Below are 128938 nucleotides of genomic sequence, written 5' to 3' on the forward strand. Positions count from 1 at the left end.
TCACATTCTCCAGTCTTGTACTATGTAAAAATTGTGCAAATAATTGTTTTAAAGAGGCTTGAAGCATGGACAGTGTAGATATCATTTTACAATCCAGGGCTTTTTTTCAGCTGGAACATGGTGGAACGGAGTTCCGGAACCTCTTGAAAATGGTCACATGGCTGGTGGCCCCGCCCCCTGATCTCCAGACAGAGGGGAGTTTAGGTTGCCCTCCGCGCCACTCCGGCGGCGCGGAGGGCAATCTCAACTCCCCTCTGTCTGGAGATCAGGGGGCGGGGCCACCAGCCATGTGACCATTTTCTCTGAGGGCAACCCACTGAGTTCCACCACCTCCTTCCCCAGAAAAAAAGCCCTGTTACAATCTATTAGAAAATAGCCACTTCATGGGAAGGAAAGTGAGAAAGAGATAAGTAGATATGGTGTTGCTGTTTTTCCTTTTCTATGCCTCTTTTGTGACACCGTATTAAGCTGCACGTAAGCGGGTGTCAGAATTATATGCTGCCCATGAAGTTTACTTTACTATGAATAAACCAACTATGCATTAACAAGATGTGCCTTCCTATTTTGATAACTTAATGAATACTGTGTGTAAATCAATGATAAATCAATGTATACTGAAGTTAGTATTCATTGATAAATCTATGAATACTAACTTCTTTGTTCTGTAATTTATAAAAGATAACTGACCCATAACTGTAGGTCTCCATTTTGGCAGCACAGCAGCTGCTTAAATAACACGTTGTTGCGTCTTTTAACCTAGACTGATTATTTTTCTTAACAGTAGTAAGGAACTCCTCTTGAACCAATACTGCTGGGATGCAAGCTTGCCATTCGTGATGCACATCTTGGCTTGCCTTGGGGCTAAGGGATGCGCTGTCACCTTTACTAAAATATCCATCCTCCCCCCCTTAGCATTTCGGCTCTTACTTTGTATTGGGTGAGGTACAGCATCCCTTTCTTAGCACCCCGGAGCTCTTCTGGAAAATCTGGCCTGTCTTCCAACATTAATGAGACCTCACTGTAGTGAGCAAGAACCCTAGAAACAGAACAGACAGCAAGGTCACTGTACTGTAACCGCAGCATAGAAAGCCTCTGTATCTGTGTAGTCAGAACTATGTGCTGTCCCCTTTAACAATTGGTACTCATGGGAATTGTAGTCCCCCCTCCAACACAGAAGTTTATTGTAGGTCTTCCTGTTAAAGTGTAGTTTTATGGTCCCGCTTCCTTTTTCTTTGTTCGGCAACCCTAAACATACCACTTGGTCTATTGTCTACAGCCAAGCCTTACATTACAACCGTATCTGCTCCAATGCTCTCGACCGAGACTCACACTTAAGAGATTTACAACAAGCATTTTTGGGACTACAGTACCCACCAAATGAAGTGAAGAAACAAATCAACAGGGCCAGACTAGTACCCAGAAACAGTCTACTCCAGGACAAACCTAAAGGAACTAACAACAGAACACCACTGGTTGTCACCTATAGCTCCCAGCTCAAACCCATCCAACGTATCATCAGTGAGCTACAACCCATCCTGGAAAATGATACCTCTCTCTCAGAAGCCCTGGGTGGAAGACCTTTCCTTGCCTACAGACAGCCCCCCGACCTTAAATGACTTCTCACTCACAACCATGAATCGGCCAGCAGAGTCACCAGCACAGGTACCAGGTCCTGCAACAGACCCAGATGCCAGCTCTGCCCCTATATCTACCCAGGGAATACAATTACAGGACCCAATGGCATCAACTACACTGTCTCTGGCTCTTACAGCTGCTCATCCTCCAATCTGATATATTCCCTCATGTGCCAACAATGTCCTTCTGCTCTGTACATTGGACAAACCAGCCAACCTCTACGCAAAAGAATAAATGGACACAAATCTGACATTAGAAATGGAAACGTCCAAAAACCAGTGGGAGAACACTTCAATCTACCAGGACATTCCATCAAAGACTTAAAGGTCGCTGTATAAATGGACACAAATCTGACATTAGAAATGGAAACGTCCAGAAACCAGTGGGAGAACACTTCAATCTACCAGGACATTCCATCAAAGACTTAAAGGTCGCTGTAGTTCAACAGAAACCTTTCAAAAACAAAATCCAACGGGAGGCTGCTGAACTGGAATTCATATGCAAATTTGACTCTGTCAAGCTGGGACTGAATAGGGACTATGAATGGTTATCACATTACCACAGGTAACAGATTTCCTTTACAGAGGTGGGGTCTGGGGGAGCTCAGTGGCACCTGGCGTGGGCTTTCGGGAACCACAGATCTCTTTGTCAGATGCATCTGGCAGGGAGAGCTGTGGTTATCGAGGCTCATACTGCATTGGAATTGGATGGTCTAGCTGTTTGGCTGCTACAAACTAACAGGGCAAACTCCTTTGAAGCCAACTGATACACACACTAAAAGGAGATGTTTACATATACTAGCAAAGGAATGTTTTGATTGCACCCTCCCCCCTCCTCCCCCTAATTGCCTCTTCTCTCTCCTCCCCTTCTCTCTCTCCTCTTCTGTATTTGACCAGTCTCTGTATCAGGCATTTGACGAAGAGAACTTGATTCTCAAAAGCTTATGCTACAATAAAATTGGTTAGTCTTAAAGGTGCTACTGGACTCTTTTTGATTTTGCTACCACAGACTAACACGGCTAACTCCTCTGCATCTATTTTCCCTTCAAGCAAGGATGAAAAGGCCATCATGAATTCGCCGCTAGTCTATAAATAAATCTGGACCAATAAAGATGTACCTAGCTTCTGACTGAACCATGTCTTGTTTACTGGCTCCAACTGTAAGTAAGGATTCCTTTAAAATCTGGGTTGAAAGAGGCAGCGCGTTGAACTACCTGGGAGTCAGCCCCTCCTTTCAGCTGCTTCCAGAATAGTGAATTCATGATGGCCCAGCGCGTTAAAACTACCTGGAAGTCAGCCCCTCCTTTCAGCTGCTTCCAGAATAGAGAATTCATGATGGCCCAGCACGTTAAAACTACCTGGAAGTCAGCCCCTCCTTTCAGCTGCTTCCAGAATAGTCACCAACCAAATAAATGCACCCCAAGAGAACCAGAAAGTCGCAGAATGAAGATAGGAGTGGGATTGTGAGTGTTGTATCCTTCTGCTTGGCTGGAGCTGAGAAAAACCCCTACATGAAGCTGGTGCTGAACGAGAACATGAGACGGCTGTGGGGAGGGATTTCTGTAACTGAGTGCCACTACAAAGAAGGCCCTGTCTTCCCAGTGGCTACAGGTTTAGCCTCTGTGTGAAAAGCGCTTTTCATGGGGTTACCATCAAATATTGAAATCACTAAGCAGGTTTGTACAAGAGCAAGCAATTTTCAACCACTCTGGTCTCAGATTGTTTTGAACCATCGGGGCACTAGAAGATGATTTCCCTTCTGATGTTACATCATCAATACTTAGGGATGGCTTCTACTTTAGATATGGGCACAAATTGAAATATGAAGCAAATTTCATCACCAAACAGCATTTTGTGGGTTATCACGAAATTCACAACTTTTTGGCCTGTTTCATTAGCTTTGTGAACGATTCATAATTGCAGAAAGGCTGGTGCTGATCCAGAGATTCCTTAGGCAACAGTGGGCCCAAACCTTTTGTTGCCATTGGAAACCCCAATCATAGCCCACTTACCCTTGATTGGCAGCTCTCCTAGCCATCTGGAGAGCTTCCATTCTGCCCTATACAGCCAGGAGCTGGGGGGTCAATCCCCTAGGCAGCCAAGGAGGTGGGCCTTCTGCAGCCAAGGGCACACCAATCTCACCCCTCCAAACCTTGTTAGGCAGGTCTGTTGGCCAACCACAGACTTCCTGTTCTGCTCTATGTCAGCGTTCTTTATAAAAGGCACATCTCTCTGCCTCGTGTTTCAGTCCCAGTAGACAGAGGGAGAGGATTGGAGTGGGAGAGTGTGTGGAAGGATCAGGCCCGGATCGACGGGAGGGTAGGAGGGGTAGTCTGCCCCTGGCGTTGCCAAAGAGGGGGTGCTGGGCGCAGCTGCCAGCCCCGGGAGTGCATGGGCGGCAGGACAGGAGGTGCGCTTGCTGTGTGCTCCCTGTCCTGTGGGGCAGGCGAAAGGCAGCGCGGGTGGCTGGGAGGCTGCCCACACCATTCGCCTGCCTCACAGTACAGGGGGCACACAGCAAGCCGGCCACCCCCTGTCCTGCAGGGCAGGTGAATGGTGCGGGTGGCCTCCAAGCCACTTGCGCTGCCGCCGCCAGCTCTGCGGCGCGCCAGGACAGCCAGCTTGCCGCGGGGCAGCACGCGCCGCCCTGCACAATGATGCCATCATCACGCAGCACTGGGAGCATGCACGCGTGCCGGTCTTCGGTTGCCCTGGGTGCCGGCAACCGTAGATCCGGCCCTGGGAAGGATTTGGGATTGTGCTTTTGGCTGCTGCTGCTTTAAAGAGACTGAAAGAAGCCTCTTATTTCCAGATTTTGGCCTTGCTGTGGGAAGGTCCTTGGGTGAGGGTGCCTTTTTTCCTCCACGCCACCCCAGCCTAGTCTCAAGCCTTTGCCTGGCTCTGGGGCCTAGGCTAGGCCTCCGCCTTTTTTAATTTGTCTCTTCTCAATTCTTTCTCTGCTCTTTTGAGGGCTCACTCTTGCTGTTTCCTTGTTTTCTTTGGTTTTGGTGTAGGGCCTCTCCCCCAAGCCCAGTCCTAGGGCCACTGCCTCGCTCTGGGGCACAGCGTTGTGTGGTTTCCTCCTGAGGTCCCAACTCTCTTGCTTGCTGTGCACACCTCTTTTCTGCAGCTCACTCTTGTTTTTGGGCACCCGCCGTGTGCATCTCATTTTTATTTTGAGCACCTCTGCCGCCTGGGCAGGTGTCTCTCTCTGCGTTGTTTAGGAGATCTCCCCCAAGCCCAGTCCCAGGGCCACTGCCTTGCTCTGGGGCATAGCTTTGTGTGATTTCATCGCCTGAGGGCAGAAACTCCTCAAAGTTATCTTTTTTCTTTTGCTTCCAACTTATTTTTCTGTGCAGCACTATGAGGTGTGGAATGAAGAGCAAGGGTGGTTGTGGGGGGAGGAAGTGCACAGCTTGTCCTGGTTCCCCATCGGAGCCCAGCAATACTGGGGGGGGGGCGGTCTTGGAGACACCAACTGCGGTAGATCTCCCTGCGGGGGCTGCGGAGGAGGCAGAACAGGTCTCACCATTGGTGGGAGTGGAACTGGATTTCCTCAAAATTTTTGAGGAAGATGTCGAGGGGGAATCTCAGGAGGAATGGCAGGGTTTTAGAGAGACATCCAGCTCCTCCAAATCCCAAACTCTTGGGACTGTCCCTGCCTGCAGTCCGCCCCTCACTCCGTCCTCCAAACCCTGCGCCACACTGCAGCCAGTAATCCTTCGTCCTCCTCCTGACTCGCCAACTCCAGGTCGCTGTTTTGGTCAGGCAGTGTGGCAGCACTTCCAGCCCCTTCCCAATGACCCCTATGCAGTGCGGTGCCATTCCTGCAATGCCCTGGTGCGTAGGGGCTGTGACCCTAAGCACCTGTCGTCAACCGCTCTCCGCTTGCATCTGCAAAGGGACCACCCAAGCCTGCTGCCTCCAGAGCAACGTGAGTCATCTGGCGGGCGGAAGATGAGGGCTCCTGATCAGAAAGAAGGGGGAGGGTCATGGGAGTCCACCTCGAGCAAGAAGTCTTGCCCCGAGGGTGATGTAGGTGGGAGTGGAACGTCCAGGCAGGCTACCTTGCAGGAGGTTGTCCCCTTGGGGTAGGGGACGGTGCCTATCAAAAGAGTCAGGGGGAGGGTTCAGGAGGAAGGCATTCATGTGCTGGCAGAGATGATGGCCCTGGAAGTACTAGCTTTGTCTATCGTGGGCAGTGTGGGCTTTCAGAGGCTGCTGTGTCATTTCACCTCCTGGTTCGTGATGCCATCGCGGCCGGTCATTGGCTGGCAAGTCATTCCCGCCCTCTACTGCAGTGTGTGAGACATGGTTGCTCGGGAGCTGTCGTGTGCCAAAGGTTGGACCGTGCACTTCATGGCAGATATGTGGAGCAGCTGCCATCATGGCTACTTTGCCCTCACTGCCCATTGGTGGCAACTGGAGTACTTCTGCTGCCCCAGGGGAACACCCATGTCCTGGGGTGAAGTGATGCCCTTGCAGCCAGGGTACAGAGTGGTCATGCTTCAGGCACGGGGGATGGATGATGAACACACAAGGAAGAACATCGCCGCCACAATCAGGGCTGGGCTGAGGAAGGGGGTGCCCGGGGGTGATTTTGTCTGTGGCATCATGGTCACTGATGTGGGAAGCAACATGCTGGCAGCCCTGAGAGAGGTATCCCTCGATGGCCTTGTCTGCCTAGTACATAAGCTGCACCTGATCATGGTGGATGCTCTTGGGCTAGGTAGCAAGGTCAAGGCCACCAGGGACCAGGCAACATTGTCCATGCATGACTTGTTGGACAACTGCCAGCATCTGGCTTCACAATTCTCATGCAGTGTGAAGTCTTTGTGTGAGCTGCTCCAGAGGCAGGGGGAGGGGGGCAATCCCAAGTACTCCCTCTACCAGGACATGCCCACCCGCTGGAACTCCACCTATGACATGGTTAGTTGTCTGGTGGAGCAAAAAACCCCGGTCCAGGACATCATGTCATCTGTGGCTATTATGCGGGAGGGAGAGGAGGTCAGCATCAGCTATGTGGACTGGTTGGCCCTCTCCCAGAGGGTCCGTGTCCTTAAGCCCTTTAAGGATGCCACTGAGTTCCTATGCTCGTACCAGTCCAGCCTGAGACAGGTCATTCCCCTGATCTACGGGCTGGACCGGGTGCTGGTCGATGAGCTTGAGAATGAGGACGATCTTGATCCCCGAATCAGGGACTTAATCAGGAGGCTGCAGGTGGGCATAGCCGTCCGCTTGCATCCTCTCTGCCAGGAGCAGCCGTACAGACTGGCCTGCATATGTGACCCCTGGATAAATGGCAGCATTGCCATGCGGGACAGCCAGTTGCAGGACTGGAAGGTCCTGCGCAGAGCGGTGCGCAGCTATCAGGCACACAAAGTGGGATGGATGGTTGAAGGTGCGGTGGGGGGGGGGGTGGAGGAGGAGGAGTGGGAGGCTTTAAACAAGCTGGGCATCCCCAGCCATGAGAGCTGCCCCAACAGGGACCTCTGGCCATATGCGGTGGGGCTGTGCAGTTGACACCAGCAGGGTTGATGCATGTCAGGGCGGAGGACTTGGTGGGGGCCATGGTGTGAGAGTACCTTGCTGAGCCCACCAAGCCCCTCCACACCAATCCCCTGGAGTACTGGGCATGAACATCTGCCATCTGGCTGGACCTCTTCATCATGGCCATTAACATCCGCTCCTGCCCTCCCACAAGTGTCCAGGGCGAGCGGGTATTCTCCCACCTGGGAGACCTTCGCTGTCCCCGACACTCATGTCTGCACCTGGACCTGGTGGATATATTGTCCTTTATTAAGGTCAACCTCCCCCTACTTGGGTACCCCTCCCTGGACCTGGACTTGTCTGGGCCCTGAGCCACCCCGGATCGATGTGTGTCTGCCTGCCTACCACCAGGCTCCAAGAAAAAGCTTCCTCCTGCACTCCTGTTGCGAGATCTGTTGCTTACTCTTCTTTTTGTTTGATTTACTTCTTCACTCTTGCTTTCTGCCATTTTCCCGCATGGGGAGGTGTTCAAGTGCTACTGATGATCTGTTGGGGGCTCTGGGTCAAAGCTGAGTGGGCACCTGTGCCGGGGGGGGGGGGGAATCACGGGACAACCATTTTGTTTGTGTTCCTCCTTACTCTTGCTTTGAGCACCTGTCTCTGTGCGCTGTTTGGGTGCCAGTTTCAGGGCCACCACCTGGCTCTGGGGCCAAACTTATAGGGATCCTCACCCGAGGGCTCACAGGAATGATATTGTTTCTTGGAGCACCTGTCCTTAATGGTAAGGGGTCTGTGGGTTATGACCCTCCTGTGCCAAAAGTAAAGTGGTCCACCGTCAGGCTCTGTCTGGGCCACTCACACATCCTTGAGGGAGAAGGCTGTGTCAGTCGGTCTGTAGCACATGAGGGGGGGGGGCAGAAGGAAGGCCGATTGCCTCCCGGGTCCACAAGGAGGGGCGGCCACCAAGAGAACCCATACGCCGTCTCTGGTGGGTGCCCCTTAGGGCTCATCTCGGGATGAATGGCGGGGTTTTGGAGAAACATCCAGCTTGTCCTCCACATCCCAAACTCTTGGGACTGTCCCTGCCTGCCGTCCACCCCTCACTCTGTCTTCCAGGCCCAGCTCCACACCATGGCTGGTCCTTCACCCTCCTCTGATCCAGCAACTCCTGGTCCCCGTTTCAGTCATGCACTCTGGCAGCACTTCCCTTCCCACCCTTCCCGTTGACCTTTCCGATCAACGAATTGCAAACTGGGAGGGTGGGTGGAGAGCCTGCTGAAGTCTCCCTGCAAGTTTGGCATCTCCGGGTATGAAGGGGGCCGTTGAAATGTCCCCTTGAAATGAAAAACGTTTTGGCAAACGTGTCAATTTTGTGAAATTTCGTGATTCGCGATTCATGGATCACAATGAAACACGAAACTCTCATTTTGTTTTTTTTCTGTTTTATGCCCATGTCTATTCTACTCTTTCTGGCCTAAGTCAGTCTATCAGAAGCTGAATCTGCTAGGCTTTCCCCCAAATCCCTTCAAATAAGGCCCTTAAATCAAGCCGGTATCCTTAATCAAGCAAAAGGTTTTAGGTGCTAAATGGAAGGGAGATATCGACAGAGTTCCTTGCTTTCTGGCACCTTTAAAAACACATTATGTGGTAACTCCAGCAGCTTATTTGTCATCACTGGGGATTCCGTCCCACTACAGGGCTTTCTCCATGGACAGAGGTAATATTTTTCTCTCTGTGGTTGTCAAGGGACATTATAAAAAGATTCCAGTGGCAGAGATGGTCTGTCCTTGCGGAGCAGGCCTGGTTGAGACAATAGAGCACTCTTTGCTTCGCTGCTCGTGTGAAGATCCTATATCCTCTGCTTACAAGGCTTTCCATACATTCTGCTTCAGAAATCACCAAGCAGCTTTTAAACGATGCAACCTCAGAGTTTTCATGACCATGTGCCAGATTCCTAGCTGTAGCGCATAGAACCCTCAAGGAACAATTACAGAAGGTATTGGCTATATAAGAGTTTCCCATGTGGCTTATTTGCTCCTCTTAAGCTTGGCTTTTAAATTTTATACTACCTTTGTATTTAATTCCTGCAAAACTACTCAAGTTGACACATGGAGGCATGAAATAAAAGAGTTCCTCAATTCCTGTTTTACATGTCTATTCTGAGCCTCGTTTTAAATTTATAACATTTTTATATGAGTTTCTGTAAACTTATTTAGGTCATATGTGTTGGTTATGTACTGTAATACTGATGATGATGAGTCTGATATGTATTAAGGTGGCCTGAAGCCGGTTGGTCTCAGCCATCATGGTCCATCGGGGAAAACTCCATCAAAAGCTTTCATCGCTTAATCCTGGTTTAAAGCTTATAGCCCTCATTTGAATGGATAAACCTCCCAGGCCAGTAGCTTAGCTCAGAAAACACAATATACTTAACATACCACTTGCACACAAAAGCATCGCGTTTACCTTTCTTCAGAACTGCTGGCCGACCTGGAGAACTGATACCTGGACACCTCCATGGCAAGAGGCACTCCTCGTAGCATCTGAAGCACCCTTTAGCCGGGGGGCACTGGAGACTCAAGATAGTGGGGCTGAGCTATGTAAGGATCTCTGTGATGTCAACAGATGAGGTAACAGCACAAACTCTGACCTGAAATTGGGTTTCCTGAAAGGCCTGCATTTTTAAAGGATTGCACTCACATATATTGCAGTCTGCTCAACCTTTTTGGGGGGTGGAGACACACATTTTGGTTTGTTCGCTCAGCTTGAACAGGTAAATATTTCTGAAATACATTTCGTGTCAGTGACTGAGGCATTTCACAGAAGGGAGGGCAAATCCAGTTCTTTGTGATAGAACAGAGGAAGTAGCAGAACTGTTTTGCTCAGCAAACTGGATCAGTCCTCTGTCTGAGTATGGAAGGTAAGCACCTGAGGACCTGGCAGTGCTGCTGGAGTTGATGGTGTGGGAGACGATGTGGATGTGGCTTCTGTCAGTCATCACTTGTACAGTTGCCAGCTGAGTCCAAGGCAAACATGAGGTGGTGGAAACGCCACTGGTTTAGCTTGCTCCTAGCACGTCCAGCCAACTACAATCCTCATCACTTCTGACCCCATCCTTAGGTGGGATTCCCTCCCCCCCCAGCACTCAGGCCAAAGTGGTTGCCTACCCCATGATGGAGCATCTCTACCTCTTAAATTATTAGACATTACTGATTCATGGTGTGTCCCCTTCTCACCCTTATTCCACAACTTGAAAACACAACCAACCAACCCCCCACCCCAACAATAGAGCCAGCTGGGGGAAAAAAGGCCTACAGCAATAACCTTCAGCTATTCAGAGCCAGAACTGACGCTAAAGTCTGGAGGAGGACGTCCACCTGGGTTTGTGGGAAATGAGTGGCCCAGGAATTAGGGACTCAGTGCGACATGCGCAGAAATTAGCCGGGTAGCTCCTGGAGAGGGTCTTAACCTGTTGTGGTGTCCTGTTGTGGAATTTCCTCACCAGACACATTTGCTCAATGTAATCTTCTCTGCCACTTAAGAGGCCATTCTGCTTGTGTTTCAACAAGAAGGAGCTCCAATTGCTATTAGCCCGCTTCTTGTTTTGTGATATTTTATTTAGAAGAAATACAAATGTTTGGCTCTTAAAATGTTGGTGGGAATTTGATCTGAATGATTTCCTGCTTTTTGCCCTTTTTCATTGGATTTGTAAGCCACCTTGGAAGCTACTTTGGCAGAAAGGTAAGATCAGTGTGCACCCATTGACAGAAAAGCAGAGTATAAAAATATAACAACATATAATGTTTTAAAACACAATTTCTATGCAGCTATAACTTCTTTATGTATGGCGTAAGTTCCACCATCCACAGTAGAGTTCACTGAGCATACTGCCTACTAGCTTTTGTCTCAGCAAATACACAAATAACCAGTGCGTGTATTAACTTGTTTATTTGACACACAAATTGCAAAATTGCTGAGATATCAAACATTTCCTCATTAGCTACAATATTGCCACTATGTACAAAAGATATGATCAATGTACGACACATATAAAAATACAGTATGCATTACATATATACAGTACAATGTGCAAAACATGGCAAATCAACATATGGAATTGATTTCAGGGGTGCAAACAGCAAATACGAAGGCATTGTGGTTTTTTATGCAAAGGCAATGCACCGGGGTGGGTGGGGGGATGCTTCGGCTGCCTGAATATTTCTCTTTCACCTGTAGCTGAAAACAAAGAGGCCTGTACACATTGGCATCAGTCTTCTTGTTTTCATAACATGAGATGTTAAGATGAAATTGTGGCTATGAAAAGAAGAGGAACACCTAACTCACACCAAGTGTTATTTCTACTGCAAGCTATACAAAGAAAGAGAACTTGCTGGCAATTTGTGCCAATTTCTTAGTGCAGTTTCACAAATGACTACAAGGGAATCAGTATAACCAGGGCTTTTTTTCAGCTGGAATGTGGTGGAACGGAGTTCCGGCACCTCTTGAAAATGGTCACATGGCCGGTGGCCAATCTCGAGACAGAGGGGAGTTGAGATTCCCCTCCGCACCGCAACGCCTCTTTGTCTGGAGATCAGGGGGCAGGGCCACCAGCCATGACCATTTTCTCCAAGGAGATTTAATCTTTAAAAAACTCCCCCCTTGTTCCAGCTGACCCAAAGTGACGTCATTGTGCAGTCCTGAGTTCCACCACCTCTTTTCCCAGAAAAAAAGCCCTGGGTATAACTAAGATACCGAAACAATGGGAGATATATGCATCATCATCTTTTTAAAAAGAAAACTTTCAACTGAGGCTATTTGAAAGGCCGCCTATTTTTTTCACAATTAAAACTGGGGGCAGGGGAGATGTTAATGCTTTGGTTTTATAATGGAGTTTTGCTATTGTTGCTCATGCAACAGTTATCTAAAATGCTGGTTGCGAGGTTTGTATCAGGAAGCTTTACAAGTCAATTGTAGTTTCAAGTCTCTGTGGTTTGCTGGCTGCAAGCTTTCTTCATAACTATCGTGCTGATTTTTAAACCAGGCTAATATACCGGTGCACAGCTAATTTGTAATTGGCTGCAGGCTGCACAGGACAGGACAGAACGGACACTTCCTCTCCCTTTAAAAGCAAAATTGCAGTTAAGCAAAAAACAACTGTTTGCATTTGTCACAACGGTCCTGCTTTTTAACTCATCGTAAAATGTGTTGCAGCTTAAAAATTGGCAATTAAATCAAATGGTTTTGATTGATTTCTGATAAAAATGTCGGTTCCCTCCCTCCCCATCTGTCCTTTTCACTGTCTTGTCACATTTCGTAATCTGAAAAGAAACGTGGGAACATTTTCAACGACATTCTGTTTTTTAAGACAAAGCTGCAGCTTGGTTTTGTTTTCCAGAACGTAAAAATGTACTGCCACTGGACATTAGCCTCTGCATATTAAAAGGCATTCTTCTCTAGAAAGACGTGGAACTAGTTTCCATATTCCAGTTCTAAAAGAGCTTTTAAAAACCTGCTACTGCCTAGCAGGTACTCTTTTCAATCTGCTCAATAAGTAGGGCACAATCCAGGGCAAAATTAAGTCCCTTGAAGTTCCACTATTTTTAAACAGAATTGAAAATGCTTTATTTTGCCTTGATCATATCCATTATTTGCCTATTAAATAGGCATCAAACTGCTTAAGTGTACTTTTTCAGAAGTACACTGCCTTCCTAGTTAAAGTATTTTGTGCTCCTCCGCTTTGGGAAGCTCTGAAACTGTTCAGCAATATGCACTAAGATCCCATCCACTATAATTTATTAACAAAACTAGAAATATTACAGGCAAGCTACACACTCTGGTGCAGTCTCTCAGGATGTCATGGGACCAGTCAGGGACTCTTCCAGAATAAGTGGTTCACACAGGGTGGCTTTGGGCACCTATGTAATTTGGCAAACCTGCAAATTCCATAGATAAATGTTTATCAAGTGAACTTTTGTGCAAATATGCAAGGCAACACCCTAAGGCATTTTATTCAGAAGCAAGTCTGAACACATTCCAAGGTAGGAATACACACTTTATACTTTTGGATGTCTGCTGCTGAGCTAAGAATGTTTTATAGACTATTTTTAAAAGGAGATTCATAATTAAAAGAGATTGGTAATATTCCTATGATACACCTACTCAGTTGCCAAATGCCCTGAAATGCAAGTCCACATTGTAGATTTGCAGTGCCATCCTCAGCAGACACGCGTCTTGAGTCCATTGACTTCTGCTGAGAATGGGCACTGTTGGGCTCTGGCATGAATGAATAAATTGCCTGCACATACAGAACTTCGCTCGACTGAACTCTCAGTGAGGAGCTGACTGTTCATTTACTCCACAGCAAAGCAGCACACAAAATTTATCTTGACAAATACACTTCCGAGTTTTCAAAAGCAGCCAAGAAATAACTGCTTCTGCACTATGTCCCACAGATAACAGATAAAGCGGCATCTTTTATCGGACCAGCAGGAAGTGTATGAATTCAAAAGCTTCAAGTATTGCATCTCTCGTCGTTAGAAGAGTTCTGCATAGTCTAACAGCATGCACACTTTTCACACTGAATCTTGGTCCAGTAAAATATATCCCTTTACCCATTTCAATCTTTTTGGAACTGATGTGAAAAACGGCGCATAAACTGGCTTGAGATAACAGGTGAGATACTGCAATCTCTGGTGCTACTTCACAGATGTACTAATATGTGAAGTGTGGCTGAGATGTGTCTGCGAACAGATGAGTCGCACAGTTATGAGAGTCAGCGACTGGCTCTGGTTCTCTGATGCGTGCACAATGAACGGATTCCGTATGGTGCAGCCTGATTGAAAACATGTTTACCTGAAAGAAAACCACACCACTCAATGTGTTTTTACTTCCTAGTAAGCATGTTTGGGACTGCAACCACACTGCAAGCTTACACTTAATACAGATAAAACCTGTCAGTGCCACGGGGCTTGATTGACAGGTAACTTTATACTACCTTCCTCACTCACTTAAGCGACCAACCTAAGAGTAGCATAGGGTGAGAATCTGGAGATCGTGCTTCTAGGATAACCTTCCAGATGGCCAAAGCTGCTACACTGGAGACCCTCAAAATTCCTACAGACAAGCTACTCTTGTGAATTAAAACAAACAATCAAAACCATCCAAAATAAGAGGCAAACACACTCATCGGCAGCTGGGGCCCATTTTAGCAAGGAGGACATACTCAGTACAGCTGCAAACACTGCTATGGCTCTTGGGCTAAAAGAAAGACTAGCAGTGAAAGCCACAGAACCAACAGATTGCAAAGAGAAAGATTTTAAAAGTTTTGTGTTACAAAAATAGTTGTTGTGCACAAAATTACTCAAGCCATTAAAAAACAAAAGTAACCTTCCCACAAGTACAGCTTCACATATATGTAAATAATATGGTAAATAATGTGTGGTAAATAATGTACAATAGGTAGCACATTTCAGAAAGTTGGATCCAAAGCCAACCCTTACAGAAACCATTTCATAACAAACCCTCTATTCTGAAATGTGCAGAAATGTCACACCATCCTAATTCTAGAAAATAAATACTGTCAGTACAAATGTTTCATGATCCCTTTAGGCTGTTACATAAGAAAGCAGTTCTGCACTGGTTATCAAACACCTGATGGGATTTTACTCAGATGATGGGGGCGGGGGGTAGGGTTGCACATGCCCCTGTGGCTTGGTTCGCATACTAAGCATGAAGATAATTTTATGCAGTGCAGCAGTCACACAACGTTGCTCTATTTACATGAGCTTCTGCCTACTGTCAACAGCAGCCTAGTTAGTCTTGCAGCGCTAAGAGGAAAAACATCTCTGTGGGCATCTGCGAAGACACTCTGGCTGAACTGGACATGTTGTAAATCAAGGAAGGCAGAGGTTCACTCTGAGGAAGAAGGGTTGCCTACGAAACTCCAGGCCAGGAGGAGACTAGCTGCTCCCTAGGGTACCGCAGCTCTTTTCCAGCTTACCTACCATCTTGTAAGCTGGGATATTAAGGAAAAAGGGGAAAGGCAAATTGTGGCTTAGATTCAGACTGATGTTTTCACATGCGCCAGGACTTCCCCCGGTGGAATGTGACCTTCTTGCCTCAGCCCTCCCACGGCAGCACTAAATGCCCCTGAAATCGTGCTCAGAGGAGCTCCATCTCTCAGGAACAGGATTCTGGGGATCGCTTCAAGCTGCTGCACACGGGGGAAGGCAGGAAAATTGCATTGTACAGGCAGAAGTCCTTGAGCTCCTAAGAATGCCTAGTTGGGATCCTATCCGTACACGTGTGGTCAGAGTTCTCTTTAAGTCTTACTGGCATAAGAGACAAGTTTTCTTCATAATGGAGCTAGCTTTTCCAGTAGTGTGCTTTACCACATGGCCCTGCATGCATTGACATGGCCTTTCTCTTTGGATTTGAGTTCTGCCCTAAGAACAATGAGAGCTAAAAAAAAAAAAAAAAAAGGACAGAATTTCAGCTTTATTTCTACCCGGCAGGTTCCTGTCTCACAAGTATCCTCTTTGGTCTATTCTATCTCTCTCTCCCTCTCTCTCACAGGACAGACAAGTGGAACGGTGAAGTTGAAGATATGCATTCTCTTTCCCTTTAAATGTACCGGTACATTGGTGCCAAGCTAAATGCCAAAGTAACAAAAACTTAACGCATTTAATACAAATTGCTGTGTCTGCTGGCTAAATATACAACACATTCCACCCCCGCTATCATTACGGCGGCATCAAGAGAAAGTGGCAAGAAGACATTCTCCCAGTCGTGGGCCTCACAGTAGATTTCTTTTTTAACGTGAAGCTACTCTGATGCTAACACCTTTTCTGTAAATGTTAAAGCTCCCCGTGTCAACTCCAAAAGGAAACGGTACTTTCTGAATTGGCAGCTTCACCATGGTAGCTTTAAGAGCAGGGATTTTTTTCAGCGGGAACGCAGTGGAACGGAGTTCCGGAACCTCTTGAAAATGGTCACATGGCTGGTGGCCCTGCCCCCTGATCTCCAGACAGAGGGGAGTTGAGATTGCCCTCCGAGGGCAATCTCAACTCCCCTCTGTCTGGAGATCAGGGGGCAGGGCCACCAGCCATGTGACCATTTTCTTCAAGGTCAACCCACTGAGTTCCACCACCTCTTTTCCCAGAAAAAAATCCCTGTTTAAGAGTAAACTAACTGCAAAGACACAGTGCAATCCTAAGCAGAGTTCCTCCAGTCTAAGCCCATTGAAATCAACTCTGGAGTAACTCTGCTTAGGACTGCACCGACAGTGTGTAAAGTGCTGTCAAGTTGCAGCCCATGGGTTTTCAAGGCAAGAGATAAACAGAGGTGGTTTGCCATTGCCTGCCTCCGCTGACGAAGCGGCATGCAAAACATGTTGGTTTCTTTGAGTGAAACATTATGAAAAACTTTCCCCCCACCGCACCGTCTTTTTTCTGCTCTGCTTTGACTCTGTATTGGAGCACTCCCCCACTTTTGCTCAAAGATGCTACATCCTAACTGAGTAATTGCCAAGCTACACAGATACGAATTGGATTGATTCAGATTTGTCACTGCCAATTCATGCTTTTAATGCCAACTCAATGGGATTCAAAGATACAACTTTTTTTTTAAACAAAGTCCCAAACACCCTAAGACTGTTGGTCAACAGCAACAGTCTAAAATAATCATCATCACGGCCTATGATTCTGAGCATTAAATAATTTTGTTGCATCTAGACTGAGAGGAGACCATGGTTCTGGAAAAAAAAATACTGCTAATGCAGAGAAATAGAAAGCTTGAAAGCAAAGGTAGGCCGTATGTTTACTTCTGCAACCTAAGATCTCTTCTTCTCCCTTCTCCTCAAAGAAAGAATGGGCTCTGATAATCTTTGGGAAGAGAGTGCACTGGAGCTGTTCGGTTCAGTTCCTAGCATCTTCAGCTAAAATGCAATTAGGAGAGACAATAGTGGTCCAATCTTTGTATATGGCCACTTTTACAGGTCTTACAGAATTCCTAGCACCACACAGATATGTTTGACAGAATCCTGACTTACAGTATTTTTTTAGGTACGCCAAACCTCATTACATCAGGGAGAAGGAGCACCTGTCATTTATACTGTTCATTTAAAATATTTTTAAAAGTGAAAAATTCAGAGGTCTGAGAGGAAAACAGGTGCTGCAGACCCTACCTCCCAAAGTGATATTCAGATAAAATTATATAAGCTATCTGTCTAGATCTTAGGAGGAAATCCTGTCTAAATGAAGAGAAGAACAATTGGTTTGCAAATATACACACAATGGTCTGAAAATACTTAGTCACCCAGGAGTAAAATGAGCATTTCCCAAATATTTCCTGTTTCCAAAACACATGGCCCATTGTGCATTTTTGGTGTATGCCACTGCACTTCCTTTATTTCCCCCAGACACATTCTGATGTATTAGACTGAGATTTGAAACTAAAAGCATATGAAGCAAACACATGGGCTTGTGAGGGATTTTCTTTAAAAAGTCAGGAAGTGTTCCAAAATGCAGTCAGTTTAAACTCTGCCTAAAAATCCCATCAGTTGACTCAGCCAGCCCTATCAAAAATGCATTTTAAGCTTGGCTCAGGCTGTCCACAGGAACAATCAGGTGCAATGTTATTAAGCCTTCACTCAAACACTCTTTGCTGTCCTTGCTACAAACTATTTTTCTTTCTTCTAATTTCTCTTAACTGCTTGCCAGTGATAAATCATTCAGAAGGCCACAAAACCTTCTTTCTTATGCTTTCATCTTAGAGGAACATTCTCAAACACTTTTGTCCTTGCTATCTAGAAGCACTTTTTATATTAAACAAAAAATTTCGTCCCTAAAGATCGTTTAAAAGATAATTCCCAAACCTAAGGGGAATGAAACGATGGACCTGTACTGTAAATAGATCTTTTAAAAACCACAGTCCAGGATGCTTTGCCATTTCGGTTAGTCCCAATGCAACTGCAAGTCTTGGGCATCGAGGAAGTCTGCCGAAAACATACTCGGAGCGGTTGCGCTCAGAGGAGTTAATCCCGACGAAGTGTTTGGCATGGTAATGTCTAGCCATTCCATGTTGTCTAAATTTGTGTCTGGAAGATCAAGAGATAAACAGGAACCTGTAGTAGTGAACTGTGAATCAGATGTTTCCATAGGTGATTGTGAATGATCTAGTATGCCCGAATGATTAAGGAGGTCATTTTGAAGGTCTTCAATGAGAGAGAAAGATTCTCTGTCCTCATTACTATTTGTCATCGGAGGCATTTCGTTCCCTGAAGGTAAAGTTCCTTCCAAGAGAGCTTCCAGCTGGTTCTCCAGACATACAGAGAAATTGCTTATTGATTCTATGGAGAGGGGAGGGGCCATTTGGACTTGCGGGGGTGGGCGAGACACCACTGTATTCACCGGCATTGTGGTGATACTGGCGGTGACTGGTCTCATTTTGGAAATCAGGGAAGATTCTTCCTTGGTAGGCAGGGAAATCTCTGTTTGCAAGAAAGGAAACAACATGTAGATTAGTAAGGAATTTTATTTCTAACATAACTGGTACAGAACAAAGTTAACTTGCTCATTCTGGTGCATTGCTTCATTAAGGCAAGTAGAATTTACATTAATTTTAGAAATGGTGAATGATTGCTAAGCAATTAATTGTGCCTTGTGTAATACAAGGAAGTTATCAAACCTCCTTAGCGCCACCAATCAGATAATTGGGTCAGGTGTGGTTAAAGACACACATTCCACAGTCTACACTGCACATGGCTAGTCCCTCATCAAAGAGCCAACCATTTTCTCCTTGCAGCGAACTGCCATAAGGCTCTTTTAACAGGACTTAGAGCAGCTTAGGTACACAGACCTGTTGCACTGCCTGGAGGCAATAAGATCTCTCTTCAACCCAGTGGATTCCAAGTGGACTAGTTGGGCTCAATAAAACACATGGCAAATCTCTGCTGGTTAACGTGCTGTCATAAACGTGTCCAACGCATTAAAGGGTTTGGGATGAGCATGCTGTCCAAAGGATGCAGCTAAAGCTTATTTGCGCAGTCAACACTGCAGTGAGATTTAGCTTCCTTTCTATGCTGTGTAATGAAGAATTCAAAAACAGGTGTTAACTTATTCACCTGACAATAGGTAATAGTTGATTCTGTAATTGCCCTCCCTGTGATTCTGATGGCAACCCTTGCTCCAGGCGATGCTGAAACAGGACTTTCTTTCTTGGGCACACGTTTTTTCTTTTGGTGCTTTTTTTTTTTGATTCTCTGACTTACCTCCGCTCTTAATGAGGATATCAAAGAGGTCGTCCATCTGCTGGCTGTGTGCACTGGAAATCTGTAACACAGAGAATTCTTCTTTATTGACTCTCATCACACAAACCCTACCTGCAACTGCGAAAGAAGATCCATTTTCTGGTTCAGTGGTGTGTCGGGGTCACAGCAGGGAATGCGTTTGTGTGGCTGCAGCATTCCTTCTCTTTGTATTAAGAATGGGGCCAACATTCAAGATCCCGCTGGTTCTAGACAGCAGAAGGGCACCATGTCACTTGCGGGAGGACTCCTTCAAAGAACCGAATTGGGTGCAGGTTTCAATTCATTCAGGTGAACACCTGGCAAGATTTGGCAGTTTTGCAATGTGTTTCAAAAAGGTACAATCCAATCAAGTGAATTTGCGACCTCTCCCAGTAAGTTCTTAGCTCACAACTATGCAATTAAAGTGTACTACATAATGGCAGCATGGTAGGAATGTACTATTTTGCCTGGCAGGCAGAAATCACCAAACAAGTACATCCTGTGAAACAACTGTTCATGTATCTAGTTCCTCACACAGTATTTGCTCTTTTATTAGCATTTCAAATCCATTTCAAAATACAAAACCAACACCTTAATCAAAGCAAGCTAAAACCCTGACTCCATTGCCAGCTTAAACAGAGCAGGAACAAAGCAGGGAAACCCTGGGTAGTCAAAGGCTACAAGAAACAATACCGGGAATATACAGTCAAAGAAATTTTGGATTTTTGTAACAATATATTAGCGCAAAGTGTGCAAAAGTGGAAAGTGTCCACAATAAATACAATTTCATACAAAGTAATAAATATATAGTAAATACAAGGTAACAGTTATACAAGGCAACAGTTGTTTGTCCGTGGTTTTGTAACGTTCATAGAAAAGCGTCTGGGTGAGAGCTGCAGTAGAGTCTTCTTAGGAATGTAGGCAGAGAGTCCCACAGGGAAGGGTGACCACAATCCAGATCAAATGAAAATATTGATGTGCCATTTGATCTGGATTGTGGTCACCCTTCCCTGTGGGACTCTCTGCCTACATTCCTAAGAAGGCTCTACTGCAGCTCTCACCCAGACACTTTTCTATGAACGTTACAAAACCACGGACAAACAACTGTTGCCTTGTATAACTGTTACCTTGTATTTATTATATATTTATTACTTTGTATGAAATTGTATTTATTGTGGACACTTTGCACTTTTGCACACTTTGCACTAATATATTGTTACCAAAATCCAAAATTTCGTTGACTGTATATTCCCGGTATTGTTTCTTGTAGTTTTAACAGAGCAAGCAGGTGGCATGGCAAGACTGGAGACCGAGGTTCCAATCCCCCCAGTGCCCAGAAGCCCTGACTGGGTAACCCTGGGCCAGTCGGTTCTCTCAGCCCAACCTGCCTTCACAAGGTTGTTTGCGAGGACAACGTGCAAGTATGGAGAGTCATGCCTGTTGTCCTGGGGGAAGAAGGGTAACAAAAACACGTGACAGAGAAACAGGATAAATGGCTTTTACATCATGCACCAAAGGAGCATGTCACAGGACTCAGAGCCGACTGCACTGCACGAGAAGCCTCCCTGAACAACAAAGACCCCGACAGGCAGCTAATGTAGCCACCTTGGTTCACTGCAGGAGGCAGAGAGCTGTGCTATTTTGTTTCAGTTTCACTCAGTTCGTGGCATTACATTACATTACGTGATCTTGAAATGAATGGGAGAGAGTCAGCAGGCTGCCAAGTGTTAGAAGGTGTAAATAAATTTAGGATGCAGCACAGTTTAGAAAAGCACAGCCTGTTAAAAGGGACAGGAAATTCAAGAGAGAGGAGGAGTTCTGTGGGAGAAGCTGCTGAGGTAGAAAAACGTAGGGGGATACGTCATCCTTCACCTCCGGCTAGCTGCTCCAACAGGTAATGAGGCAAAAAACCAAGAACATGATTATTCTACCGAATATGGGTAAACGCATCACTTGTTACTTTTTGGCACGCGCCCTACCTCTCGTTGAGAAGCCTGAGCGCTGCGAGTCTGCTTGATGGCTTCTTCATAGCGTGGGGGATCTTTTGCCTTGGTTACTGAAGGGCTGAACAGAGGCTGCTGTCCACCGTACTGCTGGGGCTCAGATGGGGAGGCAGGCTATGTGAACAGACAGCAACTATAAGCAACACAACATGGCAGCAAATGGGCCTTAAAAGGCATCCCCTACAGAGGTTCAGAACGCCATCTTGGCCTTTAGAACAAGAACGCACTTTACCATCTCCCCTACCCTCAATCTAGCAGAAAGATGCAGGTAAAGCAATTATTTCTGGCTAAGCAAACGTTCTATAGGCAGCAGCATTCTGGATTCATGGTGAATTGGGTCTGGATCCCACCTTATCTTGAACACTCTTGAGATCACAAAGTTCTTGTCAAGAAGTGTGATGCCACTGTCTTCTCTAATATTCTAGAGGATTCTATGATACAGCCTGAATATTGCGAAGTGCCCCCGGAAACGTTCCTGTACATGATTGGCCCCTTGCTTAAAACTGGAACGGATCAACCCCCTCTGCAGCGCGACACAGTTGGTAGAGCAGAGAAATACCTTCTGAGGAGTGCTGGGTCCGTTCTGCACCAAAGGGACCTGGCTTCCTGAGTGAACTGCGGCACTTGAGGCCTGATTGAACAAAGGCTGCTGTAGGGTTGCCAGAGACTGGTTTTGATAGGAGAACACGGCATTTGGTGAGGTAGAAGAAAATACCTGTAAAAACAGTATTTGTTTAAACCTGTTATATATATTTTAAATAAAAGTTTATATAACAATGATAACACAATGGCTTCTAATAGCATCAGTGATTACTACAATAAGTCTTTTTTAAAAGTCTGGAAAGAATCCAAATGGCTTTCCAGCTTTTGAAAAGTCTCAAAAGATGAGCAACCATGATGGAAAAAAGGCTGCTTTGAGCTCTCACAGATGATATTTGTTGTGGTGAGGGACTCTGCCCTTGATCGGAAGTGTTAAATTGACAAATGGTCATTACCAGACTCAGTCATCAAAATCAACCCCTTTAGCATTGGCTTAACAGCAACTGCCGTGTCCCATAGCAATGCATGCGTGTGTCTTTTTTTTTAAATAATTTTTTATTCAAACACAACAATTATAAATACATATGATATATACCAATGAGGATAGCAACATACGCTATAAGATATTTTCCACAACACTATCAACTAAGATAACTATATGCATTTCTACTAATAAGTTAAATTCGGTACAGAACTCATGTCATTAATTAACCATTGGTTTAGTTACACAGATATATGACATTGCGCCTATATTTAGTGACGTCTATGAATTAAAAATGTTTTGATATAGGCGATTTGGAGGTTGCAGATCTTTTTTGTTGTTGAATTTGAAAAAGGGCCACCATTTGTTATAAAATCGTGTTGTGTCTGTAAATATAGTATTCTATTGTAAGTTGTTTGTTATTTTTTCAACAATAAATGGATCCTATACCTTTGTATACCATTGATTTATTGAAGGGAGTGTATGTTTGTTCCAATGTGAGGCTATCAAAGTCTTTGCTACCACTAACAGGCTATTTATCAGATCTCGTCTTGTTGCTGGAATTTTAATATCTTGCGATAAGTCTAAGAGAATTATCTGAGGTTTTAACAATATTTTGTAATTCATTATTTGTTCCATTTGTTGCAAAACATCTTCCCAAAATTTATTAAGTATGGGGCATTGCCATGCATGTGTGTGTCTGATGGGGTTTGTGTGTGTGCTTCAGGCTAAGCAAAGGGTCCCTCTATGGGGCATCTCGGGGCATCCAAGAGACCCCTATGCCCATGGGCCCGTGTGTGTGGATGATCTCAGTAGGCAGAGCACAGCTGTGTGCTAGTGTGTGGGTGAAAAGGAGCTGTTGGTTTCCTAAGGTGAGATACAGAGGCACTTCCATTCAGGCCAATGGTCATGCCTGTTCCCGATATTCTCATATGGAAACTCCAACCTAAACCTAATTGGCAGGACAAAGGAGCACAATACTAAGTTTGGCAGCCAATTCCACAGGTTGTCCTACTTAACAGAAAATCACATACTTATGGAACAGGTGGGTAAATTTATAAGCCACATAGGCATGACATTAAATTATTTCAATGACTCCTGTGATTATTCACCAACCTTTCGGTTCTGTGAGGTCTGACCAAGTACATGCTGTGGGGGACTGTTTGGTTTGGGGGGTGAAGTATGCATCTGCGGCATTTTCTGGACCAAGCTGGAAGAAGCTGATATTTGTGCCACACTTGGAATTCCTGGTTGTGGTTGAGCCTAAGGGAGGGAGAGAATGGCTTGATTTCATAGGAGACAGAAGCAGTGCCTTCCAAGACCTCCAGAAAGTCACAGTGTATGAAATCCAGGACTAGCTCAATCAACTTTTTCACATGTTAGCATGTTCACAGCCCCACAACCTGTGATAGTGATCTATTAGTGAGTGGGGAACATGGCCACTCTAGCTGCTACAGGCTTAGCATCGCTGATGTCACAGCAGACCCTAATAAAACAGAGTTGCACTTACCGTAACTGTTGTTCATCAATGTCTTCTGTGCAGGCACACATGGGACTGTGCATGCACAGGCTTGCCAATTGGCAAGGTTCTAAAGCGAACAAAACTGCTAGGGGGCACACATCTCCCTAGTGTGCATGCGTGGCGTTTCCCACCGTGCATGCCACTGGGAGGCGGCCCCCCCTTACTTCCAGTTCCCCTGAGTCACCAGGCACAGCGAGGCAGGAGGGGGGTATGTGTGCTTGCACAGAAGATATCAATGAACAACTGTTATGGTAAGTGCAACTCTGTTTTCATTGTCCATCTTCATGTGCAGTCCCACATGGGAGCAAGCTCCTTACTCTGGAGGCAGGTGTGTCCTCATTGGAAGAGTGAATGGAGTACAGCCTGTCCTATTGCTGCTTCTTTTCTCTCCATCACATCCAGGGTGTAGTGCTTAGTGAATGTATCCAAAGATGACCAGGTTGCTGCACTGCAGATGTCACGGATGGGTACTCCCCTCATCCAGGCTGCTGAAGCCGCCTGAGATCTTGTCGAATGTGCTCTCACCTCCAAAGGACAGGTCTTTCAATAGCAGGTCTTAATCACTAACGTCTCCCATCTTTCTATAGACTGAATGGTGGCTGCTCTTCCCTTTCAGAACCAGTTTGGTGTAGTGGTTAAGAGTGCGGGACTCTAATCTGGAGAGCCAGGTTTGATTCTCCACTCCTCCACTTGAAGCCAGCTGGTTGACCTTGGGCTAGTCACAGTTCTCTGGAGCTCTCTCAGCCCCACCCACCTCACAGGGTGATTATTGTTGTGGGGATAATAATGACATACTTTGTAAACCACTCTGAGTGGGCATTAAGTTGTCCTGAAGGGCAGTATATAAATCAAATGTTGTTGTTATTATTTCTAGGACGCGCATAACACACAGAATTGTATGTCCTTCCTGAATGAAGACGTGCGATCCAAGTAAAACAGGATCGCTCTCCACACATCAAGGGTGTGTAACACTCTCTCTCAGAGTTTGTAGTAGGTGTGGGGAAGAACACTGGGAGAACTATGTCCTGAGCTAAATGAAAGGAACTTGCAATCTTGGGTCTAAACCTGGTGCACGGTCTTAGCACTACCTTATTCTGGTGTACCTTAAGGAAGGGAGGATCTGATCTGAGAGCCACTAATTCATTCATCCTTCTGGTAGAACTGATGGCCACTAGAAAGGATACCTTCAACGATAAGTGTTTTAGGGAAGAAGTAGCTATTGGCTCAAACGGTGGTAATGTAAGTTTAACTAATACTAATTGTAGGGACTAGAGATGGGCATGAACCGAAATCTGAACCAAAGTTCGTGATGACCTGGGCCAGTTCGTGAACCGGTGGTTCATCAGAGCCCATTTCTGATGAACTGCCATAAACTTTAGGCTGGTTCGTTTTTTGGTTCGTCACTGCAGACAGCCTGGCACTGATCAATCAGTTTCCTAGGGATGAACTTCCTGCAGACCTTCTGTTGACAGGGGATGAACTTCCTGCAGACCTTCTGCTGACCTGGAAGTGACCTTCAGCTGGCCCGGAAGTGACGATTCGCTGACCTGGATGTGATGTTTTCACGAACCAAACGAACTGGTTCACGAACAGGGACAGGTTCATGAAAGTTCATGGTTCGTGAAATGTGACGAACCACAAACTGCATGGTTTGGTTTTTTTCTGGTTTGAGCCCATCTCTAGTAGGGACTGTTGTGGTACGATCTCTTTGACTGGTGGGAATAAATTTTGCAATCCTCTGAGAAACGACTTAGAAATATGATATGAAAAAACAGTTTTCCCATCTATTCTAGGGTGGAAAGCCAAAATGGCTGCTAAGTAAACTTTAATCAAAGAGTTAGAGAGGACTTTGTCTTTGAGAGTCAGTAAAAATTCTAACACTTGCGCTAAAGGACAGTCAAGGGGATCCAGGCCCATGTACTGAACCTGTTCCATTTGAAATCATAGGATTTTCTGGTATTCTCTCACCTAGAATTAAGGACCTCTGTTACTTTGTCTGAATGTCTCTCTGACCCCCTTTTTGCCAGGCCGTTAATTTCAGTCTGGGTAGGTCGTGATACCATACTCCCCTGTGAGATAGGAGGTCTGGCTCTGATCTGAAATGAAACAGTGAGCCCTGGGATAACTGCATTATGTGTTGGAACCATGATTGTCCAGGCCAGTAAGGTGTTATCAATATTATATCTGGCTTGTCCCTCTGTATTTTGCTGATTGTCTTGGAAATCAGGGGTATGGGTGGAAAAGCGTAAAAGAGGTGTCCCTTCCAAGATAGCTGGAACACGTCCCCAAGGAGCTTCTGGTCTACACCACCTTTTGAGCAAAAACTCAGGGTTTTTTGGTTTCCTTCCACTCGCAAATAAGTCCACCTCTAGGTGTCCCCATTTCCAGAAGACTGGTTCTAGATATGCATCCTTCAGGGACCACTCATGGTTCTGTGTTTAATCTGCTCAACATGTCCGCTACCACATTTGTGGTACCTGGTATGTGCACTGTGAATGGACATTCCCTGTCATACTGTCCAATTCCAAATGAGTACTGCTTCTTCACACAATTGTCTGGATGCGGTGCCTCCCTGCTTGTAAAATATAGCAGTAAGTTGTCAGTTAGCACCTGGATCATCTTCTGCTTTATGGTACCTGCAAAAGCAGTAAGGGCATAACGAATAGCTCTTAGTTCAAGAACGTTAATGTGTAGTTCTTGTTTGTTCTTAAGCCATCTCCCATGGGTCCCATGGGTGAACCACACTGCACCCTCCAACCCATAGTGGAAACATCAGTGGATATGGTCACCTCGAAGTCTGGGGACCCAAATTCAATTCTTGCTAACAAGTGTTCACTCTAGTCCACTGTTCTAGGGACCTATGAACAGCTATTGGAATAGTGTATCTTTTATCCTGGCACTGGTATTCAAAATCGTGGATTGATAAGAACCAAAGCTGTAGCTTACGTATATGTAATCTGGCCAGGGGTGTCACCACAGTGGTGGCAGCCACTAAACCCAGAACAGTTTGGATGGTCAATGCCGATGGAAAACGACAGCAGGTGATCTGTCTTATTAAATTCTTGATTCTGTTTGCTCTCTCTAGGGGTAGAAAGCTTCTATTGGCCACACTATCTAAGATAGCTCCTATGAATTGTACTCTTTGAGATGGCAGGAACATAGATTTCTTAAAGTTGACCACCAAACCCTGTCTATTGCAAGTGTCGACCATCAACTTTAAATGCTGTTGCAGGGTGTCACTTGATGGCGCTGATAACAGCCAATCGTCTAAGCATGGGTAAACTGAACATCCCCATTTCCTCAAATGAGCCACCATTACCGCCATACATTTTGTAAAGACTCTGGGGGCTGTAGAGAGGCCAAATGGTAAGACCTGGTACTGAAAAGTTTTCCCATTACAAATGCATCTCAGAATTTTCCTATGAGAAGGATGTATGGAAATATGAAAATATGCATCCTTTAAATCCAAGACAGTGAACCAGGTATTAGGGGGGAGCAATTGTAACACCATACTTAGCATTACCATTCTGAGTGTGAATAAACTTGATAAGACATCTTAGGTCCAATATGGGTCTAATACCCCTGTCCTTGTCTACTAGAAACATTTTAGAGTAAAACCCATATAAGGACTCCCTCTTAAGGACAGCCTGTATGGCTCCTTTGTTTTGTAACTCCATTAATTCCCCTTGTAGTTTATTTGAGGAAACATTTAGGGAAAAATCAGGAGACTAATGAACAGGGTTAACAGAAGAACTCAATTTTATAACCAAATCTGATAATCTTTAACACTCACACATGGGTGGTAATCTCAGCCTAGGCAGTATGTAATTTGGCTAGCCTGTCTCCGAATACGGCCGGCTGTTCAATGCCTAGTCAGAATTGGTTTTGCTGATTAGAAAATTCTTTGCCCATTGGCACATTCTGTGACTGCTGCAACCTATTATTTGATTGTCTTCACTGATACTGACTCTGCTGTGGTTGTGATTGACGGAACTGGGAGTACTGGGGATACGGTTGGTATCTGTACTGCTTGGCCTTGTAAAGTCGATCTGTACTGCTTGGCCTGGGGTCGATATGGATATCTTTGGGCAGATTTTTGCTTAGGAAGAAGTGTGCCGTATGACCAGGCCATTTGTCTGTCTTTTCTCTTCTGAGAGAGGTATTCATCTGTTTTAGCAGAGAATAAAGTTTGCCCCTCAAATGGAAGGTCTTCTATTTTGGCTCTCGTCTCAATTGGTAGCATGGTTGTCCTCAACCAGGCATGCCTCCTAAGAACTACTGATGAGGCCAGGGATCTAGCAGATGTGTCCACAGAGCTTTGTCCTGCATTAATTTGCTGTCTAGAAAGCTTTAAGGCTTCCTCTGAAATCACTTTGGCTAGGATTTGTTGGTCTTCCGGTAGTTTGTCAATTAATGTCGACATACGGTTCCATAAGAAGGCCTGGTAGGCTCCCATGATCACCATGTAATTCGCTATCTTGATATTAAGGGCTGATGACGAGTAGAGTTTTCTGCTAAGAGTATCCAGTTTTCTACTCTCTTTGTCAGAAGGTGTCAAGTGGGAACCCTGCCGTTGTCTTGCCTGCATCTCTTCAGTCACCAGTGATCATGGAGGTGGGTGACAGAATAGGAAGGGGCAAACGTCCTCCCTAGTCTTGTACAGACCCTCTGATGTTTTGGCTGTGGCATGAGATGATGCTTCTCGCAGATGGAGTTAATAATCTCTGCAAAGCCTTCAATAGAAAAGGTGACATAGGTAGTGTTCCCTGAGTACAGGTATTGCAGAGCCTTGTCTTTCAGTTTAAGGTCTACCGCCGAGATCTCAATTTCAAGTGACCGTGCCATCCTAATTATTTGTTCAGTATATAGGCCATAGTTGTCTATAGGTGAAACTTGGCCCATTCCCATCATCACTTCATCTGGTGAGGGGCCAGATGGAGTGCTGGGGCTCCTCCCCTTGTCAGGCTCTGAGGGCAGATAGGGTATGGATGAATATGAGATCTCATCCTGCATCCTAAATCCTAGCCGTTCTGGGCTTCTGAGAGTAGACGCAACAGACCGACTTCTACAGAGGTCACCCAGGGCGAGTCCATACTTAGGCTAATGGTAATGTTGCCAGTCTCTGCATTCATGGGCCAAAGAGGATCTGTGGGAAACCTCTCATTGATTTCACCCTCCTCAGCCGAGGAGTGGTATGAAGCAGATCTTGAATGAAAGGATGGGGTGCAAGGTCTCTCCAACGCAATGCTCTCTGCCTGCTCTTGTCTCTCCCGATTCTTTGTCTTGACCTTCACCTTCTTCCTTGGAAGTTCAACAAAGTCAGGGATCTCCTGCCTCATCTCTTCTGGTGTTGCTCTAATGAGGTGCATGACTCCTGACTCTGAAGTCTTCGGATCTGAGGCATTCAGATCTTGAATGACAGTCAGATCCAACTTCTTCGGTTTTGGAGGTCGAACACTAGTTGACTCGGAGCGTCTCTTCTGGCTTTGTTGTTGGAGCCGAGGTCGGATCTAATCTGGAAGGTGAAGCCGATAATCAGTGTCGGATCTGGGGCACTTCAGTGAGGCTCTGCGTTTCTAGAGTTCAGTGTCTTTGTCAGCCTCGAGACGGATCTGAGACCATCGGATCCAACTTGACAGACTGAGCTGACCGGGGTCAGATCTGAGTAAGGGATCCGGTCTTCAGCCTCGATGGTTGAATGGGGTTAGCCACTCGATCTCCACTACCCACTGATGGGAACACTGTTTTTGGTACATCTGAGGCTTTCATGGCCCTCTCCCAGAGGAGCACTTTCAGCCTTGTAGCTCTTTCAGCTCAAGCTTTTGGGGTGAATTTGTGGCAATGCTCACAAGATTGGACATTGTGTTCTTCTCCCAAACATTCGAGACAAACGGAGTACCCACCTTTTTTTGTCATCTTAGTCGCGCATATAGGGCAGCGTTTGAACAGTGCTTTATCAGCCATCATGAAACTTAACTTTCTTTCACTTTCTCTAGGTAGAAGCGACGAGTCGTAAGAACCTTCCTGCCTGGTGGCAAAAAAGAAACGGAGGGTAAGGGGGCGCCACCTCCCATTGGCATGTATGGCAGGAAATACCACACATGTGCACTAGGGAGACGTGCACCCTTAGCGTTTTTTTTAGTTTTAGAACCTTGCCGATTGGCAGTCCTACACATGTGCAGTAGTCTCATGTGGGACTGCACAGGAAGATGGACAATGAAGCCATGGCTCACCAGCTGAGCATAAAAGGCTGATCTTAGAATTTGAGTTGCACAGTTAATCAACCACTTTCGTTAACTATAATCTCACCTGCTTAATCTCCATACTATGGGGTTTCAAGTAACACCTTATTAAGCAATCTGGCATGTGTAGGTGGCTTGTGGCTTATAAATGCAAAGGAATGTGCCATGTCATTCTGTTTTGTCCCTTAGCCTGGCAAATGAAGTATCTGATGGTGCCACAGTGCCCGGGCAGATCACAGATCCCTCTTGTCCAGTTCTATGTGCCTGGAATGGCAGTGGCTCTCCGAAGCCTTCTGAAAAGGTCTTTCTGGGGCCTGCTAGTAAAAGACCCTTTTGACTGGAAATGCCAAGACTGACCCTCTGACCTTCTGCATTCAAAATGAGCATTCGATATTTGACCAATAGCGTAAGATGATGAGAAAAGCATTGCAGACAAAATTGTGAACCTTTTCTTATACAATCACACAGGAAGTTCTATTGGCCTGGCATCTGCATGTGTTCAACCTGTCTTATTCCTCATAATCCTTGAGAAAAGTTAGTGGGCGAGGGCTTTAGTAAAACCTAGCAAATTTATAATAATCCTTCTCACCTAATTACCGGCCTGAACTCATCTGTTCCAACTCCAGGTCAGCTAGGATTTATTGAGAAAGTTCAAAAATATATGCTTGAGTTTTCCAAATTACAAGAATGCACAATTACTTTAAAATGTGTGAACTTGCAGGTGTAAAATATCTCCTCCTATATTAATCTCTGCACATATAAATTTCCCTCGCTATAGGATTTTCTGTTACTCTCTTCCCTTGCTGTTTTCTTAACCCTCATCAGCCTTTGACAACAAAAAGTAAAAAGCAGTCCGCAGATCCAAATGTAGCACAGGCACCAAAAAGAACATTCAGATGTGTCCTATATACAATTCCCTAACAAAACCAGAGGTACCTTATTTCAGATCAGTTGCTCCTCTGAGGGTATGGAACAGGACATGTTCAAACTGGATTTTGAACGCGCCTCCCTAGTAAACAGCAGCCCCATATTTGAATCTAGGGAGTTTTTTCAAAAACCTCTTTCCCCCAACACTACTTCCCTGACCTCAAACTTCTTCCCAAAGCTCCTGTTTACCCTGCTGGAGGAAACATATATGTTCCCAGTATGGTCTCCTGCTATGGAGGACCATATGAGGTTGGGAAAAAGTGGAGAGGGAAAGGGACTTTCCCTCTCATGCTGCAGCCCTGATTCAAATGGCCTCCCCTGGCTGCTTATTTACCAAGTAAAAATGCTTTCATTAATCTCCAGCATCCCAAGTTAGTTTCTGGTGGGTAGCCAATGCTGGTCTACAGAAGAAGAGCAAGCACCTAAAGACCAGGAAGATTTCCAGGGTGTAAGCTTCCTAAAGTGAATGCTCCATGGTATCTGACAAAGGGAGTTTGAATCTCAAAAACTTCTACTTTGGAAATCTTGTTGGTCTTTAAGGAGCTACTGGATTCGGATCTTGATCTTTTACAAGATAGTTTTTTGTTCTTTTGTTGGTCCATACAATTTTTAAAATGGTATTTTTTACAGCCTCTGAATTCATAAATAGCCAGTTCGAAAGTTGTGCAGAAATTACCTATATTCCAAATGGCTCCAGTAACCCAAAGTGGGCAGGAAATCTTTCCTACCTGTACCTGGACATTGCCCACGGGGAGCTGCACTGAAGCGGCTGGATTTGGACCTTGGAGAGAAAGCGGCAGAAGCAGCTGCGCTGTTCCTTGTGCAGTAAGTAGAGTCTGAGGCTGAGCCACCATGGCTGTCTGAGGCTGCCTCTGTGAGCTTACATAAAACTGTGATATGATATTCTGGGGTTCCGCTTTGGCCAAAGGAACCTCCTGCTTGATAACAAGAGCTTTTTTGGCAATGAGATTCTGGACCCCCACCAAAGTGGGTTGTCCTAAAGATGGGCTGGCTTCAGAGAGTGACCGTCTTCCGTCAGAACAATCTGCTAAAGCGCCTTCCTCTTTGATGACAGGGCCGGCATGCTTCTGATTCAAAATGGGTGCTAAACTGGTGGGGGCTTGCGAGGGCTGCTGGTGACCCCTTTTCTCTACTTCAAGCTGCATTTTCAGCACTTCCACGAGCTTCTGCTCCTGTTCCAGTTTTTTCTTGAGCTCTTCAATTTGCTTCTCTTTTTCTTTAAGCCTGCGGTCCTTTTCCGCTGCCGCAAGCTCTGTGCACGGCGTGCTTCCGCTAAGGTGGCGATCTTCATTTGTAGGCGACGTGTTTGGAAGCTGCGGTGGTGACATCAAGGTCATGATCTCGGTCAAAGTGTCTGCCATGTTAGCATCGTCAGTGCTGAGGTTCGATTGCTCTGAAGGAGATGGGGAAATAGGCAGAGGGGAATTGAGGCACTCCATATACGTTGATTTGCTGCTAGTTCCGACAGATGAGGTTTCTGAAGAAAAGCAGGGAACAGAAGTAGCTGCTGGCTTATTTAATGTACTGGCAGGGAATATGGCAGCTACTTCCCCAGGATTACTTATACTGTTAGCAGACGTTGTTGTGTTTGGTGCGTTGCTTGTGCTGATGGAATTATTATTAAGATCCTGGTAGGGTTTCAAACGCTCAATAAGATCCATTTTAGTTCCAGACACGGGCAATCCCCTTAGCTTTAGTTCCATTTTCAGTTCAGCTACCTGATATTAAAAAAAAAAGAAAATGAAAAATTAAGCTAGCCAACTGGCTTCCACGAACCCTGCCAGCTCCAATACATACACAAGGCTCTCACATTCACTGCCACCTGTTATGTATCCTCCTTTGCATGTGCTGAGACATCCCTGGCACTGCCGTTCACGGACAAATGCTTGTGCCTACATAGGAGACCTTACGACGCTCCAAAGGGAAGGCAAAGTGTTTCATTTATATTCCGTTTCGGAGGAAGAATTTGTTTTCTATTGTATTAGATATATCTACATTTTTGGGCATAGAGGATTTTTGTAGCAACTAGAATATTATTTAATAAAAGACCAGTGATTCAAACTGAACAATTAATAATAACAACATCATTCGATTTATATACCGCCCTTCAGGACAACTTAACACCCACTCAGAGCGGTTTACAAAGTATGTTATTATTGTCCCCACAGCAATCACCCTGTGAGGTGAGTGGGGCTGAGAGAGCTCCAAGAGAGCTGTGACTGACCCAAGGTCACCCAGCTGACTTCAAGTGAAGGAGTGGGGAATCAAACCTGGTTCTTCAGATTAGAGTCCCACACTCTTAACCTCTACACCAAACTGACTCACAGTTTGTTCCCAATCACTGCAGTCATTCTGTTCAGCTTCTTTTACTCCTGTTTTTATGTTGCTTTATGAATTTTTAAAAATACAGTTGTTTGGCTGCTGGCTTTGAGATTTTAAAGATAGTTTATGTTCTCTCATGCTTAGCTTAATCATCCCTGAACTTAAAAATATGAAACTACCTAATATAAGAGCGCAGGTGATATGGTTATTATTGGATACAAATGATTCCATTACTCTTTCTGTGGCAAAATATATAGGGGCAATAATTAAACATCAGACAAATAATATTAAGTAAGGTTCTTCCCCTTTAATTTCTGCTTAAGGCAATAGCCATATGAGCAGTGACAGAGTGACAGACAGACAGATGTTCTCTCATGCTATGCTTACTGGTGATTTTATTTTATATAAACAATAAAAAGGTTAAATTAATAATAAGAATGTTTACAAAATTCATTTAACCGTTTTTATTGTTTGATATGATTTTATTTGGAAACGCCTTGAACACATTATTGGAGAAAATGGTGCACAAAGTGTGTAATAATTAATTAAAGCAATAAGAAAGCCATAGAGATGGGCACGAACCAGGAAAAAAACAAACCGTGCGGTTCGTCACATTTCACGAACCACGAACTTTCACGAACCTGCCCTGTTCCGCGAACCGGTTTGTTCGGTTTGTGAAAACATCACATCCAGGTCAGCTAATCGTCACTTCCGGGCCAGCAGAAGGCCTCCAGGGAGTCCATCCCCTGTTGCCTAGGAAACTAACTGATTGGTGCCAGGCTGTCTGCAGTGACGAACAAAAAAACGAACCAGCCTAAAGTTTATGGCAGTTAGTCAGAAATGGGTTCTGATGAACTGCCAATTTGCGAACCACGAACCAGCCTGGTTCGTGCCGAACTTTGGTTTGTATTTTGGTTCGTGCCCATCGTGTGGTGTATTTCAGATAAAATGGACTGCACAGCTGATACAAATATAATTATTCAGGACTTTATACTCTGAAGCCAAGATCCAGCAAATGGTAACTGCATGCATTTACACAGTTAACTGCAGAATGTGTGCTTAGAACAAGCAATGCTCAGAGCTCTAACGTTTTATTAGTGACAATGTTTGGTCCGCAGGATCACAACCCTTTCTTGAGGGAGAGGGGTGTCAAATGACTTGAAATGACTTTCAGGTTTCCTGTTTTCCCCTGCTGCAGGAGCTGATGTCTGCTGGCTTCAGGCCCGGAAGACTAGCTATGCTGTTCACTAGATGTCTCTCTCCTTCCACACAAAGAGGGCTGTGCACAATATTGTTTTCATTTATGTGCAAGCAAGAAAAAGGAGCAAGTGTGCGGGAGGCATCTTAGTAGCCACCTCATTAGTTTTAAACCACCAGCTGTGGTTCAGGGTAGGCTCTTCCCTAAATAAACAGACAATCCTTTCAAGGAGGTTATCGGGATTATTAATCGTTTACTAAAAAAACCTCCTTGTTTTTAATCCTGTCCTCCCCCCCCCCCAAAAACTGGGGATACTATGTCTGGTTTCCCTGTACCTCCATTTATCACCTTGATACCCCTGTAAGGTAGAGGGGCTGAGAAACAGTGACCCGACCCAAGCTACAAAGTTAGTTGCATAGCCAGATTTCAATATGGGCCACTCCACTGCAAGGCTAACAAGTCTCTTCATTATGCTGTTCCGGCAATCATTTACAATCAGTATCTCCAAATCTGCCCTTTGTAGAATTTTCTTTTTTCAAGGGGAAGTCCTGCTTTATTTATAATCTGCCTTTTTACTGAGATTCAAGGTGGATTTACACAGTGTAAGTCAGTATGCCAGTTTGGTGTAATGGTCAAGAGCGGTGGGATTCTAATCTGGAGAGCTGGGTTTGATTCTCCACTTCTCTGCTTGAAGCCAGCTGGGTGACCTTGGGCTAGTCACAGTTCTCTGGAGCTCTCTCAGTCCCACCCACCTCACAGGGTGTTTTGTTGCAGGGATAATAATGGCATACTTTGTAAACCACTCTGAGTGGGCATTAAGTTGTCCTGAAGGGCAGTATATAAATAGAATGTGATGATGATGATGAAAAATGCATTTATGTTTTTGGATGCAGAGAAATTTTTTGACAATGTATCTTGGTTGTTTTTAATGAAAGTTCTACAAAATATGAATTGTGGAACAGAATTTCTAAACTGGATGCAAAGTACTTATACAAACCAACAAGCTAGAATCTTAATAAATGGCTCTTTAATGGAAAAAATTCAAAGAGCAAAAGGAACCAGATAAGATTGTCCAATAACATCATTATTGTTTATTTTGGCAATGGAAATATTGGCCATAAAAATCAGACAAGATAACCGGATTTTTGGAATAAAAAAAGGTAATGAAGAATACAAGATGAAAAGTTACGCGGACAATGTTGTTACATTGTAGTAAAACCAAATATTTCCCTGAAATATATAATGGAGCAAATAATTACATTTGGAACTTACTCCGGATATAAACTGAATAAAAAGAAGGCAAAGATGTTATTAGCAGCAATCAAAACAGAAGAAGAGCGAGAAAAAAATAACAGTATGTCGTAACTAAAAAATCAATCAAATATTTGAGAATATATGTAACAGGAGAAAATTATCATATTTATAAAGACAATGATAAAAAAGTTTGGGCAAGTATCCTTGGAGACCAAAGATGTGAAGGATTGAAAATTTCATGGCTAGGAAGAATTTCTACAGTGAAAATAAATATATCACCAAAGTTGACCTTTTTGTTTCAATTATTACCAATTCATATAGATGAAAAGATTTTTAAAAAATGGCAAAACACAATTAATAATTTTGTATGGGGAGGAAAGAAGCCCAAAATAAGATTTAAAATATTACAGGATCCAAAAGAAAAAAGAAAAAAAGAGGAGGCTTAGCTGTACCAAAGATTAAATTATATCACCAAGCAGCTGCAACAGTCTGGGTTTTAAACTCAAATCAAAGGAAAGTTAAACTGGATTTTAAACTCAAATCAAAGAAATGTTAAACTGAAGACAATCGATTTTAAAGAAGAAATACATAACAATTTATGGATTAAGAAATCACTAAAAACAATTCAAAAGCAAGATGGTAATCATATACTGACTGAGAGATGGTCAATTAAGAATATGGTTTCAGTACAGAAACAGAATTAAGTCTGCCAACCTTGCCACTGACATCCCCAGTCAATGTTTACTGTGACAATAGCAGAAGAAAGAAATTTGACCATATTACTTACGAGTATATGATGGACAAACAAGAAAAATAAAATCCTGGCTAGTGGTTCAAGAAGAAGGAAAAATATTTTGTGGTTGCTGTATCATTAAATGGTGCCAAAACTGAAAGAACAAATAGCTAAAGAAGGGGGACGACTATAAAGAAAACCACCTCTGAACAAATAATCACTGGAGATTTAAGACACCTACTAGGAAAAATTTACCAAATCTTATTGCAATATGACACTGAAATAGAACAAGTAAAAAACTATGATAAATTGGATGCAGAACTTTGGAGAAAGCATACACATGAGTCAGTAGGAAAATTTATGGACAAAAGAAATCTGAGAAATTAGATTTACTAAATGTCAAATATTAAGGGAGAACTGATACAATATGTTTTCAGATGGTATACTACACCTAAAGATACAGCAAAAACAAACAAAGACTTAATGAGAAGTGTTGGGAATGTCAGAATACAGATGTAAAGTTTTATCACATGTGGTGGACTTGAAAGGAAGTAAGAAAATATTGGATTTCTATCCAATACATTAAGAAATGCCAAAAATACTAAAATTCAAGTTTCCGATGGATCAGAAAAATATGCTATTTAATATTTTACCAAGTAAAATTGGTAACATTTAAGTAGATGGTGATGGCGGCAAGAGTAATATTTGCAGCAAAATGGAAAGTGGTGAAATGTCCAGACTCAAAGGAATGGAAGAATAAATTAAATGAGTATGCAACAATGGCAAAAGTAACTTCTTTTACACATCGAATTTCAAGATAAATGGAAAGCTTTTTTAATTATATAGTTGAAAACTAAGAATAAAATTAAATTTACAAAGAGAATGACAGAAGGAAAGAATTAGATAATACATGCTTATAATAAAAATGCTATTAAATGATAAAAATGTTATTCGATATGAAGACAGATGGTGCAGCGAGAATAACATATTTAAACTGAAGTGAAATACTGAAAGTAGGTTTAAATAAATTCCACTTAAATGAATGTATGTAATTTTTATTTTAGGTTTATAAGATTATCATGTATAATTTATGCCTGGAAATTTAAATTATCTATCTCTATGTATCTATCTATCTCTATATACATACACACACACACACAACAAACATGAAAAAAGTCAGAGCCGTACCACTGTTTACCTTTAAGTCATCCAAGCTAGGGGGCAGAGGTCCTGGTTTTCTATTGGAGATAGTATTGTTCTGTCTTTGCATATTGGTTGCTGCTGTGCTATTGTTCAAAGATGTCAATGGTGCATTCCCACTGGTGCTCTGGCTGTCACTCACTGGCCTTCAGAGAAAAAATCAAAACGCACAATTAAAGTTCAAACCAAAGGCTCTCTCTTATGTTAGGTATTTTTAACATCTTAAATTGAAAGACAATTTGCATTTGGCCCCAAACATTCTATGTATGCTACATGAGTCAGGCTAGATATATTTGTATATAGAAAACCCCTGCCAACACTTAACATACTTGAGTGGGGCAGGAAGAATCGTCTGGTAGTTGTAGTGTTGTTGCTGTTGGCTCAGGATCTGCAGTTGCAAGAAAAGCTGCTGCTGCTGGAGCAAGCGGGCGTAATTGGAGTCCATCTGTGGCTCGTTCTTCTCACCTTTCTGGTCAGGGGGGATGTACTGGTGGTACTTGAGCTTCTTCACTCTGGGCTTGGGGTCCTTGCATTTCTTGTTCCGAGGCTTGTCGCTTGGGTTCTTGGGGTGAGGTTGCTATTTGGAGACAGAAAGCAAAATAAACAAAGACTCAAGTAATGGCCACTGCTAGGGCCATCATAAGCAGAGACACGTGCTTCCAAACTCATTGACTTCAATGGTCTTAGCAAGGTATTGCTCTATATAGGATGCCACTGTAAACGTCTTTCCAATAGGCTGCCGTGAGGGTATTATAAAAATGTCCTGGGACTTTGCAATGAAGTAATAACCAGTTTGCAACTAGTTTTTATTTCAAAATCTATCACTGGCGCAGGGTAGTGCGAAAAAGCAAACAGGCACATCTAAAGTGACAAGCAACTGAAAAGTCTCCCAGTCTTTGTACGCCAGCTACCAATTCTTGGTAATACCTTCAATTAAAGACTTGCCCACCACCACCATTCACAGTAACTTCCTGGTTGGATTAGTGTGAAATCCTTTGAAAACTATTCAGGAACTTGAGCTAGTTCAAAAGGATAGCAGGTGCTAACCATGGAACATGTGATACCTGTGTTACGATAGCTTTGCCGTCACCATTTAAAGCCAGATCTGACACCAGGGTATTTAAGAAAACTCCTGTTTCCTCGTGAACCTTCTCTGGAGGTTCATGGGCAGAGCCTTACTTACATTGCCCTGACAATACTAAAGTTAGCCTACAAAGAGCTTTGCAAGCAGGGATTTCCTTACCGAGAGCCAGTTTGGTGTAGTGGTTAAGAGCACGGGACTCTAATCTGGAGAGCCGGGTTTGATTCCCCACTCCTCCACAAAGCCAGCTGGGTGACCTTGGGCGAGTCACAGTTCTCTTGAGCTCTCTTAGCCCCACCCACCTCACAGGGTGATTGTTGTGGGGTAATAATAACACTTTGTAAACCGCTCTGAGTGGGCATTAAGTTGTCCTGAAGGGCGGTATATAAATCGAATGTTATTATTACTATGGAACACTTTAATCTTTAACGTCTCACCAAGCTGACCCCCAACCCACTCCAGACCACTCACAAGTCAATCAAGACCTCTTATTTTACAGGGTCTTTGAAGGGGCTGGCTGGATAGCTCTGTTCTCTTTTACGCTGTTTAATTGGATATTAATTGCATTTTCAGCGGCTTTAGCTGTAAAATCTTAATAAACGACATCAATTGCCTTGAGAAGAGAAAGTGGCAAAGAAATTAAACAAATAAACTGGGAGCAAATTCCATGCCACTAATTTCTCTCCAGTGTGCCAGTATTAAGCATTATGCATATAAAAAAGAATCACTGAGATAATGTTCCCATCAATTTCTTCACTATGAGCTGAACTAGAAGTGACGCCTGACACGAGGAGGACGTGTCAGTTTCCTGCAAGTTTTTTACAGGAAGTATAGTGAGTGCACTGGCAGCGGCGAGCAAGGGGAAGCACCAGCTCGTGCGCCTGATGTGCATCCCAGAACATCATCCCACTGACAGTCACCAGCAGCCCTCACGGGTCAGAGACCAGCCAGGCTGCCTTTGCTGAGCCAAGCTGTCCCACTTCGGGTTTCCTCAGAACCGCTGCCCTCTGCCCTCCCAAGCCCTCCATAACCACGGAGCTGTGCAGCTGCATTCAAGCTTGAGGGTAGCCGGACAGAGGCTTTGCTCCCCCGAGCCTGATGGGAGAAGGGTGCTCGGGAGTGCCTCAGTGGCACCCACGCCAAGTCTCGTGCCTGGGAAGGCACCGCAGTCCTGGCCCTGGAGTTCTCGCCCCTCTGCCTGAAGGCAGGCTGCAGGCGTGAAGGGCAAGCGAGGTCAGGCCCTTCACTTTCCAAGCCGCTGCTGGCACGAGGCTTCGGCATGGGCGCCACCGAGGCTCTCCCGAGCACCCTTCTCTCCTGGACTTGGGGGAGCAAAGCCTCTGACCAGCTGCCCTTGAACTTGAATGCAGCCACGCAGGGAGGCCGCAGCTCTGCAGTTCTGGAGGGCTCAGGAGGGCAGAGGATGGCGGTTCAGAGGAAGCCCGAGGAGGGATGGCTCGGCTCAGCAAAGGCAGCCCAGCTGGTCTCCGGCCTGTGAGACCTGCTCGTGACTGTCAGCGGGATGATGTTCGGGGCTGCACATCAGGCACACGAGCTGGCGCTTCCCCTTGCTCACTGTTGCCAGTGCACTCACTACACTTCCCACCAAAACTTGCGGGAAACTGACACGTGTCCTCCCCGTATCAGGCGACACTTCTAGTTTGGCCCTATCTTAAATTCTTAGGATTACTGGAAATAACTATGCCCCTTCACATACTTACACACCTATGCTATTTCAGAGCGTGACGTTTTTTAGGCAATTTGCCATCGCTTGTTTAATTCAGTTTTTCCGAACGGCCTACTGTGAGAAGCAGGATTGATCTTTTGTCCCCTAGCAAAGAGAAATAAAGCTACTGTTTTTTTATAGGATTATTGGCTTAATATCTAATTTCAAAATAAAACAAAATTACCAAATAGTGTTTCTTCAGATGTCAATAATTTAAGGTTCTAAGTGCCCCCCACCCCCCGTCTTGAGTTAACCGCAGTCTCTGAACACAATTATTAACTGCTGGTTGAAATTTGTTCATTTATACTTCATCCATACCCCACCTTTCTCCCCACTGGAGAACCAAAGCAGTTTGCGCTGTTCTCCTCTCCTCCATTTTATTCTCACAGCTCTGTAAAGCAGGTTAGGCTGAAAGTAAACGTGTTTAGACAAAGGCTGTCCAGCGAGCTTCCACGGAAGAATGGGGATGTGAACCTGAGTCTCCCTGATCCTAGACCAACTCTTTAACCATTATAGCACACTGGATCTCAGAGGGGAACTATAAATTTTCCCAGCTTTTAAAGGCTGCATAGGAAATCCACTAAGGTGTCATAATACTAGCTCACTCTCTCAAGCTGCAGGCATCCTAGAAGTGCAAACATCTGGGAGGGGGAGGGGCTCGGAATTTTAAAAACACATTATTTGTACCACGGAAACATGTTTTCAGCTATCCCCTCTCCCAAACACAGTAATCTCTGAAAACCTCAGAAGAACCTATCCCATATGCTCAGGAATTGATTCATCACAGAAATATTTGATGTATTTTTTTTTAGTAATAAAATCACAAAGAAAACCGACACTGTTGCCACCGAAATAAACAGCAACTTGATTAAAGGTTGTCTCTTTGTATTAGAGTGAATGCTGAATTTGGAGAACTGTACAAATGTCCAACTGGTCAAGAAAAGCACAGGGAGTTCGGAGAGCTAAAATCAGCCCTTTGTTGAGATTCTGACGGGTTGAGTTTGCCTTATCCCACTGTTCCTATTTAGATACCACTGACAGGCTCTACAGTTGCTAGTTAATATCAGTAAGATCCACTGGCAAGAGAGCCAATGCTTCAAGGCAAGCATAACCTTTGACAGATTCTAATGGGGGGAACGTTTCAGGAATGCCAATTCTTTTGCTTGGACATCTGAACATGCAAACTGTCTCACCAAACTGTAACAACGCATAGCATGGAGATTCGTTTCTGAATGGGAACAGATACCAAATGGGACGGGCCATCATTTTTGTACTGGGCAGTGTGCCATTTTTATAGCTGAAAAAGCAACTCATCGTCCAGTGCTACAATTGTAGGAAACTTAAAGTTCCTCACTGCAGCAAACTGACTTGGCATGGTTGCGACACTCCCATTAATGGAGATATGGCACTTCCTGGAATTGTCAGGAACAGGAGAATTGGCAGAGTGACGTACCTACTTCTCCAGAACTACCCAGGCTTCCTTAAGGACAAGCACACAACACAGGCCATCTTAGAGCTTCACACATTATTTGGTATAAGACCCTTTAAAATGCATTTAACCACTGCAGCAAAAATTTGGAATAACTTACAAGTGATATCATCACTATTTTAGCTGGGCTTATGGAAATGCCTTATAAAATTTTTTACAGATATTGGCAGATGTCCTCTCCTGAATTCTTTTGGAAGGGGCGCTAATCCCCTGGCACCATAAATAAACCTTAGTGATAAATCTGAAAAATTTTCTACAACAGTAACATCTGTACAGATGTTTACTTTGGGAAAACATGGTGGATACTAGGTCTCTGAAGAACAGAAAACCAAGGATCTAAAAATCTCACCGCTCAATTTTCCCCCCTACCCCTCACTTACCTTTACTAGAGCTGGCCCACTGCAGAGTTTTACTGAAGAAACGGCATTTGTGGTAAGAGGAGCAGCAGTTGTCGGACGTGTAGTGTGCTGATTGGTGACAGATGGTTTCAGAAATTCAGATACTGATGATGCTAATGGAGGACACTGATTTTTAAAAAGAAGGCAAGAAACCAACATAAGAAACAACCAAAACATGAGAAGAACATAAAAAGAGCCCTGCTGGATCAGATCAGTGGTCCACCTAGTCCAACATCCTGTCTCATACAGCAGCTAACCAGATACTCTGGAGGGCCAACAACAGGACACAGAAGCCAAGGCCTTCTCCTGATGTTGCCTCCTGCCACTGGTATTCAGAGGTGTGCTGCCTCTGAATATGAAGGACTCCTATAGTAGGGGTGTGCAATTTGGGGAAAATACCCGAATTGGACCCGATTTGCAAAGATTCAGGACTTCCGAATCAGACCCAGCACCCTGGGCTCGATTTGGAAACCCTGAATCAAAGCTTCCCCAAGCAATTCATATTGCTTCAGGAAGCTTCGGGTCAAGGGTTTAAATGCGCCTTTCCTTGTCCCTGCAAAGCAGCAGAGAAAAGGGCATTTAAACCGGGATCAGCTGTTTGGTGGAGAAATCCCCGCCAAACAGCTGATCCAAGGGCAAGGGAAATGCCCTTGGCTTTTGCACCCAAGGGGAGGGAGCTCCCTCTGCCTCCCTCCCATTGGATGAAAAGCCCTGCTCTGAGCTTTGAAAAACTCCAAGCCGGCTATTTCACCCAATGGAAGGGAGCTCCCTCTGTCTCACTCTCATTGGATGAAATAGCCAGCCTAGATATTTTCAAAGCTCAGAGCAATGCTGAAAAGCCCTGCTCTGAGCTTTGAAAAAGTCCAAGCCGGCTATTTCACCCAATGGGAGGGAGCTCCCTCTGCCTCCCTCCCATTGGATGAAATAGCCAGTCTGGATATTTTCAAAGCTCAGAGCAACGCTGAAAAGCCTTGCTCTGTGCTTTGAAAAAGTCCAAGCCGGCTATTTCATCCAATGGGAGGGAGCTCAGTGCTGCTTTGAGCTTTGAAAGTTTTCAGGCTGGCTTTTTCCCTCTCATTGGGTGGAATAGCCGGCTTGGACTTTTTCAAAGCTCAGAGCAGGGCTTTTCAGCGTTGCTCTGAGCTTTGAAAGTATCCAGGCTGGCTATTTCATCCAATGGGAGGGAGGAAGAGAGAGCTCCCTCCCAAAGCTCAGAGCAGGGCTTTTCAGTGCTGCTTTGAGCTTTTAAAGTTTTCAGGCTCGCTTTTTCACTCAATGGGATGAGGGAAGAAGGTTTCTCCCATCAGGTGAAAAAGCCAACAGCTCCTGCTGCGATCTTCTGTATGCTCCGAATTTTTACAGAGCATACCGAAACGGCTGAAATGTCCTAATCCCGAAGCGGCTTGCTGCTTCGGGTTTAGGGGTATTTCGGATTCTTTTCCTGCTTTGGGTAAACCCGAATCTTTTCCTTGTGCTTTGGGGAAATCTGAATCTTTTCCTTGTGCTCACCCCTACCCTATAGTCGCCATGGCTAGTAGTCACTGATAGACTTATCCCTCCAAGAATCTGTCAAATCCCCTTTTAAAGCCATCTTTGCCTGTGGCCATCACTGCATCCTCTGGCAGAGAATTTCATATTTTAATTGCTCGTTGTGTAAAGAAGTATCCCTTTTATACCAGCACAGGCACCTGCTGTTGTAATAGAATTTGGATAACCTAAGAAGAATCAGAGCAGTGAACTCCTTCCAAATATCCCAAGAAGAGTCAGAAGAGTTTAACGAATCCCAGGCACCTGGTCACCACAGCACCTAGAAATTTCATTGCCGTGCCTACTATTATCAGCAAGGATTTTATTAAGAGTTTTTTATTATGACAACAGCCAGGATTATACTCCATATTTATTTATTTCCTACAACACTTTTGCCATAATAATAAAGTGCCATCAAGTCGCAACTGACTAATGGTGATTCCTGAGAGTTTTTTTTGAGGCAAGAGTTGAACAGCGGTGGTTTGTCCTTGCTATCCTTTGCATAGCAACTCTGGACTTCCTTGCTGGTCTCCTATCCAAATACTACCCATGGCCAACCCTGCTGAGCTTCCAAGCTCTGATGAGCTTGGGATAAGTCAGGCTATTCAGGCTGATACTTTTGTCATATCACAGCATAAATAAAATTACAAAAAACTTTAAAAAGCTTAGCTATAGATTTTTGGTAGCACTAATTAAAAAATATGATCACTCAAATGTAAAACCCTGAATGAGCCTGATGCCTAAATTTCTGGGTGGTAGTAAGTGCCGTCAAGTTGCAGCCAATTTACGGCAACCCCCAGGGTTTTCAAGGCTAGAGACATTCAGAGGTGGTTTGCCATTGCCTGTCTCTGCATAGCAACTGTGGACTTTCTTGGTGGTCACTCATACAAGTACTAACCAGGGCTGACCCTGCTTGATTTCTGAGATGTGATGAGACTGGGCTAGCCTGTGCTATCCAGGTCCAATGAAAACTTGTCAAGACCTGCAAGAGGTTGGGGTTTTTTTTTGCCAAGGGCCTTTTTCCATTCCAAAAATGGTGGAAGAAAAAAAGGTGATGCAACCTCCCTTTTGCTGTTCCTTCAAACTCGCAGCCTCCCACTGCTGCTTTTTGTTTCATAAAGCCAACAACAATCCATTGGAAAACTCTTTGCATGTGTCTTGTATAAACTCAGGGAGCAGGACAAAGCATGGGCTCAATAAGCTATTGATATCCCACAAAAAACAGTCTTTCCAAAGGAGAACAGTGCAAGTTCTGGGCCTTAAGACATATCTGGAGCTTTTTTTTTTCTTTTAAAAATCTAAGCCCCATGGTTTCCAGTACAGCAATACTTTTACGGCAAACATTTTTTAAAGGAACAATATAAATTAAATGTTCTTGAATGTCACTTAAATATTAGTTGGATGTAATACAATAGTAAGAACACCTGATGTTGTGCAACCACTTGCTTTATCCAGTTCTCAGATTTGTACATGAAAGTTTATCTTAAAAAAATTCATTTATTTTTACAGAGGCTGAAATGAAAACAAATTTCTTTTCTTGGCTGATTATTTGATTGCACATATGAAGAAATATTAAATGTGCAGGCCACAATCTGGCACAAGTATCAGTGTCCAGTGAGGAGGCAGTTTTCTGGATAATGGGCATAAAATTTCAAAAACACATGCCTAAATTTAAAGCAAATTTTAACATACAGAATGTTTACTATTTCTAGCTGTGTTAATTTATTTTTTATAATGAACACACATATATTCTGTAAGCATTATACTTTTTCACAGAAAAGAGAGCATGTAACAAGTTGCTGATCTTAGCTGAAGGTTTTCTCAGCTGAAAATTAACAGGGTAGAATATTAGAATACACTAGTGGCCAAAATTGTGGAAACCTTTTGGAAAAAGTGTATTTTTGAGGTTTGATGGCTCATAACACCACTTTTCTTTGGAGTAATACCATAAAATTATATATCAATGGAAAGATAATTTAATCAAGAATGTAATGCAATAACTTTTATGAAATTCTTTTAGAACAGCAGTTATAAAGAAGAAAATTGAAACACACAGAAAAAATGAGTTATACAACAATTCTCACCATGTCAGTTAATACATAGTTGGGTAACCTTTTGCTTTAATTACGGCCTTACAACGCCTTCCCATGGAGTGAACCAAGTTTTTTAGTTCTGCAGCTGTTATAATGTGAAACCACGATTGAGTTATTGCTTCTATTAATTGCGTTTTATTGCTGGGTTGCTTCTCACTAACCAGTTTCTTTAGTCGGCTCCATAGATTTTTGATGGGGTTAAGGTCCGGGCTATTCCCAGGCCATTCCAACAGTGGAATATGATTATCTTGAAACCACTTTTTGCACACAGCAGCAACATGACATGGAGCTGAATCTTGTTGAAATATAAATGCTTCATTATCTTGGAAAAGATCCCATGTGGAAGGCTTCAGTTTGGGCTCAAGTATTTCATTTATGTATTTTTGGGTATTTATCACGCAAATTCTGCCCACACCTTTTGATGTCATACAACCCCATATCATAACACTAACTGGGTGTTTCACGGTAGGTGTAATGCAATCAGGATGCAAATCTTCTCCGATTCTTCTTCTCACATATTTTATGCCATCACTACCAAACAGGGAGATTTGGGTCTCATCACTCCAAATAACACTGTCCCATTGTTCTGCTGTTCAGTTAACATGGGTTTTAGCCCAGTTTAATCTTTTCAACCTTTGTTTGAGAGATAGCAATGGTTTTTTTCGTGGAATTCTAGCATTAAGACCAAAATCCGCCAGTCTGCGCTGAACAGTCCTTGCACTCAACTTCACACTGAATTGCGCCATTTTGTTCTGTATACACCCCAATGATTTTCTTCTGTCACCTAGGCTCAGTCTCTCAATTCTTCTATCATCCCTTGCTTGTGTGCACCTTTTCCTGCCTTTACCAGTCTGGTTTTGTAGTGACTGAATTGCCTTATACCTCTTCAAAAATTTAGAAATGCCTTTGGTTAAGTTTCCACCTATTTTTCTTCTAATTTCTTCATAACTGTAGCCTTGTTCACTTAATAGTACTATTTTACATCGCTTTCTGGGTGACCAGTCAACTCTTTGTGCCATTTCTTTAATTGTATTACGTTGAATGGCTACATTCAAATGAAGGAAAGCTACTTTATATCAACCTAAGCAAGTTGTGCTTCCTTTTCCTGGTTATTTGGCTATAATGTTTGATAGAATACAGATAATTGAACAAACTTTGTTGCATTACATTCTTGATTAAATTATCTTTCAATTGATATATAATTTTATGGTATTGCTCCAAAAACAAGTGGTGTTATGAGCAGTGTTCCCACTAATGTGAGCATGTGAGCAATCGCTCACAGATTCTGACTCCTCTGCTCACAGCTTCTCAGATGTAGCTCACAGATACTAACCCTCAGGCGGCCCTGCCCTCCCAGTCAGGCAGCATCTGCAGGTGGGCCCTATAGGGATGGAGCAGGGATGGAGCCTCATCCCACTTCTCTCCTCCCTTCCTGGCTGTGGCTGGTTTGGCTCCCAGGGTGGTGCCAGAGAGCGCCTCCAGCCACTGCTGGCTCTCTAGCTGGGGAACAGAGCAGAGCTGAGCGATCGGGTCTGGCCTGACCCATGCAGCCTGAAATCGCTAGGATCCCCTCAGCCCCAGAGAGCTGAGGAGAGGAGGTAGTGCCTCAGCCGCCACCATGGTGAAGGCGTCATTTAACTTGGCCTTGGTGCAGAAGGAGGCTGAAGAAGTAAGCATTGACTCACAAAAGCTCATCTTGAAATAAATGTGCTAGTCTTTAAGGTGCCATTGTGTGTCTGCTTTATTTTGTAGCAACAGACTAATACAACTACCCCTTTGTAATCAGCGTGGACGTATCTATTTTTATACAGAGGTATACTCTGATTTTTGTGGCCCTTTTACCTAATGGCTTTTATTGTTAAATTGTTTTGATTGTAATCAAAACAATTTGATTGTAATTTTTTTTTAAGGAGGTGCACTCAAAACTAATTAAAGTTGTTGTTTCAGCTCACAAAGTAGATTTTTAGCTCACAACACTGCAAAGCTTAGAGGGAACATTGGTTATGAGCAATCAAACCTCAAAAATGCACTTTTTCCAAAAGGTTTCCACAATTTTGGCCACTAGTGTATATTACAGCTATGGAAGGTTACACCCTTCACTTTTGTTCAACATCATTTACCTACCTACACTCCAATAAGTATACACAGAGTGGGCTAACTTGAAAATGGAAAACTCTCTCCATAAAAATCTTGTTTATTTGCCTTTTTCTGATGTTCTAAGGAATGGAGCATGTGCAGTTACAACACACTCAACTGCTTCTAATCCCATCATGCAGCACGTGCATCTATGCGAGGAGCCCATTATTAGCTGAAGGGAGGTAAAGCCGGGAGGCAAGATATCCTCCCAACATCCCAATACTTTGCGCAAAAGAATAGGGGTGAAGCATTTCCTGCCCCTCAATGGCCACCGTGGCGGCCATTTGAGGGTCAGGAAGGACCTTTTCGGCTTCCTCCGCTGCTGTGCAGGCTGTGGTGGCCATTTGAGGGGCAGAAAGGGCCAGACGAGGCAGCTCCAGCCTTCTCCACCACCCTGCGGGCCCACGGGGCAGTGGAGGAGGCCAAAAAGGCCCTTCCTGCCCCTCAAATGGCTGCCGCCATGGCCATTTGAGGAGCAGGAAGTGCTGGAGGAGGTGGCTTCGGCCTTTCCCGCCGCCCTGCATGCCCGCATAGCAGTGGAGGAAGCCGAAAAAACCCTTCCTGCCCCTCAGGGGCAGGAAGGGCCAGAGGAGGCGGTTCCAGCCTTCTCCACTGCCCTGTGGGCCCATGTGGCAGCAGAGGAGGCCGAAAAGGCCTCTGCTGCCCTGTGGGCCTGCGTGCTGCCAGATCTGGCCTTCCCGGCCGCCCTGTGTGCTGTTGCGGGCTCGGGGGAGGCGGTGCAGTGGCTCCAGCCCTCCCCACAGCCCTGCGGGCCTGGAGGAGGAGGCTCTGGCCTTCCCCATCCGGCCAGGTAAGTGGGTTGGAGGGAATGGGGGAGGCTAAGTGGGGAGTGAGGGGTGGGGGTGTGTGGGGGTGGTGGGAAAAAGCCCAGCCCCCTGAATCACTTTGGAATGCTCCAAATCTTTACGGAGCATTCTGAAGCGATTCAAATACCCGAATCCAAAGTGGCTTGCTGCTTTGGGTTTGGGGTATTTCCGAATGTTTTTCCTGTTTTGGGTAAACCTGAAGCAGGAAACCCGAATATTTTCGCCTTGCACACCCCCACAAAAGACACTATTATATGTAAATTTCATTAGATAAGTTGCAGAATTGTTTATCTTGGCAAAGAATACCTTGTTCAGTTTTGTGTTGCAGAATGGCACAAAGATATTCTGCTGCTCTGGAGCAGTCCCTGAGGCCTGTTTTGCTGGGCATGAACTTGTGATTAGTATGAACAGACAAACCAACCTGAAGTAGGGAATACTTCCTAACCACAAATACTTGAACGTGTATGCAAAACGCAATCAGACATTTGCTAAGTCAAGAGAAAATGCCTTCTGAAGAATCAACTCAATTGTGAGCAAAATAGCTCAATGTTAAGGTTATGACATGGATTCTAATGCTTTACCTGGTTAGTAGAGGAGGCTGGTGTGACTGGGGATGGTGCTTCCATCACTTTGGGCTCACCAGGGGATGCTGCTGAGCCCTGAGACTCTTGACTAGCTGGCTGATCGGGAGACAAAGCATCGCTGCTGTCGTCGTCGAATAAGAAATCTTCCAAAGCTTGAGGATAGCTCTCCTTTAGCTCTCCGACTGCTAAAATGCAAATGGGGGGAATTCTTCTTTTAACTCTATGATCATACTGAATCATACAGATATTTGCCAAAAAAGGAGAGTTCGCAGGTTAGCGAATGGTTCAAGAAATGCCAGGCTACTAAAATGTCACCAAATGGCAGAGATAGGGCGGAAAGGAATCATGCCACTGGTTGATGATGACATCGCGGGCACTGTCCAATAGGAGTCTGTACATACTTGCAGGATTTGAGTCCAGTGACACCTTAGAGACCAAGATTTTCAGAGTATCAGCTTTCCACAGTAAGAGTTTGACCCTTGAAAGCTCATACCCTGAAAATCTTGTTGGGCTCTAAGGTGCCACTGGACTCAAATCCTGCTATTCTACTACAGTTACTCACCTAAAACTATCTTGGGTATACCTGAGTTAACTCTATACGCCACAGCACTTGTGATTGGAACAGACGTGCCACCCAGGGGTGGCAGGAGCACATTTTCCCTAACAACAAAATATGGTTGCTTGAGAACTAGCAAACTGTGGTATCCCAGCAATAGAATCTAGGTTAAGAGGAAAGCTGTCTGACTTGCCTACTACAATTAAATAACAAATGCATATTGATTATATATGTCAAACACCTTGATGACCAGAAGGACCTTTAAGCCAGGCTCACTGGCCATTCTATTGTGAGTATCAGACCCAAGTTGCAGCTCTTCAACTTGCCTATAATAGCTTCTTTAACACTGGAATCAACAGGAAGGATGTTTTTTTCCACAAGTTCCATCGGGCCAGGCCTCTGAGCTATCTTCTCATTCAGGTCATCTGCCAGCCGAGCCCTCTTCAGTTTCATCTGAGTTGCCTGTAGAGAAGGTTCTGCAAATGTCTCTGAAAGCAGATGACACATTTCTTAAAAGAACACTGCAATTTTGAGGCTTGCTGTTGAAGAAAAGTAATAGCCTTTCTGTTACTTTACAATTTTTTTAGTTGGCCGTGTGTTTGAAGCTAAAATTAGTCAAGAAACAAGCAGATTGGAGCTCCTAATTAAGTAAAGTCTAAAAACACCACATCACAGTTAATTAACCCAATATCCACTTTACCTCAAAAAAGGACTTTAAATTGTGTACTTGGCACCTTTTCACCGATCAAGCATTCCACATCCCTTTAAGAGGAAGGCTAGCAAGATACCCAGACCAATATATCAGACAAATGGATGAAACAGCTGCAAAAACCATACTGACCTGCTTTTTTAAAAACAAGAAACGCTTCAGTCACCATGCTTCTACACATGTGGCATCCTACAAATATGTGGAGATAGGAATCTTTATGCCTGTAAACACTACAGTGCTTCATACCCCTTCTTCTTGGAGTTGTAACAGAAAACCTCTTAAGCAAATGGTGGAAACTCAAGAGAAGGAAAGAACCAGATGGTGCACTGGACCAGTGAGGGCTGAAACATCTGGAAGCTTCTCTTCATAAATGAATTGTTCTGCATCTTCAGAAGGAAGTTAGACAAACAGAAGATGCTTTCAAGAGTCTTTTGTAAGGCCTATAGTATGTTGGATTAGAAAGTTCACCATAGACATGTTGAAGCACATATAAGGCAATTTATAGCTGGCTATAATGGACTTGTATCTAGATTCATCCACTTGTAGTGAATAGGCTATTTCTTGTCTATACAGAAAGGGCACAGTATTATTTAAAGAGAGCACAACCTTTTCTTAATCATCCTATGCCAAGATATCAACAAGAATATATTATGGCCACAAATGTCTGATGCGGTGCTTGTTGCCCGACAGGTCATCCACCCCAGAACTGGAGGGGGCGGGGGGAGAGACTACCAATGCCCTTAACCTGACCTCTCAACTAGAACATGCCAAAATATTTTATGTAACTACTGGAAATTATTTTAGTTTTTAAAGCAACATACACAAACTCATACAAGCATCCTTTAAAAAAAAATGGAAACATGATTTCACAAATATTCTCCCTTCATTATCCACTTAAATTTGGGCAAACATTAATTTACATATAGCAGTACTTTTAATTGTAACTGGATCAGCACGGTCCAACACTGAATTTGAGAGATGGGGATCTTCCCAGCTCCACAAGAGGTTTACTGGATAATGGGCACAATGCTACTATCAGTCTTACTTATCCATATGTTAAATGGGAATGATTTATATACGGAGATCAACTGTGTCTGACTGGATATACTGTTGCCTTCACATTGCTAGATCTGTTTTTTCCAATATGTACAATACTCTGGTGAATACGTTTTCGAGAACTTTAATGTCTGAAGCAAGAGAAACAATGTTTTCCACTGCAAGGGGGGAAAAAAACCCCACTTTCAGTGTAATTAGTGCAATGAGATTTTAAGAAAGGCATTTTCCCCCCACAGAGAAGATCTACTGTGTTTGTTTAGCAGTTTCGATCAGAGGACCATTATCTGATTTCTGCCCACCCAACTCTTATGTTCCTACAAATCATTTTTAACTACAACTGGGCACCTGCGCATCCTCACCTTCCAGAATGTGCATTCTGACTAACTCAGAGCGATCAGGTCTACTGCGGATCTTGTGCTTCAGAAAATTTTCAGTCTGAAAGAAAATACATATACATATAGACAGGGCTTTTTTTCAGCGGGAACGTGGTGGAACAGAGTTCCGGCACCTCTTGAAAATGGTCACATGGTTAGTGGCCCCGCCCCCTGATCTCCAGACAGAGAGGAATTTAGATTGCCCTCTGCGCCGCTGGAGCAGCACGGAGGGCAATCTAAATTCCCCTCTGTCTGGAGATCAGGGGGGCGGGGCCACTGGCCATGTGACCATTTTTGTCGAGGGCAATTTAAACTTTAAAAAACTCCCCCCTTGTTCCAGCTGACCCAAAGTGACATCATTGTGTAGTCCTGAGTTCCACCACTGAGTTCCACCACTTCTTTTCCCAGAAAAAAAGCGCTTCATACAGATATATACAACACTTACATATATGCTCTTCACTTTAACTGGCTGTTCACACAAAATATTTTCAGCTCATGCAAAGGTTCCAAAGGTTATTTAATTGCCCCAATTTTAAGTGAGACAGGTAGCCCCAAGCAAAGTTGCTCAAATTATTTCCTGACAGAAAAAAAACCATTACAATTTGAGAGCATTTTGCAAGATGCAGCTTTATGTTGTACAATGATGTTTTGTGTTTATTATGGAACCATTTAGGGAATCCTACAGAACATCAAGTTCCTGGCAACTCACACAGCAAGGAATAAAATGCAGACTTCTCCCCTTCAAACTTTTACAATCCAAGATGCAACTCATAAAGATTTACTTTTTATAGATGACATATTCCAAACCTGTTCCTCTAAACAGTGACGCAAACAGATAAAATGTAAAAGGGAGAAAAGTATAACTCCAACTGGTCTAGAATTTAGGGCTCCTAGTAAGCAACTTAACAAGTAACATTTGAAACATGGAGATTTAAGATTGATTTTGAACCTATTTGGCATTTTTAAAGGAGTTAATCATGATGCCATTTCCCCAACAACACAGTTTGTTTTTCTAGAGCACCAGGACTGAGCAGATGAATCTCTGCAAACAACATCCTGATCACAGAAGGAATCCGAGTCAATATTCTTCCCACAATGTCACTAGGCAACACTAGAAGAACGTTATTCTGCATTAGTCTGTATTACGTTAGAACCATGAATGAGACATAATCAGGATTCAAAGTGCTGTTTTTCTCATGCATAGTTAAGGCACTTTGTAACATGAACTTTGACCACTATAGCTAGAAATGTACATGCCCAGGACATGTACAGCAGATTTGCATCTGATTGACTGGTTTGGAGTGACTGGGGCAGAACTACAGGACTTGGTAAAGCTTTACCCAATTTCTTACCCTGGCTCTTTCCAAGCTCTTTATCTGCTCATGGAATGCAGCTGGGCTCTTCAAAGCTACAATGGAGAAGTGAGAAAGTGACAAGAAATTACTGGAAGAGAGATGTCTTACAATCAGTATCAGATAACCTTGAACATATGCTGTTTGGGATTTTGTATGTATTCAAGCTGATGGTAAGAGACCTGCAAGACTGGCCAGTCACATGGAGGACTGATGTTCACATGAGCGCTCTGAACAATTCATATACGAAGGACTGTAAAGCTCATTGTATACTGCAAGGTGCTATAATGAGGCTGAAGCCTATTTCTACATTTGTGTGTGTGTTGCCAGCTCCTGGAGCGCAACCACTCTCTAACATTCCCAGGAAACAAATGATAAGGTAAGGCAGTGCAGACAGAACTGTACTCGGCAATTTCCATTACGTTCTCCGGGTTACAGCCTTGAAATTTGCAATGTTGTGGGCAGAGGTGCACAACATGACACCTTTGGCCTTCCTTCCTAACACTGTCCCAGAGGTCATAGATGCAGAGGAGTTAGCCGTGTTAGTTTGTAGTAGCAAAATCAAAAAGAGTCCAGTAGCACCTTTAAGACTAACCAACTTTATTGTAGCACAAGCTTTCGAGAATCACAGCTCTCTTCGTCAGATGTCCCAGAGGAAACCGCTTTACTTTCTCCTGGAGGGGCTGCCATTCATTCCTATGATTAAAGTGAAAGTGCTGCCTCGGGAGCAACTGCAAAGAGTGCCTAGGGAATGAATGCAAGGTAGACCCCACCAGGTCCCAGTGGTGTTCTTCTTGGAATAAGTGCCATATCTACCAATTGGATTCAACTGCAATATTAAAAACAGTTCCATAAATACTCTAAGTTCGGGCTGGGATCCCAAGAATCGTAAGCATCCGGGGGGGAAAGGCTGCTAGCATGAATGTAGATACGTCCAGCACTCAAGCAAGGCCCTTCTTGCATGAGGTGTACCAAGCGCGCAGCAGCAGGCATTAGGAAGCCCAGAGGATTGTGTACAGTTATGCGTACAAAACAAGAGCTTTGGAGAGGACAAGGTTTTCCTAGCACAAGGCTCTCTAGAGAGCTACCTTTATGAAACACGTCCACAAGTGAAACGGGGTTTTCACAGATGGAGGGGCATCTTTGGATACTACCTTTCACTGGAAGCTGTTTTAGGAAATAATTCAGACTCGCAGGTAGCACCAACCCACATCATCTGCAGAAGTTTTTTGTTGTTGTTGTTGATTTGTGTCTGAAAGTGACGCCTCTGAACTGCTCTATCACATCTGAATTTTAAACCATTAAATTCCCATTAAATAGAAATCAAAACCATTAAATAGAAATCAAAGTATTACTTATTAAACTGCAAATTAAACCAATGTCCTTAATTTCAGGAGGAAAACAATACTTTCTCCAGTTTGTTTTCATTTCCAAACATTTAAGCGCCAAACGTACGCTATCCAGCTAAAATTAAGTTTGTGTGTCTATGTTATGCTTTCTTTGTTGTGATTGTTCCTTTGCTTTCAGACAGGTATTAAATATTAATGTTATTAACAATCTCCTTTCATCTTTGGGAGAGAAGGCTAAGAATTCAATGTTATACAAGCTGCAGAAAAGAAAATGAATCTTACGTGGCATGATTCCCTGGTCCACCAGCTGTTCGCGTGTCCGCCGTTGCTGTAGCCTCAGTTGAAGTACTGGCAAGAGAAAAAAGGGAATTGTTAACTGGACAAGTAGGAACATCGCCCTGATGAATGACTCAAAACAATCAGTGCAAAGGGGTCTGAAAATCTTACAAGTGTATGAACAGGATTTTGGGTGAGGTGGAAACTATATAATTCAATTTCTTGAGGCCTTTGTGTGTGTGTGGGGGGGGCGCTATAATATGCAACCTAGGTAGCATCTAATTTCAAATACATGAATGTGTTCAACAGGTATATTGGTAGTATTTGGGGTATACAATGGTGATGGTTTTTATGCCTGTTGAGAATGCACCACAATCATGCACAGGAAAACATTATCGTGACTAACTGGAGTTCATATCCAAGCAAGAATTAAACATAACCAATGGGGCCTAGGGCTTAATTATCACCAACGTTCATTCCTTAATATCATTGAGGTATTACAGCTGTTACCGCAGAGTAGTTGTAACTCCGGGTAAAAACAGACCTTCGCACAATAACTGGCAAGTGTTTCCATGACTGACAATGGGACAGGGGAAGACAGATGTCATTTGCTTGTGGATATATGGCCTTAGGAGATCTCTTGGAAGCAGAGTATACAGAAGGGGAAAAAACAAAACAGAAATACACAGTCTCAATGAACTGAGAAGCCTATCCCCGTATAATCAACCCCATGATCTAGGGTTCTCGTTCCCAGTATGCACAAACAAGGCTGGTCACTCTGGTTACCAAATTTTCTGGGGTTTACAGCCACAGAATCCAAACCAAAAATGCACAAATTATCTCCCCTCCTAAGGTTAAATAAAATAGACATATTAAATAAGAAACATATCAATGCATTTAATTTTGAGGGCAGCGTAATATTGCCAAGATGCCAAACTCACAATCTGTGGGATACGGAGTCTCTTTTTGCAAATGTCTCCATGAACAATACATTCCGGGGAAAATGTGATTTGTTACAGTTGGCTTCCTCTCATCCCCGACCCAATGTGGAAAGCCTGTTCAAAGACTGGTATGGGCATAATGCTTCAGTGTGTGAGCTAGGATATCCTCAATTCAAATCCTACCTCCCTCACTTCCCATACATTATTGGTGGAAGACAGGATGGAGTCTGAAAGAATTAGAACCTTCCTACAGGGCAGCTAGTGAGGGAGGTAAGATTTGAACTGAGGACATCCCAGTTCACACTCTGAAACGTTATGCCCCATCATCCTGGGCATCCAGGCATATTGCAAATGTTATTCAGATGACATATGAGAAACACCCTTAACAACTAAAACTCTTGGGGGAATTGCATAACAATGGCAACAATGCTTAGCATTCATTCAGCATTTTCAGTGTAAAAACTCATTCTACCCATTATTGTAGTTTTTATAGAGATATTTATACCTTGCTATTCTCCTCAGTTGAACTCAAAAGTGGCTTACAACAGTATTCTCCCCTTCTTCAATGTATCCTCACAACCACCACCCTGTGAGGTAGCTTAGTGTGAGAGAGTGAGAAAGTGACTGGCCCAGGATCCCCCTGCAAGCTTCCATAGCAGGGTGAGATTTGATCCTGGGTCTACCTGGTCTTAGTCCAACGCTCTATTAAACCACTCCAGGCCTGTAAAGTAGACTAGTATTATTATCCCCATGGAACTAATGGTGGTGGAGGTTGAAAGACAGCAGCACAGCTGAGATGAGACTTAAACTAGCAACCTCCTAGATCACAGCTTATTCTCTTTAATGAACCCTAGGGAAACTTCAGCAGGGCTGAGACCACTTTTTAGGTTTCTGGCTGTCCATCTTTTGTAGCAACATTAAGTGATGCTTGCTTCATCTCTAGTAACTGACCATACCACTGTTTCTGTATCCTTGCCTTTCCAAAGCAGCATGGCTAGGCAGGCTTTGCTTAGTGCACAGACATCACTTTCCTACACAGGCATCATTCCTGCATAGTCATGCGTACTCCACATGCAGAAGGCCATCTGTGACAAAGGCAGATGCCATTCTCTCTCTCTGTTGTCAAGTCTACTGAAAAATACTGTTTCTCTGCCTTTAAACTCAGTCTGTATCTTCAAAGGACAAGGCAACCTGGTGGACTATTAAAGCAGCACTCAATTATATACCAAATCAAGCTGTCCACATTGGGAAACAGTCAATACTCTGAAGATATTAGAGTGGTGCACAGCCTCAAGAGAACTGATCCTGCAAGCCTTTACACCAGTTGAGCTCACTCCACGGCTTGCAAAGAACCACATTCATAATTACCATCAACCCAAAGAGTTACATTTACTTCCATCCATGGCATGAGGCCTGCACCTCAGGGAGGCTTGCATGACGCATGAGCCACATGGGGGAATGGTGCTCAGACGAGCCATACGGGACATGTCAACGAGCCACTGAGTATCACTGCTTTACACTGTAAAGAAACTGATTTTAATATGCCAACAATACTTAGGACAGTGGTCTTCAATCTACGGGGCTGGGACCCTCAGGCAGGTTGCAGATCCTCACTACATCTCAAGAACCTACAGCTGGCCAGTATTTTTTGCAGCATTTTTAGCACAGCTGTGCAGAGCTAATTCCTCCATGGTTCTGATCATTAGGATGTACCTGAATAGGGTACATCACCCGGTGCTGAGCTTTTTTGTCCCCAGCTCACTTGGTCTGTTGCCAGTGGTCCTGGCCCTGACACCAGCGCGATCAGAACTCTGCCTCCCTCTCTTCCTATATATGACTTCCTCTCAAGTGCATGCAGCTCAGTGGGTCCCCTGCTGCAGCCTGAGGGTTAAAGGTGAGTCCTGGGTCTTGAATGGCTGAAGACAACTAGTTCAGAAAATCAGCCCCCTGGATTTCAAGTTTTTATTATCAGCGCGATCACAACTGTCCTCAATTAGAAGTTCCACTGCAGTTACTGCCAAAACCAGCGCACTCTGAATCAGTCTTTTAAAAATCCTGTTCTTTGAAACCCACTTTTTAAATGGTCAGTTGTCAAAAATAATTATCTTAGTATATTCCTTGAAATTCAATACTAGAACAAAGAACAATTTTAAACAGCAATCAAGCTAATAATATATACATCTTCCCCAAATAAAAGCCACTTTAAGCTAGTAAGTATACACAATAATAAATTGTCCTGCATTCTCTTGATAACTTATGACTTTACATTAAAAACAGAGGAATTTTAAGATATAAAGTTTCTATTCAATCTCTTTTCTGTTCTAAAAACTAAACAAGCCTAATGGCCAGATTATCAAAATGCATCATTTTCCTGTGAAGTTAAACTGAGACAGAGTTCATAGTTCAGTAGAGTACTGGCTTGCTCCCTATGCACACAAAAGGATGACTGATTGGTTTAAAAAAAGATAAAACGTTCATCGGCAGGATTCTAAAACAATAAAGCAGCAACTTAAAAAAATTAAGAGTCTTGTCACCTGTGGAATTCCTCACCACCAGAAGCGGTAGAAATAATAACAATAGACAGTATTGTTAAATCAATTCAACAGTACTGATAAAAAGGTCACAATAAAATGGTTTTCAGCTATGATAACTTATCATGAAGGTACTGGCCTACATTTAGAAGTACAAATCCCAAGAAAAATGTGATCTAGAAAACAATTCCATTCCAACATTCTACAAAAGACATCTTTTCTTAACTGAAGTCTTTTGAAGAATGTTGGGGAGGCTTCGTTTTCTAGAACACATTTTTCTTGGGATTTGTATTCAGAAGGATCGTCTCCTCCCACACAAACCTGTCCACCTGCTGAGATCGTCTTCTGAGACCAGGCAGGTGATGACTAGGAAGAGAGCTTTTCCTGCAGTCTTATTCCATTTATGTAATTCACTACTGAAGATTTCCCTGGCGCCTCCCTTCTTATCACCTATGTGCCAATCTCCACCTCTATGCCACTTGCATTTGGCAAGGAACATAGCTGAGATCACTAAGATTTGTGGGCAAAAGTTTGCCAGCCTCGTGAATGAAAGCTGGGTGTGTACAGGTTTGCTTGCTGGAAATTTTGTACTCCCATCAATCAATTCTGGAAATATCTTAGAGCGGCCCAGAGTGGCAGGCAGGCTGCTTGTTAATGCAAGCAATCAACAGTACTAATAGATAAAGCTGCTGCTCTTTCTTTTTAAGCACAACTGCAGGGAATCTGTGAAGAATGGGTAAAAGAGCAACATCAGTCTTTGATCAAATTGTGAAGAACACTTCAGATACCATCTCAGAACATTCTAAAATAGAGTGTCCAGTTCTTGCACTGGTATGAACATTAAATCACTAACAGAGAGAAACAGAAATTGATCACCCGGGGAAAATCAGATGATAATATGTAGCCTCTGAGATTTAACACTCTAAGCAGAATCTTGTTGTTCACTGGACATGAAGGCAGAGATTTCCCTCACTTTTACAACCTTTGATGCACACCTTTATTAAACCAATGAGTTGCATTTGGCAAGTAATGCTCCAGCTGATTCTTTGCTTTAACTTCTGAACACTTTCCCTTCATTGGAGATGGCAACAGGTGAAGCTTGCCAATGAAAATAAATTAATGCAGACAAACGTTCTGAAATACACTGGTTTATGTAAGAGCAAACTGAGTAATTGTTGCCGTACTATACATTTCTATCTAGTGCACAGTTATGAAATATCTGGCTAGTGGAACAGAAGGGCCAGAAGACTGGTGCTCATTTAAGAATACAGGTTCGGGAAAGGATAAACATGGCTGGTGCCGAGTCCACTGGAAGGACTAATTCTGGAAAAGCTGCAGCCAGAATGACAGATGATATGAGACTTTCAGAAATTCTGTTAGTTATGAGAATCAGCAAGAATGTTTGTGAATGCCGGAAGCACAGGAGAAACAAAGTCGCATACAAGCTCCAGTGCTGGATCTGCACCAAACACTATAATAAAGAGGAGTTAGCCGTGTTAGTCTGTAGTAGCAAAATAGTAAAGAGTCCAGTAGCACCTTTAAGACTAACCAACTTTACTGTAGCATAAGCTTTCGAGAACCACAGTTCTCTTCGTCAGATGCATGGAGGGTATAAAGGAACTGGCCAGATATATATAGGTGGTGAGGGGAGGGGGAGTAGATGCAATCAGTTGCAAAAGTCATGAAAAGAGGTGGAGTGCACAATCCAGGCTGGGTGTGACCCCTCCCCTCCATAGCTGAACCTGAATAGAATGCCTGAAAGGTAGTTACTTCTGATAATGAGATAACCATCCAGAGTCTCTATTCAATCCAAGTCTGACTGAGTCAAATTTACATATGAATTCCAATTCAGCAGCTTCCTGTTGGATTTTGTTTTTGAAAGGTTTCTGTTGAACTATGGTGACCTTTAAGTCCTTGATGGAATGTCCTGGTAGACTGAAGTGTTCTCCCAATGGTTTCTGGATGTTGCCATTTTTAATGTCAGATTTGTGCCCATTTATTCTTTTGCGCAGAGGTTGGCTGGTGTGTGGTGGTCTTGAACTCCAGACAACCAGCCAACCTCTGCTCAAAAGAATAAATGGACACAAATCTGACATTAAAAACGGCAACATTCAGAAACCAGCTCACCCATTCTTTTTGCATGCTCCCCCCCAGCATAGGCTAGCAGCTCCCTCCGTTAGTTCTAAAGACTGCAGCTGGAGAAGAGGAAGAACTCCCGGGGAGTCAGAGGGAGGGATGTGTGCTTGCACAGACCACTTGATGAACAACAATTACAGATAAGTGCAACCTTGTTTTCATCATTATGGCTTCTGTGCAGTGGGTGCTTTGTGGATGTCAGCTAGTGGAACTCCTTGTCAGAAAGTGGAAGATCTGAACTCGGCTCATGTGGAGTGCACTCAGAGCTGGTGCAGGTAAGGTTGGTTGGACTGGGTGTAGCAAGTCTTGATGAGCCAAACTATCAATTTAGAGAAAGTATGAGGAGTTTCTGACCTTTTTTGTTTCCTTTAAAAGAGAAGAAGAGGCTAGCGTCTTTGTAAAATGAAGCTGTTCTATCTATATATATATAAAAGGATAAGGCAACTTAATATCCAGTTTGTTTATTGTCCTGAGGTGCTGGGAAGAACACTGGCAATATAATGGTACATTTCACACTCACAGGTTAACAGGCCATTTCTGAGGAGTCACTACGATTGCAACGTATTTGGCTTGGAACCTGTGTGTTTCACATTGTCCGAGAAGTTTCGAATTGGTGTCCTGTATTTTGTTTCACACTCACTTCGAAGCCCCGGTTTTGTTGCGGGCTTTGGAATTCACGTCAACTTTTTTTTTTTAAAGTTTGCACATGCGTTGTAACGTTACCACTTGAAACCCCACCCCTCCCTATGCACATAAATACTGCATCCCTGTGTGGCCATTTTCATACTCTGACTTTTCATGTTTGAAAATACACAGAGGGGTGTTGAGAGCTGATTGTCACCGCCCAGCAAATTTTCTGGCCACCATTGGTCTCATGCTATCATGTGAACCCTGAATGGGTGTGGTGTGGTGATCTTTTTGGAGAAAGACTCCCCATGTTCGTTCGAATGCCATTTTTAAAGGCTATCATTATCATTTATATTGAACATTAAAAATCAAAAGGGAAACATGTCCAAACGTTCAAATGTGACCACACGGAGTGTATCACGAAGAAATACAAATCCCAGAGAAAGTCGTGAAAACTAACTAAAGACTAACAATACTTATAAATATATTTTTACTTATTTAGAACATCATTTACAGACAGCTGCCTCTTAAGATCAAACACGCAGAAAACAACATCGCAAACTGTATTAAAGTGCTAATACATAAATACAGTAAACCATTCAAGAGGTCCTATGAGCAAAATTCTTAAAGTGCTAAGGTGCAATATAATGAACAGTCTTAAATGTAGATTCTTTAATAATAATAGATATTCAAAACAACAAGGCAAGCCCTCCAGCACTAATATGTAAATCAAGCTACTAAGTCCATACAACATCCAGTTCAATAACAGTTTGAGGGTGTTGTAGAGGGTGCTGGGTGGTAAGTCAATGAAGACTGGCCATCTGACGGGTGGACTGGTTCTCCTCAATCCCGTTTCCGTTCATTGTCAAAGATGGCAAGATAAGGTGAACCGATGACCCTCCAATTCATAAACAGTTATCTTGAAGGAATACAAGAATATACAACTTCTAAACATCAATTCATATTACAAACTAATTAATATAACAATAAAAATAAGTGTTCTATACAAAAATCTTAAAGGTCGGCTCACGTCCCTCAAGAGGCTGCGTGAGGAACAAACCATTTATAGTAATCTCCTACAGCTGTGAATGTGATAATTTTAAAGGAACATTACATCCAGAAGGCTCCGATGTTACAGAAATCAGGAATAATCGATATCACTATTCAGCATCCCCGGAATTAGAGAATTTAACTTATATATCCAATAAACTTTTCTGTGGATATCAGTAGTAATTGCCTCTGGATATTTTTCCTTTGAAGTGTATATAACTGTGTATCTTAAATCTATCTATGACCCGCTTCCAAAAAGTGGCTAACCAGGGGAGCCTCCATTACTTTATTCCTGATCCGAGATTGATGTTCAAGTAAGGGCTATTTTACAGGACGTGTGGTGTTACCTACATACAGGAGTGCACATTTACATTTGATCAAGTACACTACATTATTGGTATTACAATTAGTAAAACCCCGATCAATATTTATGTTTAATGAGTGAAACTTCTGCTCTGTCATGACCAGCGAACAAACTTTACAATGGCCACAACTAACATGTCATTCGGGAAGGTTTCTCTGTGCATTAATAGTGGTGGCTGCAAATTCAGGTTTTATCAAAAGATCTTTGATATTCCTGGTCCTCCGAAAAGCTATAGTGGGAGGAATATCAAAGATCTACTGATAAAAACTGAATTTGCAGCCACCGCTATTAAAGTTGTAAAGTTTGTTCACTGGCCATGACTGAGCAGGAGTTTCACTCATTAAATATAAATATTGCTGAGAGTGGGTGTAAGAAGAGGAAGGGGAGGGAAGATGTAGAAGAGATTGTTCTTCCCTGGAATCTGAAAAGCATCCCCAAGGGAGGACCTCCCCTTTCCTGCTCTTGAGCAGTACAGTGTACATTTCCTGTTCACCTGAGTGGCAAAGAGATCTATGAAAGGGGAACCCCTAGGCAGAAAAAATGGGAGTAGGAATTTCATCTGAATAGACCGTTCGTAATTCTAGTGACAGGAGCGACTCAAGGCTCTTAATTTCACTTTGTGCATGATAACCCACTCCTGTATTAGAGAATTCCAGACAAAGGTCTATGTGTTGCAGATAAATATAGGTTATGTTATATTACAATGCATGCTATGTTATGTTGCATGGTATAGTATACAGCAAATACTATATTGATAGTATATTTGACAGAGTATCTGTATAAAAGAATTAGAATATAAATATAAGTGAAATAGTATTAAGCAACAAAAGGGGGTAAGGGTTGGAAAGCTGTTGGAAGTCAATAGGGAGGGGGGAGGAAAGGGTGGGGAACAGAACTCATTAGATATGAAGGGAATGTATGTATCAAATTTGGAAATTTAAACTCACCAATAAAAAATTAAAAAAAAGAGAATTCCAGACAAAGGGCCAGGGAGATTGTGCCCCTGCTTTTTGTTCAAATAGTGCACAGCAGTTGTATTGTCTGTGCATATTTGCACATTCTTGCCCTAGATAAGGGGTACACAAGCCTCTTAAGGCGTACCTGATGGCCCAGAGTTTCAGAACACTGATGTGAAGGGAGGATTCCGGGGGGTGGGGCATAAGCCTTTAATCTGTGTGGTTGTGCAACAAGATCCCCACTCTGTCAGGGAGGCATCCATGTTGATTAATATGTGTATGGTGTATGAGCCAAATGGAGTGCCTGCAAAAAACAATTCTTTGTGTCAGTCCTCTAGACCAATAATTTTAAGATGGATCTAAGGACAGACAATGGCTTGTACAGGTTGTGACACTGAGAGTGGAAAATTCTGACAACCCAGTTTTGTAAGGGGTGTAGTTTTAGTCTGGCAAGGGGTCTATCGGAGTCAGAAAGGGCATGAAATTTAAGTCTTTAAATTTATTTTGCCTTTTTGTATTGACAGGTAAGTACCTTGTTCAGGGACAGCTGAAGTTTGGACACCCTGTCCTGGGTGGGATAGGCAAGAACGTTTGTAGAATCTAGGTCTGCAACTCTAAATGTCACATTTTGCTGAGGTACGAGGAAGGACTTTTCTAGATTGACCTTGAGGACCAACTGATCCAGAATGGTCAGTATGAAAGAAATATGGTGGGAAGGGGTCTCTGTTGACTGTTCCACAATTAATCAGTCGTTAAGGTACAGGAAGATTGTGCATCCCTTTTATCTGAGGTGGCCTATGACCACTTCTATGACCTTTGTAAATACTTGGGGGGCTGAGGAGAGTCCAAAAGGGAAAACAGTGTATCAGTACTTTTTGGATCCACACTGGAAACAAAGAAATTTTTTTAACTCTATGTTTACTGAAATGTGAAAATAAACATCTCTTAAATCTACAGTAGCAAACCATTCATGAACTTTTGATAAGGGTAGAAACATCTCTCTTAGAGCAGCATTTAAAACATTTTTGAAACTATGAGAATGAAACTTAGAAAATGAAAGTCTAATATAGGGCAGGAGCCACTGGACTTCTTGTTTATGATGAATGGGAGAAAGTGCCATTGAAAGAGGTAGATAGAATTTCTTCTATAGCCTTTGACAACTGGAAGTCAATTCTGCTATAACGTGTGTGTGTGTGTGTGTGCGTGTGTGTGTGGTGGTGGTGGTCTTGAACTCCAGACAACAGTCCTAACTGATGATAGACGGAACCTATGGTTCCTGAGTTATCTGAGTTATGAGTTCCCAGGCATGCAAGGTGGGGAGGTGGAGGTGAAGAATAATGTCAAAAATTCACAGCAGGTATTCCCATACCTGGGATACCTGCTGTGGAAAGGTTCAAGGAGGAATCCTATATCTAAGCAAGTTGAGATAAAGAAGTGTAATGCCCAGTGACCCAGCCATCGTCATCTTTTAAAAAGCCTCATCAATTGTGGAGAATAACAGGTCAGAACCACTGAAAAGTGAGGGACAAAAGCTGTCGTTCTAAGTCATGAATGTCTTTTATGACTATGGTAGAAGCTATAGCTCTGGAGGTGCCATCTCCAATGTGCCTGACACTGTTAATTTGTTGTTTAGAGAGCTTCAAGGCTTCTTCTTGGAGAATCTTAGTTAGCCTTTGCTTTTCCTCGGGCAGGAGGTCTAGATGGGGGCCCAATTTTTCTCAAAGGAAAAGTTGGTAACGAGCCATAACTGCCTCAAAGTTGTCTATGTAGGCTGAAGAAGCTTATGCCTTGCCACTTAGTATGTTAAACTTACTACCCTCTTTTATCAAAGGGAGCTGAGTGACTTGATCTCTTTTATTTATTTTATTACTTTCGGTTTTTATTCCACCCTCCCCGCTTAAGCAGGCCCAGGGTGGATTACATCAGGTAAAAAACATTTGTAGTAAAACTTACATCTTAAATCAATGAACAGCGTAACAGTACAGTATGAATTTAAACATATACAAGATGGCAGCGATCAGCTAATCAGAGGCATTCCATCTGCTGCTTTAAAAAACTAGAGGGTGGACACCTCTAATAGGGAGGGATTCACTCTTCCCTTCTCCTCCTCTATCTAGGCTGGTGGAGGCCTGGCCTAGTCCCAACCATACGCCTGGCAGAACATCTCTGTCTTACAGGCCCGACAGAAAAACAGTAAATCCTACTGGGCCCTGGTCTCACTAGACAGAGAGTTCCACCAGGTTGGAGCCAGGACTGAAAAGGCCCTGGCTCTGGTCGAGGCTAGGTGGGCCTCCCTGGGGCCAGGGACCACCAATAGTTGTTTATCTCCTGATCGGAGAGCACTCTGGGACATACATAGGGAAAGGCGGCCCCGCAGATATGCTGGTCCCAGTCCACATAGGGATTTATAGGTTCATACCAAAAACTTGAATCTGATTCGGCACTCTACTGGCAGCCAACGCAGCTGGCGCAATACGAGTGTTATATGTGTACCAACTGACACTCCGGTGATGACACGTCCGTTGCATTTTGAACCAGTTGCAATCTCCAGATCAGACCCAGGGGAAGCCCTGCAGGCCTCTTCCTACTGGGATTCTGTTACAGTGGAATTGGTGGCAGGAAGAGTGAAGAGAAATCCTGACCCTTCTTGCCTAGTCTTATACATATAGTCGAGCGTCTTTGATGTTGCAGGTATTGAAGCTGGTCTGTCCCAAACGTCCTTAGTCACACCAAGCATGCCTTGCATGATTGGAAATGCAACAGTCTTAGAATGGAGGACTTGAAATACTGGATCCGAAGTTGCAGGAACTGAGTAACTGACTTTTATCTTCAGGGATCTTGCCATTCTTACTAGCTGCTCAGTGTACACGCAAACCTCTTCACTTGAAGACAGCAGACTTTTTGGTGACTATGTCAGGTGGTGATGATTCTGACAATAAATTGGAACCAATGATGGAGTCATTGTCAGAATGGCTGAATGGTTCCCGAGGTGAGTCACTGATGGTAACTGCCTTGAGTGTGGAAGTGGAACCACTGAGGACTTTGCTCTGTGTCTCAGGTCCAAAGGGAAAGGCATATATAAAGGATCTTCCTCATGACAGACATAATGATGAGTTGGATAGATGTATGGAGAACCTACATACCCGTAGGCATACTAGGGGTGGTAAGGAGAGGCATATAATGAGTACTGGACCTGGCGATGGTACCTACAATGGTGTGTACAACTGGTTACTGGCATCTGCCAACCCCATGGACTCTTCTTAGACACCTGAAGGAAGAAGTGAAGGGTCAATGCCCAAAGTGCAGCCTTAAGTTGTGATGCCCTTTCATAGAGTTTTTTCAGTGTGAATTGCTTGCACACGGTGCACCTCAAGGTGTTGTAGCCCTCGCTCAAACAGAAGAGGCACTTGGCTATCGGATTGGGCCATCTTTGTCCTGCAATGGGAGAATTTCTTGAAGACGGTCTTAGATGCCATGGAGCTGAAGGCTCCAGTTTGCATCCAGGAAAATAATGGAACTGAAGAGCATAGAAAGTGACATCCTTCTTCAGCGATGGCAAAAGGGTCAAGGGACGCAGTTGCTTGCCTGTGCTTTTATAGGCACTGGGGAGCATGCAAAAAGGACAGGTGAGCATCTTGCACTTTTAGGAGCTAAAGAATGTCTGAGGATGGCTTGCACATGCACAGTTCCCATGTGGGACTCCATAAAAGCCATGAAAATGAACTGTTCGTACAAGGCACAAGCTAGAATGGTTACTCAACCATCAACTGATTGGATGCTATGCTTCCATTCCACTGAAGGTGGACACTTCCTCTGTCACAAGGAGCCGTGCTCTAAGGGAACATGCCTCTTTGGCCAAGAAAAGGCTCCACTATCAGTGAAATGGAAGTTGTGGACCCAAACCGGTTTCCTGACTTTCTATTTTATGGCTCTCACATAAAGGAGATGGAGTTTCCCCTATATCCTTAAATAGCAACATTGTTGCCTCTTCTCTCTACCCCCACTTCCAATTAACATCTAGACTGAAGAATTCCATGAAATCTGAAAGCTAGTTTGTTTTGTAAGATACGCTAACTTTGGCTGTGAAATTCGTTAAAAAATTAGATTGTCTTGCATCCTAGAAGGTTAATTTATAATGGACACCTCTAATGCTAGTTTTCTGAAGTTGACAAATTTAAGAAATCTGGAAATCAGGGGTTAAATCTTTGTTCCAGGTTTAGCTGGTCTCTGGTTTATATTTTTTTGAGCTTCTTCTTATTGAAGAGACTTTCCCCCCACATCTAATGGCTTCAGAATTTCTAGCTATGCAACATCATGCAAATCAATGTACAGTGTGGAACTAGGCTTTTCCAAAGAACACTTGGCTTGAGCACACTTATTTTATTTTTCCTGATGCAGCCACTCTTGGGCCTATGTTCTCCATTAAACTAAATATACTTTATTTGAAATAACAGTTGCTTGGTTCTGATCTGGATTTTCTACTTTGCCTCAGCTGCCAAATATGCATGTATTCTACACTGACTTGGAAAATATTGAAAAGAAAGAGGAGTTCAGCGGATTTTAAAAATTTCAGAAAGCAAGTAAGAAATGTTGCATGGCTTCAGAGGCAAAGTCTCAGGACAATTCTCCCCCCAACCCTCCCGCACTGTATGGCAAATGGTGTTGCATGTGACGTAGCATGAGATCAGCTGCTTGAAATCTAAAATCTCATGGGGTATGCCATAGTCCTTAGGCATGCCTAAACTGGATCCTGGCCATGGTTTTCAAGTCCCTTCAATATTTCATTCAGTGTACAAGTTGGTACTTGTGCAAAAAACCTGAACCCTGCTGGCTATCCACCCAGTTTTTTTCACCAGTCAATTTTCTATTAGCATAATAATAAAGGAAAGAGACGGTTTTGCTGGTAGAAAGTGGTAGAACGTGAAGAGATGGACCACAATCAAATGACACCACTGGCTTCTGTCCCTGAGTTTTATGGTATTATGAAGTAGAAGGGAACGGATAGGCAAAACCAAACACAGGTGCCAAAGAGCACAGCCAAAAGTAAGCCTGGCTAGAGGAAGAAAACTCTCCTTGTTTGCCAACCAAGCTGGCACTTGCTTGTTTCATTCTTCAAAGCTTGTCAAATGTCTTTGGCTCTATGAGCAAGCCCAAAAATTTAGGAGCCGCATTCATTTTTTAGGCTTTCAGGGTTTTGTATTTTAATGACCAAGTTTTCTCATTATTGCTAATACAAAACCTAATCCAAAACTTGTAGTTTTAATGACAAATGCTTTACAGCATACAAATAAATATAGCTTAACCTTGGTTATCATCATCACAACCTAAGGCTACCCTTTAGCCCTAAACTGAGCCCCTCCCCAATTGCCCATAATTTCATTATTACTTTAAAAAGCTCCATTTAACTGAATATTGGAGCCATTACAGAGAACAAAGGTTTAAGAAATGAGCTCATCTATCTCTAGTGGATGGTGTATGAACAAGCAGTGACAAGAACTTCATGCATTTGTATGTTTATGTCATACAACAAACTATTCTGATGAGAAAACTAGATCTAGGTAGGTTTTTCACTCCAGCTCGGTCAATCCCTCTCCTTATTACACCCCTCAAACCACATGGCTTTTGTCCATGCAAGTCCCATGATCCCAAACACAGCCTTTGGGTAGTGAAAGACATCTTCCTTCCTTTTTCACCAGTGGGCGGCGGGGCGGGGGGGGGGGGGAGGCTGGATCCAACTCTCTGTACTTCTACTGAGTATTGCTAGGAATTGCTGAATATCCTAGGTGCCACAACGAAATTTTTAGGTGCCATCCCAGCTACACTGTTTTAACCAGCCTTCTGTTATAATCTGTGAGCAGAAATGGTGCAGGCTCACATTAATATGAAATGAATGACTTTCCTACATTTAAATGCAAATGTCATGGATTTGAACATTTGTACATTAGACTGGGTAAATGTGCTCGACCTAATTTTTCCAAGTGGGCTCTTTGCTGTATTTCTATTCATGTCAAAACAAACACCCCCCCCAACATAATTAATTCATTTCAGATGCTATTTTAACAAAACTAACAGTGAAATCCTAAGCATAGTTACTCCACTCTAAGTCCATTGATTTCAATGGGCTTAGACTGGAGTAACTCTGCTTAGGATTTCACTGTAAATATTAGCATAGCTGCACACAGGAATGCTGCTAAGTTTAATTTCACTGTTTGGACTGTAGTCTTGATGGGATTCACGAAACATGGCATTAAAACTATTAGCATAATTTCATTATTTCAATATTTTCCAGTTAACATCTATGGCTGGGAGGAAGACCTAGACTTTTTCTCAACGGAAAAGATAAAGGTGCAAATATATTTTGTTCTAATGAATAATTCTCCAGCAAATGTTATCTCAGTTGTTGGAACATCAGCTCTTAAAATGATTCTTAAATAATGACTGACTGGTCCATATCAGCTTTGAGAGAGGTCAAATTCCAGTATGATTCAAGTTCAGTATCACCTGAAAGAACAACGAAATTTTGAAAGCTTATACCCTGCAAATACTGTTGTTCTTTAAGGTGCTACTTGACTTAACTCTTGCTGTCCACTGCAGACCAACATGGTTCGTGAGTTTTTAACGAAAAAGTTAAAGTTTTTATTAACTATCATCTGTATCATAGAATCAACAACTATTATGAATAATTAATTTGGGCTGGGCAAAACAGGAGAGCTCCATATTTGTAGAAAAAAGCTGTCCTGCAACTTTACAGGACAGCAACTCAGATTTAGCCAATACTGAGAAAAATAACCTGAGTTTAAGTTAAACTCCTGTTCCACAGATTTATTTAAATGCTTTTATCACCACCTCCCCTCTTCCTGCTTAGAGTCAACCCACCCAAACCACAAAAACAATCAATCTCTCATAAAAACATCACATATTTTAAAAAGAACTTCACAATCACTGCCAACCCCCGCCCCCCAATCACAATTCAATCCTTATTAAAAGCCCTGGCAAGTAAACCTTACATGTCTTCCTCAACACATGAAGATACCTACCTTACCTTCTCCATTAAGTTATTCCCCAGAGTGGATGCAATAGCAGAAAAAAGAGCTGATGTTGGAAGAGGTCAAATGCACAACTCCTATATAAAGTGATGGTGAGGAGAAGCTGACTCAAGAAGTGTAACTGATGCACAGGTTTCTAGAGGGAGAGGCAGTCCAGATATGTGAGTTTCATGTCATGGAGAGCTTAAATTGGTATTGTCAACTAGGCCTGCCACTACATAACACCAGCAGCACAGATGTGTTTGTGCAGCGTGACTATTTTGTGCTTGCTTACAACCGAGACTCAGGAACAGCTTAGCTTTCTCTTGCTCTTTTAGTCCCAATCTTCTTCCCTAGCGTATAAATATTTCATAAAAGGTGATATGTATGAGAGGGAATGTCCTTTGAATGGCATGCCAATGTAAGAAGCAATGCCAACTGGGGGGAAAATGCTTATACATAACACAGCAAGCTAAAGCATTATTGCTGCATGCAGCCCAAATTCTAAGTGCGCAGAGATAACTTAACTTTCCAACTGTACTGCTCCTATAGAACAGAAAAGGTGGCAGGCTTAACTGACAACACCCATGTGATCTTGAAGCACACACAAATTTGTAAATAACTCTTATTTCAAATTGAAGGGGTTCTTTAATCTTATTTGAACTGGGGACTGTGCAGCGTATAGGTTTAAAAGTGCAGTCCTAAAACCACTTTCCTGGGAGTATGCCCCACTGAACAGATCTGCTTAGAATCACTCTCTCATTCTCAGAAGCATTCCAGTCTCCTAAATGACCTCTCTACCAAGTAATGATCTATCGTATCTTACCCCACTAGGAATGGCCCTCCAAAGCCTTAGGTGGATGGAAGCCCTTCTTCTAAAAGTAGATGATTTTACTTTGTGTAAAAAGATTACCTGGAACACAGCCTGATCTGATTATGGTGACTGATGACAGAGTTCATACAGGAAGAGGCAGTCTTTAAGAACAGTATTAAAGAATCCAACAGAAGAGCTTTCGGCACAACTATTTTGCAAAAGACAAGAAATCTGATGGTTCTGATATGCTACTGTTATAGAATGCTCTGTTCATCTTCTGAAGTTGGTGTTATGGAACGTGTCATCCAAATGTCCAGCTGCAGTTTGGAGTATGTAGGTATTATAAACACTCTTGAGGCATGGTGTTGGAGTCACTGGCAAATGCTTGCATGTCAAAGCAGTAGGACAGAAAGGAAAACACAAATGCGGCACAACAGAGATCTGCTTTTCTCTTAAATCAGTACAAATGGTCCTTTAAAAATGCTTCTTTCCACTAGTATCGTGACTGCAATTAAAATGTGGATTTGCTGTACTTCCCATTTGCAGCATCTGCACAGCTGGGAATCAGTGGAGATGCTACACCAATAGAAAAGATGTTAAAAAGTATACAACTCGTGCTTACAGGACACCAAAAGGAGCAGAGGCAGAAATATCATGTTAACCCCACAAGTCAGCATTGTTGTCATAACTTGCATTTGAATGCAGCTCAGCAAGTTCTTGTACCATCCCCCGCCTATTCCCATCCCATTATGGAGGGGGTTGAAGTGAAAGGATCAGCCTCAATACTTTTTGTGTTTTTGAAATGGTAGAATCAAACATGCCCAACAATGGAATGGTTGCTACCTCAATCGCTTCCTGGTGGCCTGGATTCTACATGGATTCTACAGCACTTGAATTGGTTGGGAATTCTTGAGCTTTTCAACCAGGAACCATCATATGTGAAAGAGAGGGACAGGGAGAGATAGATGTACACTAAGCAAGAAAATTTGCATCAGCCAGGCCTTATATACGTTTTTGCCTGATCACCAGAATAAGTCTTTAAAGAGTGCAGGGTCACCTATTAAAATGACAACAAGCATTCAACACAGTGGGTGTGAAAGCAATTTAACAAGCATGCAAACTAGATGCTCTTCATCAGGCACTAAGTGATGCATTGAAGTAAACAATATTTTCAGTTAAAGTTTTAAAAAAATGGTTGTGTTTCTCAAGTAAGAAATTAGTTGTGTTTCTCAGGTAAGTGGAATGTGTTATTCATAATCGCTCTGGACAGAGTCCTACCATCTGTACTCCAGGCTCTAGTTCCATCTCTTGACTGCAAGAGATCTTTATTTACATTCTGAGAGGGCTGCCAGCTGCAAAAATATTCCAAGACAATAGACTCTATGTTTAGAAGATTTTGATGAGGATGTTAAGTCAAAGCCTAGAGTAAGATCTAAAATCTTTTAGTCAAGGGTGGGTTTGATTTGCTTAATGTATAGGTTTTAACATAATACTAAGACATTTTGGAAAACCGGTTATTAGAGCACTCTTTTTTGTCTCTGATAGATCAACTTAGAATTAGTTACGCCTGCTCTTTGGGTGGGCAATCGTAAGTTCCTATCACTTGATTTAACCATATGTGTTACAATTTTGACAGTCATAAAGTTCTGGGTGACGATTACCCTTATTTCCATGAGGACCCAATTCTATGGAGCCAGAGAACCACTGGAATGGAATATCGTGGTTTTTCAAACCCCTCCCCATTAAACTGAATAAAATGTTAATACATTTAGAAAGGGAGGGAGAGTTCATTGATCTAAAGCAGTGACAAAAAAGACACAAGTTGTAGGTAGGCATGTTGGCATGGGGGTGGGGTGAGGTGGGGGGTGGGAATCCAGAAGTTGGTAGTTCTGGCTGTCTCAATTTTTAAAAATGTTTGTACGTTATTTTAGTATTCCTGATGTTTGTATTGTGGTGATGAACCACCTTTTCTAAAGCACACGCTAAAAAACAAACAAAACGGATAACTTGAGAATTGCCATGGTGGGTTACATTCCATGGTCCATCCAGGGCTGCTTTATGAACTACCAACAGAGACCAACCAAAAATAAGTAATACCACAAGCAATGCCAGGAAAACGGCTTCTAATATTCTACCACAGATGTTTTAAAATGTCATTATAACTGTTCTTCTTGCTGCTATGGAAACTGTGCAGAAACTGGGAGGGTTCTTTTAAATTTATCACAGTTGTACCAAAATCTACTTTCCCTCTCTGGAAAACAATAATTAAAGTAATTTCCCCCACTTTGGCAATCTAAAACTTGTGGACAGTGTAACAGATGAAGCTGCACTAACGTTGCCCCAAAGTACTAACTGCTCAGCTGCATCCCTGAAAATCACACCCTAAAGCGGCTCAGAAAAGTGGAAACCTTAAGTATCAAGAGCCGCCTGTCTTATATAGATATCTACAAGTTCAGGGGGAAATGCAAGCATTTCTTTCAAACTGCTGTAATTTGGAAGAATCTGGTCACTAGGTAATGCTGAACAATATGTATGGAATCCTTGCAAATAAGTGTTCAGAAGGTGTTCCTTTCCCTCCATTCTGCTGTGTGCCGTAACATAGTCAGCACTGACTTTTCCTAACTATTTAAGAGACAGAAGGTAGAGAGAGGGTGTGTGAAGCAACTGTCAGGAGCTTATGCTGTGTTGCACTGGCCTGGGCAGCAGGCAGGTACATGTTGCTCTATGGCTGCAGTGGCTGTTGTTTGCCCCGTCTTAACAACTGAGGAGAAAAATTACAGGTGCGCTTTAATGCTTCCACTCTATGTTGGCGAAACAGCAACAAGCATCAAGTGGTGACCAAAAAGAAATGTACTTTTTGGGTGGGAGGAATTACATCAGCACCAGACACCTAAGATGACTCATCTATTATTTGCATTTCAGGCACTCCCCTACCATAAGCTTTTGATTTTCAAGAGAACTGAATGCGATGGTTGAACAAGATGCAATCTTTTCTTAAGATCATTAAGTTCTTCACTTTCAACGCCGTCACACTAAGCCTTGATGAACTGGGATGTATAGGCGTGTGTGTTTGTGCGTGTAAGGCAGAAAATGGAATGCTTCAAGCTGTCTCTTCCTCCACCTTTGTTTGTTCCTTGCCTCTAAGTGCTTGGAAGTCAGTGAGACTAGGGAGCAAGGCCAATTCTCCAGCCAAACCAGCCAAGTGACTGCCTTGGGTGGCACATAGAGAAAAGTCCTGAATGTAAGACCCACTCCTGCACCCTCCATCGTCTTGATTGTTATTGATACTTCCAATGAGCTTAGCAGTTGCCCTGAAAGCCACACTCTTTCCAAAGTCATCTGCAGTTAAAGGATACACATAATCTCAGAAGGACAGAGGCAGTTTTGTCTTCAACTATCCAGTCCCTTCGGCCAACTTTCAAGCAAATCAGGTCTGCTTTTTATCACCCTGCAATCCATTTGCACTCACATAATGCACCTAACCTTAAGAAAATGGCAAACTTGTCAATGAGGAACCTTTGATCGTACACTGAGGACCAAATTTATCCACATATGAACAGATGTAGTTCGTGTGTGTGTCATTTTGTGATGTAATTCAGATTAAAGTAATGGAAATAATTATATTTTTCTCCCCAAAGCCCCTCTGTTTCATTAAATCAAGCATTTAAAAAAATCAGAATGTACCTAATGACTTTACGTTCATGAAGCAAGCTTGCAAAAAGCAATGAAATGTGCCGATTCTTTTCTCTGTATTACTCATCTTGCAGGCCTCCACAGTAGCACACTAAGATCATGTGCACTCTTTGGTTTCCATAGTATTGCTGCTTCCGATGGATGGAACTGAAAATGATGGTATTAACTGCCTGTGTCTTAAATAAGCACCGCTAGCATTAACTCTCATTGCATCAAATGCAAACCAATTCATTTCAGAGTTTTGGAACCATTTCAAGCTATTTGAGAATGTACGATTTTCCTCAAAATATCAGTGAAAGTGGACAGAACTCAATGGCATGGATAAGACACAAGGATTTGTCTCCACATGAACAAGCCTGGGGGAAGTATGGCTGGGCAATTAAGTATTTCTGGGCTTCATGGCAAACTTTGCACTTTCCCTGTATCTGCAGGGTTAAACACTGTTTGGTATCTTGGTGTGCAGGAAAAGATAAAATCTATTTGACAGTTCAGATGTCACAGCAGATTAGAGTTTGCCGCAAACCAGGAATTATTCAATTATCTGGCCACAAGTAGAGTGGGGAGCAAGCCCAAGAATTCCCCAGGGTCGTTACTGTAGCAGCAGCCAGCCACTTTTCATCCAGTAAAAAGTACTAGTTACAGTGGTGGGGACACGGACCATGGAGACTTGGGTTTGAATCCTTGCCTGTGGGTGGAAGCTCAGTAGCAGTACAATCCTCAGCACAGTCATATCATTTTAAGTCCACTGAAGTCAGCAGGGCTTAGAATGGTGTAACTCTATTTAGGATTGCCGTGTAGGTTTCAACTTAACCTATCTTCGGTAGGAATAGGAATAAGGGATGAGAAAGCCACAGAAAAAAGAAAGCACTGCACCAAGATGAGGGCACTCAGTCTCTTCATACTACAGGCACTGTTTCCAAGCCCGCAGCAGCCAATCTCAACAGTTTTGAAAAAGAAAAAGAAAGAAAAAGAAAAACTGCTGTCCTGATGATAATACATTCTGCACCTTAGGTTCTGCTCTCAGACATAAGTAGACATTTAAAAATTACAGGAAAAAAACTCACAGGATTTTATAGTATTCTTCAACAATGACCACCTGACCACTTTTTGAAGTAATCTTTTAAGCAATATGAAGCTGTACTGGGATGTAGGGATGTCTACCACAACTGGGTGGCTAGTGGGATGACCTAGGGCTATCCTCTAGTCTACACAAAGCATTCCAGAATGGGGGAAAAAATTCTAAAAGTCAAATGGATGTGGTATATGTATACTATTACACTGCTATCTAGGGCTGCCAACCTCTAGGTGGTGGCTGGAGATCTCCTGTAATTACAACTATCTCCAGGCTACAGAAATCAGTTCCTCTGAAGCAAACGGCTGCTGTGTAGGACATTATACTCCACTGAGGTCGCTCCCCTCCCCCAGACCCCACCCTCCACAGGTTCCACTCCCCCAAATCACCAGGAATTTCCCAACCCACAACTGGTAACCCTTCTGCCATCTACCAAAATGTTCTTTTACAGATTTTTACCCTATCATCTAAAAATATAAACTCAGTAAACCTCTCAAATTATGGCAGAAGGCCAGGGTACTGCATAGATTGTAACAGGAAAAGAGCAATTCAGATTTCCTCTTCTCTGATTTGCCAGAAAAAGAGACTCAGGTAAGCATTTATTTCTCATAAGTAAAAAACAGTTGATCTTGGCCATCAAAACTCCTTCTGGCCTTTCACATCAGTGGCTTTCCAGGACAAGTTATGACAGTTAGCACCCGAGATTGTATTTTTCAAAAACAAACCAAACAGGACAGCTTTAGACTATCAGGAAATAATTATGCTATTGGGCAATTTTTTTTATCTACTGTGGGTTTTCCAAAGGAATAGGGGATTGAGTTTACCAAGCAAAGAAATAAGATCAATAAAACTATGTTGGCAACAATATACCTCAAGGATTAACATTTTTATGGATTAGCCTAAGACACCTGATCTTAAGTTACTCAGGGCATTCCACTTCTGCATTCTTGAATGTTCCCTAAAACCTTATTGGGTTTAAGCCTTAATGAATGCTCTTTGTAAAATCCCTTTCTGCCTCATCAAAAAAGATTTCTAGGTGAAGGATGACAGAAGATGCTAGCTCACAATTTTAATGAGTTGTCATTCTAGCCTAATTTCATATAAGAAAAAAACCAATAATCCAATATTAAACAGGTACACTCTCATATTGAGTAAAAACATATAGCAGAATCACAAGGTTGACACCATCCTCAGATATTTCTTAGAAATGTAATTAAAAATGCATCTGAAACACTTCACCAACTGTTTTTTAAACATTTGTTTTCTGGGAGGTTCTGCCACCAGTGGTGAAAAAGATAAGATTATTTAATATCTCACTATGAGTAGTGTAGATATATAATATCTGTATGCACTGTGGCATTACATAAGAATATAAAACTAAAGTGTCGGGGGGAGGAAATAAAGAAACTGAAAACGTAGAATTAATACTAAAGTGGTTTACAACAGCAAGGGCCACAATGGAATCATAATGCAAAATGGCGTACTAGAGCTAATTTGTCTATCATTTACATAACCAAGGCAGATGCTGAGCCACAGATGGATATGATGTACTGGTTCTGATATTCTTAGCCCACAAATCTTAACCCCCAAATGTGAAAGATGGTTTCTGAGGTAACCTTTAAAAAAATAGTCTACTGAGCTTTGGATATAAGCTGTTCTCCTTTCCCTAAACTTCCTCCTTCTGAACCTTTTGTATATTACTGTCGTCGTATCTTCAAAGGTATATATATGCAACCACAAAGTCCAGAAAGTTGCTTTTTTATCATCTGAGGATTACAAAAAAGAGCCAAAGGATGAACAGAAGTGATGTATTTTCACCTCCCGGCTGCTGACCCTACATGTGGTTAAGGAGCCAGAGAACAACATTAAAAAAGGATGGGAAAACATTTATTCAACTGTGTACTGAAAAAAACCCTGCATTTTCAAAGTACACGTATTTATCAGAACTAGGGCTACCACCTAAGTCCATTCATTGCATGCCTTTTACTGTGCTGTCCGAAGCAGTCACACCCTTCAAAGCTCACCGAAGGGTATAACGCAGCTTAGGAAGGCAATTTAAATTCACATGAGTAAAACAATTTTGAAGCAAAAAACGTTTTTTAAAGGTGCAAGCATATGACATAGCAGGTATTGTCTGGGTTCTGTTCTAAGATTGAACTTGGTATCTGCAATCTTTATATATACTTCTATTAAAATATTGTCTTTAAAAGAAATCTGCTGCTTGATTACTCACAGGCATCTCTTTAGTCAACAGAAAGATTTAAAAATGATTAATCAACGAAATACTGCAACTAAATACTGTAGCCTAAGAGGAACACGATCCCAGCTACAGATACCTTCACATGCTACTTCCTTCTTCCATAGATGCTTTCCTCTTCTTTTGTGCAACTTCTTGTCTTTATATGTAGCACTTGAACTAAAATATGCATCCACTGCAAACAGCTGAACCATCAAGGAACTTATAAGGCAGCTCATTTGGATGTCTAGCCTGCCTCATCCTTAAGGTCAAGGGCCAGTTACAATTTAAAAGCAGTTCAATAAAGTCAAGAGGTTCAGCAAAATCAGACACCAACCCAACGGAACAAAACCCTGGAAATCTAACTCTGCCTACTGAAGCTAACCCAAACATAGAGGTCTCACAAATCCTCTGAATGATGCTCAGACCCTTGGAGAAGTTTCAAGAGAAGGCTCTCCATAGATACAAGACAACCCACTGAGCTCATCCTTCTGCCTGCATAAAGATGGAATCATGAACAAAGAATGGGAGAGCCAAGGTAATACACCTGAAAGTTCAAGTTGTATACTATAGAACCTCAAGTATGCTAAGTTCTTACAGGTCAAAGGCAACGTGCCTGGTAGTGAGATACCACAGATGCTGAACCGGCATGACACAATGAGTGCTTATAAACTTGGCTGTATCAGGAAGTTGGATCACCACGTTCTATAGCAGCAGGAGTCGCTAAACCAGGTTCAGCAAGACAGGAAGCTCCCTGGGTGACTGGGTCAGTTTCCATCTCCCTGCTTAACCTATCTCAGATGGTTGCTGTGAGAACAAAATGTACATATTCAACCACCTGAGCTTCTTGGAGAAAACTGGGATGACAATATCCCCCCCCAAAAGTTGTCGGTACCACAATCTTTGTGATCATTATAAAGACAGATCCCATCTCACCAGATGAAATGCATGTAAAGCCACTCCTGAACAGCTCCACAGCCAGACAACTAGTTTAAAGTGAATCCCCCACAAGTGAGTAGTGACGGCACTGGCACCATAGCCCTAAGATAGGGTTGCCAGCTCCAACTTGGGAAATTCCTGGAGATCTGGGGAGTGAAATCTGGAGAAACCTGGAGAAAGTGGAGTTTGGGGAAGGAAAGGACCTTGGCATGGCATAATTCCATAGAGTCCACACCCCCCCCAAAGCAGCCATTTTCTCTAGGTGAACTGATCTCTGTGGCCTGGAGACCAGTTGTAATTCCAGGAGATCTCCAGCCACTACCTGGAGGCGGGCAACCCTACCCTAAGAGGAAACACTCATGTGAACGGTGTTCTATACAAAGACGGGGCAGCTATGATTACCATGATACTTTCCCCAGTAGTCAGAATCATAAAAAACAAAAAGATAGCTTTGGTTCAATCCAGGTATAGTCCAGCAGATGAGCATGAATGAGCTTCCCATGCGATTGCAGGCATAAAGAAGGGCTGTGGCTACTCACATGTGGGCGGACTGCCAGCCTATGTGAACTTCTGCCCACTCCAACAGTATTCTGTTTTCAGTAAAAAAACGATGGTGCATGGCTTACTTTTTAAATCACCTTTTTTATTAGTGGTTGTGCTTTACGTCTATTTATACTTTAGACCTCCAGTCTTTGTTCTGCTTTCCATTTATACAAGATCACTCTGGTGACAATTAAAAAACACCTTAATCGATATTTAGTACTGGAAATGTGTGTCTGTCTAGTGTAAACTGCAACAAAATGACATTTTTCTCAATTTTCCAAAATAATTCTGCTCCTTGTATTTTTACTTTTTCAGTCCAGAAGGGAAAACACTCTCCCCACCACCACTTTGTCAAAAAAGTGCAGTTCTGTATCAAAGGAAACCAACAGCACTATCTAGCTCATTCCCAGATACTCCAAAGATATTAAAATAACTGAGAAAGGAAAACTGAGATGAGGTGGATAAAGAAAACAGGATATTGACCTTGGAGGGATGGGGAGGGGGGAGAGAATTGCTCTACAATATTGCACGGAAAGAACTAACATAAGGTCTCAAAGGAAGGAAAACTCCTACAGCGTCTTCATACAATGCACAAACCTTGATTCTGGGAAGAAATAATTTCTGCTGCGGCCAGGAGAGCACTCTCTCGAAGGGACCCTTTGCATCCCGTTTAACATTTGCTAGCAGAGCTATGCATTTACAACTTTCCCAACTTCACTTGATTGGACAATTTAAGGGGCTTTGGTTCATCTCATTACACTGTTAATCATTTTGCCAGAGACAATTGCAAGTTTCACAAATGCAGCTGCCGATGAACGTAAGCAAGGCAAAAGATAACTATCCAGGAAAGCAAGAGCTGGAGAAAGTCAGCCACAATTGTGAATGAGATTCCTAAAAAGATACATCTAGTTCCAATTGTTTCTGTTTGATCTCGACCAGCAACATCCTTTTCAAAGGGGCTTCTTCCCCAGTGCATCCTGTTACCTGTTGCGAGCTCCACAGGAGCACTTTCCCCCAACGCATGACTGACAAAATTAATTACTCTTTAAACAGCAGTTGTTTGACAACAGCTACGCACCCGACCCCCTTCAGGATTGAAGACCACTGTTCTGCACAGATTTAACATTTTAAACATGTAACACTGCCATCCCAGCCCATCATGCTTAAGCCCAAAACAAGCTTGCATGTTTGCCTTCTCCCAAACAGGAAACTGACCTTCCTTCAGGTTTTTGGGGCTGTTTGCGTCAAGGCATTCCTTTTCTTTCAAGGGTTCAATATCTCCAACCGGTAAAATCTCTGGGAAACCCTGCTGCTGTTTCTTGGAGCTATCGATCATGATGAGACCTCCTTTAAAAAGGCAGCATCCGGCACAGGAAAGAAACCAATTTGCAAACCAGCAGTGTGCTGCTCCCCTTCCTTCAATGCAGCGATAATTGAACAATTATGTCTTTAAAGCATCTGAAAGCAGCCATTACCCCTCTCCTTCCCAGCTTGACCTAAAAGTACACTCAGACGGCGAGAAGGGCTGAACTCTCTCTGATAAAGAACGGCTGAGGCTCTGTGGAGAGCTTCCAAACCCCACCTCCTTCCCCAGGCAAGCCCTCCCCTTTTCAACCAACACCAGCTTTTTCTGTGCTTTGCATTCAGTAAGCAGCTTGATGGTCAGAATCATCTGACAAACACTGAGTCAAGCAGTTAAAAATAAATCCCAGCAGTTGTGGAAGGAGCAGCATTTGGTGATACCTAAGGCAATGAATTGGTAACTTGGTTTCTCCTCTTTTTCTCAGCTGCCATAAGTTGTGGAAACAGATTCTGTTTCCTATTTGTTTTGTATCATGCCCCAAACCATGACCAAGGAAGTTATCTTTGTAGCATAGGTGGGGAGAGGGGGGAGTAACTATGATCAGGTATACATGCTCCTTTTAAGAACGTATCTATGATAATATTCCATGTGTCTGCACACAAGCCCCCATTCTCTGCCCGAAGCACTTCACTGGATTGGACAGAGAGGTAGGGTTGGAAAGAGACGGATGTCTGAAGAATCTGTAGCCTTTCAGCCTGGAAGAGGATCCAGGAATTGCAGAGAAGTAAGGATCTTTACAGCTGTTTGCCGCACTTTCCATGCCTTTTGAGACACTACTATCCTACACACCAATCTGATACCTCTTCTCAGAGATATTTACATGATTCTATTCTACAGTGCCAACAAGTATCCCTGTGCTGCTGATTCAAAGGAACTGGAAACCAACAGGACCTTATGCTCATGAGCGAAGAGTTTTGTACGGTGCAGAGTCACAAGGGGAGTTAGCTGGGGGCTGGCATGGTGCAGGGGTTAAGGTGTAGGACCAGGACCTGGGACAGCCAGGTTCAAATCTCTTGCTTGACCATGGAAGACCACCAAGTGATCTTGGGCGTGTCACAATCTCTCCGCTTAACCTATCCTCACAAGGTGGTTGTTGTTGTGGGGATTAAGTGGAGGGGGGATGATGAGAAAAGCTACGTTGAGTCCCTAATTAAGGAGAAAAGTGGGATATAAGCATTGTTCTCTCTCTCTCTCTCTTGCCAGCTGGAAGCTTTAAGATGTGTCTTCATTCGCTACCATTCAGTTCAGTGGGGCTTTCAGGTGGGGTGGACTGAGGGAAAAAAATGACCTGCCATTACCTGCCTTCCCGCCCTTCCTCCCCAAGGAGGAAGGAAGTAACTTCCTGGCTGAACAAGAGGTGTGCTGCTGGGCAGGGTGAGAAAGAATGAGCTGGTCCCTTGCTGGGTGAGGTGAGGCCTGGCAGGCCCATCCAACCCCTTGCTGCAGTGAAGTTGGTCCTGTCCCATCACTATGGGAAACAAAGATGAGGTGGGGATCAGTGTTTTGGTGGGAGGGGGAAGATGTGTAAGCAGTGGACTGAAGGACTACAGGAAGCAGGGGCCAAGGTAAGATGAGGCAAGCCCAGGCAGGGTGAGGGATGGGAAAGCCAGGGGTTGATCCTCACTGATCAATCTCATCTCACTCAAAAAACAAAACAAACAAATTAAGGCAATACCAATATTGCAGGTCTCTTAGCTACATATGAGCACACGGCTTCTGTTGCTCTGTTCTCTTCTCATTCCATGGAGCGTTTCTAATGCAGCAGAAAATTCAATTGCTTGCTTTATGTAGCAACACTTACCCTCATTAAGTCACTCCAGAGCACCTCCTCCTCCACAGGCTTTTTGATCTGCTATTCTCAACGTTACCAGCCTTTTTATCTTTTCAATTAGCAGCTGAAAGCAGCTCTTCAACGTCAACCAACCAACAGGAGAAAACAGGTTTCCTTTTGTTACCTTTGGGAAGCAATTCCAACTTCCCTCTTCCCTACTAAACTGCTGCAGACCTCAAAGAAGTCACCTGACGAAGTCACCTCCTGAACAGAGGCACAGCGCTAATCACGACGATATGTCCAAGCCACAAAGTTTAGAAAGAGGACAATCCTTTGAACGTTCAGTTACTTGAGGCACTCCTAATTCACCTATATTGGGAGTTAACCGGAAAATCCAAATACTTCCATTGGCTACAAAACCCACTCAAAAGTAGTAAAAAAAGCCTAATGCTGTAACTGGAGCAGTAGAAAAGAGCAAGATTCCAGTAGCACCTATAAGACTAACAAAACTTGTGGTAGGGTATGACCTTTCATCATGAGTCACAGCTCACTTCTTCAGATACGGCTAGAATGTGAGTCCCATCTGTCCTTATATCTTGGAGAGTGGAGTGATTGCAGAAGCTGAATGACTCTAGCTGGTGAATGACAATAGCAGGCGTGATTGGATAGGGTGGGGTGTGCAGAGGAATAGTATGTGTGGAGAAATTAGCATTGGTAATGAGACAGGAAGTCAATGTCTCCATTCAGACCAGGTGGATGCATTGTCTTGAGCTTTGTTATCAGTTGCAATTCAGCAATTTCTCTTTCTAATCTCCCTTTGAAATTCCTCTGCAGGATAACTGCTACTTTTAGGTCAGCAACTGAATGTCCTGGAAGGTTAAAATATTTCCCACTGTTTTTTTGAATGTTTTGGTTTTTGATGCCAGACTTATGTCCATTAATTCTTTGTCGAAGGGACTGGCCAGTTTGTCCAATGTAGAGTGTGGAAGGGCATTGCTGACATGTGATGGCATAAATCACATCAGAGGATGAGATGGTACGGCTGATGCTGTTGGGTCCACTGATGGTGTTGCTAAGATCTATATAACAGCAAAGTTGGCATCTTGGTTTGTTACAGGCCTTGGTACTGGAGTTCATGTTAGTGTTAAGTAGTTTATCGTTGTGTGTGAGTAGTTGTTTGAGGTTAGCAGGCTGCCTGTAAGCAAGGTCAGCCCCCAGTAGCTGTGTAAGGGAAGTGTCACAATCCTGCATAGGTTGTAGGTCATTAATAATGCGCTGAACTGGCTTGAGTTGTGAGCTGTAGGTGACCACCTGCGGTGTTCTTATTTTCCCTGGGCTTGTCTTGGAGCAAGCTGTCCCTGGGTGTCATTCTGGAGATTTAACCTGGTAAACAAAACTGGTGGTTACTCAGTGAGGGAGTCATTTGCTACTAGGACCCTCTCTACATTTTATCTGAATTAGAAAGGCAATTTGAAAATTGCATTCAATGAGAAATTACGTAAAACCTTCAACGTGGCTATCTAGAGATATTTAAAATTAAATCTGTTGACAGAAAAAGAAGTAACAGGCCTCTTTTTAAAAACAATTGAATTTTTGGGGTGTCTAAGAGTCGGAGCCTCTAATCCTATGAAGAAGTATCCAACCACAGAAAAATAACAGAATTGAAATGTAATAGCGGATTTTAAAAAATCTACTCATCAATCTCAAAGACATAAACATTTATTACTTATAGCGCACCATCAATATACATCAAAAAGAGTCCAGTAGCACCTTTAAGACTAACCAATTTTATTGTAGCATAAGCTTTCGAGAATCACAGCTCTCGCTGTGATTCTCGAAAGCTTATGCTACAATAAAATTGGTTAGTCTTAAAGGTGCTATTGGACTCTTTTTGATTTTGCTACTACAGACTAACAGGGCTAACTCCTCTGCATCAATACACATGGCACTTAAAGGAGATGTGTCAACAACAAACACAACAGGTCTTTGTCCCAAGGATCTTAACAGTTAAAATGTCATAAATGAGGAAAAGATTACAAGTACAGACATTATGTCCAAATTAATGTATGACAGAAATTGAACACGTGGACTTCTTAATCCAGGCACAAAAACAAAAGCGAGCAGCCTGAACATTCATGAGTCTTACTCTGCCTCAGTAAGTCTCCTACCGCTACAGGCAAGTCAGATGTAACTTGCTATCTCTGGGTTCCTTCGCTATAGTTCAGCACTGACTGAAGCCATGATCAAAACAAATACAGGCAGACTCCACACCAAGCACCGCAAACCTTGAGGTTATCCTTGTGTTTGGGTGTGTGTGTGTGTGTGTGGAGTCATTAGCTGATCATAGCTAATGTCATTACAGAAATAATGCCAAACCACTGTTGAAGATGGCAAAGGGGAGGTGCATGCGATCCTGTAGCCCAAACCATGAGTAAGAACCAAGGATTTCTGCACTGACACCATGGCTCTAAACACATTATCAAACCTCTGGATTTAAGCATGAGCCAAACTAGTGGTGCTAGATTAGGCAGGAATTAGACGAAGTGCCTCACATAGACAAAAGGCACATTTTTTCCCCTATGGGAGATCAAGTGTATCTTCCCCGGTCTACTCTCCTGAAGGAAGGTCCATTATCACTGCAGGAAAAACGTGTGTATGGAAGATTGGTGCTGCTTCCCTTCAGACTGGTGGGACAAGCATCAAGAGTTTCCGCCTACTCGGTCTATCCACTAAAAGCTCCTTCGGGGATGGATCAATCAATTGGGTGAATGCACATTCGTGTGCCATCATTGCTCTCCTCCCTGCACTGCCTCGCTGAAAGGATCTTGTGATCCAGAGGAGTGAGCCGTGTTAGTCTGTAGTAGCAAAATAGAAAAGAGTCCAGTAGCACCTCTAAGACTAACCAACTTTACTGTAGCATAAGCTTTCGAGAACCACAGCTCTCTTCGTCAGATGCAAATGAAAGGATCTTGTGACCATTTATGGCATACTCTCAGGGCTTTCAAACAGAAAGGCAAAGCTTTCTGTCATGTTCTTAAGGATAGAAAGTTTATTATCTGAAGGATGGGGAGGGGGATGTACACTCTTGAAGGTACAGGGAATGGCAAGGATCAATATTTCATGTTCCCCAAACACTGGCAGCAAAAGGACATGTTTTAATACAAGCAGGAAAAGGGTGTTATTATGTTATTATAATAATGTCTTCAGTGTAGCCAGAATGACATATATGCCTGAAATGCCTCTTTCCTTCCAAGAGCACAAGATAAACTTCAGTGTAAACCAGACAAGTGACTAGGGAGTTAATCTGGAGGACTGCAGATTAACTGCTGGGTACCAGTATTGGCCATGAAAGGCAAAGAAGCAGAAGCAGAAGCAGTTCTATTACAAACACTAAAACTCCAAGTGTGCTTGCAGTACACACTGAGCCTAGGTGTTTTCCACATGGTCAGTTTCTGGCAATTCCATTCTGCTTCTCTGGATCTCCAAAGTTCTGCACAAAAACAGAAGGTGTCATGGGCCAGCCTTGGGGCCAGCTGCAGCCTGGCTTGTTACCCATTGGCGAGTTGTCCACAAAAGATGAGGGGCTGGAGAAGCCAGCAGAACCAGCAGCAGAGCCGCCCGCAGCGCCAGAGGAGCCATCAGTGGAGCATCAGCCAGGGCCCTCTGAAGAAGCTGTTGGGGGCACAGGCTCATGCAGAGAGGAGGAGGAACTGGCACCCTGGAGACCCAAGCCTCCCAAGCCAGCTGCAAGACGGAGGACCCCGGCAAGGGAGGTTGTTTGGGAAAGGTGCAGAAGCGTGCGTTTACAGGCTCAGTGTCGGACAGAGCTGATCACCGAGAGCGAGGCATTGCAATCAGGTGAAGACGAAACACCTGCCCCTTCCTCTCGTGTGCCGACCTGAGCATAAAAGGAGCAACTTTGTTCACCACTCCCTGCACCCAGCAGCTCCGCGTCTGGAAGCTTTCGATCCTGCCTTGTGCCTTGCCCTTCCCTGTTTTGATCTCCCAATTCCTGACCTCAGCTTTGTCTTGGACTCTCGCTTGCCTGTCCCTCTGTTCGACTGACTTCTTGGCTCTTGACTCTTGTGGACTCCCGTTTGCTAGCTCCTCCGTTGGACTGCCCCCCAGCTCTGGACTTCGGTTTGGCTTAGGACTAACCTGTGTCCTGTGGGACAGCCAGACCAGCTGGTTGACCACCTTGGCATCCCCGTGCCCTGAGCATGACAGGAGGCATGAGATGCCAAACTGAACTTTCCTTGACATTTTTCCCTGCGCACATATGCCGACTTCTTTTCAAAGCTGCTGTTAAGTTGCTGTTAATGTGTCTTATATGTGTGCAGAAAACTTACTCCATTAGTGCTTCTCTTTCCCCCCTTCCTTTCCTTGGGCACTGATTGACTGGCCACCTGGTGGAAAGCACTCCCTCCCTGGCTCTTCAACGCTGTCCCTTTTTAAAATGTGCATAGAGTTGAAACACTGCGATATCATGTCTCACATGGCTGTATTGTGAAAACAAGATTGCAAATTCATAACCTTGCAAACTGAGTCCACAAATTACATTTTTCTCATATCACTGACTCTCTGGCATTAGGAGAAGCCTGACAACAAACCTCAAGCAACCAACCCCCCCTCTTTTTAATCAGGGAGGGTTGCAATGCTGTGATGTTCGTTCATGCATTCTCCCCCCTGAAGCAAAACATCCATCCTGTTCTCTGATGGACATCCATTTTCCCCACTGATCGTTTCTTATACTTTTATTTCCTTTCTTTATGACTGGGGGTCATGATCATGGTGATTTGGAAAGTGGGGGGGGGGAACCTTCATCTCAAGATTCTGTCCTCCCCATTGCAGAACATGGTCACGTGATATGAAGAGGCCAGTGAGAACACTCTTTTGTTTGGATAGCAACATTTGAACACTTTGTTCTGTCAGAGAGGCGCCATTTTGCGCCAAGCAGACCATTCAAACCACAGCAGAGCTATCACAAAGAACTGCAATAGCTTCCAGAAGAATCTGCAAGTAGAACAAGTATGAAAAGAGCTTTGAGGTTTCCTTTCCGGATTCCGCCACCAATTGCCTCTCCAGAACTCTAATTAAAAAAAGATGAACATGGGACTGTCCAATCAGCGAATACAGGGACAGGAAGAGGAAGGAGGAGGATGGACACACAGGGTTCTAACACTGCAATGATACAATGCACGCGCTGAAATAAAACCAAGTGATATTAGCTGCAGCCCCCTCAAAGGTGGCTCCAAAGCAAACATATCTCAACACGTTTGGAATAAAAAAGCAGGTGCCAAATCACTTCAGCATCATGCAGTGCAAAGCATGGGGAGCTGAAGTCAATTCAGCACTGATCAGTATGAATACTCAGAAGCACTGGCTTAAAGTGCGCTATGCGGAAAGGACCCGAATCTCAGGGCCCATCTCAGGGCATCATTATTGGTAGAAAATGACAGCAATACAGCAGGCCAAGCTCACAAGCCTGATGACTTGAGACCGTGTCCTGAACTAGAAGAACTTAATATTGTGAGTTCACTCTCAAACTTGGATGTCAAACCAACGGGTCTTTCCAAGAAAGCCTGTGCCTAATCTAGCAAGAAAATGAATGACTTTCACAACTATTTAGCTATCCTTCTTAGAATAGTTTTGATTCAGGGCCATCTGGCAGTCGAACAGATAGGGCTCGGGGTCGAGTAAAAACTTCTCCCTTGAAGCTGCTGAACCTGCCCAAGTGTTACGCTGAAGAAAAAGTGACAAAAGTCACAAAAAAACTAGCAAGGTGTAGTGGTTAGAGTGTTGGACTTGGGCTAGGGAGACTTTGAAATCACTGGTTGACTGTATTTGCATTCTGAGCCAAATCTACCTTGCAGGGTAGCTCTGAGGATGAAATGGGATAACCCCACCCACTTTTCCAGTCTATGCTGCCCTTAGATGCATACTAAGAATATAACCTCCATTACTACCCATCTCTAAAGGAAGCTACATATTTGGGTTAGTTCTGAATAACTTTCTCTCCTTCTCAGTAAATCATCTACTACTGGTGGCAACAGGTTATTTGTGTCAAACAAATGGTTTTTGGATGATCTCATTCTTATATCTAAATGGTGTGAGACCAATCCTTAGGCTGCAATAAATCTTCTTTCATGGTGACCATTTTACTGTTCAAAAACACAGAAGGATCCCATAAATCAGTTGAAATTTCCCACCACCTCAGTTTAACTATTATTTATTAAGCGTGAGAAAAACACAAACTCTATATTGCTGAGAAACAAGGGCCAGCCAAAAGACGGGCTTCCTGGCAATTACAGAAAAAGCAAAAAAATGCCCCAGGGACCTATATCCAGTTTGGCAGGGTGAATGTAATCATACGCAGCTACACCAAGCTGGTTTTTTGTGTGAAACGTAACTTTAAAAGAGAGGAAAAAAAGAAGAGCGTTTTCTTGGTTCAGATATCTGTAAGAGTCAGACTCAGTAAGTTATTCAAAACTACTTCTCCCCACTACTGAATAACAAATGTGTACCAGAAGAAGTTCCTACATTCATAAGATCATTTTGATAGGGAAACCATTCTATTTTATCTCTCTTATTTCCTTCACACCTCTCTTCTTTCCGCCAGAGATGGAAAAACAGAAAAGATCACAGCAATGCCTATTGAGGCAAGTCTGCAAGCTTTCTGAGTTATGCAGAGTTTTTCTGGCAACATTGTTTGCTAATTTTCTGCTACACAAAAGCCAATAGGACTAGGGCAGATTTTGTGGCTACTTCAATTAATTCCACATTTTCCTCATTTAAACCCATCTAATTCAATAACCAACATTGTACAGAACTGCTGTAACTGCTTCTTTTGTTCTTCCTGCTCTCCTGAGACCATTAATGAGCAGATAACAGTTGGATTTAATGTGCAGGCTAGAGAAATGAGCAGCAAATTGCTTCTCTTGTTAAAAAAAAGTGTTGTAACTGCTGTTTCTATCTGCAAGGACAGAAGCAGTTCAATCACCATCCTCATAGATAATTTACAACTCTTTCCTTTAGCATACTGGGACAAACAGCAAAACCTTCCAGCATTACGTTAAACTAATTTTAAATCTGAGCCATTCCTTCTGGCTTCAATCTCTCCAACATAAGCTGTTTAATAGAGATGTTATCTGAGGGTATTAAAAAGCCCAACAGAGAGGATTGAAAGGGTTTGTAGTGTTGCATATAACCTTTCCCTGGCCAGGGCCCTTCCCAGAAAGTTACTGAGTTTTGTACTTACAGAAACAATCAATTTCTTGTAACAATGAATGTCAGCACCAATATATGTGATAATAAAACATTTTTATTTTTGTGGAATTACCACCTGAACAGTTTAAAATGACACAGAAAAATATTTGTAAACTGAGTTGAAGCAGTACAGGCCAAATGAAGCTGTTTCCAATAGCATTCACATGGACTGCATTTGGAGCTGCCCAAATTCTTCCCTCTTCTAAATCCTCTTAGGGTAACTAACAGTGTAATACTAAACAGAATTACTCCAGTCTGAACCCACTGATTTCAACTGGCTTAGACTGGAGTAATTCTGTTTAGGATTGCACTGTAAATGCTCCCAAATGTTGCCAATGCTATACAACATACTGTGCAGAGGAGTTAGCCGTGTTAAGTCTGTGGTAGCAAAATCAAAAAGAGCCCAGTAGCACCTTTAAGACTAACCAATTTTATTGTAGCATAAGCTTTCTAGAATCAAGTTCTCTTCGTCAGATGCATGGTACAGAAACTGGTCAAATATAGAAGAGGAGGGGGGAGAAGGGGAGGAGAGAGAAGATGCAGTTAGGGGGGGAGAGAGAGGGATGGAACCCAAACATTCCTTTGCTAGTAAATGTAAACATCTCCTCTTGGTATGGAGATTAATTGGCTTGTGTGAGGCTTCAAAGGAGTTTGCCGTGTTGGTTTGTAGCAGCAAAACAAAACACCAGACCATCCAATTCCAATGTAGTATAAACCTTCGATAACCACAGCTCTCCCCGTCAGATGCATCTGACAAAGAGAACTGTGGTCCCTGGAAGCCCACGCCAGGTGCCACAGGGCTCCCCCATACCTCGCCTCTGTAAAGGGAATCTGTTACCTGTGATAATGTGATAACCATTCATAGTCCCTATTCAGTCCCAGCTTGACAGAGTCAAATTTGCATATGAATTCCAATTCAGCAGCCTCCCGTTGGATTTTGTTTTTGAAAGGTTTCTGTTGAACTACAACAACCTTTAAGTCTTTGATGGAATGTCCTGGTAGATTGAAGTGTTCTCCCACTGGTTTCTGGATGTTTCCATTTCTAATGTCAGATTTGTGTCCATTTATTCTTTGCGTAGAGGTTGGCTGGTTTGTCCAATGTACAGAGCAGAAGGACATTGTTGGCACATGAGGGCATATATCAGATTGGAGGATGAGCAGCTGTAAGAGCCAGAGACAGTGTAGTTGATGCCATTGGGTCCTGTAATTGTATTCCCTGGGTAGATATAGGGGCAGAGCTGGCATCTGGGTCTGTTGCAGGGCCTGGTACCTGTGCTGGTGACTCTGCTGGCCGATTCATGATTGTGGGTGAGAAGTCGTTTAAGGTTGGGGGGCTGTCTGTAGGCAAGGAAAGGTCTTCCACCCAGGGCTTCTGAGAGAGAGGTATCATTTTCCAGGATGGGTTGTAGCTCACTGATGATACGTTGGATGGGTTTGAGCTGGGAGCTATAGGTGACAACCAGTGGTGTTCTGTTGTTAGTTCCTTTAGGTTTGTCCTGAAGCAGACTGTTTCTGGGTACTAGTCTGGCCCTGTTGATTTGTTTCTTCACTTCATTTGGTGGGTACTGTAGTCCCAAAAATGCTTGTTGTAAATCTCTTAAGTGTGAGTCTCGGTCGAGAGCATTGGAGCAGATACGGTTGTAACGTAAGGCTTGGCTGTAGACAATAGACCGAGTAGTCACTTCACATACTGTGAAGTGACTACCAGGTAATGGCTTGTTCTTCAGGAGCAACCTGACACACTACAGTTTGCACCACACCTCTGTAAACCTCACATTTAGGAAGCTTACCCCAGTCAAATTTATTTTATTTAATCTTCTTTAAAACATGTATAAGCCCCCTGTTCTCCCAGGCCACTGGGACCAAATGACTTGCCGTTTGATGCCATTTCTTCGGTGCTACCATAGGGATCCACGAGCTAAACGTTCACCGCTGGCCAAGAAAAATCTGGGTTAGTCTAAACGTGGCATCCTTGTTCAAAGGACCACTTACCCAGAACGGCTGCTGTAGAAAGTATCTTAGTGACAAGCTGTTCCTGCACAAAGGAACCTCATCTGTGTCGCCCTTACTCAGGCAACTGTGGTGAGTGATCAGAGACCCGTCTGATCCATTCAAGATCAAGATGGCTATTTGCTTTAATAAAAAGAACGCAAGGAGTGGTGAGAGTGAATAGTTACAGATCCAGAACTATTTCACTCCTCTGATAGCTTTCTTTGCCCTGACTGGTCCCTAAGGAGGGATAATGGCCTGAGGGGAAGGAATACGACTGTGTTGTTGCATGACTACTGCTGTATGTATCAGAGACTGTAAGCCAGCCTGTATACATTTCATGCAGAAAGGGTGGCATACAAATATTTTAAAAAATAAAAAATAAGAATCTCTCCACTCCTGACTGGGTTGGGCGCATGGGAGGTGGTGGTTCCCTCCAGTGATGCAATGCCTACAAGAGAGCTTCAGCCCTGTCCAGAGATAAGTTAGCTGGCCTGCTTTCACATCCGGCCACCCGCTCTTTGCTCCTGCCTGGGGCCTGTCCCCCTTTTCAGAACTTCCTCCTGACACTACCCTGTGGCTTTCTACTGATGAGCCCATTCCTAGCTTGATTAGGAAGTGGAAAGCAGCTTGCTGAAGCTGCCCAGCAATATTATCTCTGATTAGCAAGATCAGTGGGGCTGTTTCCTGTAATAGTTGTAAAATGATACACTGGAAGCAGAAGAGGAGATTACAGGGAGCTAGCAGCACTGTTTGGGCCTTTCAGGGTTGAGGTGCCACTTCCCTGTCACAGTATTAATTCAAGGAAAGTGTCCTAAATCTCAATAAAAGAGAATGATGTCATTTAGAACCCTTTACATTAATCCCATATTCCCTGAACTACTGTGAGATCATGTGTGTGTATGTGTTACATCAAACTTTAAAAGAGCCAAGGAAAACCTCTAGTCTCAGAGGAGACTGTTTTGCTCTAATGAGTCAGCAAACGAGAGATGGGATTGGTCAACAGCAACATCTTATCAAGGAGAACATTCCTCCAGTGATACGGACAGAAGGAAAGACCTCAAAATGCCTTTCCCATTGAGACAATTGACAGAGCTACAGGAATTGGAGGGGAAGTATTTTTAAACTAACCCCTACCCCACCAATCACAGTCAAGCAGTGTTCAGAGTGGAGGTATGGCACACCTTTCACACTTCCCTCAGAGTGGCCCAAACACTCAAAAATAGAGCCAGCTTTTTACGACTATTGTTATATTTCTGTACTACTTTTCCTGTCAAAAGTTTCCAGCAGCTTACATGGGCTAGCTTGCGGTTTCTAACCCAGGTGCTGATCAGATCTACCCCTCCCGTACTATTAGATTAGGTACTCACAGGTCACTCACTGGGCCCAAGAAAGGCCTCAATTAATTACTACATGGCCATTAATAACATATACCCACAATCACTAAAACTGTGGACTTCAATTTCTCACCTCCCTCTGTGAGTCCACCATCTCATTTGTGCTAAAACAAACTTGCTTCCAAACCGAGCATTTCCATTTTTAACCCCTACCCCCAACATATCCCTGCAGTCATCTGTAAACAAATAAAGGATTGTTCCCATGATTAATGGGCATACTACTGGATTTGTAGAGTCTCAACAGTTAAAATTGTTGAACGGAACTATATCATAAAAAACTCTTGGGAGAATAGGTACTTGGGAAAAAACAATTATGGCAGAGTTTCCAGGAGAATAGGTCAAGGTATCCATGGTAACAAGGATTTTTTTTCATGAGGTTTTCTCTCTATTGCTCTATTTACAGTTCAGTCCTAAGAAGAGTTACTCCAATCTAAGTCCATTGGTTTCAACAGGCTTAGACTGCAGTAGCTCTGCATAGGATTACCTTATTAAATAAATATACAGCAAAGACTAGCATAAAAAGGATATAACCAAGGGGCAAATAGTTCAATGCCTCAGGCAGGCAGGACTGCCCTGTTCTAAATTATCCTTACAGATGCTCATCTAATCTCCTTTTTGAACAGTCTTCACAGAACAAGATGATCATTAACTGGACTAATTATCACATTAGGAATGCAATTGTGTAATACGTGCCAACGCCGACTAAGATTTTCCACTAATGCAACCCTTCTTTCAATTGAGAACTGCTTTGTCATATTTCAACTCAGGGGCAGAAATCTTTCATTGTGAGTTCAAATGGATGTTGCAGACTGTGCCAGGAAACCAATTTAAGTTTTTTCCTAACAGTAAAGTTGGTGAAAAATATGACGCTTCGTCAATCTTTTAAGCACAGACAGCCCCATTATCTTTTGAATAAAAGTTTACTTGTAGTGAGAAATGTGTCATTGCGATGGGTTTTTAAGGAACTTGGATTTGGGACTATCTCAATTCATACTCACTATGACAGGAGTGGAAGCCCATTGTTCTTCTAGAACTCAACTCATACCTCACTGGCTTGCAAGCTACACAGAAGACACTGAGTATCACGATCTAAAGGCCCGTCTGATAAGCAATCTTCCCTGGACCGACGGTCAAGTGCTAACTCTTGAAAAACAGTCGTAAAAATTTATTAAGAACAACAAAAAGTTCACCTCAAAAGTTCACAACAACAAAAAAAGTATCACGAGGGTGATAAATTTAGATCAAGACCATCAGGTGCCAGGCTCAGAAGACATATGCAGGATTAGATATGCTAAAATATTTTGGCTTTTCCACTAATAACTTAATCCAATCAAAGATGTGCAGCCCCAGTCTAGAAACCTGTATCTACTCCAGTGCACCTGACTGCACACACCACCTCAATTAGGACAATGTTGGAGGGCATGCCATGGGATTTGGATATCAAGTGTTCCTCAACCACCACAGCCATGCACCATGAGCTAGAGAAAGCTTGCATGCCTGAGTTTAGTGCACGTACTAGAGCTCCTACACAAACACACACAGTGAAGGAGTAAGAGTGTGCCTATGTAAAATTACTCAGTCCTAATCCTTAGCATACCAAAGAGTAAATGCCAACAGAGTAGTTAAGCTAAACAAGTATCCCAAACCCACCCTGCCTGGCAGTAAGCTGATTTGTTGAGATATTGCTACCACAAGGAAAATGGTCACATCCAGACTCAATGAAGGGACTGGAAATTGAGTAAAAGATGGCTCGCCTAAGTAGGGGCCAATGGTGGGTTGTTTTGGTTAGTTCAGTTTTTCAATGTGTTATGTTTTCCCTTTGTTTCCAAACCAGAATGGAAGGTAATAGGAATTTTTGACCTGATTTTGTTTTGTTTACATTTCAAAGCAAAACAATTTCTGGAAGGACGCTGCTCACAGAACAAGTTTGCTAAAGCACCTGGCACACAGACAAATGGAGTTTCCTCTGTTTTAACGGGAACTTTGTAACAATAGCAAAGCAGAAACTATTCCTTGCTTAGTGCAAGAAGATTGCTAGCATTTCCAGATTGCACAAGCTATTTTTTCCTCAATGAACAAACATTTTTTGCAGGAGAAATGTTAATACACATTTTCATTGGGTGTCTCATTTTAAAGAAAACTGTCACTTTTTTGGTTTTGAAAATATAAGAAGGGTGAAACAGCACACGGTTAACACATGCACACACCCTCACCCCCCAAAAAACTATCCTGGGAATTTTACTTACATGGATGATGCTAAACTTTCTGAGCACGTAGAATCTGTGGAGAGCACAAATAGTGGAACTAAAAGCACTTCAAATGAAGGCAGATACATCACAATCCAAGAAACTTATTTGGGAACACCAATATGATTAAGATTTCAGCCAATGATCATCCATTAATATCTGTTTCCCCAGAAGCTCTAACTTGACAACGGAAAAAGCAATTTTCTGTCTTCACTCACAGAAAGCTGTTCTCATGAAAAGGGCATGCCCAGATGAACCAATCAAATTTCCATCCAAGTTTATGAGCTCTGAAACCATCCGCAAATTAGGATAAACTTTACTTAACTCTTTATGTTCTGTACAATAAGACCAGGAGCTCATGGGGTATAAGTTGAAGCACTAACATAAAGTACACTTTTTCTTAAGACCATTACATTTTGTTGCACGATTGTGCAAAGACTTGGAGATTCATTACATGCCCATTTCCCACATACTTGGCAAACAGGATATATTTTGGAAGGGAAGAGAAGCATGTAGCTCTCTGAAAACAGTTAACCAGGGATCCAATTCCCATAAGAATTCTGACAGAGTAAGTCTGGTTTATACTCTTTTGGTTGCCAAGGCAAAATACTTTGAATCATGAGTTAAACAGGAAAAAGTTTGAATAAAACCATTTATATAAAAAAATAAGCTATTTTCCTTGATGAATGTCATCTCAAAAATAAAACTTTAGAACTAATCAACTTTCTCAAACATTCCTTTGTAAGATTTTCTTAACAATACACTATATTGCAATGTTCACACAGATTTTTTTCTATGTGAACACTGCAATATAATGTATTACATACATAGAATTCTTCTACAGCTGTGTCCATGTAGCTGCAGGTGGACCTTTTCAGAACGACAACAGTAATAGAGGTGACAAACAGTGGTACAAACCATTTAAGTACAAATATTGCCAAATATTTATCTTAAGTTCATGCGAGGCACAGAGAACTCCACTGATTTCTCTCTGTCACTGTTGCCCCTTGTGGAGAGAGGCCCTCCACCCAAGAATTCATCCCAGGATTTCAATTATTGTGACTGCTTTTTGTCCATGTATAGGAGCCCAGATGCAGACTAACAGCTGGCAGAAAGGAGGGGGTTGAAGACGAGAGCCATCACAATCGGACCAAAGAGCACACAAGCTCTTGGCTGTGTTAATGATTCTGTCCAAAGCAGGAACATGGTTACCTACCTCACACCTTGCTGCCACGTCACACCCAAAGAGACCGAGACTAGTAACAGAAGAAGATCCAAATGATCCCTAGATGGGATGGACACCCTAAAAGTGGATTCTAAATTCTCAAGACACAAGGAAGAATTCCTCTGACTCCTACCTTCCAGGTCCTTGGATAACCACAAGCAAAGATGAACTAAGCTTTGTCCATGCAGCAGGGGAGCTGCAAAGAAAACCCAATCATAAGAACTAAGCTACTGATGAACTTTAAACTACTGCTACTTAAGATAAACCTAGCCTGTCCTAAATGAAAATCATTTAGCTTGAATGTGTAGAGCTATGGTAGATCACACCCCTGAACTAGCTTGCAGGAGTGTAGAGAGCAGATGCAGAAACTAGGCAGAGTCTTTTAATGGCAACACAGGTACAGAGAGCTAGATGGATGACTCCGTTTAGCAGGAGATACTCTCATGGTCATCGGTGGCAGTAGGTATCCATTTTGTTTTCAGCAACACAGGGAGCCAAGGGAAGGAGTGGTGTTGCCAAGTGAAGACTTGGGTTGGTCATCGGCTTTTTCCAACTTCCCAGGAGCAAACCAGAAAGAACACAAGGGGCTCACAAATCCATTCCTTCTCACACCTCGTGCTGCATCCTGCACCATTCCCAAGGATTCTCTAATTATAAGGAGCAGTTTTTCAAGGGGCACAAGGGACTGCAGTGACAAGGGGGAAATTGGCAAAGCTCCATTCTGCACTCCACTCTAATCGGCAGTCCTTTGGGTCCAAGCCAATATTATTTCCAAAGCACAGCTAAAAGTTCCTGATGTGCTTCCTTAAAATTCTTGATAGCAACCAGGAAAGCAACAACATCTCAGCCCTCTATTAATTTTCAAATGCAAAAGAAATGTCTGCAGTTTTCTGACCTCAAGCGCATGAATTTCAGTGGTCTTCACTTTTCTTTCAGTAATTGCTAGCAAACCACAAGGACTCAGGCAGAAGGAAGAATTTTTAGCAAAATGCAAATGCTGAATAGTATACTGCTTGATCCTTAGTGCTCAATTCCTAAAGATGTGTGTAGCTAGGAAAGTACCGAGTGCCAAGTCTGATGGCATCCTGTGTGGGGCAAGCAAGGAAATCCTGCCTGCCAAACTGTGTTGCAATTATAATCCCAACTTAACACTTTATTACTAAGTAGTCAGCACTCAGCATGTGGCAACATGCTGGCATGGCTTGCAATATGGGGCGCATGTGTGGCTAAAAAGATGTTCAGATAGCATGTAAGATGCTCTTAAATCTGCTCTGCCCCAACTCTGCCAGTTGTTGTAAATTATGGATGGATTCTGGTACTGCAGCATTCACCCATCTTGATAACCAAAGTCTGGCATTTTCAGTTGTGTCATCGACGAACCACTTGAGGCCATCCATGTAGAAAGTGGATCAGGAGGTTGCACCATGTCACTGAAAGCTATTGTCTGTTATGAGCAAAGTTTACCTTAAGCTTAGAGATACTATTTCTCTGAGGAGAGATTATCGTGGCGCATCAAGGAAAGCTATTATCCCATAGAAGAGTGGCGAAAGAGTTGAGAAATAGAGACATTTCCTGGAAAACCACTGTACCGGCAACGCAACGACCTATAGATAAGATTAATCAGAACTGCTAGGGAAGACATTTCTCATCTTTTGAACTGTTTTAATTAAAAAAAATCTTCTAGCAGAAGTTAATATGTAAATACAATATGATGAGTATGGAATACATATCCCTCTTGCTCAATGGCATGCTCATCAACCAAAAGTATTTGTGAATCATTGTTCTTTGAACTGATGGATTGTTTCCTGTGAGTGAGTTTGTGTATGTGTTCTTAATATGTAACCTGAAGGCTAACTTATGTGCTCTAGACCTGGATATCAAGAGAACAGAAAAAAAAACCCATTGGATATCATTTTTTGTTCTCTGTCTGGCAATAAATCACTTTGAATAAAGTTGACCAAGCTTTATCCTACCACCGAAAATCTCCATGTTGGTCTCTGACTACCTGCTTTCATTCAGAGGGAAACCTGGAAGGCTGACAATTGGGGACCCTACAATACCAGAACATGCTACTTTCTGGCCATCTAGTCCTAACCCCCCATTATGCTGCTGAGAGGATGGCTGTGCTCCATTACTGCCATTACTAATATGCTCAGTATTGTGTGTTATGTGCCATCAAGTCGCCTCCGACCTATGGTGACCCTATGAAAGACCTCCAAAACATCCTATCATTAACAGACTTACTCAGATCCTACAAACTGGAGGACGTCGCTTCTTGTATTGAGTCACGCCATCTTGTTTTAGGTCTTCCTCTTTTCCTATTGCCTTCTACTTTTCCTAGCACTATTGACTTTTCCAAAGATGAGAAGACAAGAATCTCAATACACTCAAACATTTACCTATTTTAAAATAATTTGTTTGGAGAGGATTTTTTTTTGAAGGACTCATCCAGACAATGCTGCCGTTGAATAACTGAAACGTCATGATTCTCTGGATGTGAGCCACAGTCTATATGCATTTTTCTCTCTTGCCAGTTTAATGGCAGGTTCATAGCTCTAAATAACATATATATATATATATATAAGCAGAAAATGCAAAAGAAAATGCTATCATACCCCCATTTACTGGGAATACTATTAAATTTTGGGGAGAAGAGGGAGTTGTACAACCACCTACAAATGTCTCTGCTGGGGATGACTGGAGGGAGGGTGATGGTCCACCCATAAGCTCAACTCCCTGGAGCTGGAGAACCTAAAGCCAACTGGTCTGGAAGAACGCAAAGGAGGACAGCCATGCTAACAAGGTGGTTCTTGCAAATCTCTGGTGGAGTTAATTATCTTGTAGGCCCTGTTCAGATAGATCAATTTCACCTCTGAGTATGGCAAAATAAAAAGACAGACATTCATCCAAAGCCACTTACCTCTGAGCCACATAACTAAGGTTTTCTAGAAAAGGTTCTAAATTGAGGGGCAAAAAGACACCAACTGCAATTGACTGAGGCTCATGGAATACAGTGGAACTTGTATCCACTGGATATTGCTTCTGCTACATATACACTATAGCAAACAACACTACACTATAGTGAACTACACTATATACACATTATAACAGAGCAACTTCCTTCAACTTTCTAGAAACCACAAGTAGACATCTCTCCAGAAGCATGCAGATCACACAGGTTTGAAACTGACTTGGCACTGTTAAACCACAGGGAGTGGGGTGTGAGGGAGGAGGAGAGGGGATAGTTAAGGGACTTTCCACCAATATGAAAATGTGCTCTAAAAGACACATGACTTAACAAGCAGGAACGAATGTACATTATGGGTGAGTGCATAAAACAAGTCTACTCAGAAGTAATTCCAATGTTATTCAGAAAAGTGCCCTTGGGATTCTACCCTGTGGCTTTAACCTGGGACTTACTTCTGAGCAGACCCGATCACTAGAAACGAAGCCATCCAGAGTTCAGCAGTTGCGCCATTTCACTTTGCAAAGAGAGGCAACTTTGCCTCTAACTATTCACTGCTTTTAAGATCCTATATGTTTATTAGAGCTTTTAAGTATTTACCAAGAGATGCAAACATGTAGCTTGGCTGAATGAATGCTTCAAGCACGTTTCAAGAAAAAGCCCTAGAAGATTATCATTATAAAAGCATTTGTTGAAAGGGAACAGGGAAGAGTTTCACACAGAATAGAAGAATATTAAGCAAACATGCCATAAGAAGCAGTAAACAAAAAGGTGACAGGTTTTTAAAAGATGTCTGCTATAATAAGGGTCCATTCAGATGAGCTACTATGACAGATTCATTGAAGTCTGGTTAGGAGCAGGGCATCAAAAGAAAAATGCCAGGGACAAATGTTTGTTCTTCAATGTGTAACTGACACATTCTTTCAGGAAGAGTTAATGCTTGAAATCAAAGTAAATCAATAGTTTAATAATTAGATCTGGTAATTATTTCAGTAAGTTTTCATAATCTTTTACGGCATGATCAGCACTGAGTGAAATCAGCAGGAGGATTTACTCTACATATTGTGCTAGAGCATGACCCACTAAATAGACTTCCTCATACTGGTAATCTGCCCAGCACCACTACATTATTCTGTTTTATCAGGAATCTCTGCTGTTAGATTCAAATGTTTTTATCATATTCTGTAATTTGCTTGGGGACTGAGTAATATTTGTAATCTACCTTGAGTCCTAGTGAGAAAGGCAGACTATAAATGAAGCTAAGAATGACAACTTCTGACTGCCTTTTGATGGGAAGAAGCAGCTCTCAGACACAGATGACCAAAGCACCTTTAAACTATGTATAAACCAACATTAACATCTTGAATTATGACCAGAAAGATATGGGCAGTGTATACAAAACCACTGAAGTGTTGATGAAATGTACCCATGTAGGGTTTTGTCTTTGCTGTTGTGTTTAAAGAGAAATAAAATATACAATCATATTTCTATTTAAAAACTAAGAATGTCAGGATACATAAATCAGTCAGCAAACTATCACCAAGCATCAAGCAAGGGTCTGTTTACTATAATTAATATTTTTTAAAAGCTTGTGTCTAAGGTGAAAACAAGAAGCCATTCACATCTCGATCAGAATTAATATTATTTTCACAATTATTGTGCCACATAGCCACTCTAAGGGCTGTAAACACCCAACATTACCAGTCCACAGCTTGCTTTCCACACTTACTGGAACAGGCCATCTATATGAAAGTGGACAGCTTAAATGTTCCCAGACTAACAATGAATCCCTATGCAGAATTAGCCGAGTCTGTGCCGTTTTAAGTCAATGGGCTCAACTTAAGCAACTCTGCAAAGGATTGTACTGTAAGCTTATAACACAATATGTTAATGGTGGGCTCAACTGATGATATACACATGGTCTCCAGTACTCCTGGTGGAATAAACATGGTTACATCTCCATGAAACTGATGCTCTCTCAGTGGCTGTTTATGCTGTCCCACATGGGTACTGCCATGGGGAACCGCACAGTGATCGAACATTCACACTCCTCCACTATGTGAATGGAGGGGCTTGTTCTGGTAATACAAGTTTTACAAATACGTGACAATTCTAGAACACTTCATTGCACATACTATCAAGAAATCCTTCTTCCTTTGCACCTCTGGAGTCAAGAGAGACTAGTAAATTCTGTTTCCCGTGGTTTTATAATATTGTACGTTAAATGAATGAATTATTAAAGGTCAAAACAGATATGGGGTTGCTGGGAGATCTGTGACTGAACCTCCCTGGAGACTTGAGGCCCCAGTTCAGACTAGAACCGTGTAAAGAGATTTGACCTTACACATAATTGAAACTGATCCGCACACACTGTTATTAGCATTTTAAAAGAGGAAAAAGGTTGAATACAGGTGCCTGACTTTTTATTAAAAGGCTAATAAAAGCATGTGGAGGGGTAAAGTTTCAAATAGCAAGTACCTATCAAAATTTATCTGAAGTCAAATGAATATGCACTTGCACAAGGAGTTGGTGACTTGCCTTTAAACTTTATAAAAAGGGTTAATGCATGCAGTTCTCTTTAAGACTAGTTTCCCACAGGTCTGCAAATACATTACCTACACACAGCCAGATTCATCAGATCTACACAGATAGGAAATGCCAGTTAGAAACCCTTGGGAACCACTCCATGGGAAATGATGCATCACCATCTCTGTTACCTAAACAATTCCTGTCTGCCTAGAACCAGAGGAGCATGGCTAACCTCAGTTTCAAGTATCAATGATATGAGAAATAAAATCAAGAACATATGTAGGCAAATTTTATTGCCTCATTAAACATGAAGTAGATGAACAAACAAGCCATTACTACTTCCTGGAGCTTATCTCATGAGATCCATCCTACTTCTCATAATATCAAACTGAACAAAGTTCTTTCCCCCCCCAAACTGCCAGGAAAAAAAACATAAATTAAGGAAAGCATAACTATACAATTGTAGGCCAACTCTATCCTTACTGTAAACTCAGATAAAATTTCCAGCTAACTCAACAAGAATGATCAGATTCCTTTGGAAATAAGAAAAAACGGTATTTAGAAATAATTTGTCTCTGAATAGCAAGAATTCTAAGCTAAAAAAATTTAGCTGTTGTGGGTTTTCCGGGCTGTATTGCCGTGGTCTTGGCATTGTAGTTCCTGACGTTTCGCCAGCAGCTGTGGCTGGCATCTTCAGAGGTGTAGCACCAAAAGACAGAGATCTCTCAGTGTCACAGTGTGGAAAAGATGTAGGTCATTTGTATCTACTCAGGAGGGGTGGGGTTGAGCTGAGTCATCCTGTAAGAGTTTCCCAGGGTGTGGAATGCTAATGGCGGGAGGCTTCACTGTATCCTGAGGAGGTTCTTTTGCATATGGATTGGTACTTGATGTGCTAATCTTCTCTGCAGGGCTACTGTCGGGGATAGAATGTTTTGTTAGCCTGGTGTTTTTCAGAACTGGAAACCATGCTCTGTTCATTCTTAAGGTTTCTTCTTTCCTGTTGAAGTTTTGCTTATGCTTGTGAATTTCAATGGCTTCCCTGTGCAGTCTGACAAAGTAGTTGGAAGTGTTGTCCAGTATTTTGGTGTCCTGGAATAAGATACTGTGCCCTGTTTGAGTTAGGCTATGTTCAGCCACTGCTGATTTTTCAGGTTGTCCAAGTCTGCAAGTCTGCTTCCCACCAGCAATATAACACGCAAGGAGAAAAATGCCATCAAGACCCTCAATGCAGATCCAGACATCATCATTCTACCAGCTGATAAAGGCAATGCTACAGTGATCATGAAAACAGAGGAATACAAAAAGAAGATTAAGGAACTCCTGGACCCCTCCACCTACAAAAAAACTAAAACAAGATCCCACTTGCAAAATCACCCGGCTAACAAATGCGCTGATCAAGAATTCCTCACTACATCCCGACACGCACAGAAAACTATGCAAGACTGAAGCACAGCCACCTAGACTATATGGACTCCCCAAAATACATAAGGATTCAGTCCCACTCCGACCCATTGTGAGTGCCATTGGTTCACCGACATATGAATTAGCTAGACATCTGGCCGATCTCCTGCAGGACCACATCGGGAAAACCTCGTCTTACATCAAAGATTCAGCAGACTTCATCAACAAAATCAGTTCTCTGAAACTCAATCCACAAGACATACTTGTCAGTTTTGATGTTGTATCCCTGTTTACCAAGGTTCCAGTAAAAGACACTATTGCACTTATTAATCAGATTTTCCCAGAGGATGTAACAGCCTTATTCCACCATTGTCTGACAACCAGTTACTTCCAATGGGACAACGAATTCTATGAACAGATGGATGGGGTGGCCATGGGGAGCCCACTCAGCCCAGTTATAGCAAACTTCTACATGGAACATTTTGAAAAAACAGCTCTAGAATCAGCACCCCACAAACCTAGTGTATGGTTTCGGTTTGTGGATGATACATTTATCATTTGGAGCCATGGGGAGGAAGAATTGATGGGGTTTTTGAATCATCTCAACAACATCCACCTGAACATACAATTCACAATGGAGAAAGAAATCGAGGGAAAACTCCCATTCCTGGATACCTTGGTCATCCGCAAAGCAAACTTTCAGTTAGGTCACAAGGTCTACAGGAAACCAACTCACACTGATCGGTACTTACACAAAAACTCCAATCACCACCCCCGACAGAAAAGAGGCATAATGAAAACATTAGTGGATCGTGCAAGACGGATATGTGAGCCGCACTTTCTCAATGAGGAAATTAATCATCTAAACCACGCACTTCAGGCAAATGGCTACTCCAGAAATGAAATTCGAAGAGCAATCAAACCCAGGATGAATCAAACAACCAAGGAAAAACAGTCTCCTACAGGAAAAGTGTTTTTGCCATATATCAAAGGAATTACTGATCAGATGGGAAAGCTTATGAAAAAGCATAACCTTCAAACAGTATTCAGACCCACCCGAAAAATACAACAGATGCTACGATCAGCAAAACACAGTAGAGACCCCCTCACCTCTGCAGGAGTATACCGTATACCCTGCAGCTGTGGACAAGTTTACATCGGGACCACAAAGCGTAGCATCCAGACAAGAATAAAAGAACATGAAAGACACTGCAGACTTGGACAACCTGAAAAATCAGCAGTGGCTGAACATAGCCTAACTCAAACAGGGCACAGTATCTTATTCCAGGACACCAAAATACTGGACAACACTTCCAACTACTTTGTCAGACTGCACAGGGAAGCCATTGAAATTCACAAGCATAAGCAAAACTTCAACAGGAAAGAAGAAACCTTAAGAATGAACAGAGTATGGTTTCCAGTTCTGAAAAACACCAGGCTAACAAAACACTCTATACTCGATAATAGCCCTGCAGAGAAGATTAGCACATCAAGTACCAATCCATATGCAAAAGAACCTCCTCAGGATACAGTGAAGCCTCCCGCCATTAGCATTCCACACCCTGGGAAACTCTTACAGGATGACTCAGCTCAACCCCACCCCTCCTGAGTAGATACAAATGACCTACATCTTTTCCACACTGTGACACTGAGAGATCTCTGTCTTTTGGTGCTACACCTCTGAAGATGCCAGCCACAGCTGCTGGCGAAACGTCAGGAACTACAATGCCAAGACCACGGCAATACAGCCCGGAAAACCCACAACAGCCATCGTTCTCCGGCCGTGAAAGCCTTCGACAATACATAAAAAAATTTACTTTCTTATCACTGTGTCATTCTCTTACAAACAAGGAATTCGAAGAAGCAAATTTATATAATGATCTGTGGATTATTTAGACATTTGTATTTTCTTTTTAAATGTCTTAAATATTGAAATCTGTAAACAAGGTTTTTTTTTCATACTTTTGCCCATACAATGAGTCACCACATCTCCCATTTTGATTACATCACTCTGTTATTAAAGGCAGGGAGCAAAGTTTATAATAAATCTGACTTGAAGTGACAGACGTTTGTTGAAGAGTTTACCAAATGGAATGACTCTGCAGAAATTCCTTCAAGTAGCCTGTGAAAATGTCAGAAGAGGCTCCACTTCAGGGGTCGAGTCTCTGGAGAGCACTGAGCTTTGGCCTACGGGTCTTTTCACATGCTTTAACATTTGAAAATGGTTCCTTCCAGACAATGACAGATGCCCAGGGAATGCTAGGATTGTGGGAACTGGCAGTACTAGTAAGGATGACAAACTGAATGGGAAATCAGCACATCACAAATTTTGCCTTCTTGTATCCTATAACTAACATAAGATATGTCATCTCTTAAGTAATATACACATTCTCACACTGGGTCAAAACAATTGCACACATCACCAGAATGTTTTTCCCTCAGTGCTTTTTTTCAAAAAAATCAGAAAAATAATTTTAAAGTGATAAAACGTTGATTGCAACATATTCCCACTCCTCTAGGATTTTGGATTAAAAATATTTTGCTTTAAGGGTTACAATGGAATGTTTTAATTTTAAACGGTATGGATTACAAACGTCTGCTTTGAAAGTCAAACAAGATTTGTGTTCTACCTAATACCAAACATTGTAGCAGCTAGTAGAATAAACTATGATATGAGATGTCTCCAGTTTAAATCTTGTCTCAGCCATAAACGCACTAAGTGGCCTTAAAGCACGCCTCAATTCCCATTCAGAAATAGGTGGAATAGTAACGCTGGCCTACCTTTCAGGACTATTGTAAGGGTTACTGTGATGATATACATGATATGCTTTTGAACACTGAGCAAGCTGTTATTAGTAGACATGGGCACGAACCAAAAAAATTTACCGATCCAGAGGATCGTGGTTCGGTGCAGACCACGATCCCGAATTCCCGAACAGCAACGACCATCTCCCGTTCCCGAACTGAACCGTGGATCGTGGAGGCCACAGCGGAGGGGCCTCCGAGGTGCCCACTGAGCTTGGCCCCAGAGCCAGGCAGCAGCCCTGGAACCAGAGGAGATAGATCCCTATCCACCAAAGCCAAGCACAATTGTACTCTCTCAGTCTCTCTCTCCAAAGGCTAACAAGTGGCAAACAAGAGCTCTGTCCCACTCCACTGCTAGCAGAAAGTGAAACCCAGCCTGGGAGCCCATGGCTATTTATAAGCATGGGTCCCATTCAGCAACACAGGAGGTCTGTGTTTGGCCATCAGAGCTGCCTATCTGGGTTTGCAGGGATGAGATTGGAGTGCCCATGGCTACAGAACACCCCCTTCCCCCTCCCTCCCCTGGGTGTCTTCTCCCAACTTGTAACTGCTTTGCTGCTCCGTGGCTGGAAGGAAGCCCTGCTGATCAAGGAAAGCTGGGCTTCCATTCGGGTTTCCAGGGTGACAGAAGGAAGACAGATAGAGCTCAGGTCTTCCCCTGGCTCCGTTGCCAGGGGAATAGATTGCTGGTGCCTTGAGTGTCTGGCTTCCCGAACCGCGCCCAAACGCCACGATCCAGGCCTCTCCCGACAGCTGGATCATTGGCCGTGGCCGATCATGATCCACCGGGTCACGATTGCGCGATCGCCATTTTCGTGGGGTTTTGACGTTCGTAATGCGGATCGTGCCCATCTCTAGTTATTAGTCCTGAGGTTTATTTTTAAATTGGGTGGATACTGATCTAGACACTTCTGAGTGTGTGAAGTCATGGATTCTGAAAGACAAAACAGCACCTATTTCCCAGCAGCCAACCAGTTACTCTGAACCAGATGATATGAGGGGATAACAACATGACTTTGTTCACCGCTCTGAGTGGGGCACTAATATGTCTAGAAAAGTGGTATACAAGCACATCACTACTACTACTACTACTACTACTACTACTAAATGATAGTTCAGAGGAAATATTTGAACTATACCAAGCAATTAGCTCTTGAGACAGTAAACAAAGTGATAAACAATGGTTGTTGTGGGTTTTCCGGGCTGTATTGCCGTGGTCTTGGCATTGTAGTTCCTGACGTTTCGCCAGCAGCTGTGGCTGGCATCTTCAGAGGTGTAGCACCAAAAGACAGAGATCTCTCAGTGACACTACAATGTCACTACAATGTCAAGACCACGGCAATACAGCCCGGAAAACCCACAACAACCATTGTTCTCCGGCCGTGAAAGCCTTCGACAATACATCAAAGTGATAAACACTCTAAACATAACAAAAAATAATGACTACAGTACAAAACAACATCTAATAGCTTAATCTGTCTGGCAGCAGAAAATTAGAATTAATTCAAATACAATGACAAAGCAACACAATTTAAAAAGAGGTCTATGAAGGTCAGTAAAGGGGCAGGAAAGTATTCTTCATATCTAGTAAAGAGAAATGAGCCTAAAAATTGAAAAGAGAAGGAGCCAGTTAAACTTCCGTGGGAAGAGAGTCCCACAAAGCCCAGTGCCACAATTGAAAATGTTCTCTATCTCCTGGTCACACACTTCACTTTAGTAAATGCAGGCACAAGTAACATAGCACCACAGAGAGAGCTTAGTGTTTCAGCATGTCCACACAGGTGAGGGAAACTGTCTTTTCAGGATTGAAGCCTGACTCCCTCTGCAAAAAAGCACGACACCCTTTTGTTTGCAGGTCATTACCTGAGCAGCCCAGACTGAAGGAGGGGAAGGCCTTGAGGGAAGGCAAAAAGTGACATCTACAAAGAACCCAGCTGAAAGTTTACTTGGGAGTTTGTAAATCAGTGAAGTGAAAAAAAGACCCACATACACACACACAGCATAACACATGCCTTTTGTCTTCTGTCTGAGCTTTATTTTTCTGTTCCTCTCACTGTGTGCTTTCACCATTATGGTGTCTAACTGTACCTATGGCCTAGAAAACAAACCAGCCGGAGCTTCCTTTGAAGCTGACATCAAAGCTGACTGTCCATTCAATGCCCCTCCAAAACATCCGCTTGAGAATTGCAACTGCTGGGAAAGTGCCCATCACCCCCCACGGAGCAGGAGTAATACAGTCCTGAAACAGCTGCTGCCAAAGTAATGTTAAGTCACAAGGAGGATTTCTGTCAGAGTAGGGAGAACTAATAAAGGAATTGGGAACCAGAAGTACAAAGCAGCTTTTTTTTTTTTTAACTTACTGGTTTGACCTGTATGAAATAAAACAAAATAACACACTGGGAATAGGCACATTTACAAGGCATTTTCTTTCAAACTGTTGATGTCAATGTTGATGAACGTCCTTCTCGATCTGAACTGCCAAATCAAGTCACAACAAGCAAAGGGTGAGTAATCCAAACCAGATAGCAAAAGGAGTTGCAACAAAAAGCCTGCCCAGTATTGGAAGACATCCATTCAGAATATATTGTCAGGAACAGCGCCTGTTCTCAAGATCTAAATGCTTTGTTGGTATTTATTGCACATCATCAGTTACCTGTCCTTATGTTGAAGAGGGCCCAGCACAACAGAACTCCTATAGTTGGGCCTCTAACCTTGATTATTAAGAAATAAATCCCACTTTGCTTCAGCTTCCTTCCTAATAAAGCTGCTCAAGATTGCAACCTTAATGAAGCTGTACTTGTGTAACTTGTTGTTTCACAGGTTGTCTCCAGGACCAGGGTTATGAAGAGATTGTGGTTGTGATCTAGAGAAGAAGCTAGATCCCCGTACAGACAAGAAACAGCAAGCATCAATCAGATATCCGTGACCATCCGCACTGCACAACTTTCTACGGGATGCACCGTTTGGAGGCACACTACTTTCCTTCTCTAGACGACGGGTATCTTCAAGTGGAAGCTCTCTCTGCTAACCAAAGCTTGAAGTTCCAAAGCACTACATGCATATTTAAATGGCAACATTTTCCCGATTATTTAATGTGGCTCACAAATCAGCAAGGGCACAAGAGAACGCAGGGACAAAAACCGTACGGGATCAAACAGGGACTTTCCCCCTTCCTCTGTTTACATTTAAACAATCAGCATTACAACCATCAACAATGCCATTCCTGGTTGCTTCCTCTGCTCCTCGAGGTGGGATCCTTTCCCCCTCACCTTTTCCAATTTTATGCAAATTTATCCTCAACAATTTATCCTTTATAGCAGCAAAGACATTGCAACCCCCCCCAATCAAATACAATTATTACTAGGAGTGCACAAACTTCATTCAGGAACTCTAAATCATAGTTATGCTTCTTGAAGGTAAGCCCAGATGTTCTACAATTACCCAATGGTAATTCACTATCTGGAAACATTTCTGGGAGCAGAGAAAGCAGGATGTCTCATGCAAATGTGCTGCCTTGCCAAACCAAGAACAGAGACCACAACAAATTGAAACAAGTCCTTGAGCAAGTCAGACATGCCCTGATTAGAATTCCTTGTCTTCTGTCCCCCAAAAAACATAACAGAGGTAGTGCTGAATAATATTCAGTTCATTCTCAACGGATTCTTCTGAAATGGGGGGCGGGGGATCATATTTTTGCAGGTAATTCAGTAGCTCATCAGAAACTATGCAAATTATGTTACGCTAGCACTTCAAAGGCTCAACACCTGGCATAACAAACAGGCAAAGACACATCCATGTCTAGGATTGCGCATATGAGTTCTGCAATGCTGTTGAGTGAGGTTCAGGAATTCATCTTGGGTTGCAACCAATGAACAAGTCCATGGAATGAATCTCTCACTGTTCTTCTGCAAACCTTGTGGTCCTCTCAAACTGTTGTCTCAGAGGATAGGGGAACTCTCACAAACACAGTCGGATGCAACATGGGAAGGGGGCAGCGACAGCAAAAAGTTGAAAAATCAACAACTATTCATGGAAGAGCTTATGCCAAAGGGAAGGAGGTTGACTTCTGCCAACTTCCTCTTGAACTGCAGCCCTTCTCCCAACTTTGCACTGCGCTACATTTTGGAGGGTCCCTTGACACTCAGAAAGAGCTTTTCGAGAGGGGCACAGGAACTGCAGGGAGGAGGGTGCAGGGAGCAATCCGTTCCATGAACCGTTTCCCATCACAATACGTTGGCTCCTACTCTACCTTTAGCTGGTATAAAAAGAAAGCATTTTAAAGCGAGCACTTGCTCAAAATTAACCATCTCATAGAGATGGCGAAAGATGCTACACCAAGAACTGGCTCTGTCCTGAACTCACCATTCTTCCTTTCGTTAAGGGGAGGTAAACACTGGATGGGTTGCAAGGAGAGTTCTTGGAATTCATGAGCAACCGCTTCACTGTGGGGACTCGGCGCAAGGCGCGGTAATAATCCCGAATCATCTTCGGGGTCCACTGTCCCCAAGCGTTCCATGGTGTTCAAGCAGCTGCAAATATGAAGAAAAAAGGTCAGGAAAAGTTGAAAAAAGAAAACCCCGATACACAAAGAAAAGCAAGGTCACCACATTCCAATACTCAACCGCCTCTAACCAATGTAACACAAGTACAAAAGTAGTAACAAGTTTTCCTAACATTTCTCCCTTTGTGAGATTGATGTCACCTCAAATAGCAGAAGGATATTAAATGTGGTAGACTGCACACAACAATCAACATGGCTTTTCATGAGCCCACTCAACCTTTTTTTAAAGCTATCCCAGCAACTGAATGGGTGGGCCATGATTTGTCCCAGCTGGTCCATCTTTCAAACCACTGAACGAACATTTAGTGTCACGATGGTTCGTTCTCCGGCCGTGAAAGCCTTCGACAATACATTTAGTGTCACCTCTAAAATTCTTTCCGTTATCCTGTCACTCTTGTGACCACATTTGCTTAATAGTGTTGTTTGGTCCACGTATACAAGGAACACAATGGCCACTAATGTGTGTGGTGCTTCATACTTCTACTGAAAATAAGCTGTATCACTTTGCCAGTAATCGCCAGCTCTGGAGTGAATGACACCTTGTTTATCTACAGGGCATCAATACTACCATTTTTCTTCCGTTAACAGCTCTGCCGGCATGCCTCCTCCACAATCCAGTGGGAGGACCTCCTACGAACATAATATGGACAGTTCAGTCTTGATAGAACATGAAGTTCTTGGCCTTTGCTAAATTTTACTAATTAAAACAAACTGTGGTGGTGTACTAGTATGCTGAAGTAAGGCACAACAGTCTGTGTATTGAAAGGAGATGGCTTTGGAGAAAGCACCACTTGAGATACAAGTCCCTCTCTTTGTCACGCATAACTGAGCACACACACAAAGGCTACTGAGAAATGTGAAGGGATGGATCAAGTGACAGCCTTTCCCCCCTCCCTTTAATGGGGCAGGGCTTTCATACATCTTATAAGGTATGTGTGGGGGTGCTGTCTTAATAGAAAATCCTCTTTGACTTAGCTAATCTAGCCACCTGGTTCCATGCCATGGTAAATAAAGTTAGCAAACAAAGGAATTCAAGACCACCTAACGACAACCACTTCAATTGTAAACATTCATATGCAGCCTTCGCTCGATTCAGCATCTGACGTTATGCAATTGATGGTTTAAGTGCAAGTCTAAAGTGGATGAAGGAAACGTCGGAGTGTATATATACCATCTTTGAGAAAGGGCTTCCAGAAATGGGACTCTTCACCGGTTTTCCTGTCTGATGGATATTGTTTTCTACATGATTCATGACCTATAGTGCTTCCCTGGCCATTCATACTGATGTACTGAATTGTATCAGATGGAATCATCCTGCTTATGGACTTATGATTGGAAGCTATATGGCTGTGGACGATTAACTAGTTGTTTTACTAGCACTGAGCACTTTATGGGTCTTGCAACGAAGACTGTATAAATGTATTGATACAACATTGAATTATGAATGGATATTGAATATTGTATGAACTGCACATATATTGGCAATCTGTCGTTACTGTATTGATTATATGAATATTTACAATTGAAGTGGTTGTCGTTAGGTGGTCTTGAATTCCTTTGTTTGCTAACCTTCGTCAGGACTCTCCTGCTTCTGTTATCATGGTAAATAAAGTAACATACATATATGGGAGGGCCCACATCTTGGTAGGGAAGGGTTAATGAAACGTTTCCACTCAAATCAAGCTTTTCCTAGAGAAGGAAAGCGCCCCCTTTAAAAAAAATTCACTCATAAATTGCAAGGAGTGCAAGTGTCATGACAGCCAAGACTGTACTCGGTGCCTGGTCATGATCACAGGGAGAACCTCAAACTCAAAAGACTTGTCAGTCTCAATGTCGCTTTGACCATAATACATAGTTAGGAATACCTGAGAACAAACTCACCAAACAGAATTAAAACTGACATGGAAGCCAGCAACCCTTCAGGTAGGGAAAAAATTGACTGGCTAGAAGATCAAAGTCAGTGGCACAAACTCCTTTACAACAGAGTTAGCAGCATGCCCATATTCCAGAGGATCCAAGCACCCAGTAATTAAATGCAGCTATTTCTAACTTTCATGGATTAAGCTTTTAAATTCCTGGGCAACCCTCCAGGTAGGAACATGGGGGCATTTCTAGACCTGCTGTCCACCCTTTTGCGCATGAGTACTAAATAGTTCTTGAACAAATGATAAAACTTTGTGAGTATTAGGCAGTTCTAAATCATGCCTAATGCAGAACTTCCATGTGCTTAGCCAAAGCATGGTATACAAAGAAGTGTATAATTCAGGCGGGCGATATGGAATTCTCCTGAGAACTTTTGGGGGTGCTATTCTGGGGGATGAAAATTTCCCTGAGAAGAACTCCTACCTGTGTGACACATTCTGGGGGTCTTGCACCTGCTTGCAGCTCTGATGAGCTGCTGCTTCAGTGCCATATTTAGGGCTTCCTTCCGTCCTGATCCTATCCAATCTGAACATAAACCAGTCATGGCACCACATAGCTAATTACTCAGGGCGAATGAAGTCAATCTCATCAACTGTTTCTGCTGCCAACTGGGCCAATGTTCCCTATTTTGTTATGCTGCAGCAGTTTAATCAATGCATTTGTCCAGCTTCCTTGAAAATTGGGACATGTACTCCGTGGACCCCTCATTATACAATGGAGGAATCCTTTCATATTTAATTTTATTTATTTGATTTTACCCACCCTCCTCGCAAGCGGGCTCAGGGCTGGTTACAACACTGTAGTAACAATAAAACAATTTAAAATACAGTACATAGAAGTAAAAACAGTCACATTATCAAGTTAAAACGGGTTACCCACTATGGCTATCAGTGTTCACAATACACCCTATCACTCGAGATGTACACTTGTTATTAACATCATATAACCACAGATCACAGCGGAGGGGGGAGCAACTGGACAGTTCGCGAAGCCTCAGTCACAACCACAGGCCTGGTGGAACATCTCCATCTTATAGGCTCTGCAGAACTGTAACAAGTGCCACAGGGCCCTAGCTTTGACGAGAGGGAGTTCCACCAGGTCAATGCCAGGACCAAAAAGGCCCTGGCTCTGGTCAAGGCCAGGTGAACATCCCTGAGGCCAGGGGCCACTAGAAGGTGTTTGTCAGCAGAACAACATGCTCTCTGCGGAACATATGGCGAGAGACAGTCCCGCAGGTATGCTGATCCCAATCTGCTAAGGGCTTTAAACACCATAACCAATATCCTTTTGCAGGGCTCCTCAGAATCAGAAGGAAATGAAAAAAGGAGTATGTTTTTTAAACATACAAGGCAAAACGCCAAAATAAAATCAGCTCTTGGTTTTGAACCGCATTCTTGCATTGTAACTGATGCCCAGATAGCAAAAATTAGCTTCTGCTCATACTAACACATGCATTTAAAAAGTTTTCTTGATGCCCATAGTGAATTATACTCTCTTTCATAACCTTCCATCAAATGAATAGGAAGCCTTCTCAGATTCTTATATAACAGCGCAAAACTCGTACTGATCGTAAGTAAAGTAAAATGTAGCTTATGATAGATTCTGTGGGTGTATCATTTGCAAAGCCTTTTCTCTTTGTCTATGACTCATCTCCTCTTCTGAAGCTTCTCTTCACTTTCCAGTGTTGCTTACCTTCTAACTCTACAGACAAAATGTTCTTTCTATTCTTGTCTAGGTCATCCACGAGTACCAGTAATACTCAATACCCACTATCAGTATTCAGTGGAAGGAACAATACACCATTTGGAACAGAGATTAGAAGAAGCATGGCTCCAAACTGCCTGCAAAGGTCACCCCTCTTGTCCACCTGCCCACCCAATATTCAATACATCATGATCATGGCTATAATTCAAGTCATTACCATTCTTTGAACATAGAAGACTCATTTTTATGTATAGTTCCCATCTTCTGACGGAATGGACTAAAAAGAATATGGTCATTCTTAATGTCCTGCCAAATGGCACAGAGAATATTATCACACACTGAGTACAAACGCATGGGAAAGTATTACATCTGTAACTATATGTTACAGCTGCTACACTCTTTATGCATAAAGTCATATACTTTCTGACATTCTACAAAGTTAATAGTGAGATGGATCCTACCCCTATCCTACTACTCCACTGAGCCAAGTTTGAAGACTTCCTCCAGCCTAAGTTGGAAGAAGGCTTTTAAGCTGGAGGAAGGCTCCTTGGAAGATGGCTGGATGGATCCACCCCCAGTTAATATACAGAATTGACACATAACAGCTGAAATAAAACTTCTGTACCTTTTGTCTCTGCAAATGCCTACTTTAAAAAAACCCAGTAAGTTCTGCATTTCCTCAAGGTCTGCTGCCCTTCTACAATATGGCTTGCAGTATTCCATAAGAAGAGAGAGTGGATTGCACCAGCCAAAAAAGCTAACTGGCAATTTTGGATGTCTTATTGTTCATTGTCCTGTACCCAGGCTTCTCCCATCTGCTGAATCTGATTAGGACATGCAGCTTGTGAGAATTACAGGTAAATCAGTAAAAGTGCCCCCCATCCCCCAAAGCAATGATTAGATTAAATTGGTGATTTGAGATTTAAAAAAAACAGGTCAGTCAAAAGGAAGCAGATACGGATAGAGTGCTGGAGAGCAAAAGGGAAAAGTGGTCCCTTTCTCCAGAAGGAGAAAAGTGTTGTGTGTGCAATGTGTATACACAATGCTTCTAAAATGTGGTAGTACAATCACAGCTCAGCACAAAGATTTTACCACATCAGTTAAGGACATTATGAAACTGGACTCACCCATTACCAGAGCAGCATGAGAAACACATTATGACAGTTCAGATTTCTTACTACCACAGTAATGGATTTTAGAAGGAAATCCATAGCTCCTTCCCATATGGTATCCCCCCTTGCCCCCTGCTTCTGTGCTTAAGCAAATACTTAATTATTCTACTAAAATCATTTGACCTAAACATACTTAACCTCAGCAGGACTGTGCCCTGTATCGTTAATTCTATTTTTTTTAAATTACAATAATTTAACAAAAAACCACATGCACATTCCCTGAAAGAATGGTGCAGCTGCAAAAGAAGTTTGGCAAAGATTAAGAAATTCCTAGTGGGCAAAACCTTTTTCACAAACATATTTTTGGGGTACAGGCCATGAGTGCTGATGCAAGAGTGAATGAAGAGAGAGGGAGTGGAAATTATGCCTTGGAATCTTCCTTTACTAAATTTGTCATAAAGGAATTAACTCCTGGGGAATGTAGAATTTCTCATTAAGGAATCCTAACTCTGCCTGCAGAACAACACCTAATTCTGTGATTGACGAAATTATGTGAGACAAGTTCCATTCGTTTATATTCACTGAATTTAGATGCCTCATGTTGTTGCGTAATGTGGGCAGAGAAAGAGAGGAGATTATAGAAGTGTTTATTCCTTTTTCTCTATACATGTCTCAGAGACGAGTTTGGCTAACCAGACTTATGCACAGAGAAAAGTAATGTGAGAAGCAGCTTTAAGATCTAATTAAATTTACAATCATATACACTTACTCACTGCTTAATAATTAGCTTTTAGAAAGCATTGCTTGTCATACTCCCATTCCATTTTATGACATTAGTCGCTTGAAAACTCCCACACACTCATTAAAATAGGTACATCATTAGGAGAACCTTTTCAAAGCAGAATTCTTATTTAAAAATCTCACAGAAATGTAAATTGCATTCTTTGTGGCATCAATGCCATTCCCATCAATAAAGCTAACTCCTTTTAATGACACAAACTCGCAGAGACTAAATTCCACTAAAACCAATGGAACTTGCAAATAAATGAACTTTGAATCAAGAGGCTTTAACTTTTCCTCCATTCAAAACTAAACTACAGACAGAAACATTAGAAATGTTAAACAAGGGAAGTTTTAAACCTGTAATATGCATTTTAGGACTCCAAGAAAGTATCTTTATTATTATTATTATTACTACTACTACTACTACTACTACTACTACTACTACTACTACAACAACAACAACAACAACAACAACAACAGATTTATACACCGTCCTTCAGGACAACTTAACGCCCACTCAGAGTGGTTTACAAAGGGTGTTATTATTATCCTCAGGACAATCACCCTGTGATGTGGGTGGGGCTGAGAGAGCTCTAGAAGCTATGACTGACCCAAGGTCACCCAGCTGGCTTCAAGTGGAGGAGTCAAACCCGGTTCTCCAGATTAGAGTCCATCGCTCTTAACCACTACACCAAACTGGTTCTCATACACTTATAAACTGGCTCTTATAAACTTGCATTTCCAGGAGGAGAAGTGGTTTTAATATCCAGTATATGAATGTTAATCATTAGTTTTTATTTGCATTTTCTATTAAATTTTTTATTTTATACAAAAAGGTTTACTGCTTGAAATCTAGAAACCAGGGAACGTAGGCATGACACCTAGCAACAGTTTCTGTTGTTCCCAACTCTCATCACTATGGTTACATGAAATTTAAAAGAAAGATGATTATCAAAGGGAAGTCAATTTTGTAAACATGGGCAACATTAGAAAAAACAACTACTACTCTCTTTAGAAATAAGTACTTAATTAGCAGAGTACAGAGTAGAACAACAGTTAAAAACTGAATGAACAAAACCTGAGTGGCTAGGAGATCAAAGTCTGCAGCACAAACTCCTTTACGATAGAGAATCCAAGCACCCAATCATTAAATGCAGCCATTTCTTATTCTTCATGGATTAAGCTTTTACATTCCTGGGCACTGGGTTCACTTTTTTAAGGAGTATCACAGTGCAATCCTAAACAGAGCTATATCCTGAAGTTAATGGGCACAGAAGGATGTAATGCTGCGTAGGATGGTAATGTTCACATGTTAAAGGTGCCAGTACTGCACAGTTGACTAATTAGTGAAAATTCCTAGACTTGAGAATCAACTACATGGTTGTCAGAGACCTGGGGTTTTCCTAGCTCAATTTGCTGTCAAAAGACAGCTGGACATTATAAAGGAATATATAGCAAAAATAATTTGTACTTCCAAGTACCTGAGAGGAAAAGATGGCACAAAATACTTTTTTCATGATATGCAGGAAGTAGCAGCAATGGAAGAGACAGAAAAAGGCTGAAATGGGTGCCTGGCTTTGTTAACACAGCTAGCATAATTTAGCGATTAACAGTGCAATTCTCTGCAGATTTACTACAGTTTAAGTGTATTCAAATCAATTGGGTTAGACTGGAAACTCTGCATAGGACTGCAGTGTCAATGCACACAATGACCCCTGTCCACATGCCCCATTAGCACTGAATGCCCTTCCCCCCCCTCTGAGTCCCAAGTAAAAGAAGTTAGGACAAAAGAACAAAACTCCAGACAAAGTAACGTTACCTAGGTCTATTTATGACCATGCATAGGACCCATAGATCTCAGGCATCCATTCTGAGACCTCTGTGATGACATTAGCCAATTTCAACTCCTTGACATGAGGCTGGATTGCTATTTGCTATGTGCCATTCTTTTCTGGAGGGCCATTTTTTTTTCTTATTGGGGATGGTGAGTTGTATAAAGAAATTCTCATCTGCTGGATATCAAGTGGTGAAAAGGTGCTGCCTAAAATCCCCTACGCCCCCAGAAAATGCTGAATGCCTGAGAGCTGTACATTGCCTCCTATAGCCCTAATTAAACTATAGATATTCCACATTTTCTTAATGCTGGTGGACATTTACAGAAGAATTAAATAAAAGGTTAAATTTATTTATGATTTCACAGATATATTTAAGCACAAAGTTATTTCCATTTATGATCAAATTGCAGGTGCTGTTGTATTTATTGATGTAAGCCAAGCCCTTGAACCAAACAAAGCAAGGAAAGTGTTAGATTCAGACTAAGGAGGAAGGAAATTCAGGTTTGTTTCCTGCGTGTAGGCTACCCTACTTTTCCACCTGCTTTTTTTTTTTTTGAATGTCTATCCTGTACCGGAACTTCTATGAAAAATAAAATTAAGTCTGAAAGAATAAACTATTCTTATTCCAAGACTGAGTGCTATGATATATTTTCCCGTGGCTGGATATACTAGAAAACTTTTATTTGGAACAGAAACCCTTTCCCCTGCAGTGGCAGGATTCTATAGGCTGTGAGAATATGGAAAATGCACTGCTCAAGCGAAGTGGCTTCCAAGGCTCTCTCTCCAAAGGCTCAGCTCTTGGAAGAAGTATTGCTGCCCTTCTGCTCTGGCCACAAATGCTCAACTCTGGAAGAGCTACTGCAAGAAACAGTAGTGGATGTCACTAAAACCTGCTCCATGGAACATTTGGGAACATCTGCAGCAGCTCCTCTGCTCAAACAGAGAAGCTGAAAACAGCAGGCATCCATTCACCCCCCAAGATAGTTTTAAGGAGAAAAACATGCGTGGGCTTGCTCCCTCCCCTTCAGCTCTGATGGCATAAGGCTCAAATTAGGGTTGAGAGAATAGCCGTGCCTCTCCTCAGCTTAGGACACTCTAGCCCCTTCAATGGTCTTAAAGCCAGAGCAGGAGAGCAGCCCCTTTGCTGTCCAAAATATCCCAAGGAAAAGGGATCATTGGGCTTAGAGAATGTGCACTTGCTTTGTAGCTTCATGAACCCCCATTCACATTCATTATATTTATATCCTGTTGTGGAACTCAAGGTGGAATACCTAGGGGCCTTCTATCTGAACACTGGCCAGACCCATCATTTTAGCAAGGCTGCTGCTTCACCTATCTGCCAACCAGAGAGCCTGGACCCTCCTTTTGGGGGGAGGGGGAGTAGGGGAGTAGAGAACTTTTTTTTGAAAAGCCCATCTGCAAAAACCCACTTCTGCCCTTCCCTCCCTCCCTGTTTTGTCACCTATCACCTACTAGCAACCCACTTTTTCAAACATTAATTCTTCTGATAGAACATGCTTCCCCCACATTTTAGCACTATGATTTATAAGACTGCAATTACTTTCAGTCTGCAACAGATGCAAACCTAAGAATTAGCTTCCATGGAAACCAGTTGCATTGCTTATTGTAATTCTTGCAATTGCTACTCAAAAACAGCAATTCAATGTACTGGTAAAACCAAAGACAATTAGCAATTAAGAGTTACATTTAACATACATTTCTCTTGAATTTTTTCCTTGTTCCCCCTCAAGAGGAGCATCATACAACACAAATGTGGGTTTTTTTCATACCTACTTAAAAAAAAAATTCCATAGAGAGATTTGCCTTGGATACCATATATTCCCCTTACCTGTTATACCTGGTTTAAAAAGCAGAACTAGAAGGATATTTAAAATAGAGAGATGTGTTCTCCCACACATCTCTCAAATTTGGATACTAAAGGCACAAAGCCAGGGGGAAGAACACTTGGATCCTTTTCCTAAAAGCCATTTCTCCCATCAAAATTGCCTCTGAAGCTTCTACTTGCCACAGCTGGGGGTGGGGGAGATACTATATGGGAAGGAAGATGTCGGTAAGGGAAATGGTGTGATAGAAAAGGTTTGACGCCTTCCTGCAGTGCTGTGTCCCTGGCCCAATGTCATATACTTGTACACAACCACATCTAATTCCCAAAATGTTAACACTTTCAAAATTATTTTCCTTTCTCATATTGTTCTCCTCTCCTCTGTTTTATCTTCACAACAACCCTGTGGGTTAGGTTAGGCTAGGAAGATGTGAATGGCCCACGGTCACCTAGCGAGCTTCCATGGCAGAGCGGAGATCTGAACCTCTGACCTACCAGATCCTGGTCAGACACACCCATAGGCCAACCCCCTATATATTTACTCACAAGTAAATCATATTAAGGTCAACAGCTCTGCTTGTCTTGATAAGGAAGTTTATGGCTGCAACCTTACTTGAAAACGTGGATACAGACAGATTTCAGGCCTTCAAGATCAATAAATTATATGATCATACTGTCTATAAAATGATTCACTGTTCATTTAGCATTGTCCTCCACATCCAGTAGGATCTGGGCTACACAGAGTTCTTACAAGGCAGGCAATAAACAGCAACAAAGAGACCAAGAGACATGCCACATCATAGGCTGTGGCAGGAGACTTACAGATGTGGAGACTAAAGCTTTGAAACACTGCCAAACAGGGTGCAGAGGACAGAGCTGTGTGCACCATGCCTACATTTGAACAGGAAACAGCCCCAGAACCTATTTTTAATAATTAACCCAAGTCTAGAATACACAGACTAATGGCAATAAAGAATCTGTGAAAGGTCTGAGTGCCATTCAGAGCAAGCTTACAGTTTCACTCTGTCCGCTATGCTTTTTAAAGATCTACATAATAACACACTTTGTAAACCACTCTGAGTATGACATTAAATTGTCCTGAAGGGCGGTATATAAATCGAATTATTATTATTCTGCTTACATCCACACATTTAAGCCTAACAAAAAGGACTTCCACATCAAAACATGAGTTCTGGCCAGGCTTGGACCACAGAACCTCTCATTTTGAAAATTAAGCACTGTTTTATTGTGTGTGTAGGGACGGTTTCTTTTCTTTAAAAGCTATGTTGGAGCCATTCGTTTTTAAAAATACAACATACAATTCAAACATAAGCCACAACATTGATTTTGCTGCATATTTCCAATATTAGAACATTACTGAAAATGCAAAGTAACTGGCCAACTTTTACTAAAGATATTCATTAACTTGCATTATGAAACACACTGTTTGGAGACTGACAAACCATGCAGAATGTGGGCTTTGTTTTGCCTTAGGTTTGTTTGGGTTTCATAATTTAGTCAGATCCTACAGGGTTGCCTAACTGCACGCTCCTCTCACACTTCTGGTATTGTGCCTAGGTTTAACCTGATGTTCAAAACACTTCAATAAATGGCTTCTTAGATGTCAAAATATTAATATATTCCAAAACTGTGGCTCCACATGTAGTTCTGCAAAATGAATACATGAATGCAAGCAAAAAGGGTACAGCACATGATATTAAATTCACTGCATTTGAATATTATTGTTCACAATCCATCATATACACTATTTGAAAGTTTAAAAGCAAGAGTTGTTAAGGACTTCATTGCTTTTGGCCCATCCAAGATATACTTAGAGTACTTTCTCCAGCCTGGCCTGCTTAAACCTATACAAAATGAAGCCAATATCAGAGGCAGCAAAACAACAGGGGCAACATCAAATACTTTTTCTACCCTGTGGGTGGTACGCCATTAGGGATGGAATGCAAACAGGCACGGTGATGGTCCGTCAACCCAAGATAATGGTCTTCTCTGGGTGAAAAAAAGGGCTTTCTAAGGTACTAATTTGAGATAAAGAGAGTTAGCATTTTGAGTTTTCCCCAGCCAATTTTTTAAAATAACAGTACTACAGTTAAGGTGGCATCTTCCTGATTAGGGTATGTTTGACAGAATTAGTTTATAATGAGGAGGGCTGCCCCAACTGGGAATAGGAGGTGCAGAAGGGATAACAGGAAAATGGGAGTAGCTGTGTTGGTCTGCAGAACAGCGGTATTTGAGTCCAATGGCATCTTAGAGACCAACAAGATTTTCAGGTATAAGCTTTCAAGCATCAAAGGTCTCTTCTTTAGTTGCAGGAAAATGGGAAGAAATGGGTTTAGAATAGTGAAGTTAACTCTGGAAATAGGATTGTCTGCCTTCTAAACCTATAGCAGCTGCTCTACATTAACAGGTTAGCAACTCAATTCCAGTTGGCTTGGAATTTATCGTGAAGACACCTAACTGACATGCTTTACAAAGATTTGGCTGGGTGAGACAGGGGAAATCTGCTTTGTCCCTGACAACAACAGTTATGTTTTCATGTCAGCAGTAGACATGGGCATGAACCACAAAAATTTAACGAACCAGCGGTTCATGGTTTGGTGCTGACGACGATCCTGAAGTTGCGAACTGCAACGAACAGCAGCAGTTGGAAGCCCACGTCCTCCACAACTGATAGAGGAAAGCCTTGCAGGGCAATCGTCTGAGCCACCACATGAATGCCCGCCTCCTGAGCCCTTGACCTCACCATTTTCAGCGGAGCCACCCCCGACCCCGATGGAACAACTTCCCCCAGGGCAGCCTGCCTGACCCTTCCGCTCCCACCAGCCGCACCCTCGGGGCAAGGCTTCTTGCTCAGGGTGCATTCCAGAGACCCTCCCATCGATCCCGGATCAGACGAGCTGGTGGCCCTCGGTCTCCTCCTGACGGATGTTATGCTGGCTGAGGATGGAGACCACAGGCTCGGGTGGTGCCTTTTCAGGTGCCGAGTCAGGGCCATCAATGAGAGGTGCTTCGGGTAATTGCCCCTGCGCACCAGGCCCTCACATACACAGCACCACACCATGCGGGGGTCAGTAGGAAGGGACCGAAAGTGCATCCAAACATTGAGGTTGAACTGTGGCCCACTAATGGTTCCAGGGGAGGGAGGACGAAGGGTTGCTGGTGGATGTGCCACAGAGCTGGCAATGGAAGACAGAGTGATGGGTGGACTGCAGGCAGGGACAGCACCACCGGTAGTTTGGGATGGGGACGGGCTGGATGTTTCCTCGAAACCTAACTATTCCTCGAAGGATCCTTCGGCGTCCTCCTCCCCCCCAAATTTTCAGGAGTTCCTCTTCTGCCACCGGCAAGAACTCTTCGGCCTCCTCCACAGCTGCAACTGGTGATTTTTGGGGAGCAGGAGTCTCTGCTGCTCCAGAGTCCTGCACAGCCCTGCTTCCCGTGCTGCAACTAGTACAATCTCTGCATTTCCCCCCACGACCACTCTTTTCCCCCACCCGAAGCCTCATAGTGTCAGCAAACAACAATTGATGAGAAGGAGATGACACTGTGAACCCTCCGCTGAGGTGCCCACCGAGCTTGGCCCCAGGGCCTGGCAGCAGCCCTGGCACCAGAGGGAGGGAGGGACTAGAGCCCTAGCCCACCACTCCCACAGTCCTGAACAGATCAGACACTAATGTGAGCCCTCGGCAGAGGTGCCCACTGAGCTTGGCTTCAGGACCTGGCAGCAGCCCTTGCACCAGAGGGAGGGAGGGAGGGACTAGAGCCCTAGCCCACCACTCCCACAGACCTGAACAGATCAGGCACTAATGTGAGCCCTCGGCAGAGGTGCCCACCGAGCTTGGTCCCAAAGCCAGGCAGCAGCCCTGGAACCAGAGGAGATAGATCCCTATCCACCAAAGCCAAGCTGAATTATTCTCTCTGTCTCTCTCCCCAAAGGCTAGCAAGTGGCAAGCAAGAGCTCTGTCTCACTCCACTGCTCGCTGAAAGTGAAACCCAGCCTGGGAGCTCATGGCTATTTATAAGCACAGGTCCCATTGAGCAACGCAGGAGGTCTGTTTGGCCGTCAGAGCTGCCTATCAGGGTATGCAGGGATGAGATTGGAGTGCCCATGGCTACAGAACACCCCCTTCCCCCTCCCTCCCCTGGGTGTCTTCTCCCAACTTGTAACCGCTTTGCAGTTCCGTGGTTAGATGGAAGATCTGCTGATCAAGGTAAGCTGGGCTTCCATTCAGGTTTCCAGGGCAACAGAAGGAGCGCAGACAGAGTTCAGGCATTCCCCTGGCTCCGTTGCCAGGGGAACTGATTGCTGGCGCCTGAGTGTCTGGCTTCCCGAACCGCGGCAGAACGCACCGAACCAGGCCTCTCCCGAACACTGATTCGTTGGCCGTGGACAATCACAAACTGCCAGATCACCATTGCGCGATTGCCAATTTCGTGGGGATTTGAAGTAAATAATGCGGTTCATGCCCATCTCTAGTCAGCAGCAACCAGTGTCCCAGAATCACAGAGTTGAAACGGGCCATATAGACCTTCTAGTCCAGGGCTGGCCAAACTGCGGCTCGGGAGCCATATGTGGCTCTTCTAGACATATTGTGTGGCTCCCGGAGGTCTCTGAGTATCGCTGTGGCCATACATTTTATTTTAGTCTAGTTTATTTCCCTCCCTCCCTTTCCTCCTTTCTTTCCATATCTTTCCCTCCCTTTTCCTTTTTTCCTTCCTTTTTCCTTTCCATGTCTTTCATGTTTTCAATAAAAATGCTGGGGTTGCCAGTTTGACTAAAAAAATATCTGGGGACTTTGAGGGTGAAGCCTAGCAAGGATGTGATGTCGCTTTTGTGATGTCACTTCCAAGTCAAAGGTCAGGTGATGGCTCTTCCCAAGCTCCACCCCTTCTGATGATGTCACTTCCAACATACTGCACCAAAACCCCACCCCTTCCTGTGATGTCACTTTCAGGACACTCCCTCAAACCCACTTCCTCATCTGAAGTCACTTCAGTGCATCATCTCTTGCGGCTCTCAAACATCTGACATTTATTCTATGTGGCTCTTACATTAAGCAAGTTTGGCCACCCCTGTTCTAGTCCAACCCCCTGCCCAATGAAGGGTGATCCTAAAGCATCCCTGACAAATATTCATCCAGCCTCTTCTTGAAAACTGCCAGTGAAGGGGAGCTCAACACCTCCCTAGGCAGCTGATTCCACCTTTGAACTACTCTGACTGTGAAAAAGTTTTTCCTAATATCCAGCCGGTACCTTTCTACATGTAATTTAAGACGGTTGCTTCATGTCCTATTCTCTGCTGCCAACTGGAACAGCTCCTTGCCCTCCTCCAAATGACAGCCTTTCAAATATTTAAAGAGAGCAATCATGTCCCCCATCAATCTCCTCTTCTCCAAACTAAACATTCCCAAGGCCCTCAGTCTTTCCTTGTAGGGCTCAGTCTCCAGTACCCTGATAATCTTCGTTGCTCTCTTCTGCATCTTCTCGATTTTGTCCACATCTTTTTTGAAGTGAGGCCTCCAGAACTGTACACAGTACTCCAGGTGTGGCCTGACCAGGGCAGTATAGAGAGGGACTATGACCTCCTGTGATTTCGATGCAATGGCTCTTTTGATACAACCCAAGACTGACTTTGCCTTTTTTGCCACCGCATCACACTGACTGCTCATATTTAGTTTACAGTCCACTCTTACCCCAAGATCTCTTTCGCATACACTACTACCCAGAAGTGTATCCCCATCCAGTACTTGTGCTTCACATTTTTGTGGCCCAGATGTAATACTGTGCACTTATCTATGTTAACTGCATCCTGTTCACAACCGCCCACTTCTCCAGAGTATTCAGGTCTTGTTGAACTTTAACTCTATATTCTTGGGTGTTTGCTACTCCTCCCAATTTGGTATCATCAGCAAATTTAATGAGTAGCCATTTACCCCTTCATCCAGACCATTGATAAAAATATTGAAAAGTACTGGGCCCAAAACCAAGCCCTGAGGCACCCCATTGGACACCTCCCTCCAATCTGATGAAACACCATTGACCAACACTCTTTGGGTGCGGTCCTCTAACCAGTTCCCTATCCACCAAACTGTCCTATAGTCCAGTCCACAGTCTTCCAGTTTACTCATTAGAATGTCATGGGGAACCTTATTAAAGGCTTTACTGAAATCCAGGTAAATCACGTCAACAGAATTCCCACGATCCAGTAAGCTCGTCACTTGATCAAAGAAGGAAACCAGGTTGGTCTGACAAGATCTGTTGGGGACAAAACCATGTTGACTTCCCCAAATCACTAAATGGTCCTTCAGATGCTTACAGATCGATCTCTTTAAATTCTGTTCTAATATCTTCCCAGCACCAGCCTGTAGTTTCCTAGGTTTCCCGGGAAACTACATTAGTTTCCCAACCCACAATAATTCAGTTTCCATCACTGGGTATTGTATGAGGAAAACTGTTTGTATCAAGTGCTTATATCAGCTGATGGGCCAAAGAAACACAACAAGGTTTCAATTAACCAGCTCCATGGATGAACAGAAGGAGGTTGTCTTGGATCCAACATAGAGATCTATAGTTCTATTGGCATTGGGCAGCTTCAACATCCATGATGAAGCCTCCTAATTTGTGGTGGTTGAGGAGTTTATGGTGATGGTTTCTACATCCAACTGGCCCAACTCATATTGCAGACTATAAACTAGATTTGCTTCATTCTGAGTGAGTGGAGGACGCTTGGCAGGAAGGGATATCGCAAGTACTTCTATCATAGAAAAAAATAATCCTAGAGAGTCAACAGTACTGTGATTTTTTGCCACTGTAAAGAGAGGTGGCTAAATCTTGATCTACCTCAATGTAGAGGGATTCAGTGGGTTCCTAAAATGCTCCTAGGTCAACCAGCTTCACTGAAAACGTTGTGGAAGCCCTAGTCAGTTTCTGGAATTCAGAAGTGAATCAGGAGGTGGACACAATAGCTTAGAAATCCCTCTCTCGTTGGCCTTGGTATTTTGAACAGTGTAAAACAAAGAAAAGGCAAGGAGAAGACCTTGGGGGAAGAAATCCCAGCACACACACATTAAAACTCACTGAAGGATCTTCCTGTGGTTGTAGTGGCAGCAATGAAGTTTTACTTTATCAGTACAGTAAGATACAGCTGATGGTGTTTCAGTGATAAGAGACCTAATTAGAACCTGACTTATTAAATTCTAATCAAATTCAACATGTTTGTGAGGCAATTTGGCATCTGTCCTCAACACAAAGTGTGGGAGGAGATATTCCACATCCTCTGTTTATCACACATACTTGGATGACTTCCAGTTGTCACCTAAGGGTATGGCTAGAACCCTTGAAACGTACATTCAATTACAGGAGCAGTGGACCTTGCCCATCCTGGCTGATTCTTGCTGGCTAGCTGGGCTGGGTGCTGGTAAATAGCCCTCTTCACTTGTTGTGAAGCGGGAAATTGTAGGGTCTAAAACCCCCACATATAGACCCCACTCCAATAATATATCTTCAAACTCCAATGTACAGTTTTGTGGGCAAGGTGACTGAGTTTGGTGATGAACACTTTACGGACTTCTGGATAATGACTAGCTCAATCCACAGCAATTTAGCTGAGGCCCTTTTTTATGACCCAAACCATCTTGGTCAAACAACAGAATGACCTTCGCTGGGATATCAGCAGAAGTAGTATGCCCATATTGAGAACCATGAATTTCTCAGCCATTTCTGATACTATGTATACCACGGTATCCTTTTTGGTTGCTTACAGGTTGGAAGTAGTACTCTTAGGTAATTCTATTCATATCTACAACGGAAACCACTGAAGATACCTGGGAGGGACTGTTGCTCAATTACAAAGGATTTACCCTACAGAGTACTGCAAAGTTCCACTC

At 43.0% G+C, this 128938-nt stretch overlaps 2 protein-coding genes across 2 annotated transcripts in view; both read right to left on the bottom strand.

Moving 5' to 3' along the window:
• The window catches only part of LOC129340491 (WW domain-binding protein 2-like), a 21350-nt gene extending 11608 nt beyond the window's left edge, over window positions 1-9742 (bottom strand). Inside the window, exons 1-2 of the mRNA XM_054995316.1 lie at window positions 9591-9742; window positions 928-1036 (exon numbers count right to left, since the gene is read on the bottom strand). Of these exons, the coding sequence (XP_054851291.1) occupies window positions 928-1036; window positions 9591-9667 (186 nt within the window). The 5' untranslated portion in view covers window positions 9668-9742. The remainder of the gene's footprint in view (window positions 1-927; window positions 1037-9590) is intronic.
• Window positions 9743-16196: 6454 nt separating this feature from the next.
• Window positions 16197-111789, bottom strand: MRTFB (myocardin related transcription factor B). The gene is made up of 15 exons (XM_054995058.1): window positions 111633-111789; window positions 55393-55458; window positions 53762-53817; window positions 52395-52470; window positions 50597-50758; window positions 49712-49899; window positions 42530-42673; window positions 38183-38430; window positions 37852-37999; window positions 31854-32864; window positions 23551-23697; window positions 21973-22128; window positions 21390-21527; window positions 19393-19453; window positions 16197-18612 (listed from the first exon to the last, which is right to left on the bottom strand). The coding sequence occupies exons 1-15, from the start codon at window positions 111784-111786 to the stop codon at window positions 18077-18079; spliced, it is 3291 nt and encodes a 1096-aa protein (XP_054851033.1). The 5' UTR covers window positions 111787-111789; the 3' UTR covers window positions 16197-18076.
• Window positions 111790-128938: the final 17149 nt, after the last annotated feature.

This window comes from Eublepharis macularius, chromosome 12, assembly GCF_028583425.1.
Source record: "Eublepharis macularius isolate TG4126 chromosome 12, MPM_Emac_v1.0, whole genome shotgun sequence".
Classification (NCBI taxonomy): domain Eukaryota; kingdom Metazoa; phylum Chordata; class Lepidosauria; order Squamata; family Eublepharidae; genus Eublepharis; species Eublepharis macularius.

What these genes read in the sequence shown, in the direction of transcription:
- MRTFB (XM_054995058.1), bottom strand. Translation starts at nt 111,786, where the DNA reads ATGGAACGCTTGGGGACAGTGGACCCCGAAGATGATTCGGGATTATTA. An exon ending in GGACCAGGGAATCATGCCAC is followed by an intron (nt 53,818 to 55,392) that starts GTAAGATTCATT and finishes TCTCCATTGTAG; the next exon opens with CTTTGAAGAGCCCAGCTGCA. An exon ending in AGACCTCACAGAACCGAAAG is followed by an intron (nt 22,129 to 23,550) that starts GTTGGTGAATAA and finishes CTGTTTTTACAG; the next exon opens with GTATTTTCTTCTACCTCACC.